This window comes from Lampetra fluviatilis, chromosome 70 (genome assembly GCF_964198595.1).
Source record: "Lampetra fluviatilis chromosome 70, kcLamFluv1.1, whole genome shotgun sequence".
NCBI classification, from domain to species: domain Eukaryota; kingdom Metazoa; phylum Chordata; class Hyperoartia; order Petromyzontiformes; family Petromyzontidae; genus Lampetra; species Lampetra fluviatilis.
Genome location: NC_136344.1, coordinates 5,491,209 through 5,635,387, shown reverse-complemented (window position 1 = coordinate 5,635,387; position 144,179 = coordinate 5,491,209).

The window sequence follows — 144,179 nt, the reverse complement described above, 5'->3', positions numbered from 1 at the left end:
CATGCGCCGGGTGCTTCCACCGTGGAAACAACCGTCTTTGTCTTCCCACAACACGGACAGCAAAAATTGCACACGCGAGGAAATAACATTTCCATGAGAGATCGGGTCACGATGAAACATCGGGAACACGGTTTCGGCATAACTTGGGCATAATGGAAATAAGTCGCCTTTCAACTTCCAAACCAAAACAACTTAAACTGTGTGAGACAAAAGATATGATCCCCGAGCAAGGGAGGGAATAATTAAGCTCGCTTAACGTGTAGGTTTTCGCGACAAATATTATTCAGTAACAAAAACATGGATTCGAATATTTTTTTTATATATATATAACTCGACGCGAACCATCGGTCTGGCTAATGAATAACTTAGGTGGCGCCGTCACGAGGCCTCCACCCCCTCCCTTTCCAGAACGACACACAGCTGTGTCTTCAAAGCTAATAAACACACGAACGGACACGCACACGACACACACACGGACGCAGATGGTTCACACCCACAGGAATGTTTTATGACAGACTTTGAACAACTCGGGAAACTGAGTGGAATTTCCAGATATAAACCGAAGGAAAATCCATCCAAAGCAGATCGCCAGGGGCTCTGAGCCCCACATCGTCCGGGCCACGGGCCCCACCTGAGAAGCAGATCGCCAGGGGCTCTGTGCCCGCATCCTCCACCAAAGACATCGTCCGGGCCACGGGCCCCATCGGAAATCGTCAAGAAGTTTTCGTCATCCAGAATGACGAGGTTCGCGGGGTAGCGACGTGCCGCTACAAGCCGAGGTCTGCACCACCTGAGAAGAATCGCTACCCTGAGTCGCAGAGCTGCGAGTGAAGCCAACAAAGACGCCAACGTCCACCCTGCCACGAACGAAGCATCGCTCCTCGTCAGAGTGACGACCAGCAAACAACCCGCAGGAAAGGCGGAGATCGCCAAGCGAGCGCCAGCAGAGCGTGCGCCACCGTGCGCCACCGTGCGCCACCGAGCGACACCCAGATCGACCAGCATCAACCAAAACCGACTCGTCATCCCGCCGTGGAGAAAGAGAGTCAAAGTCTTCTGAACGAGCGCCGCCGCTCACCTCACAGCGGAGAAAGTCTCGGCTGCAGCTCGCACGGACAGAGGTCGTATTGTTTCCACACGCACAGGCTCACGGAAGCACAGAGAATATCTTGTCAAACCGGTTTCTTTGTCAGAGACTCGCCGAAGAATTAATTAAAACAGAGCCAGATCCGCTCTCATACCACACACACGCCCCACCCACCATTGACTCAAACATTCCGTTAAAAGGATTTTAGACTTGCCGATGAATCTATTGACATATACTTTCGCCTCTGGGATACAATAAGTGCTTTTTATTACCGCAAAATGAAGTGTGTCATGCTTGTTTCAAACTCGGCCAGTCGCCGATTGTGATCGATACAAAAACGAACTAATGAGATGCCTGGTTGTTAGGAGGGTTTTAGCCATTGAGTTCGTTAAATGCACAATATCGCAAATGCATAAGAGTTTTGAGTTATTCAATTTAGTAAATGCATAGTCTCGCAAATGCATAAGTGTTTATTCATTCAATTTTAGTTAAATGCATAGTCTCGCAAATGAAGAAGTATTTTTAGTTATCCATGTTCGTTAATTGCATAACCTTGCTCATGAATTATGGACGCATGTTTAACCTGCATGATAGAATGTCACATGCTTGTTAGAATAAAATTGTTATCACAGAAGCATATCGAGTGTTCCTTCCAAGTCCATGCAAAACTGTCTTATTCTTGATAACTGTATCCTGTGATGAGATCTGAAACTGGTGACCTAAAATATCATAACACACACTAAGATAATCGGTAAACGTTTAATCGATGATAATCGTGTTATCCTGATTGATATAACTCTGGATAAACGAAGCTGAGCTTAAGTATCACAACTGCACACATTAACATAGTCGCAAGCATCCGCATAAATTACTACGATTATCACCGTGATTATCATAATTTGTGCATATAATTACTCACACTATCATAATTTATGCATATTAACTCACACATTAACATAATTAATGCGATTTGCGCATTTTTCGGAAAATTATAAATTTTTATTATTTTCATCAAAATTTCATAATCCAACACATACAACAGCTCTTCAGCTAGAAGCTGACCTGAGGGCGACGCTGGACAAACTGGCACAATTAAAACCACGAACCACTAGGCAGCCTTTTCCACGACACTCGCTGGCTCTCAAGAGACGCCATCCTTGCTAAGCAAATCAGGAAGCGCCTTGAAAGGATCGCATTCTGTAGTGGTCTTCCTGCTGATCGAGTTGCCTACAGAGCTGCCTCCAGGAAAACCAACGAACCTATCATTCCCTCACATTCCTCCTACATTGATGACTGAATCAAAAGAGCTACCAGAAAACCACGCATCCTTTGAAAAACCCTCAAGGATCTTCTACATCCTGGTAGCACCATGGTTACTCACCTTAGCGATCCCCTGGCTTCACTGAAATTGGCCACCTCTTTCCAAACTTACTTCACCAACAAGCTGATCACCATCGCAAACTCCTGCCAGTCTACCCTCACATCGCACCATCGTACCCCTCTCCCTTTTTCAGAAATTGTAAGTACTCACCCAGACACCTTCCAAACCACGTTCAAGCTGGTGTCTTCAAAATACGTTTTCTCTTTGATTCAATTGTTGGGGCTGACGCCCACCTCCCCGCTCCCCGTGAGCGGGTGGGGCGTGACGTCCACCCCCTCCACCCCTGCCGCTTCTCGCCGAGCCACCTGGGCCCCCGCCCCCCACCGCGCCAGTGCCCTTTCTGAGGGGCATCGCTCACTGGCTGGCTCACCACCGCCTAGGGGTTATTACGCGTGCGCCCCTATGGGCACTATTCACCCCACAACACGCACGTCTGCAGTCACGCCCGCGATGATTGCGCAATATACCTGTGTGTGGATCCGCGCTCTCCCTGCGGGCGGGGAGCTAAGCCGTTGTGTCAACACGGCGAACGGTCACAAGTGGTTATTGATTAACTCGCTGGCAGCTGCAGAAACTCCACAGCTGTTTGGATATTAATTAATCTGAGGTCGCGGGATACCCACCCACTGATTTATATCACCCACACACGGACGTGTGCCAATCGCTGTTCTACCACTCTTCACACACACATGCACAACGCGTCAACCATCAATATTGTACCAAGGTTTTATTTCCGGCATGAATAGTGAACCCCTGTTTATGGCCCCTCAGCAAACACCCCAAGGATAGCGCCTAGCCTCTTTTTTTTCCCACCCTTCACGATGTGACACTATTCCCAGGCTAGGGCTAACGGCGAACTGGGCTGAATCGGCCAACTGAAGGATCACTCACCTCGCAGGCACCCTCACGGCGTCACACAAACACGGTGGGAGTTGGGGAGGATGTTGGGCAGCGAAGACTCTGCCTTGGCGATGGTTCGCAGCTACATCCAACAGGCGTCACGCGGACGCTGAGGGCGGCTGGGATTCACCACAGCTCCAGGAGAACTCTGAACTGAATTTGTTCTCTCCCTCTCCTCTTATCTTTTCAAAGCCCATTAATCCCCGGGTGACATAATGTCATCCTGCGCTTCCAATTGAGCGCTTTTTACCGACCATTTTGAACGCTCTGGCCGTTACGGGGGGCATCACATCACCCCCCACTCTTCCCCCCCCCCTTTCCATTGTCCCATATCTGCGTTCCTCATCTTTGATTCACCGGTAATTCCTTTTGTCTCTCTATAAAATCCTCCTATGTGCCCAGGGGTTTTCCCTCCCACCCACTGTTTACACTGCCCGCAGGGTGTTTGCTTTGAAGGCACCATCTCCCGTGTCGTGTATGCTTCATGGCGGCCAGCCTCTAAAGCTCTATGCGCCCCTTTCGGGAGGCCGCCATGCAATCCGGCCTGGGGGGAACCGGCCAATCTCCTGGCACTGGGAAACTGTGGGACATCCCCGCTAGGGGCCCCTCGGGTAAAAACCCATGGTACCAGGTGACCCCCCCCCCATGAAACCCTACGTGGGTACATGTGTGTGTGTGTTTAGTGGGGGTGTGCGTGCTTTCATGTGGAGGGGTGCGAGGGGATAGCAGTACTGGCGGAATTGCTCCGTTGCTGTGGCACCACACAATCATTTCACGTAAAGTATTCTCCACTTGATGTCCTCCCAGGTTCCTTGATCAAACAATGTGCTCCGGAACACGCCTTCATTATCAGGAACATCGCAAATACCTAATTCTCTGTGGGGTGCTTTCCGCCCAACCTCAAATCTGGCCTGGTTTGCCCCCTGTTAAAGAAACCAAGTCTCGACCCCGATGACCCGTCTAGCCATCTCGAATATCTCTAAACTCCTAAAAAAACTCGCCCTCGCCAAGCTTAAACCCCACATCACCTCCTCCCAAAACTACTGCTCCTTCCAGGCAGCTTACCGTCAAAACTACTCCACAAAAAAAGCGCTTACAAGAGTCCTAGATGACATTTTAACGATTATTGATTCTGGCTCCTTTGTTGCACTTGTAAGTCTGAACATTTCATCGGCCTTTGACATCGTCAACCACTCACTCCTTAATTCCCTCCAGAAATCCGACTTAGGTATATGTGGCTCAGCACTCAAGTGGATAGTTTCGTACCTTTCTGATCGTCAATACTCTCTCAGGGTGGGCTCGTCCACATCTGCGAAAACAAAAGCATTATGGGTGTCCCCCTGGGCTCCGTCTTTGGTCCCTTGCTGTTCACAGACTGCACTTCCCCGATCTCCCACCTCATCACAAGCTTCGGTGTTAAGCAACACTCATATGTGGACGACACTATTCTGTTCACCGCCATCAATTATCCCAATGCGTTTGGATTTGAGAGGCTCTAAGAATGCACCACTGACCTGCAACAGTGGTTCTCCACACACAACCTTGTCCCTAATCGGTCAAAGTCAGTGGCCATAATGTTAGACACCAGGCAACGTCTCAACTCATCCGCGCTCCCAAATACACATATACATCTTTGGTCACAGCATCAGATTTACCGATCACTTCAGCTACCTAGGTGTCATCCAAGATTCAACTTTATCCTTCGACCGTCAAACCAACCATATCATCAGTTCATGTAACTTTCACCTGAAGGCTCTCAGACACCTACGTCCTCTCATCTCCACTGAAACTGCCAACACATTTGGCATGTTGCATAGTTGGGTCTCGCCTCAACCATTGCAACTCCATCCCAGTCCGGTCCTCCTCTTGCAACCTCAAAGAACTTCAAAGACTACAAAACAACCTGGCATGCGTCATTGGCCACACTCGTCCTCAGCTCGACTCACTTGCCTCTCTCTGTGCCCTCCACTGGCTACCCATTGCCAGCAGGGTCACATACAAGATCGCCTGCCACCATGCCTTCACATCTGCCTGCCCAATGTACCTCTCTTCATTATCGACGACTTGCAGCACAACACACGGCAGATGCCTTCGCAGTGCAATTCACGACCTCCTGTCGATACCAAGATCCAGAATGGTCATGTCTATGCGCCGCTTCTAAGTGGCTGCCTCAACAAACTGGAAAGCCTTCCCTCTGCACATTCGCAGCATCACTTCAACCGTCTCCTTCAAGAGACGCTTTAAAACTCACCTTTATAACCATGCTTTTGAGTGACTCTGAGCTTGGCTCCGCGCCTCCTGAGTTGCAGCCATTACGCCTGCAAATGTGTGCCTGTTATAAATTGCATTAATATTGATAATTGTTTTTTTACCCTTATATCTGGCAACAAAACTGACACTTTTTTTTACAAGGAGTCATGTTCGCATAGACCACAATACCTGCAGTCATAATGCAAACAAAAAACATAACTCTGATAATGTATGCACTGTCCTTGAAGTTGATTGGTCCACACCCGAGACAGCTTTCCTTAGAGCCTAGTCTCACATGGGTTGGACCAGATGACGCCAAAAGGCGCACAACTCAAAGACAATGCACCATCAGAGTATGAGAGCTCAGGGAAGCATTTACACCATTGGAACCTCATTTGGCAGTAAAAATATGATAATTGTTTTTTTACCCTTTTATCTGGCAACAGAGTTATGTTTTTTGTTTGCATTATGACTACTTTCCCCGAACTCACATACTCTGATGGTGCATTGTCTTTGAGTTCTGCGCCTTTTGGCGTCATCTGGTCCAACCCATGTGAGACTAGGCTATAAGGAAAGCTGTCTCGGGTGTGGACCAATCAACTTCAAGGACAGTGCATACTTTATCAGAGTTATGTTTTTTGTTTGCATTATGACTGCAGATATTGTGGTCTATGCAAACATGACTCCTTGTAAAAAAAGGTGTCAGTTTTGTTGCCAGATAGAAGGGTAAAAAAACAATTATCATATTTTTTACTGGCAAATGAGGTTCCAATGGTGTAAATGCTTACCCCGAGCTCTCATACTCTGATGGTGCATTGTCTTTGAGTTTTGCGCCTATTGGCGTCATCTGGTCCAACCCATGTGAGACTAGGCTCGAAAGGAAAGCTGTCTCGTATGTGGACCAATCAACTTCAAGGACAGTGCATACATTATCAGAGTTATGTTTTTTGTTTGCATTATGACTGCAGGTATTGTGGTCTATGCAAACATGACTCCTTGTAAAAAATCTGTCAGTTTTGTTGCCAGATAGAAGGGTAAAAAAACAATTCTTTCTTTTACTGGCAAATGAGGTTCCAGTGGTGCATTATTATTGTTATTATATCTTGACTGAGAATTACGGAACAATGTGTTGCATGTACTTTTTACTGATATGTCTGTATTCTGCTGGCCTTTTGTTTGTTTTATTACAAAAACGCTTAGCAATGTTTAAAGATAGTCCTGAACCACAGACAACCCAACACCAATATGAACTAAAAAAAAACTGATTGGTCTGGTACCAGTAAAATTTGGCACAAGACTACATTCACCAAACACGGTGGAAGGTATTCACACTTTAATAGGGCATGCATATCGATTTGACTATTTCTGAGATAACATTCAAATGTCCTAGGGTCATAAAGAAGTGGCCAGGGCTGGTGCTGTTAATGTGAGAAATTACCATGATGTTAACGTGATAAATTAGCATGCAACTGTAAGATAGCAGAGCGGCCTCGTCGACGAGGGCACGGACGTGGCTATGTTAATGTGAGAGATTAGCATGTCAATGTAAAATCGAAGAATGGTATAATCCAAAGGCATGAGTGCAACCCAACGGATGAAATCCAAAGGGCATCTGAGTATGAGAGTGCAATCGAAAGGACATGTGAGCATGAGAGTGCAATTCAAATGACATGTGAGCATGAGAGTGCAATTCAAATGCATGAGAGTGCAATGTAAAGGACATGTGAGCATGATAGATCTAAGAGAGAGACACAGTCGGAAATAACAGCTAACATAGGCAGGTAGGATAGAAAAACCACAGTCAGTTAAGACTTTACCTGGTTAATAACGTCCTTCCAATGATTGCTCAGTTTGTACCCATCCTCTCGGTTGAAGTTGTGTCTGTGTTTATATATCTGAATGGCTTGGTGTACAAACCTTTGATGGTAGCCAGAGGGTTTGCAGAGCACCTTAGTCTCGGAGAAAACAATATCATGAGAGCCCACCGCGTTTTAGCAATGATCGGCAACGGCGGAAGACTCAATTTTGCCGTGTTTCAAATCCGACTTGTGCTCGCGGACACGATCAGAGACATGACGTTTCGTTTCCCCAATGTAACAGTCACCACAGCTGCAACTCAGTTTATAGACTCCAGGGTATTGCAAGTCAGGGATGACATCCTTCACAGATGGAATTAGATCGCGGAGTTTATGTACTGTACTGAATCGGACTTGGATCTTATGTTTGTTTAGAATTTTGGAGATCTTTTTGGTCACGCCTGCTATGTATGGTAACGTGACAGTTTTGATCGGAGTTTCAAGTGGCTGTTTCTGTATGGTGGTTATTATTTGGTTTATGCCATACAGAAACAGCCACTTGAAATTCTGGGACCATAGTCACCAAGAAAACAGTTGGTAACACACTACGCCGTGAAGGACTGAAATCCTGCAGCGCCCGCAAGGTCCCCCTGCTCAAGAAAGCACATATACATGCCCGTCTGAAGTTTGCCAATGAACATCTGAATGATTCAGAGGACAACTGGGTGAAAGTTTTGTGGTCAGATGAGACCAAAATTTAGCTCTTTGGCATCAACTCAACTCGCCGTGTTTGGAGGAGGAGGAATGCTGTCTATGACCCCAAGAACATCATTCCCACCGTCAAACATGGAGGTGGAAACATTATGCTTTGGGGGTGTTTTTCTGCTAAGGGGACAGGACAACTTCACCGCATCAAAGGGACGATGGACGGGCCATGTACCGTCAAATCTTGGGTGAGAACCTCCTTCCCTCAGCCAGGGCATTGAAAATGGGTCGTGGATGGGTATTCCAGCATGACAATGACCCAAAACACACGGCCAAGGCAACAAAGGAGTGGCTCAAGAAGAAGCACATTAAGGTCCTGGAGTGGCCTAGCCAGTCTCCAGACCTTAATCCCATAGAAAACCTGTGGAGGGAGCCGAAGGTTCGAGTTGCCAAGCGTCAGCCTCGAAACCTTAATGACTTGGAGAAGATCTACAAAGAGGAGTGGGACAAAATCCCTCTTGAGATGTGTGCAAACCTGGTGGCCAACTACAAAAAACGTCTGACCTCTGTGATTGCCAACAAGGGTTTTGCCACCAAGTACTAAGTCATGTTTTGCAGAGGGGTCAAATACTTATTTCCCTCATTAAAATGCAAATCAATTCATAACATTTTTGACATGCGTTTTTCTGGATTGTTTTGTTATTATTCTGTCTCTCACTGTTCAAATAAACCTACCATTAAAATTATAGACTGATCATTTTTTTGTCAGTGGGCAAACGTACAAAATCAGCAGGGGATCAAATACTTTTTTCCCTCACTGTAGATAGAAAGATACAATACAAAATAATATACGAATTGAATAAGGGTGAAATAAAATCAGTAATAATAAAGCCACTAATATAGTCTGCAGTTTATAACGTCGATTTGTTCTTTTTGCTGAGTTTCTGTTAAAGAAAACGGCAGTTGTAATATTGTTTGTCTCTGCTATGTGCGTGTTTTTTTTATGGCTCTGCATATTTGTTTGTAAACTGTCCAGAACGTCCGTGCGTGCGGTCCTTTGGCAATCTGGAAATTTCCCAGATCTTTGTTAACCCCACTTGCCTTGAAGTTTGTTGTTTAATGTTTTTTTTTATGACCTCCAGATGCTTGGTGTGGCTTGTGAAGGGTAGCAGAGTTGAGAGTGTTGGTTTTATTTATTATTTAAGAAAAAATTAAATTGTCCGAATTATTCTTAATATTATTTTTGGGAAAAAGGCCTATATATACAACATTACCACTGTACCAACAGCTGCACTCCAAGTGTAGCGACATAGAATGAGTCACTAGCGCACGTCGCGCTGGTTACTGGTAGAGATTGGGATTGTTGGTGTAGTAGCCTGGTCTACCAGCACCAGCAGCAAGAGAAATATGCCACTGGAGCACATAGCGCCGGTTTATGGCAGAGAGGGGGGATCTGAGGACACAGCAGCTAGTTTTGCCAGCAGGTCACGTGGTAGCTCAGGGTAAGGAATGTAGGCTAAAAGTGACAGAGGGGACATGTGGGACAAAGCCCAGAACCTTCTAGTAGGTTCCAGAAAGGGGCGTGGCTGAGGGCGGAGCCAGGCCATGCTGGGGAGGATAAAATGGAGTCCCGACACTGGGTCGAGGCTGTCGTTTGGAATGGAACTTGTCGTCTACGCAAGTCTTCATCCCCGTCTTCACCTCCTCAGCGTTGTGGGTCAGGCAGTGTGTAGTTATCCCCTGCCCTGTGAAAGTGTAGAAAAAACGTGTGTGCCTCCGACTATTATTGTCTCTGAAGAGACTACACAAGAACCAATCATAGAAAAATGTTTTAACCCACAGTAAAATCTAAATTCGTGGTCCACCAGTGCAAGGTATACATTTTTATTTAATTATTTTCCTGCGATTCGTAAGCTCGGTCAAAAAACATTGCGGGGTGCGTCAAAATAAGTTATCCTGATGTTGAAGCAGTCGGAAGAAGAATGTTATGAGTAGCTGAAGACGAAGCGTCAGTTTGTTGCCATATAGCACCCAGCCTCATGGTTGTTCACGAGAGATTTATATGTTGACCTCATGTATTGTTGCTATTTCCAGAAAACAAACCTAACTATTTTATGAGGTGGTATATCACAAATACGTCCAAATGCCCTGAGGATGAATGATACTTTATCATAATTATTTTTGTATTTTCAGTTATTTAACTATTTGTTTTGATTGCGGCTTCTGTAATTTCCTGCCAATATTCAACTCATCATTATTTATTTCTTGTGATTCCAGGTGTTCATCGAGGAACAGGCAACGTACACACCGTGCTTGAAGATATTTTAAAAAACGATGGCTTTTTCTTCGATCAGACAAGTAACCGAGTATTGGTGTACATATATGCATCTTCTCGCGAGGGTTACGAATTTCAACATTTCAGTGAAATTTATGGTAAGAAAAACAAAATCCATACTCTTTGGTTCTTTCGGTAAAGTTACATAGGTAGAAAAATAAAATAAAACAAAAAATAATATATCACGACGTTTCGATCGCAACACAAGCGGTCGTCCTCAGATGGAAAAATAAATATATAATACAGCAGTGGAACTACCGAACTAGCGAGAGAGCTGTTACAACAAGAGGTTATTTATGTGGCGATAGGTAAGCAAGCGGGGTCTGAGCTGGAAATAAATTTCATCCCTGGATGCAAGCACGTCCGGGGATGAAATGCCTAATCTCTCCCATCAACATAGTCGCATATGCGACGTTACTCTTATGTGGCGACGGAACTTCATTTCATGCTAATCTCTCTCCTTAATCTCGCTCTCCCTAATCTCCCCCATTAACACAACTGACGTGCTTGCGTGCGGGGATTAAATTCCTTTCCAGCTCAGACCCCGCTTGCTTGCCCATCGCCACGTAAATAACCTCTTGTTGTAACAGCTCTCTCGCTGGTTCAGCAGTTCCACTGCTGTATTATATATTAAAAAAAATCCGCCTGAGGACAACCGCTTGTGTTGCGATCGAAACGTCGTGATATGTTAGTTTTTGTTTTATTATGTTTTTCTACATACGTAACTTTACAGAAAGAACCAAAGAGTATGGATTCCTGCAGTCACGAAAGCTTCAAATCAAGATTGAAAACAAAAACCTCGTAAAATATTTTTAGTAAAAATGTGTATGGCTAGCCATGTTCATACTATTTAAAGCTGCATAACTTTTTTGTACACTTTCATGTATAGATAATACATGTTACAATTATTCATCACGATTTAGCCTGCAGTTGTCGTCTTCGATAAAACAAATTACTGTTAATGCTGCAACATTTTTCTGCTGTAACATACCCAATGCAAGTGCATATTCAGGAAAACATGTTTTTTCTATGTTTAGTATCAGAATCTTAAACTACATGGCGATTCTATTGCAAACTGATTTTTCATACATGCTAACGCTGTTTACTCTACGAATCAAAATAACATATTATTCGCTCTGTTTCTTCAAAGACAATGTTTTTTTAACTGTTTACAACTACACCCAGCACATTTTCATATATACAATGACACTTATTTTGAATCTATTCTGTTTTAGGAGACATCGTTGCCTTTGTTATATTTAAAGAATGCTGGAAACATGAATACACAAAACATATTGATAAATTCAACAATATACCGATATATAAATTGTGTTATCAATTTAATGATCTGAAGAATTGTGATGGAAACTCAGATGCACTTCTTGAACTCAAGCAACAGCTCAAGAAAGAAATGTATCCAGGTTTGCAAACTGCATGTTGCACTGTTTGTTTGACACAAAAGATTTCCCACTAATGCACCATTTTCTGAAAATGTCAAACACGTCTTCACTGTAATTCTGAACATACATAAGTCCTACATTTCGAGTGGGTTTATATTCTTCTGAATTTTTTCCCAGCTAACAATATTACCTTTGGACAACGATGAGATAAAACAAATTTAAAAAATATGCTCCAACGGTAAGCCATGATAATGCAGAAAGAAACTACAGGACAAAGCACCAACAAAATGATAATGGGAGACTTCAATGCATAGGTAGGTAAAAGTATCAGAGGAGAGGAAATGTTACGTAGTTTTGCATTGGCATGAGGAACAAGTGAGAATATCTTTCAGAGTTGTTGTCTAGCCACAACAATGAACTAATTCACACCTTCTTCAAAGAGGAGTGTAGAAAGTAGACATGTAAGAGCCCAAATTGAATTGACTATTCTGGTGAGATGCAAGTTCCACTGCAAAAGAGCCAACTAGAGTGCAAAGACTGTTACTGTATGAATGTTTTGCATTAGATTACAATACTCATATAAGTACCATGATGTAATTTAATGAAATTATTGGAACTGTAATATTTAGCATGTTGAACGTTAAAATAAAGTGAAAAACCAAACAGAAGCATAATATTAAATTACATCATGGTGAAGAAATGGAGATATAAAACAGATTACATTCCAAGATAAAATACACGAAACTTTGCCAACCGATTAGGAAACGAACATTAGAAAATAAATCAATGAACAACAATGATTTTTGTAAAAACAACATTTAATAGCGGGAAAACAGCAAAAATCAATTAATCACCCTTCACAATAATGCCACAGGGCAGTTTACAAATACAGCTAAACAGTAATAAAGAAGAAATATTAATCAATAATTACGTTGAAAATAAGTAATGCAAACATTCAATACAGAGAATAATTAAAAAGCAACACAATACAGGGTGAACACGTAAAAATTAACTAAATATAATAAGTGTCTTCAATCGTTTTTTTTTTCTTTAAAATTGGTGTCTCCCTTACAGAATCAGGCAGCCCATTCCATAATCTGGGGTTCCTGAAGCCAGATATTTTATCGCCTTTCTTTTTTGTAAACCTGGGACAAGGTAATCAATCCTACATCCTAGGATTGCTGTGGTCAACTAGAAATATATCGAACGACATGTTATTTAAATATGAAGGAAACAAACCGTTTGTTACTTGGGAAATAATAAGGATGACTTTAAAAACTACCTTAAATGTTACTGGGAGTCAATGTATGTATGTAGAACTTCTTGCACACCGCATGTATCCAACTATACTAATCGAAGGACTTAAAAATGGATAGCTGCAGTGGCTTCCTAATATCGGAAGGTAAAGTGTTCCAGACGTCCGAAGACGTGCATGTGTAAGCACGTAATACAGTGATTATCTTTGTTCGACGGCTAGCCAAAAGCCGATGTGAGGATGCCCAGATGTTGAAATTTCGTTCGCACTGTACATAGCCAACTGTACTAATCGGAGGTGCAATGTCGGGCTGCAAGTATGGGTGTTTTCGGATTTTCTGGTTAAAACCTTGGCAGCACCAGGGACACAAACCCTGTTAAAATCACGAGACCCCCTTCAGTCAACATGCACAGCTCTTTACTCCTCTATATGGGAGCCACTCCCAACCCTCCATCTCCCCTTAACCTTAAAAAAAAAATCTCACCCACCATGTATGCATTAAATGATAATAGCGAAGCCAGTGAAATTAAGGGTGCGCGTGACCTGTGCCTTGGGAAATGTGAATAATAATTTTAAAAAACTGGCTGCAGAACCTAGCACAAACTGCTGTTGGGTTGACACATATCTGTGTATACCAGAAAACAGAGCATTGCAATAATCAAGCATGAATGCTTTGAAAACGTGCAACTATTTCTCTCCAGCTTCCATGAAAATAAAGCATCCTAATTTTTCTTTTGGTTCTTTCAGTAAAGTCACATAGAAGGGAAATAATAAAGTAATAAAAATAAACCATAATAAAATACAATTCTCACGACGTTACGGCCACAACGCAAGCAGCCGTCCTCAGGTGAAGAACAGGTCTGTCGGAAAGACAGCATCTGAATGAACACCACCAAGCTTGGCAGCGTATATTTAAGCTGGGTTAGAGAAGGAAGGGCGCCTTTACAAAGGAATTTGCATATCAACAGAGGAATTTAGCATATTTATGGAAAATGCAGATATGGGATTAGTCACTACTTGTGGAGTGCGTAGGAGGTAGGGGGGGTCTCAAAGTCAGATTATGCCCGTGCATTATGTAGGATTAGCAGCAACAAAGGGATAAAGTAGGGTTAGCAGTAATGAAGGGAAGGAATTTTAATAGTAAGAAGCTGCAGCAGCCAAACCACCACGTAAAAAAACTAAAATATAAACAACATCAATATCATCAATATACTAACAATGCTCTCCAATAATATTTAGTATATTGATGATATTGATGTAGTTTATATTTTAGTTTTTTTTTACTGTGCCAAATCTGACTTAGAGGTTTGTTTTTCCAACAATCTGGATAGTTTATCAGTTGCTCCAGCAAAGTACGATATAGTTTTAATTACTTGATCAGTTTTAATACTTGTGCTATTTGATTTGGTTTTGGCCTTCAGTGCCATGTTGAGTTGTCATTATTGTAACTATTCAATTGCAACGCTTCTTTAACATGTTTAATTTCACTTCTCAGACGATCACTATCTGACACTTTCTTGTAGTTTTCCACGTTTAATTTTGTGATTGCAAGCTAACAATTTTTAAAAAAATCTAAGGTTTAAGTGTATACTAGATTTTATGGATAAAAATGTCACGAATTGAATTGATACAGTAAAACAATAATGTATTTTTGTGATAATAATACTGGAGGACAATGTTGAACAGAATAATGCTGAAATGTAGATTCTTGAAGTAAATGTAAAAGTTGTAAGACATCTACATTAAATGCAAAATCAAGTTTGACAGCTCAACGATTTTATTTTTAATGGATCTTGTTAGAATTCAGTTTTTTTTCGTCATTTAATCTTAATATAAACGTTTCCTTAGATAAGGGACACGCGAATACAGCTCACATCTCCAAACAAATGGTAAGTATGCGAAGTGTTTTTTGCAATTGGATAATTCATATAAAAAAATTCAGGTGTTTTGTTACAATGGTGTGTTTTTATAAACCGCACGATCATTACCAACGTTCTGCGAACAGTGTTTAAAATAAAATATGGATCCTTAAAATGTTTGAAACGAGGCCTAAAATCACAATGCATGCATTATCTAAGGTTTTTAATATTATATACACGTAAAAATGAAATTCTGTCTGTTCCGAATACAAATCCCAAATGCTCCCAGTGACGTCACCATTCCTAACTCAGCACCCGTTCACCTGGTCCCGCACATCTCACAGTTACATAATGACCCCCTCGTCATCACGTTAATCTAACAATTGCCGTTGATTGCATCACCAAATAAACCCATTGGTGATTCCAATGAACGGTCAACCTCCGTGAACACGCCCATCATCTTTCCGTGCGATATAAACAACGCGGCATCATTCACGCTTCAATAAAAAGGTTCGCTACTGTAAATTATTACCTCATGAAGCATTTCCATTTAAAAACATTAACTTTTAAATCACTTTCAAAGCTTTCATGCTGATTTAAATGTTTAAGTGCATGTGATTGCGCGAGTGAGTGGAATTCCTGATTGTGCAGATGAGATAGCGCGTGAGTAGGTTGTTTGCATAAGCGTGAGATTGTGTGAGTTGGTGGTAGAAAATGCTAACACGTGCGGTATTAGTAAATACACAGATGTACGTTATACAACAAATTAAATGCATTAATTTGGAAGATGATACTGCTGAAGTGCTACTGCTGGTATTCGGGCTACTGCTCAAGATACTACTGCTGTTGATTATCAAGCTATTAATGATGATACTAGTGATGCTAATACTAACACTGCTAATGATGCTACAATGTGAGTTGCAAATTATGATAAGGAAATTCCTGAAGAAGCTATTCCTAATAATTATTGCTGATGCTTGTTAATAATGCTATTGCTGATCACGCTATTGCTATTACGAATGCTGATGCTGCTAATGATGCTAATGTTGCTAATAATGCGGCGAATACTTCTGTTAGTTGTAGATGATCCTGCTGATGATACTAACGCTGTTGATGCTAATGCTGATAATTCTCCAAATGAAGCTGCTCATGCTGAAAATTTCACTGCTAATACTGCTGATGCTAATGATTGCTGCTGATGCTATTAATGCTAATTATACTGTTGTTCATGCTCCTGTTGCTGTTGATGCTACTACTTCTGCTGCTTATGCCGCTGGTGATGCTGCTGATGCTACTGATTATGGTAACTGATGCTTTTATACTTACTGATTCCGCTGTTGCTGATGCTACTACTGCTGATGTTAATGCTGATGCTGCTGAAGATGCTACTACTGCTGATGCTACTGCTACTAACACAGATGATGGTAACTGAATCATTCATGCAATTTTCCCATAAAAAATAAAGGAAATGGTTGGGGTTAGGGAGAACATACTAACAAACCTCACTCATACGTCTACATATATCACTGGTCACAGTACATATATTTGCAATACTACCATACATGTGTAGTATCAGCGGAATGGGAGACAAGGTTCTTGAGGAGGCACCTTCTTAATTCACACTTTCAGGTTCACAGGTTCACCCTTGCCTAGACACAACCCTGACTGTGTTACACACACGGCATCGACCGAGACAGCCAGCAACTATCCGTCTGCGCAATGCATAGCAAAAAGGGCAGCGATAAAGGTGGCGAAGACGGCAGCAAAGATGAGACGAGTGCACTTCCCAGAACTGGCAGCCACGAGCTCTCGCTCCCTACTGCTTTTATCCTACTAGGTGCGAGGTGGCTCCGCCCTGGCCACGCCTCCCTACTCGAACCAACTAGCGGGTTCCAGGGGCTTCCAGACGGGGTCTGTGTGACCTTTGCCCCAGTTCTAACGCCCTGCCAACACACCCACGTAAGTGTTCACTGGCGTGTACTGCTCATCTACCACAGTTGCCGTTGTTGGATAACAAACAGTGCTATTACACTACATTACCCCCCCCCCCCCCCCTTGAAAAAAAAAACCTGCCATTCTGGCTAATATCCAGCACCAGCAAGCGTGCGGTCAGGCAGAGTAACCCCCAACCACGAGAAATACCACCAAGACAACTCGGAACCAACCCCACACAAAAAAAAAAACTTTGGTCCCGACCATTCCCACGACCGCACAACACAACCACAGCGCCTCTCACGAACCATCACCCAACAACACAACCATGGTGCCTCCCGCGGACCAACAACACATAGCACAATCGCGGAGTGGGCAATAAATCCCGTTAAGGACCGCACAATCACGACGCCCCCCCCCCCCTGCCCGAGAACCGACAACACACAAAACAATCGCGGCATGGGCAAATAACTGCATCAGAGACTGCACAACTGTGATGCCTCCCCCGTGAACCGACAACACACAGCACAACAAAATACCCAATTCCCCCCCGAATCCCACCTTGCAAGGGAGAGTCCGCTTTTACCAGACATAGCTCGTGTGAGCCGGTCCTTGACACTGGTCACCCCCGTCTTGGCAGTGTCTTGTGTCTTATAACTCCCAGGAATGGGAACAACAATGGTCTACATGGCGCGTCCCCGACATTTTGCACAACTCCTGCGCCAGTGCCCTCAGCCTTTCTGCTGCCAGGGAGTCGATCGCCCCCTCACCTATGTGAAGGTATGCCTTCTATCCCAGCACCAGCAGTGCCTCAAGGAAAGCGTAGGGCATTTCAGCCTCCCCTAGCTTCATCTGGAGGAACCTCGTGCGGGCGTCTTGTGGCAGGTCAAAAATGTCCCCTTGCAGCACCGTCGAGATTGGCGCCTTTCCCTCGCAGTCCCGCGCTCGCCTCAAATTGGCGCCCGCCAGCCATGCCAGCCTCTCCATCGGAAAAATGGCGCCCACCATGTGCACGGTCTCCGGTCTAGCTCCTCCGTTTTCGCTCCAACGGAAACTCCAGCCTGGGTTTCCCCGGGACTCCTTTCTGCACCGCTGGCCACGGCGCGCCTCCCGCTCCATCCCGCGCAGTCCTGCACTGCCTTCGCGCGGCGGTCTTCGGCCCTGCCACGTGGTTGATGCATGACCGCAGAAAATCGTGCCACTTTCCCGCCGATGGGCAGCCCTCTTCCGCTGATGCGTATCCGCTCACCCACCGTTCCGCAGCCACTCTCCCCCTGCTGCCCACGGGCTACGCAACCGGGTCCCAGGTCCTGGGGGATGAATGCTTTGCCACTGCAAAGAGGTGGGCTCTTTCATACTCCGCTTCTGACACTAGTTGTAGTGTCAGTGGAGCGGGAGACAAGGTTCTTGAGGAGGCACCTTCTTTATTCACATTTTCAGGTTCACAGGTTCACCCTTGGTTCTCCCAGGTCGTGTAGCCTAGCCTTGACACAACCCTGACCATGTTTTATTATTTTCATTATTACTTAGGCGTCGCCTGAGTTTTGGGTGGTGGCAGATCCTCGCCTCCAACCCCACCTGCCAAGTGTTCACTGCACACGCCCCGCGACGCTACAACAGCTGAAACATTCTGGCTGCTGCACTGTCACACAACCCGGCTTAACTGCCGCATCGCACAGCTGAGGGGCAGTGCGGGTAAACGAGGCCTGCTGCTCCGACTCACGAGGCTGGAGGACGCCGGCTGCATTGTTCATGCAGTGTGGCTTAACAGCCACCCTGGGTCCAGTTCCTGCCAGCAACGTCCTCACAAGGCACCTCTTCCGGCAGTATCAGTGAGTGGGAGCTTGGCGTGCCCCAGCATCGCCAGCAAGTGGGAGCTCGACGTATTCCATTCACTGTTCAACACCACCAGCGAGTGGGAACGTGAAGCCGACTGTCCTCTCCTCAACACGAGAGAGTTGGTTTGCCTGCGGCCCAGCACCACCAGTGAACGGGAGCTCTGTGAGGTTCGTCCACCCTGCTGTATCATCAGCGAGCTGGAGCACAGCACGTGGTCAGCCAATCCACTGGACCTCGTGTTCTTCTGGCTGCTCCATTGTACGCCCCACCTGTGTGGTTGTGTCCACCCGTGTATGTGCTCAACGAGTGTTTACACGGGCGTGTACGCATCTGCTACGTATGGGGAAGTGCTTGCTGATGGCGCGGTGCTTGCTGATGGCGCGGAGCTTGGACAACGCTACCTCGACTTGCTGCTCCGGGCAGCAGAGCCGCTGATTGGAGTCCACCCGAATCCTGGCCCCCTTATCACCACCATCGGTACAGCATGGGCTGATACAATAAGGCTTCGACATGCACCATCTCTTTATCACCTGCACCTGGAACCCGCGTCCCTGAGGACACTCTCTGGCCTCGGGTTACTTCGAGGTCAACGTCAGAGACTGCATCGGCGCCATGGTTGCAGAGGTGGTAGGGGCCGTCGTTCACAGGTCAACCTTCAACCAGCCATCTCCTCTAATCTCTCGATGCTTCGCCTCTAAGGATCTTCACATCCACCTTCACACATCTGCCTCGGCCTACTCAACTCACTCTCCATTACCAACAAATCAGCCCTGATTCACGATACCATCTCGGACCACCATATCGACCTTTTGCTCATTACTGAGACCTGGTGCAGCCAAGACTCCCCACCAGCCATCTCTCTGGAAATCGCGCCCCCGACATACAAGGTTATATATAAACCTCGTGCAACTAACCAGTGGGGTGGTGGCTTAGCGGTCGTTTACAATGCACACTTGAAAATTAAAGAGCTCTATCTACTGATGGCTCCCGCCACCTTCGAGGTCCAGTCCGTATCCCTCACTACTAAAGAGTGCTTTTCCATCATTTCCATCTATCGCCCTCTAGATGGCAGCATCACTATCTTCTTAAACGAGCTTTCGGAATTCCTTTACCTCATTCCTAACCCATCCACAGGCTCGTGCTTACAGAAAACTTTGCCTACATTGAAGAACGCATCAAAACAGCAACCGGAAAATCGCGCATTCTATAGAAAACCCTCAAGGATCTTCGACATTCTGAGAGCACCATGGTCCCTCACCTTAGCGATCCCCTGGCCTCACTGAAACTTGCCACCTCTTTTATTACTTACTTTACCAACAAGCTGATCATCATCACAAACTCCTGCACGTCTACCCACACATTGCACTATTGTACCCCGCTCCAGTTTTCTGCAATTGTAAGCATTCACCCAGACACCTTTTTTACTACGCTCAAGCCAGTGTCTACAAAATACTTTTCTTTTTCATTGAATCACTTCAATTGAAGTCATCTCCACTCGACGTGCTCCCAGGTTCTTTGTTCAAGCAATGTGCTCCGGAACTCGACATCATTATCAGGAACATCGCAAATGCCTCATTCTCTATGGGGTGTTTTCCGTCCAACCTCAAATCTGGCCTGGTTTCCCCCTTGGTAAAGAAACCAAGTCTCTACCCGGATGACCCATCTAGTTATCGTCCCATCACTAATCTCTCGAACCTCTCTAAACTCCTTGAACGACTAGCTCTTGCCTAGCTAAAACCACACATCACCTCCTCCCCAAACTACTGTTGCTTCCAGTCAGCTTTCCGTCAAAACTACTCCACAGAAACAGCACTCACTAGAGTGCTTGGTGACATTTTAACTATTATTGATTCCGGCTCCATTGTTGCACTTGTAAGTCTGGACATTTCGTCAGCCTTTGACACCATCAACCACTCGCTCCTTACTTCCGTCCTAAAATCCTACTTCGGTATATATAAGCACTCAAGTGGATAGTTTCGTAGCTTTCTGACCGGCAATCTTCAGTCAGGGTGGGCACGTCCACATCGCCTGAAACAAAAGCATTATGCGGGGTTCCCCAGGGCTCCGTCCCAGGTCCCCTGCTCTTCACAGCCTACACTTCCCCAATAGGCCGGCTCATCGCAAGCTTCGGTGTTAAGCACCACTCATACGCGGATGACACTATTCTATTCACCGCCATCGATTCTAGCAATGCATCTGGATTCGAGAGGCTCTCGGAATGTACCACCGCCTTGCAACAGTGGTTCACTGCACACAACCTAGCCCTTAATCCGAAAAAGTAAGTGGCCATCATGTTAGGTACCAAGCAACGTCTCAACTCATCAGCACTCCCCACACACATACACATCTTTGGTCACAGCATCAGGTTCACCGATCACTTCAGCTCCCTCTGTGTCATCCTAGATTAAACTTTATCTTTCGACCGTCAAACCAATCATATAATCAGTTCATGTAACTTTCACCTTAAGGCTCTCAGAAACCTACGTCCTCTCATTTCCACTGAAATTGCCAACACATTGGCATGTTGCATAGTTGGGTCTCGCCTCGACACTTGCAACTCCGTCCTAGTCCGGACCTCCACTGGCAACCTAAAAAAACTTTAAAGACTACAAAAAACCTGGCATGCGTCGTCACTGGCCACACTCATCCCCGTCTCGACTCACTTGTCTGTCTCCGTGCCCTCAACTGGCTACCCATTGTCAGCAGGGTCATATACAAGATCGCCTGCCTCTGCAACCATGCCTTTAAATCTGCCTGCCCGACGTACCCTTCTGCGTTATTGACGACTTGCAGCTCAACACACGGTAGATGCCTGCGCAGCACGACTCACGATCTCCTCTTGATACCAAGATCCAGGATGGTCATGTCTATGTGCCGCTTCTCGGTGGCAGCCCCAACAGTCTGGAACGCCTTCCCTCTGCACATTCTCAGCATCACCTCAATCATCTCCTTCAAGAGACACTTAAAAACTCACCTCGATAACCAACCATGCTTTCGAGTGACTCTGAGCTTGGCTTTGTGCCTCTGAGTTGCGGCCATTACGTCCGCAAATTTGTGCGCGTTATAAATTGCATTATTATTATTATCACCATGTTTATGGGTTTTTTTTGGTTTGCGTTCCCGCCCTCCTCTGCCTTCATGATGTTTGCTATCTCAAGGGATGCGCCCTCCCTTCACATGTAATTTATTGCTACCATGTGTTGTGTCGGCTCCTGGAAGACAAAGGCGGTTGTTGAGGCTGTGATCCTGTGGAAGACAAATTATCTTGGTCGTGTGTGATTGACCTATTTCGCCTTGTATCTCTTTTGAATTACCCTAGGTCTAATACTTCATACGCATTCTTTGGTTTATGTTTAACCAATATTTGTGATGAACCAGAGTTGTTACCACAGGTGTAGGGGTGTTGCGGTAGGGCGACCAAACACACAAGGGGTGGTTACGCCCGCACGCGGAAGGATGCCTACATCCACGTCCGCATCGGTTAGCCCTGGGGGGCTGTAACGGCGCTGTGATCCCCCACGGCCCCACCCCTCGGGGGGGTGTTGCTATATAAGGCGGTGAGCCGGTGGGCTCGGGGTTCAGTGTTCAGCGTAACCAGTGAAGAGTGAAGACCGGCTAGATAGGCCCTGGGACTCCCCTGGATTGCTGTCCTTCTAAGGACCGACCAGGGCAAGCCAGTGGCGTGGCCCCGAGAGCCCAGAGCCAGTGCTCTTGTAAGAGCCGGTCTGGTGGCTAAGGGTGCCGTGATCCTAGCTTGGCCAGAGCTGGATCAGCTAGCCTCCCCTAGCTCTCGAGTGGAGGACCTGGGAGTAGGCTAGCCGGGTTAGTGTTAGTGGGGTCTCCCTGTTAGACGGGTGAAGGGGCCGCTACCCCTTCAAGTGTTGTATACATTGGCCTGTGCTGAGTGTAAAGTTATAATAAATAAGTGTGCCTCCGACTACGTCATCTACGTCTCTTTGAACTCACTACACAGGTATTCTGAGGATTTTGTTAAACTTTGTTCTCCATCTGTGTCGCCAGGGATCCGTGATTCTTGTTCTCGAGTTATATTTTGATATCCTGAGGTTGGAGATATAACCTAGTGCTGACTTAAGCTTTCGTGACTGCTGGAATTCATATTCTTTGATTATTTCAGTAAAGTCATGTAGATAGAAAGATACAATAGGAAAAAAATATATAAGGTGAATAAGAGTAATGTGAGTAATAATAAAAGCCACAAATGTAGACTGCATTCTGGTTCTCAATCTGAGAGTGTACTGGCAGTCTATAATGTCGATTTATTCTAAGTTTCGAACTTTTACCGTAAAAAACGCCAGTTTTAATTTCCGATTGCCCTGTGGCTCTCACCGTCCGTGGAGAGCAAACTGGGGGTGCTGTAAAGGCTGTCAGCAAGTTTCGATGTGAGACTAGGCTGTTTCTCTAGATGCCAGTGGGTCTGGAGGATTTGTTTGGCAACCTGTCCAAAACGTCCGGGGAGGTCGTGGCCTATGGCTCTTTGCCCCGTGGAGATTTCCCAGATTCTCATTACCTTCTTCTTAGGTTTTTTCTGGTAAAGTCACGTAGAAAGTAAAATAAAATAAAAACAAAAATCACGACGTTTCGGAGGCAACACAAGTCTCCGTCATCAGGTGGGACCGTCACAGCCAGATTAGCTGTATCAAGTGAGGCAATGATTCAAGATGTAATCCCTTAAAAGCGAGTTGAGGGGGGAGGGAGAGGGAGGGGGGAGCTCATCAGACTATGGTAGCCAATGAAAGGAACGTATCGGGAGGGAGTGGGGGCGAGGCCAAAAGGGGTGGGCGATGGACGTGGAAGCGCTTGTGCGCAAGCGGCCAATTACTGCACACGCCAACACAATGGAGCGATTGTGCGCAAGCGGCCAGCCACTGCACCCGCCAACACAATGGGCAGAGAGGAGGAGGGGAGGTCTAATACACATGATAGACAAAAGAACGAAAATGATGATGGGTACAAACTTAGGGGGAGCTCATCAGACTATGGTAGCCAATGAATGGAACGTATCGGGAGGGAGGGGGGGGCGGGGGGGGGGCGAGGCCAAAAGGGTGGGCGACGGACGTGGAAGCGCTTGTGCGCAAGGGGCCAATTACTGCACACGCCAACACAATGGAGAGAGAGGGGGGGTCTGATACACATGAAGTACCGGTGAAGACGCTGGACACCCAGGTTGAGGCACACGTATATTTATTTCAGCTTATCGGTACAGGACAACACTAGAGGGGGTAGCGGCCCCCTCACCCGGATAACTGGGGATACCCCCTAGCTAATCTCACCTATCCCCAAGTCCTCCTCTAACGAGCTAGGGGAGGCTAACTGGCCCGACACTGGTGAGTCGGGCTACGGTCTCCGGAGTCCCAGGGTCTAACCCTGGTTCACGGAACCACGCCTCTGGCTCGCTCCTCTGCAGCCCTGACAAGGGCGGCGTCGAGGGGAGTCCAGGGCTCTAGCTAGAGGATCTTCACTCTTCCTCCTTCGTTCCCAGACTGAGCCCCGAGCTCTCTTTGTCCTCCCCCTTTATACCCCCCATCAGGATCACAACCCCCCAGGCTGCCTGATGCGGACGTCGCTGCGGGCACCCCCCCCGTGTACTCCCGTAACTCCGCCCACTGTGTTTGTTACCCATTGGATCGTATGCACTTACAGCCCTCCCGTAACAGCCCTACATCACCCCCCCCATTACAGCTCGCAGCCGTCCCGGCTGCAACAATTCCAAATAAAGGAACAATTACCCCTCGACCCCGTGTGTGCCTCATTTTTTCAACAAAATGCAAATAGCAGAACAACAACAAGAACAACAACCATACCCCCGAAGGGAATGTCCGACGCACCCCCCCCCCCCGCATAAATACGAAATCCGTAAGCACGTATGTACAACTAGCCAGGAACTCCCCCATCACACACAGCACACCCACGACACACAACGCACCCACAACACACACACCGCGCCCACACAACACAACACACTCAGTGTGCAAGGAGCACACCACCGACGCAGCATACAGTAACCATGACACGTGAAGGAAAATAAATAAGAAAAGTTTTTTTTTTTTCTTTTTCTTCCTGCTGTATATTATAAGAGTCTGCGCATTTTAGCGCGCGTCCTTGCCGCAGGCCCGTCACACGGGGCAACCCCGGACGGCGGACCATCCGGTGGCGGCTGTCCCATTCGAGGTGAGGTCGCGATTGAAGTCGCGCGACTGTCGGCATCACCTGTGGGGGTTCCAGGGCGTGAGCCCGTCATTCCCGGTACACCTGTGGGTGGGACAGCCGGCAACACATCAGGCGAGAGCAGCGACGGACCCTCCGAGTCGGTCGACCCCCCACATGCTTGGCCTCGCGTGCGTGGCGTGGGCCCCCGCACCGCAACAAACGGCTTCAGCCTAGAGGGGTGTACAAACCACCGGCGCCTCCCCCATTGGATTCGAACGCACTGAGGCCTCAAAACCTCAATAACCTCGACGGGGCCCCGCCACGGGCGTACGAGTTTAGAGGAGGTCGCGAGTGGTACCTGGGGACAGTGCAGCCATGCCCTGTCCCCCGGCTTCCACTGCAGCACGTGCGCGCGAGCCAGTCTGAGGCGCTCGTTCGCCTTCTGACGCCTGTCAGAATTTAGCCTCGCCGCATCCCGCGCCTCAGTCAGTTTGTCAAGGTTAAATTTAACGTGATCGTCCAATTTAGATTTGCCCAGCGGCACGTGGATCTGCAACTGTGCCCGAACAGGTGGGTCGGGTTCGCGGCCATACATAAGAAAGAAAGGTGAAAACCCCGTCGCAGCATGGGGAGCCAATCTGTATGCCGCTAGAACCCCTTGAATTTGTAAGTCCCAATCAGCCTGTGAGTCCGAAACTTGCTGCGACAACATAGACGTGATGGTGCGATGCAGACGCTCGACCATCCCGTCCGTTTGCGGGTGATAGGGGGAGGTTCGAATTTTTTTCGTTCCCAGGAGATCACAGACTTGTTTTAGGAGTTTCCCCGAAAAATTTCTACCCTGGTCGGTCAACAACCGCTCCGGGGCACCTTTGTCCATGACATAACCTTGGACAAAGGCGTCGACGATGGCTGCTGCCGACTGATTCGCCAGGGGCCAGGCCATAGGCCAGCGCGTAAAATATTCGACCCCAGTAAGCAAATATTTATTTCCCCTGGAGGTGGCGGGGAATGGCCCCAGAATATCCAGTGCGACCAGTTCATTTATTCTGGAGACCTGGATGGATTGTAAGGGCGGGTTCGACTCCCGTGCCGGTGGTTTGCGCTGCGCACACTGAGGGCATGCCGCCAACAGATCAGCAACATCCCTTGTCATACCCGGCCAAAAAAAAATTCAGCTGAAGCAAGGCGAGTGTTTTCTGGGTACCTAGGTGGAGGAGGCGCTCATGAGCAGCCCACACCACCTTACCTCGTAGGCCAGAAGGGACCACCAGCCGGTGACGCTGGGATTTCCCGTCCCAATGCATAAGCAAGCCCGCATGGGTTTCCCATGCGTCGGCATGACCCGTCACACGCCCCCTCTCCCCGGCGCGACGACGCAACGCGAGGAGGGAGGCATCCTCCAACTGGAGGCGCCCCCATTCATCAACGGGCAATCCAAGCAGGGAATCTCTCCCCTGTTCGGCGATATCAATGGGGACTACCGTTTCATCGTCGGCGGCCGCCGCCAGGACCGGAACCATCACGTCCCCCACTGGCTTGCAACGCCCCGACCCCAGGAGACATGCGCATTCGGAGGCGGTTGGCATCCGTGACAGAGCGTCAGCGTTGGTGTGGCGAACGCCCTTACGATAAGTGGTTTCAAAACTGAAATCCTGGAGGACCTCCAGCCATCGGGACAATTGTCCCGATGGCTGTTGAACCTTCAGGGCGTACTGCAGTGCCGCATGATCTGTGCGGACGGTGAAATGCCGACCGTACAGATATGGGCGATACTGTTGGATGAAATAGACAATTGCCAACAGTTCCCTACGGGTGACACAATATCTTTGCTCCGTTGGAGACAACACCCGACTGCCGTACGCGACCACCCGTTCCACGCCGTCAACCACCTGGGAAAGCACGCCTCCAATACCCGTGTTGCTCGCGTCGGTGTCGAGCAAAAACGGCCTCGAAAAATCTGGGTAAATCAAGGGAGGAGCCTTCACCAGCGCGTCCCGAAGGGAGCAGAAAGCAGCTTCCTCATCCTGACCCCAGTGGAACCGAACCCCTTTAGATGTTAACGCGTGTAGGGGTTTGGCAATTGTTGCAAAATTAGCGACGAAGCGTCGGTAATATGATGCGAAGCCAATAAAACTCCTGACCTCTCCCACCGAGGTGGGAGTCGGCCAGGAGCTGACACACTGCGTTTTGGCGGGATCGGTAGCAATACCCGAGCGCCCTACGATGTGCCCCAAATAACGCACCGACTCGCGTAACAAATGGCATTTTTGGGGCTTAAATTTCAAATTAGCAGCCCGCATCTTTAGGAAAACCGCCCGCAACCTCTGGAGATGTTCATCAAAAGTTTTACCAAAGACAATAACGTCATCCAAATAAATCAGGCACGATTCCCATTGCAATCCAGCCAAAACCAATTCCATCAATCGCTGGAAAGTTGCCGGCGCTGAGTGTAAGCCCATCGGCAACCGGTTGAATTGGAACAGGCCGTGCGGTGTACGGAAAGCAGTTTTAGGCTTAGAATCATCGTCCAGAGGAAGCTGCCAGAATCCCGAAAGTAAATCTAGTGTGGAGAAGAATCGCGCTCCCGCCAAAGCGTCCAGCGATTCGTCCATCCGTGGGAGCGGGTATGCGTCGGCAACCGAAATTTTATTAAGGCGCCGAAAATCCACGCAAAACCGCAACGAGCCGTCCTGCTTTTTAACCAGGACGATCGGCGCTCCCCACGGGCTGGTGGAGGGAGAAATGATGTCGGCGGCTAACATGTCATCAACAGCCGATTTGACATGGTCCTTTTCGGCGGGACTTAACCGAAACGGATTTTGGCGAATTGGCGCGCTGTCACCCGTGTCAATATGGTGACGCAGCAGGTGAGTGCAACCCAAATCATATTTATCACGACTGAAAACGTCGGAAAATTCCCTCAGTAGCGTTCTAAGCTGTTGGCGCTCTGAATTTGTCAGGTCCGTCGATCCCGCACAAAGCGCGTCGATCCACCCTTCATCGCTGTCCGAATGTGGGAGCATCCGGGAAGCAGTGCCAACGTGGTTCGCGACAGGTTCCTCGCAGGGCATTGGCGTCGCGTGAGCGAGCACCGTCCCTTGAGGAACCACCACCGTCTGCGATCCCACATTTAGGACCGCGATGAAAGGGTCCCCGTCCCCTCTTACGACGGTCTGGGCCGGAATCAAATGAGGCCCATTAACCCCGGCCCTAGACGGTCCCAGCAAAACACCCTGATCCCCTATGCCCTTAGCGAAGGGCTTACGAAGTTTCAGAGGCACTAGCATTTGAGCTCCCGGCGGCACACGAACAGTTTCAACGACGAACGCCGGTACCGTCGCGAACGCCGACCGAGCCGCCGCAGGGGATGGCAGGAACGCCATGCGCCGCCCCGATGGAAGCTCAATGCATCCTTGGTCGATCAAAATACGAATGGGCATTTTACCTAAGAAATCCGTCCCCAGCAGGCACGGAACCGCCAGCGAGGAGGAAACGAAAATCGGCCCCGACAATTTGATGTCCCCAATAGAAATTTGCGCTCGAATTTGTCCCATGATGCCGAGAGAGCCCCCGTTAGCGGCATAGAATGGGACGTTAACCGGCAGTAAAGGCCGGCTTTGTACGGGCAGAATATTGTAAATTAATTCCGAAATGATTGTCGCCGATGCCCCCGTATCGACCAAGATGCGTACTTCTACCCCGTCAATGTGTCCGACTACGGCCGACGACCCTGACGACGCGGCTACCACGCGATGGGCCAACACGGACCACTGTTTGGGCTCGATTTGAGTCCCCGCAGTGATCCGCGTTGGCCCCTCGCAACGCGACATCGGCCCCCCGTTTGTTGTGGTGCGAGAGCGTGCAACGGGTAGGTGCTTTGGCCAAACATGTGTGGTGCCGCGACTCGCCGGGTCATGTTGCTGGAGCTTGGGAGGAGGAGGCCCGACGTCCCGTCGAGCCGTCGTCCCGCGCTGTCGAGGAGAGCGGCACCCCGAGGCGACGTGGCCCCGGACGCCGCAGTTGAAACACCGCGGGAGCCCCGGTGGAGACGACGGGCGGTTGAAACGGCTTGACCCGTCCCGGGCCGACCGTACTTCTTGCGCCTGTTGCCGTCGATGGTCGACGGCGAAGAGCTCCTCCGTCGGAAGGGTGGCTGCAGCCACCGCACGCCCTGCCGATGCCCTGCTGGCTTTCCGCCGCAGGGACAGAAGGTTGGCGTGAAGGAGGCGCGCCGCCTGAAGAGAGGTCATCTCGGCGTCCTCCTGTGCGACGACAGCGATGTCCAGGTCGTCTGCCAGGAGGAGTATTTTCTCCGTGACCATCGCGTCCACGCCATCGTCGTCCATACGGGGAAAAGCCGTCTTAGCCAGCGCTAGGAGGCTCGTCCTGTATGCCAGGGGCGACTCCTTCTCACCCCGCTTGCGCTCGTAGAACCGCTCTCTGCATTCCGCTGAAGGTCCATAGACCCCGGCCAGCAGCTGTAGTGCCTTCGGCAGAGTAGACCGCTTCTCTTTCGGCGCCGATGTGAGGGCGGCGAGCGCGTCTGCGTCGAGGAGCGCCGGCAGCGCGCAGAGGGCTTCATCGTCGGACCACCTTGCCATTTCTTGGTGGGCGATGAAGCGTCGCTGGAAGCCGCCCCAGTCGCCCTCTGCACCAACAAATTCTTTCAGCGGAGGCAGCCGTTGTTGTAGCGCAGCGTTCGCCTTGGACGTCTGTAGGCTGCTATCCCCGGGACTCGGCTGTGCGTCGGCGCGAATGGCAGATGGAATCGCCTGTCGCGGATGTGATGACGCTCCCTCCGCTGGAGATGACGCAGCTGTCCCAGCGAGAGCGGTGTCGGACCCAAGGTTGAGCCCGGCCACGCCCTCCGCAGCTGCCGTGACGATGGCGGGAAATTCAAAGTTTGAGTTTTCAGAAATGGCGGGAAGGCGCTCAGGTTGACGACTCCCCTCGCCCCGTGGTGGACCACCAGCCCCCAGCCGCGTGATGTTTTCCAGCGTGGCGGCAGCGGCGTACAGTAGCTCCGCCAGTCTCTCGTGAGCCAGCCGTAGCGCGTCTGGCTGCGGCCCCTCTTCATGCCGATGCCCCGGTAGGAACGCGTCGGCCCCCGGCTGCGCCATGTCTTGGTGAGCCGCCTCGGGCTCAACGACTTCAGCAGTGTCCTCCTCCGGTACTCTGGCTCGAGCTGTCTGACGTGTTTCCATGTCCGTAGTACTTCTGACACCAGATGAAGTACCGGTGAAGACGCTGGACACCCAGGTTGAGGCACACGTATATTTATTTCAGCTTATCGGTACAGGACAACACTAGAGGGGGTAGCGGCCCCCTCACCCGGATAACTGGGGATACCCCCTAGCTAATCTCACCTATCCCCAAGTCCTCCTCTAACGAGCTAGGGGAGGCTAACTGGCCCGACACTGGTGAGTCGGGCTACGGTCTCCGGAGTCCCAGGGTCTAACCCTGGTTCACGGAACCACGCCTCTGGCTCGCTCCTCTGCAGCCCTGACAAGGGCGGCGTCGAGGGGAGTCCAGGGCTCTAGCTAGAGGATCTTCACTCTTCCTCCTTCGTTCCCAGACTGAGCCCCGAGCTCTCTTTGTCCTCCCCCTTTATACCCCCCATCAGGATCACAACCCCCCAGGCTGCCTGATGCGGACGTCGCTGCGGGCACCCCCCCCGTGTACTCCCGTAACTCCGCCCACTGTGTTTGTTACCCATTGGATCGTATGCACTTACAGCCCTCCCGTAACAGCCCTACACACATGATAGACAAAAGAACGAAAATGCCCATGTTTATACCAATGCTGGCTGAACAATGAAGAGAGTACTGTTAAAATAACTGGGGATGTTAACACTCGGTAAAGTACAGTAAAATAGTGCCTGTCAGATAAGATGGTCCAAAAAATGTGTGATTAAGTCGTTTTTGCGTGGTTGATAACATCTTTCCAATGATTACTAAGTTTGTACCCATCATCACGGTTGAAATTATGTCTGTGTTTGTATATTTGTATGGCTTCGTGTACAAACCTTTGATGGTAGCCGGGAGGTTTGCAGAGAACCTTGGTCTCGGAAAAGACAATTTCATGAGAGCCCACCGAGTTGTAGCAATGATCGGCCACGGCATAAGAATCAGTTCTGCCGTGTTTCAGATCTGACTTGTGCTCGCGGACACGATCAGAAACATGACGTTTCGTTTCTCCAATGTAGCAATCACCACAAATGCAACTCAATTTGTAGACTCCAGGATACTGTAAGTCAGGAACGACATCCTTCACAGATGGAATCAGATCACGGATTTTATGCACTGTACTGAATCGGACTTGGATCTTATGTTTGTTTAGAATTTTGGAGATCTTTTTGGTCACGCCAGCTATGTATGGTAACGTGATGGTTTTGGTCGGAGTTTCATGTGGCTGTTTCTGTGTGGTGGGAGAGACAGCTTGGCGGATAGTACGGTCAGAGTATCCGTTCATCCTGAGGGCCCGATGTACATGTCTTAATTCACCGGTCAGGTGGTGTTTGTCAGAAATGCCATGTGCTCTGTGGTATAGCGTTTTGATGAGAGAGTTCTTTTGAGATGGGTGGTGGTGGGAATCCGGTTTCAAGTAGGAGTCTGTGTGGGTGGCTTTTCTGTAGACAGAATGTCCCAAGGAACCGTCAGGACTCCTCTCAAACAGAATATCCAAGAATGGTAGTTTACCGTCTTTCTCCACTTCCATGGTGAATCTGATGGATGGGTGTCTAGAATTGATGTGGTCCAAGAAGTGGTTCAATGCCGGGAGGCCATGTGGCCAGATGACGAAAGTGTCATCCACATATCTCTTCCACAGGGAAGGACGCAGGGTGGATGTCTGGATGGCGTCTGATTCAAACTTTTCCATGAATATGTTGGCTATAACTGGTGACAAAGGGGAGCCCATAGGGGTACCCTCATTCTGTTTGTAGAAGGTGCCATTCCAGGTAAAATAGGTGTTGGTGAGGCAATGCCTAACCAGCGCAGGTGCATCAGAATTCAATCCATGTTGGACTAAGTCCTCAATTATTGTTAGGGTGTCCGGTACTGGGACTTTGGTAAACAAAGATACTACATCAAAGCTGACGAGGATGTCATCAGGAGATAGTACCATGTCCTTAACCATAGAGACTAATTGGGTTGAGTTGAGTACTGCTGAAGAGGTCTTGCCTGTGAAAGGGAGCAGAGTATCTGATAGAAAACGGGCTAGTTTGTACGTAGGAGAGTTTATCGTCGACACAATGGGTCGTAGCGGGGTGCCTTCCTTATGGATTTTGGGAAGACCATAGAGTCTGGGAGGTCTTGCCGCCGATGGTTTTAGAGAGGGACGTTTACCCTCCCTTTTCCCCAAGGGTGTAATTATTTAATGGCTTCCAGCTGCCTGGTGTGGCTTTTGGGAGGTAGCGCGGTGAGGGGTGAGGGTTGAGGGTGTGCCTCACCCTTTCGTGTCCCATGCTACACCCCGATCGAAATATATATTGGCAGAATTACTCTTAATATACATTTTGGAAAAGAGGACTATATTTACAACAGTGTGTACTGCCGCAGTTGCTGTTGGTGGACAAGAGACGGCATTATTGCAATACACATGTATTAAAGATGGCAAGTCTATGTCAAGAAAAAAACAAGTTAAAAAAGACGTTTTAACACTTCAATGTAGCAGTATACTGGGGCTGGTGGAGGGGAGGAGTGGAGAGTGGCGCGTGAGAAGGAGATGCTGACTGATGCTGCCCATGTTTGTGGTTGTTGTCGTACTGCTGCACCTCAGGCATGGCTACTGAAATTTGTTTCCAGACCAACTATTAGCTCGCAGTGCGTTCCGTACACCATGGCCAACATGTCAGATTGCGTTATTTCAATAATAGTGCGCGCATAACAAAAATGTAAATGAATCTAACGTGCTGATTCAAAATCGCATTACATGAAACGTGCATAAAATGCAAGACGATTGTACACCTTGGTATGTAGTTTTTTTGGAGCAGATGTCAGAATTTGTATGAATGTATCGAAGTTTCACATTTTGGTCACAGGTTCTTCAATTACACTTTGGTTTCTGTCTTGTAGCCAGGCCAGTTGGCCTTCTAATGGTTTCAACATGGACGTGGTTTTTGACGTGATAATTTTGTGTCTGGTTTTTTAAGGTTATATAAAGGGAATGTGTTTACCAACGACCATTCCTCAAGTCTCTCCCTCTGGCTTCTTAAATTTTTGAATAGCCCATTGTATGTAGTGGCTATTGAAGTCACCCTTAAATATACCTGAGTAAGTGTCTGGTAGTCGTAGTGATGACCATTCCTTACTCATGTTTGTGGTGGACTTGAAATGGTAGTCATTTAGACCTTGTTTGACGAATATGCTTTGTTGAGGGTGCCATATGGCAGCAACAAGGATATCGATTTATTGTGTAATTTGCCATCGGTGTCCTTTCCTCAACATGCATCTCCTCAAGGTGACGTTGTCAATGTAATTTGTCTTTAATTTTCGTGCATGGAAGGCATAATTAGGTCTTGAGATTCCTTTGATTTTTAAAGGGTACACTCGAAGTGTCCTCTAGCTTTTTGGCTATTAACATGGCCTTTCTTTCGACATTTAACTTGAGTGATTCAAATTCAGGCTGTCCACTTGGCTTTGATTATGTTAATAGATGTTTAAGATCGCATGCAAATATGTAACACGTGTGCTACGAGAATGATACCATCATACTGAGTGCACTAAATATATTTATGATATATTTATATGGTCCTCATTCAAAATCAAAAGCTCAACTAGTACACTAGCTTGTGCTACTGAATGGCAACTAAATCAAATTTAGTTCCTCCAATTGGCATATCTCACTCCTTCGTGGAAAAACCTTTTATTCTCGGTAAACAGTTTTTTTTGTACGCAGGAAAATTCCACTTTATAGGGGTCATATTTAGCCTATGCCAATGCATGAGAAAACAACGTATTAGAATTGTATTTTCATATGATCACTATTGAATAGGTTTGTAATATCAGCACACGATACTTTAGAACCCGCATAAATCTTGGGTTGGTGCCATGTTTAAAGCCAGACCCTTACAAGTGCTACGAATGTTCGAGGATGATAGTAGTTCATTGGCACAACTGGCCACCAACCCAGGGGCGTGTTTTTTCAGCTCTTATATCTGCGTTGCCATGAATAGAAATTAAAGATGTTTGTGTGGCCAACAGGATGTCCCGCTTTCTCACAAGGCATGCCAGCTTGAACGTGATTCAATTCATTTTAGAATGTGTTAAAATCCAACTTTCAAACAGTGTATGCTTAAAATTGTTTCACGTTGCAAGGTTATTCAGAGTTTGAAATATTGTAAGGATAATAATGTACACGTTTTTTATGGATATAAATGAACAAAACCTTAAGTAAACAAAAACTGCCTCGCACCTCCAATTAGCACAGTTGAATGAGGACGGTATGAAATAAGTTCGACCTGCATATACAGGTACCTCAATAGATATAAAATGCTCCACAGCGTACATGATTTGATTAATCACTGAATTTGTGTATGTTTCAACACAGGAAGAGATAGAGAAGTTAAACGCCATGGTGGAGGAGAAAAATGTGAGTATTTTCATTAATCAGGTGAAACACACAATTCGCTACCATCACTTATACATACAATTGAATACTAACACTATGCAAATACGCTGATATGATTTCGTCTTCCTTTCCTTGTTTGGCTTTCCACGTAAAAAATCTACTATTTTGTAAATCAAGCAGAAATTTAAAATGCTTGCCCACTTTACTGAAACTCAGGAGTTTTCCTCCGGCTAACAAAGACGATGAATTTTAAAATGAAATTGAAGCTGTTTGTGATTCATGTATTTCCTTTAAAATAACGTAACACTAGTTTTAACATTATTGTAAAATGTTAACCTAAACTATTCTTTTTTCGCATGGTACAATATGTTCAGGAGCTAAATGTGAATGTCAAGATCTGCTAGACCTTTGATATCTCTAATTTATGAATGTGTTTGTTTTAAAACAGCAAGAGAATATGGAATTAACAATCAAGCTCGAAATTTTAGAGGTGAGCACATTCAATAACCAGGCGAAATACAATTAACGTCCAACATGTAACTCACAAACATGCGTATATAAGAATTGGAATGCAATTTTGCTTAGTTTTATATGCAAGTGTCTGAAATATGCAAATAATAATGCCCGATGCCTCCTTTCTTCACATTATCACTCCAGGTGATAATATAACAACATATATGGTTTTCAATCTATTATTAGGTGAAGCCACAAGATTCGCTGTAGTATTTGGTGGTATGTGCTCTCTTGAACTAAAGCACAGGTTCCAGATGAGTTGCTAGGCTTTTTGGCTAGAGTGAGTAAAGTCCAAATCTGCAGTCATCATTTCAACATGTATGTATGGATACCAGCTGTCCGTTGTCGTCATCTTGAAGGGCAGTTCTGATGCATAGGTTCAAGATATGAAAAAGACGTCTGGGTTATCGTCCCTTTTTCTATTTGGCTGATTTAATGGCGTCTGACTGTTTAAGGGCGTATGCAATGAATGTTTTTCCTCAAACTGTCTCCGACTGGCCTCGTAATTGTTTGGAGTAGTCGTTCTTGTGTGTAGTGGCTATTAAAGTAACGTATATATATTTAGTTGAGTAATTGACTGGCAGACTTGGGAATCGCCATTCCTTATTGGCTTTTGGTCGTGGACTTGAACGTGTAGTCATTTAAACATTGCCTATGTTGAGGGTGGCAGGTCACAGCAACAAGGATATATCCATTTATTCTGTTGTTTGCCATCGGTGTCCTGTTCTTAACATGCGTCTCCTAAAGTAGTGCGATGTCAATGTAATTCACCTTTAAGTTTCTGGCATGGAAGGCAAATTTAGGTCTTGAGATTCCTTTGATATTTAAATGGTACATCTCACACAGTGGACTTGCTATATTTCTAATTTCTTTCTATGACCTTCATTCAAAATCAAAAGCTAAATTAGCACTCTAGCTGGTGCTATTGAATGGCGACCACATAAATACATCACGAATATAGTTCCACAATCGTGTGGATATGTCCCAAGTGTGGATACAAATGAGGAGGGTCTTGTGAAAGGGTGCTGTTACTTTGTCCGTGAAGAAAAAGACTAAAGTTTTCGAATGCACATGGTGACCATAGAAGAAGGATACTGGCTCAGACATCACCCAGATGAACAAGGTCCACATCCAATCGAGTAATTGAGATTAGGTCGAAAAATTTGCTATTGGAAAGTGGCAGCATCAGCTACGATACCATCAGGAAACAAAGCAGCCATATTCAGAAACAACGAAAAGGCTGAGAATAGTGAATGAGGAGATTACAAAACGGACATGGAATGTGAGAATACTATGGGAACAGGACAATTCGAGCTGCGAAGAAAGGAAATTGAAAGATACAGGTTTGACATACTAGGACTGGTAGAAGCGAGGTGAACAGGAAGGGGGAGATAAATTGGGGTGAAGTGATCTGGTGAGGAGAAGATGAAGTGCACACCAGAGGAGTTGGATTCTTGTTAAGCACAAAAGCCAAAGTATCATGGTTGGGATACAGACCGGTCAGTCCAAGGGTAATTGTAGCGAGATTTAAACATGTCTATCATCCAAATATATGCACCTGCATCAGATAGCACAGAAGAGGATATTGGACAGTTCTATTAACCGCTGGAAAGCCTTGTTAAGATAATTGTGAAAGACTGGAGTGCAAAAATGGGAAGGATACCACTGGATGTGAACTCATAATGCAAAGGTATGGATATTGAGGAAGATATGCCAGAGGTGAGAAACTGCTAGAATTTGCTTCAAAATATGACATGCTCATTGGTAATACTAAGTTCACACAAAAAGACTGCAGCAAATTGGCATGGACGGCAATGGATGGAATATGATGGATCTTGTAATGATCAGCAGAATCTGGAAAACATCAGTGTTATCGGATCAGAGCTTGGCACAATGTAACCTACGACTAAAACTAAAACATATCCAGAACGCAATATGAGGAAATGAACACAGAGGCACTCGAGAACCAGGAAACAGGGAGGAAATATGAAGAGAAAATGTCGAGTAGAATCTGGGGGAAAAAATAGAACACATTTCTACAGACAGCAAACCATTACAACTAAAGTAGAAAGTGGAAGAAACCTTAGTAAAAAAAAACATGGATAACTGAGAAAACCTTGGAACTAGCATAGGACAATAGAAAATAAGGCTAAAGATTAAGGAATCTGATGAGATGGTTACTAAGTTCAAGCTATGCAATGAGGTAACGACATCGGCTAGAAAAGGACAAGCAGGGATGGCTGGAACAGCAATCTAGCAACATTAAATACTCTGCTAGGGAATACAAGACTAGGGAGTTCTACAATACTGTCAAGAGCACAAAAGGGAAGTGGTAACCAAGGAAAATTATCAAAGGCAAGGATGGTAAGATTTTGATGGACAAAGAAGAGTCAAAAACATAAATTGATTGAATATTGCAGCATTTTGTGGAGGGATACGGTTCAAAAGAATAAAGAGCTGCTGGATGAATTTTTTGAAAAGATATCCCCACCACCCAGAGATGATGAAAACGAAAAATAAGAAGTATGAAAGGCAATGAAACATTAGAAGGAAAACAAAGGTTCTTGAGTGGACGGCATGAGTGGAGAAATGATAAAAGTTGGAGGGAAGAAGCTTCTAAAAAATCCATGAGCTATTCAAGCAAGTATGTAGAGAAGGAAATACCAGTAGAGTGGACAAAACCATACTTGTGACGATACCCAAGAATAAAGATGTCACCAATTAAAAATAAATTACAAAACCATTGCACGAATCAGCCCCATTGGCAATTTACAAAAAATTACACTATTACATTGATTAAAGGAGCAGACTGGGGATTATTTGGCAGATAAACATGCAGAGTTTAGGAAAGCTAGTAACATAGTACAGCAAATCTTGAGGTTAAGGCTCATAGCAGAGAAAACAAAGAGGAAGACTAGGCTGGATTACAACTCTTTCATAGATTTCCAGAAAGCATTCGAGGCAACAAAGTAAGATATAACGTAGGGAACGTTACGATCATATGGGGTATAGAAAAGTCTGATACAGATTCTACAGGATATAGGTGACCGATAAAAGTCAGAAAAAATGTTTGGACTGGAAATAAGAGAACGGTTCCCAATAACAATAGGTATGAGACAGGGTGATCTGCTATCACCAAACAACTTCGTCACATACTGGGAAAAAGTGATGGATACCGTTAAGGACAAAGGAACAATAATATTTGTGCAAGGAAAAATAATAAATAACTTGAGATGAATGGACGACATTGATCTGATGGAAGAATGCTCTCTAGTACTACATGACAGTGTTTATAAGCAGAGTTAGTGAAGAAATGATGCAGGATTGATGATTAACATCGAAAAACAAAAACGAGGTGGTCAGAAGGGAGGACAGAGAGAAAGCAGTAACAATAGAGAGCAGCGACCTTTCTTGCCGGTATTTCACCACAAGTACGTGTGGTTAATGCAGACAGAATTCTTTGAATATGGATTCTGTTTGGTGTTTTAACATCTTAACACCTGTTTCATTGCCAGAATTGTTATAGAAAGCAGCGAGTTTGTGAACGTAATGGAATTTGTATATTTGGAAAGTCTAATGACAAGGGAAACAATTGCACGAGAGACATATGAGCAAGAATCACGTATTACTTAATCTTAGGAAGATTCATGATAAGTATAGCTTTGTATTATTGCAATACTTGGACGTTAAAAAGACTGACAGAGATAAGATATTGGCACGTGAAAAGTACTGCAACAAAAGTTTACTATATTTAAACTGGACCCAGAGAGTGATTAACGAAGACGTAATAAAAACGTTGTACGTAGAAAAATACATGATGCAGGCAGTGATGTGAATGAAGCTGGCACATACAGTATGTAGGATCGACAACAACAGGGAAATTAAACGTTTATCATTTGGAAAAAATGGAAGGAACCAAAAAGATAGGAATGCCTAACAGAGAATGGCTTGACGACATAAGAGATTGGTGCCAGAAAGATGTACACTTCTTGAGCATATTGGCACACGACAGAAGAAAGGGAAAGAAATGGCAAAACATGCAGCAGACATCTACGATGCCACCAGTGCTCTAGGATGGTCTCAGTTCAATGGCACAACTGGCCATCTCCCCAGGGATGTGTGCTTTCGTCCCTTGCATCTGTGTCATGAAGAGAAATTCAAAATATTTGTTTGGCCACCAGTATGTCCTGCTTTCTCACAAGGAACTGAACTTGCTTCTATTCTCATTTACCTGTGTTAAAATACAATTTACAATCAGTTTGTGATTTCATTTGGTCAAAGCTTCAATGGTTGTTAACAGTTTTCATGACTCTTATTATGACAGTTTCCTCTTCTTTAAAACTAAATACGAAGAAATGTGAAAAATAAAACTTCCTTTGAAGTGGACAAAAGCTATCTCAAGAGGAATAACATGCTCCACAGAATTGAATATTATATTGATCTCTAACATTTCCTTTATTAATACAGGAACAATTTAGAGTCAAGCTGTTGGAAAAAATAGTAAGTACTTTTAATTATCAAGTGAAACACACAATTCACTACCAACTCTTATTTGACATATACTAAAAAGCAGTAATGATGCATTATTCTCTCTCATTTGGCTTTCCACGTAAAATATACAACTATTTCGTATTTAAAAAATCCAGGAGGTTTCTTCCTGCTGACAAAGATGATGCATTTCAAAATGAAGTTTTCCAATTTTAAATTTCTGTATTTACTTTATTTTATTCATAAAACGCAATCATATTATGGAATGTTAACCTAAGCTGTTCTATTTTAACAACATGCTACAATATGTTCAGGAGCTAAATGTATATGTTGAGGTCTGCTATATACGAAAGGGCTTCAGGAGAGAATTCATATTGCTTTGATTTTCTTCATCAATTGAAATGTGTTTGTGTTTAACACTGAAATAGAATTATACATTACAATCCCAGATCGAAGACAGACAGGTGAAAACATTCAATAACAGATGATACACACCGTTCACTACCAACACTTATATGCAAGTATGACTCTCAAAAACAAATTGTAAAACGTGATGCCTCATTTCTTCCCTTTGCTTCGACAAGCAAGAACACAAATATTTGGTACATCAAGCAAGCTTTACCACGTGTGGCCTCGTTATTACAAATAAGCAGGTTGTTTCTCCCTGATGAGAAACAAGATGGAGTTAAAGTTATATGTGTGATTTATGTAATTTATTCGTTTCTTTTTATTATAACAACGTAACACTACATTTAATGTTGTTGTGAAAATTATGAAGGAAGCTGTTCTATTGTTGAGTATATGAAAATATTCAGGAGCTTAACGGCAATATCCATTTCTGCTCGCCACAATAGTGCTTCAGGAGATAGTTGCCGTAGTTTGTTTTTCCTCCATTTGAAGGACTTCAGAATATAGTCGTTTTATATATGGTCCATATGTTGCGTTACATGGCAGCAAACGCACCATGGCCTGTTTCATGTTTTTTTTATCTCTTCCACTTAACCAAGCAATGTGGATTGAGCGAGCTTTGTACGATTGCTTAACTGGTTATCTGAAATATATGGTTAAATCAACACCAATGAGGATTATATACGTGATCATTGCCCTGTGGGCAATACTATAATCAAATATATGTTATAGTAATCAGCTGATGATGGAGAAGTGCTATATAATGTCCTAACAGCCTACTTGGTACACTTACTCGTGAAACTATGCATGTGTAATGTAGTAACTCGGCGGGAGACGACTTCACGGGTAGCACACTCTTTTATTGAACCAACTGTATTTACACGGGTGACCAACACCCACTTAGCTACACGGGTGACCAACACCCACTTAGCTACTCGGGCGACCAACACCCACTTAGCTACTCGGGTGACCAACACCCACTGGGTTACTCGGGTGACCAACACCCACTTAGCTACTCGGGCGACCAACGCCCACTTAGCTACTCGGGTGACCAACACCCACTCAGTTACTCGGGTGGCTAACACCAGCCTAACCCTACACAGTTCTCCGGGCTACACCGACACGGGCTCTTACGCCCCGTAGCCTCTCGGAACACACCCAGCCGGGGTGTCCGTCTCGACCCTGGGTCCCACAGTCCTGACCCACATGGGCGTCGGACCACGGGTCCCACAGTCTCGCCTTCGAGCCACACAGGGCCCCGGTCCCGATAAGGACGGCGGGACTAGGGGTCTCGGGCCCTACTCCTTCCACTCCGTCTTCAATCTTCAACTGGTTAAACAACCACGAGTGCTCTCGCGCATCACCCTTTATACCCCTCCTGCGGACGTCGCTGAGAGCACCTATCCCATTCGACCAATCACCGGGCGCTGGCTACGATCCTCTTTTCCCCACCTCGTGTCAGCGCGCCTCAACACCCACGCCGCGCCGCCCGTCATCCCTCACTCCCGGCGCGCGCGTCCACACCACGCCCACATCGCGTGCCCAACCCCGCACCTCGTGCCGCCCCGTGATCCATCACTGTCGGCGCACGTCAACACCACCACTACACATGCGTTTACCGAAAGGGAATGCACACTGATGCCTATCTGAAGGCAGATTCACATCATCACCCCGCACAGATATCCTCTCTCATCAAGAAACTCATACATCGGGCTAAAACAGTGTCAGATGGTTAAAGTCTGAGGAGAGCGCTACGATTGAATGGCTACAATAATGCGCAAAATAAAAGAGCATTGAATGCCAAACAAAGATCGAACAATAACACTGCTGAAAACGATCAGATTATTAAAACAATAAAAAAGATACTGGCTTAGTGCGGCCTGGAAGCGAATAATTAAGTAATACTTCTTACACTTTTATTTCCTTATCGAAGAAATGCAGACTAATTAACGGATTAGCTGGTAGTAGGAAGTGAGCTGGTAGTAGGAGGCTTAAGAAACTTTAGATGCGGATATGAAGGCAAACTATAAATCAGTTAAGGTTTTAACTGGATAATAACATCCTTCCAATGATTGCTCAATTTGTATCCATCTTCTCGGTTGAAGTTATGTCTCGCTTCTCTACTGCTAGCCTCTCGCTATACACTCTGCTAGCTTCTCTACTGCGAGCCTCTCACTATACACTCTGCTAGCTTCTCTACTGCTAGCCTCTCACTATACACTCTGCTACCTTCTCCACTGCTATTTTCTCACTATACACTCTGCTACCTTCTCCACTGCTAGTCTCTCACTATACACTCTGCTACATTCTCTACTGCTAGCTTCTCGCTATACACTCTGCTAGCTTCTCTACTGCTAGCCTCTCACTATACACTCTGCTACATTCTCTACTGCTAGCCTCTCACTATACACTCTGCTAGCTTCTTTACTGCTAGCCTCTCACTATTCACTCTGCTAGCTTCTCTACTGCTAGTCTATCACTATACACTCTGCTAGCTTCTCTACTGCTAGCCTCTCACTATTCACTCTGCTAGCTTCTCTACTGCTAGCCTCTCACTATTCACTCTGCTAGCTTCTCTACTGCTAGTCTATCACTATACACTCTGCTAGCTTCTCTACTGCTAGCCTCTCACTATACACTTTGCTAGCTTCTCTACTGCTAGCCTCTCACTATACACTCTGCTAGCTTCTCTACTGCTAGCCTCTCACTATACACTCTGCTAGCTTCTCTACTGCTAGTCTCTCGCTATACACTCTGCTAGCTTCTCTACTGCTAGCCTCTCACTATACACTATGCTAGCTTCTCTACTGCTAGCCTCTCACTATACACTCTGCTAGCTTCTCTACTGCTAGTCTCTCACTATACACTCTGCTAGCTTCTCTACTGCTAGCCTCTCACTATACACTCTGCTAGCTTCTCTACTGCTAGCCTCTCACTACACACTCTGCTAGCTTCTCTACTGCTAGTCTCTCACTAAACACTCTGCTAGCTTCTCTACTGCTAGCCTCTCACTATACACTCTGCTAACTTCTCTACTGCTAGCCTCTCACTACACACTCTGCTAGCTTCTCTACTGCTAGTCTCTCACTATACACTCTGATAGCTTCTCAACTGCTAGCCTCTCACTATACACTCTGCTAGCTTCTCTACTGCTAGCCTCTTGCTATATACTCTGCTAGCTTCTCTACTGCTAGCCTCTCACTATACACTCTGCTGGCTTCTCTACTGCAAGCATCTCACTATACACTCTGCTAGCTTCTCTACTGCTAGCCTCTTGCTATATACTCTGCTAAATTCTCTACTGCTAGCCTCTCGCTATATACTCTGCCATAATATCTTGTATTCACTCTTCTCTTCACACCAACCAACTCAACTCAAAACTCCCCTGCGTGTCTCCGCACATCGCCTTATAACCCCTTGGACTGATGAAGAGACCCCAGGTGGCCCTGATTAATTAGCACAGTTGGATAAGTACGGTATGAAATAAGTTCGACCTGCATATGCCCGTACCTCAATATGTATAAAATGCTCCACAGCGGACATGATGGGATTAATCTCTGAATTTGTGTATTTTTGAACACAGAAAAAGATAGAAAATTTAGAAGCCACGGTGCAGGAGAAAAATGTGAGTACTTTAAATATTCAGGAGAAACACACAATTCACGACCAACACTTATACAATTCACTACAAACACTATGCAAATGTAATGCGGGCGTAAGCGACCTTCCGGAGGTGACGTCACGGGGGGTGGAGTCATGTGACGTGGGGGGAAGGTTCGGGGCTTTAAGCGGGTAAACCGGAAGGGGAAGTCAGTCCGGTTGTGAATGGAAAAGGGTGAGGCCACGAGGGCGAACGAGAGGAGGGAGGCACCGCCGGCGAGCGGGGGCCGACCCCAGAGTACAGCCAGGAAGGCTGTGTGTTAGAGGCAGCGGTGTGGCTGCAGAGAGTCGCAGGAGCGACGAAGAGAGAGGAGAGTACAGCCAGGAAGGCTGTGTGTTAGAGGCAGCGGTGTGGCTGCAGAGAGTCGCAGGAGCGACGAAGAGAGAGAGAGACAGCACGAGGCTGTCAGCGCTGCGGAGTGAGCAGCAGCGATTACAGCCAAGGGGGCTGAGAGTGAGTAACAGCAGCGGAGCTGCTGTGGGGGCTACAAGAGCGACCGAGGCCAACAGAGGGGCTGCTGGAAGAGAAGAGAGAGAGACATCGGAGTCGGCACTGTGGGGACTGAGCAAAGAAGAGACAGCCGTGTGGGTAATACAGTACGGACCAAATAAAGGACACTGAGCCAGACAACGTGGTCCAGTCGTTTATTACACTGGTGTCAGAAGTGAAACGGCTTGTCAAGACGGCTCGGAAGAAAGAATATTCCTGTGCCATCATCTGCTACATCATACGACTTACGATTGAGACAGATGGCGCAGCTGGAGACCTGGAAAATCGTGCTGGCAAAACCGTGTGAGCTCACCACGCCGACGACGGCAGTGGGGAGAGCCGAGGGTGGTCTGCAGGCCGACGTCTTGCCTGCGCTGCCAGCGCCATCTGCCACGCGGCACGGAGACGCCATCTTGGGCGTGGCAGGGGAGAAACGGCGGGAAGCCGCCATCTTGTCTTCACCGCGGCGGGGAGACGCCGCCATCTTCAACATCGCGGCGGAGAGGCAGCCTTGCGCTGCCATCTGGAGGTGCCGCGGGGAGAGCAGCCTGCTGTGAGCTGCTGTTTTGCGAGGGGGAGCTGCGAGGAGAGGACGACGACGCTACAGCTGCTGGGGCGGGAGCTCTCCCGTCCTGGCTCGGGTGCGTGACAACGGAGCAGTGAAGTCGCCGAACGAGTTCTGCGAGACGACTCAAGTTGCCGCCCTGCCGTCCTCTTCTTGCTGCAGCCCCGGGCGGGTCGTAACGATACGCAACCGGCCTTTACACACACCTCACCCATCTTTCGAGGGCCGGGTGGGGGCGATTTTGTTTCTCTCATGACTCGATTGTGCGGAGCGCGGTTCGGACTGTGGGTATGTGTGTGTAGTAACGATGAACGCGCTATCTGCTTTTTGCTCGGTGTCAATTAAAGTGTGTACGTGTGTTGAGAATGGACGGAGAGTATGCTGTGCTTGCTGAGTGTTAAATTGTGTGTGTGCGCTGCGGTGTGGAGTTATATTGATGGCGAAGTTAATTATTAACTCGGGAGCGTCGGGTATCTTGCGCTGTATCATCTCGTGGGTTACCTTGTGCGATGGGCTTAATTGAAAAATATATATATTTTTTTTTTGTGTATTGTGCTGCGAGGTGCTATGTGCGATGTGGTTGTTGCAAGAGAGAGAATATTTGTGTTGTTGCTGCAATGTTACGACTGGATTAATGGTGTGTTGGTTACCTGCAGATCGGTTTGCTATTGTGCTTAAATGTGCGCGTGTGATCGCGATATGCTGACTGTATGTGCTGTTATACCGTTCTGTACGGTTATGGGGTGCGATGCATTGATTGACTATTGGGGTTGGGATGTTATTAATTGTGCGTACCTGTTGGAAATTGGTAACAAATTCGAGGGGGACCCTATTATTTGGTCGTATGGATGTTATGTACACGCGATTTTGTGTATATTATGGGTAACGGCGCTTTGTGAGAGAGAGAGCGCGCTTTGAGGGTGCGTGATGACGCCGTTGTGGGTGTCTCAAAGGTTAATGCTAATGGGACCGTAATTGGCGCCAAGTTGCGTCGCGTATTCGGTTGGTCGCATGCAGCCACGAGTTGCTTTGCGAGTTGGGTTGTGTAACCAATGTGGTTGGTAAAATATTGGTTAAAAATTCCCCGATATGACTGCTGCGCGCAGCAAGCTGGGGCTGTGCGTCTATCGTTGTTGGGATTGTTACAATAAGACGGGGGAAGCAATTTGTGACCCCCAGCAAAGGGAAGCTGGGGTGCACGAATGGAGAAAACTGGCCACGTGTTCGTGCGTTGGGCCGCCATTTTGCGCACACGCGGGGTATGGCGACGATGCGCTTTGCGGAAAGGGCCGCCATTTTGAGTGCGCGCGAGATATTGCGCGAACGCGCTGGGCGAAGGGGGCCGCCATTTTGAGCGCGCGGGAAAAACCTCGGTGGGGCAAATATTCCATCTGTTATGCCTGCCATTGTTGATTGGGTGATGCACGAGTGGTGGTCACGTCGGCCTATGGCTGATGGCTGACCTGACAGCCGGGAGGCGAAACCTCCGTGGTATGTCTTAAACTAATGGGCCGTGTGCTCATATGGCTCGGGGAGTCATGGTTCAGTTGTGCGGTGGCAGACTGAACCTGGTGTGCCGGGGGCTCACGGGATTTGGGTTAGGGCGTTATTGTCTCTATAAGAGAACATTACCCCATGGGGGGGGTCGTTGATATCTGGCCTTGCCGAGGGATTGATCTTCCCTTGGCTATAAAGCGTCAGACTATAAGAGGCTGGTGTGTGTCCATCGTTGATGGGATAGTAAGGGAGGAGCATGGCCGAGTGCTGCTCATCCCCGAAATGGCACTAGCCGAGAGTATGGTAAATGGATGTTGCTGTGGGTTGACGACCACGGTGAGGGTTACGGCGAGTTTAACGTTACCGCTGGGGAGCGTGGCTCTCCACGCGAGGGTGTGCGATTAGGGGTTGTTGGTTTGTTGAGAGTGACTGTGGGTACATGCTGTGTACGTCTGAGGTCTGTGCTGGTCCTCAAGGGAGGACTGCTGGTGGGTAAGAGCAGAATTTTTTTTTGTTGTTGTTGTTTTCACGTGTAAATAATATTGCTGTTCAAATGTAAATACTGGGGCGTCCATCGCGGTTATTTGGGTAATTATTGGGGGTTTCTTAAGCGGCCCGGAATTACATCATCTCTATCCTGGGGCCGGGGGGCTGTCGTGTACGACATGCGGATGTGCGTTGTTGTGCTTTGTGCTGTTGTTGTTCTTGTTGTTATATAATATGCTTGGTGTCCTTTAGGGGGGGAAGCTCGGTTCGCCGCATTACGATTTGCTATTGGTCAGCCGAGGTCGGCTGGGATTTTTCTACGGGGGAGGGTGGTGTAATGCGGGCGTAAGCGACCTTCCGGAGGTGACGTCACGGGGGGTGGAGTCATGTGACGTGGGGGGAAGGTTCGGGGCTTTAAGCGGGTAAACCGGAAGGGGAAGTCAGTCCGGTTGTGAATGGAAAAGGGTGAGGCCACGAGGGCGAACGAGAGGAGGGAGGCACCGCCGGCGAGCGGGGGCCGACCCCAGAGTACAGCCAGGAAGGCTGTGTGTTAGAGGCAGCGGTGTGGCTGCAGAGAGTCGCAGGAGCGACGAAGAGAGAGGAGAGTACAGCCAGGAAGGCTGTGTGTTAGAGGCAGCGGTGTGGCTGCAGAGAGTCGCAGGAGCGACGAAGAGAGAGAGAGACAGCACGAGGCTGTCAGCGCTGCGGAGTGAGCAGCAGCGATTACAGCCAAGGGGGCTGAGAGTGAGTAACAGCAGCGGAGCTGCTGTGGGGGCTACAAGAGCGACCGAGGCCAACAGAGGGGCTGCTGGAAGAGAAGAGAGAGAGACATCGGAGTCGGCACTGTGGGGACTGAGCAAAGAAGAGACAGCCGTGTGGGTAATACAGTACGGACCAAATAAAGGACACTGAGCCAGACAACGTGGTCCAGTCGTTTATTACACAAATACGCTGATATGATTTCGTCTTCCTTTCCTTCTTTGGCTTTCCACGTAAAAGCAAAAAGTACTAATTTGTAAAATTAAGCCGAAATTTACAATGCTTGTCCACTTTACTAAAATTCAGGAGTTTTCCTCCGGCTGACAAAGACGATGAATTTGAAAATGAAGTTGAAGTTGTTTGTTATTCATGTATTTTCTTTTTAAAAAAACGTAACAATAGATTTAACATTATTGAAAAATGGTAACCTAAACTATTATTTTTTCGCCTGTTATAATATGTTCAGTAGCTAAATGTGAATGTCAATATCTGCTAGACCTTTGCTATCCCTAATCACTGCATGTGCTTGTTTTAATACAGGATGAGAATATAAACTTAAACTCCAAGCTCGAAACTTTAGAGGTGAGCACATTCAATAATCAGGTGAAACCAAAAGGTCACTCACAAACAAGCGTGTGTAGGAATTGGAATGCTATTTTGGTTTGTTTTATATGTTAGTGTAGTGCTGTCCAACCACGCAGAGGTGAGGAACACAATAAGGGGTTGTCACCGTCTATTAACACGTATTTCCACACTGTAATCTACACTCACTCAAGTGCAGGTGCCCCTATAATCTGTCCTTCACTTGGGCCTGGAATCACGCCTCTCTCTGCGCTCCAACCTATATCCTTCACCGGACCCGGGATAACTATATTGGTCCGGACTACTTTGCTGACCCCAGGCTCTTCCGCTCCCCGTCGCGGGACGGGGGATCAGCCAACACCGTCCCGCGAGACCTTCCTCCAGCCACTCCTTACCCTGGCTTCGCACGACGACCACGTATCCCTCACGTGGTCCAACCTGAATACCCTTGCTGTGGCTTCTCCCTTTAGCTCAGCCATGCCCACCTTCTCGAAGGTGCTACCCGAAGCCCCTCTCCGTAACCCATGGCGTTACATAATCTATGGCCTCTCGTCCCTCCTATGCTCATCCCTCATTGGCTATCACAGTACTCCTCTACACAAGTATTCTATGACACATGCAAATATTAATACCCGATGCCTCCTTTCTTCACTTTTTATCTCCACGTGAAAATACAACTATATTCAATCCATTAGTATGGGAAGCCACAAAATTCGCTGTAGTATTTGATGGTATGTGCTCTGTTGATCTAAAGCACAGGTTCCAGATGAGTTGCTAGGATTTTTGGCTAGAGGGAGTAATGTCCAAATCTGCAGTCACATCGTTTCAACGTGTTTGGATACCAGTTGTCCGTTGTCCTCATCTTGAAGAGCAGTTCTGATGGACTGGTTCAAGCTATGAAGAAGACGTCTGGGTTATCGTACCTTTTTCTATGCGGCTGAGTTCATGGTGTCTGGCTGTTTAAGGGCCTACGCAATGATTGTTTTCACTCAAACTGTCTCCGAGTGGCCTCGTCATTGTTTGGAGTAGTCGTTTTTGTGTGTAGTGGCTATTAAAGTCACGCACATATTTAGTTGAATAAGTGACTGGCAGACGTGGTAATGGCCATTCCTTATTTGCTTATGATCGTGGACTTGAAAGTGCTGTCATTTAGATATTGCCTATGTTGAGGGTGGCAGGTCACAGCAACAAGGATATATCCATCTATTCTGTTATGAAGATGGTGAGACCTATGTTGAGGGTGGCAGGTCACAGCAACAAGGATATATCCATTTATTCTGTTATGAAGATGGCGAGCCTATGTTGAGGGTGGCTGGTCACAACATTTATTCTGCAATTTGCCATCGGTGTCCTCTTCTCAACATGCATCTACTCAAGGTGGACAACGGCAACGTAATTCGCATTTAAGTTTCTGGCATGGAAGGCACATTTATGTCTTGAGATTCCTTTGTACCAACTATATTTCTAATATGTTTCTATGGCCTTCATTCAAAATCAAAGGTAAATTAGTGCTATAGCTGGTGCTATTGAATGAAGACCACATACATATATGACAAATATATTTTGACTTAAAACTTTCGCGACTGCATCAATTCATATTATATGGTTCTTTCGGTAAAGTCACATAGATAGAAAAAATAATAACAATAAAATAATAAAAATTAAAATAAAGTGAATGAAAAATAATAAAAATATCACGACGTTTTGATCGCAACACAAACAATCGTCATCAGGAAAAAAGGATGATGATTGCTTGTGTTGTGATCGAAACGTCGTGATATATTATTTTTATTCACTTGATTTGCATTTTTATTATTTATTGTTATTATATTTTTCTATATACGTGACTTTACCGAAAAAACCATAGAATATCACAAATATAGTTCCACAATCGAGTGGATATCTGAAAAATGTCCCAAGCGTGAATACAAAGGAGGAGGGCCGTGTGAAAGGGAGCTGATACTTCGTCCGTGAAAAAAAATGGCAAAAGTATTATAATGCATATGGCGACCAAAGAAGAAGGATACTGGCTCAGTCGTCACCCAGTTGTAAAAGGTCCTCTTCCCCAATCGTGTAACTGGGATTAGGTAGAAACATTGGCTATCGAAAAGTGTCAGCAGCAGCTACAATACCATCGAGAAAAAAATCAGCCAAATCAGAAACAACGAAAAGGCTGAGAATAGTGAATGAGTAGCTTACAATACGGACATGGAATGTGAGAATACTATGGGTATCATGACAATTAAAGCTGCTAAGAAAGGAACTGGAAAGATACAGGTTTGACTTCCTCGGACTGGCAAAAATGAGGTGAACAGGAACGGGGAGATAAATGGGGGTGATGTGATCTGGTGAGGGGAAGATGAATTGCACACCAGAAGAGTAGGCTTCTTGTTAAGCCCTAAAGCCATGCTTATATATAATTCTACGTTCGCACAAAAAGACTGCAATAAAATAGGCATGGGCGGCAATGTATAGAAAACATACGAATATGATAGATCTGGTAATGATCAGCAGAGGCTGGAATACATAAATTCTACTATGCAAAACATTACAAGAAGCTGATGTGTCATCGGACCAGAGCTTGATACATTGTAACCTACGACTGAAACTAAAACATATCTAGAACGCAAAGAGAACGAAGGAACAGGGAGGAAATATGAAGAGGAAATGTCGACATCTTCTTGGTTCTTTCGGTAAAGTCACGTAGAAGGGAAGTAATAAAATAATAAAAATAAAACATAATGAAATAAAATAATTCTCACGACGTTTCGGCTACAACGCAAGCAGCCGTCTTCAAGTGAAGAATGAGACACTGCCAAGCTAGGAGCTTATATATAAGCTGGGTTGGAGGTGGAAGAAGAGCGCCTTAACAAAAAGAATGTGCATATCAAGAGGAATTTAGCATATTCATGGGAAATGCGTAGGAGGTGGGCGGGGGGGTTTCAAAGTCATATTATGCCCATGCCTTATGCAGGATCAGCAGCACCAAAGGGAGGGTGCAGGGGGTAGCATTAACAAAGGAAAGGAATGTTAATAGTATGTAGCTGCAGTTACTAAACAGCCACGTAGAAAAGCATGTATGGAGAAAAGGAAAAATGCAAGTGAAGTTTTAAACTCCATACTTGTGATGATACCCAAGAAAGGAGATCTCACCAATAAAAAAGGAAAAAAATATTGCACTAATCAGCCACATTTGGAAGATAATATCATAGCACCATTACATTGATTCAAGGCGCAGACTATGGATTATTTGGCAGCTAAACAGGCAGAGTTTAGGAAAGATAGTAACATAGTACAGCAAATCTTGAGGTCAAGGCTCATAGCAGAGAAAACAAAGAGGAAGACTAGACTGGTTTACAACTGTTTCATAGATTTCCAGAAAGCATTCGACACAGCAAAGCAATGTATGACGTAGGGAGAATTAAGATCGTATGGAATAAGGAAAAGTTTGATACTGATTCTGCAGGATATAGTTGACCGATCAAAGTCAGCAAAAAAGTTTGGACAGGAAATAAGAGAATGGTTCCCAAAAACAATAGGTATGAGACAGGGAGATCTACTATCACCGAACAACTTCGTCACATACTTGGAGACACTGCAGTAGGAAGCACGTATTTATTAAAGTCTTCACAGGTACGGGAGGTAACTATATTAGGGTCAGGACAGCAAACAGGCTGCCTGCCCATCAACGCCAACGAAGGGGTGAAGAGGACTCCAGCAGCATGACGGTTGTACTCCAGCAACAGTTTAGAACCCTCGCTCGGGTCCTTCCTTTATACACCCAGCGTGGCCTTGCTCCGCCCTCAGCCATGCCCCCCTTCTGGAACCCACCACAAGGTTCCCGGGCTTTACCACACGTACCCCCTCTGTCTCCATTGCCTCACGTCCCTCTCTCTGGCTCATCACATCCTGCTGGCAGACAGGGCTACCACGCCTCCAATCCCCTTCTGTGCCAGCAACCAGAGCTACAGTATGCGCCAGTGACCCATTCCATGTCCCTACGCTTAGAAAGAGTGATGGATGCCGTTAAGGACAAAGGAACAATAATATCTGTGCAAGGGGAAAGAATACACAACCTGAGATTCATGGACGACACAGATCTGATGGAAGAATGCTGTCTAGTACTGCAGGGAAGTGTTTATGAGCAGCATGACTGAGGAAAGGATGCAGGATTGAGGATTAACATGGAAAAACGAAACGGATAGTGGTCAGAAGGGAGGATATTGAGAAAGCAGTGACAATTGAAAGCAGCAAGTTTGTGAACGTAAAGGAATTTGTATATTTGTAAAGTCTACTGGCAAGGGAAAAATATTGCACGAGATACGTAAGAACGAGGATCACAAACGCAAAAAAAGTTATGGAAGGATTCAATAAACGCTGGAAAAGCAAGCAAATCAACTAAAAAAACAAATGTAACATCTTAAAAAGATGCATGTTCAGTATAGCTTTGTATGCTTGTGAGATTTGGACGTGAAAAAGACTGGCAGACATAAGATATTGGCACACGAAATATACTGCAACAGACGCATGCTATGTGTATTGTAGCATGCTACAATATGTTCAGGAACTAAATGTATATGTTGCGGGCTGCAATATACACAATATATTCAGGAGATAATTAATGTTGCTTTGCTTTTATTAATCACTGAATGTGTGTTTGTGTTTAATACAGGAAGAGACGAATACATTACAATCCCTGCTCAACAACACACAGGTGAACACATTCAAAAAACATATGATACAAACAGTTAATTACCAACTCTTATATGCAAGTATGACTCTCAAAAATACAAATAGTAAAATATGATGCCTAATTTCTCCCGTTTGCTTCGACAAGCAAGCACACAAATATTTGGTACATCAAGCAAGCGTTAACATGTGTGGCCTCGTTACTGCAAATAAGCAGGTTGTTTCTCCCTGATGAGAAACAAGATGGAGCTAAAGTTATCTGTGTGCTTTCTGTAATTTAATCGGTTCTTTTCGTTATAACAACGTAACACTATATTGAATGTTATTTTGTAAATTATGAATGAAACTTTTCTATTGTTGAGTGACTAAATATTAATGAGATGAATGGCAATATCGAGATCTATTAGCCATGATAGCGCTTCAAGAGAGAATTGCAGTAGTTTTGTTTTTCTTCCATTGAAAGACTGCAGAATGTAGTGGTTGTATATTTGGTCCATATTTTGGGTTGCATGACAGCAAACGCACCATGGCCTGTTTTTTCTTCTTCCACTTATTAAGTGTACACTTTGGCAAGAAACGTCTAAACTGCATTGTCATTTGATATTTCCTTGGATATTTGGTGGCGAATTATTCACCAGAGCTGTGAGCCAGGGGATTTATATCAGTTTCGTGGTTCTACCTTCTCTACTGCTAGCCTCTCACTATACACTCTGCTAGCTTCTCTACTGCCTCTCACTATACTCTCTGCTCGATTCTCTACTGCTAGCCTCTCACTATACATCTTCTAAGGTTTTTTCGGTAAAGTCACGTAGGTAAAACATCAAAATGAATGAAAATAAAATAAAATAAAATCAAAATTCACGACGTTTCGGAGGCAACACAAGTCTCCGTCATCAGGTGGGACCGTCACAGCCAGATTAGCTGAATCAAGTGAGGCAATGATTCAAGATGTAATCCCTTAAAAGCGAGTTGAGGGGGGGAGGAGAGGGAGGGGGGAGCTCATCAGACTATGGTAGCCAATGAATGGAACGTATCGGGAGGGAGGGGGGGGCGAGGCCAAAAGGGTTGGGCGACGGCGTGCAAGCGATTGTGCGCAAGCGGCTAATTACTGCACACGACAACACAATGGAGCGATTATGCGCAAGCGGCCAACTGCCGCACACGCCAACACAATGGACAGAGAGGAGGAGGGAAGCTCTAATACACATGATAGACAAAAGAACGAAAATGCCCATGTTTATACCAATGCTGGCTGAACAATGAAGAGAGCACTGCTAAAAAACAACTGGGGATGTTAACACTAAGTAAAGTAAAATAGTGCCTGTCAGATAAGATGGTCCAAAACATTGTAATTAAGTCTTTTTTGCGTGGTTGATAACATATTTCCAATGATTACTAAGTTTGTACCCATCATCACGGTTGAAATTATGTCTGTGTTTGTATATTTGTATGGCTTCGTGTACAAACCTTTGATGGTAGCCGGGAGGTTTGCAGAGAACCTTGGTCTCGGAGAAGACAATTTCATGAGAGCCCACCGAGTTGTAGCAATGATCGGCAACGGCAGAAGAATCAGTTCTGCCGTGTTTCAGATCTGACTTGTGCTCGCGGACACGATCAGAAACATGACGTTTCGTTTCTCCAATGTAGCAATCACCACAAATGCAACTCAATTTGTAGACTCCAGGATACTGTAAGTCAGCGACGACATCCTTCACAGATGGAATCAGATCACGGATTTTATGCACTGTACTGAATCGGACTTGGATCTTATGTTTGTTTAGAATTTTGGAGATCTTTTTGGTCACGCCAGCTATGTATGGTAACGTGATGGTTTTGGTCGGAGTTTCATGTGGCTGTTTCTGTGTGGTGGGAGAGACAGCTTGGCGGATAGTACGGTCAGAGTATCCGTTCATCCTGAGGGCCCGATGTACATGTCTTAATTCACCAGTCAGGTGGTGTTTGTCAGAAATGCCATGGGCTCTGTGGTATAGCGTTTTGATGAGATAATTCTTTTGAGATGGGTGGTGGTGGGAATCCGGTTTCAAGTAGGAATCTGTGTGGGTGGCTTTTCTGTAGACAGAATGTCCCAAGGATCCGTCAGGCCTCCTCTCAAACAGAATATCCAAGAATGGTAGTTTACCGTCTTTCTCCACTTCCATGGTGAATCTGATGGATGGGTGTCTGGAATTGATGTGGTCCAAGAAGTGGTTCAATGCTGGGAGGCCATGTGGCCAGATGACGAAAGTGTCATCCACATACCTCTTCCACAGGGAAGGACGTAGGGTGGATGTCTGGATGGCGTCTGATTCAAACTTTTCCATGAACATGTTGGCTATAACTGGTGACAAAGGGGAGCCCATAGGGGTACCCTCATTCTGTTTGTAGAAGGTGCCATTCCAGGTAAAATAGGTGTTGGTGAGGCAATGCCTAACCAGCGCAGGTGCATCATTGGAAAGATGTTATCAACCACGCAAAAAAGACTTAATTACAATTTTTTGGACCATCTTATCTGACAGGCACTATTTTACTTTACTTTACCGAGTGTTAACATCCCCAGTTGTTTTTTAGCAGTGCTCTCTTCATTGTTCAGCCAGCATTGGTATAAACATGGGCATTTTCGTTCTTTTGTCTATCATGTGTATTAGAGCTTCCCTCCTCCTCTCTGTCCATTGTGTTGGCGTGTGCGGCAGTTGGCCGCTTGCGCATAATCGCTCCATTGTGTTGGCGTGTGCAGTAATTAGCCGCTTGCGCACAATCGCTTGCACGCCGTCGCCCAACCCTTTTGGCCTCGCCCCCCCCTCCCTCCCGATACGTTCCATTCATTGGCTACCATAGTCTGATGAGCTCCCCCCTCCCTCTCCTCCCCCCCTCAACTCGCTTTTAAGGGATTACATCTTGAATCATTGCCTCACTTGATGCAGCTAATCTGGCTGTGACGGTCCCACCTGATGACGGAGACTTGTGTTGCCTCCGAAACGTCGTGAATTTTGATTTTATTTTATTTTCATTCATTTTGATGTTTTACCTACGTGACTTTACCGAAAAAACCTAAGAAGATGATTCCTTGCAGTCACGAAAGCTTCAAATCTAGAATTCTCACTATACACTCTGCTAGCTTATCTACTGCTAGCCTCTCACTATACACTCTGCTCGCTTCTCTACTGCTAGCCTCTCACTATACACTCTGCTCGCTTCTCTACTGCTAGCCTCTCACTACACACTCTGCTAGCTTCTCTACTGCTAGCCTCTCACTATACACTCTGCTAGCTTCTCTACTGCTAGCCTCTTGCTATACACTCTGCTAGCTTCTCTACTGCTAGCCTCTCACTACACACTCTGCTAGCTTCTCTACTGCTAGCCTCTCACTATACACTCTGCTAGCTTCTCTACTGCTAGCCTCACTATACACTCTGCTAGCTTCTCTACTGCTAGCCTCTCACTATACACTCTGCTAGCTTCTCTACTGCTAGCCTCTCACTATACACTCTGCTAGCTTCTCTACTGCTAGCCTCTCACTATATACTCTGCTAGCTTCTCTACTGCTAGCCTCTCACTATACACTCTGCTAGCTTCTCTACTGCTAGCCTCTCGCTATACACTCTGCTAGCTTCTCTACTGCTAGTCTCTCACTATACACTCTGCTAGCTTCTCTACTGCTAGCCTCTCACTATACACTCTGCTAGCTTCTCTACTGCTAGTCTCTCACTATACACTCTGCTAGCTTCTCTACTGCTAGCCTCTCGCTATACACTCTGCTAGCTTCTCTACTGCTAGTCTCTCACTATACACTCTGCTAGCTTCTCTACTGCTAGCCTCTCACTATACACTCTGCTAGCTTCTCTACTGCTAGCCTCTCGCTATACACTCTGCTAGCTTCTCTACTGCTAGTCTCTCACTATACACTCTGCTAGCTTCTCTACTGCTAGCCTCTCACTATACACTCTGCTAGCTTCTCTACTGCTAGCCTCTCACTATACACTCTGCTAGCTTCTCTACTGCTAGCCTCTCACTATACACTCTGCTAGCTTCTCTACTGCTAGTCTCTCACTATACACTCTGCTAGCTTCTCTACTGCTAGCCTCTCACTATACACTCTGCTAGCTTCTCTACTGCTAGCCTCTCACTATACACTCTGCTAGCTTCTCTACTGCTAGTCTCTCACTATACACTCTGCTAGCTTCTCTACTGCTAGTCTCTCGCTATACACTCTGCTAGCTTCTCTACTGCTAGCCTCTCACTATACACTCTGCTAGCTTCTCTACTGCTAGTCTCTCACTATACACTCTGCTAGCTTCTCTACTGCTAGCCTCTCACTATACACTCTGCTACCTTCTCTACTGCTAGTCTCTCACTATACACTCTGCTAGCTTCTCTACTGCTAGCCTCTCACTATACACTGCTAGCTTCTCTACTGCTAGCCTCTCGCTACACACTCTGCTAGCTTCTCTACTGCTAGCCTCTCACTACACACTGCTAGCTTCTCTACTGCTAGCCTCTCACTATACACTCTGCTAGCTTCTCTACTGCTAGCCTCTCCTCTATACACTCTGCTACCTTCTCTACTGCTAGCCTCTCACTATACACTCTGCTAGCTTCTCTACTGCTAGTCTCTCGCTATACACTCTGCTAGCTTCTCTACTGGTAGCCTCTCACTATACACTCTGCTACCTTCTCTACTGCTAGCCTCTCACGATACACTCTGCTGGCTTCTCTACTGTTAACCTCTCACTATACACTCTGCTAGCTTCTCTACTGCTAGCCTCTCACTGTACACTCTGCTAGCTTCTCTACTGCTAGTCTCTCAATTTACACTCTGCTAGCTTCTCTACTGCTAGCCTCTCGCTATACACTCTGCTAGCTTCTCTACTGCTAGTCTCTCACTATACACTCTGCTAGCTTCTCTACTGCTAGCCTCTCGCTATACACTCTGCTAGCTTCTCTACTGCTAGACTCTCACTATACACTCTGCTAGCTTCTCTACTGCTAGCCTCTTGCTATATACTCTGCTAAATTCTCTTCTGCTGGCCTCTCGCTATATACTCTGCTAGCTTCTCTACTGCTAGCCTCTCACTATACACTCTGCTAGCTTCTCTACTGCTAGCCTCTCACTATACACTCTGCTAGCTTCTCTACTGCTAGCCTCTCACTATATACTCTGCTAGCTTCTCTACTGCTAGCCTCTCACTATACACTCTGCTAGCTTCTCTACTGCTAGCCTCTCGCTATACACTCTGCTAGCTTCTCTACTGCTAGTCTCTCACTATACACTCTGCTAGCTTCTCTACTGCTAGCCTCTCACTATACACTCTGCTAGCTTCTCTACTGCTAGTCTCTCACTATACACTCTGCTAGCTTCTCTACTGCTAGCCTCTCGCTATACACTCTGCTAGCTTCTCTACTGCTAGTCTCTCACTATACACTCTGCTAGCTTCTCTACTGCTAGCCTCTCGCTATACACTCTGCTAGCTTCTCTACTGCTAGTCTCTCACTATACACTCTGCTAGCTTCTCTACTGCTAGCCTCTCACTATACACTCTGCTAGCTTCTCTACTGCTAGCCTCTCGCTATACACTCTGCTAGCTTCTCTACTGCTAGTCTCTCACTATACACTCTGCTAGCTTCTCTACTGCTAGCCTCTCACTATACACTCTGCTAGCTTCTCTACTGCTAGCCTCTCACTATACACTCTGCTAGCTTCTCTACTGCTAGCCTCTCACTATACACTCTGCTAGCTTCTCTACTGCTAGTCTCTCACTATACACTCTGCTAGCTTCTCTACTGCTAGCCTCTCACTATACACTCTGCTAGCTTCTCTACTGCTAGCCTCTCACTATACACTCTGCTAGCTTCTCTACTGCTAGTCTCTCACTATACACTCTGCTAGCTTCTCTACTGCTAGCCTCTCACTATACACTCTGCTAGCTTCTCTACTGCTAGTCTCTCACTATACACTCTGCTAGCTTCTCTACTGCTAGTCTCTCGCTATACACTCTGCTAGCTTCTCTACTGCTAGCCTCTCACTATACACTCTGCTAGCTTCTCTACTGCTAGTCTCTCACTATACACTCTGCTAGCTTCTCTACTGCTAGCCTCTCACTATACACTCTGCTACCTTCTCTACTGCTAGTCTCTCACTATACACTCTGCTAGCTTCTCTACTGCTAGCCTCTCACTATACACTGCTAGCTTCTCTACTGCTAGCCTCTCGCTACACACTCTGCTAGCTTCTCTACTGCTAGCCTCTCACTACACACTGCTAGCTTCTCTACTGCTAGCCTCTCACTATACACTCTGCTAGCTTCTCTACTGCTAGCCTCTCCTCTATACACTCTGCTACCTTCTCTACTGCTAGCCTCTCACTATACACTCTGCTAGCTTCTCTACTGCTAGTCTCTCGCTATACACTCTGCTAGCTTCTCTACTGGTAGCCTCTCACTATACACTCTGCTACCTTCTCTACTGCTAGCCTCTCACGATACACTCTGCTGGCTTCTCTACTGTTAACCTCTCACTATACACTCTGCTAGCTTCTCTACTGCTAGCCTCTCGCTATACACTCTGCTAGCTTCTCTACTGCTAGTCTCTCACTATACACTCTGCTAGCTTCTCTACTGCTAGCCTCTCGCTATACACTCTGCTAGCTTCTCTACTGCTAGACTCTCACTATACACTCTGCTAGCTTCTCTACTGCTAGCCTCTTGCTATATACTCTGCTAAATTCTCTTCTGCTGGCCTCTCGCTATATACTCTGCTAGCTTCTCTACTGCTAGCCTCTCACTATACACTCTGCTAGCTTCTCTACTGCTAGCCTCTCACTATACACTCTGCTAGCTTCTCTACTGCTAGCCTCTCACTATATACTCTGCTAGCTTCTCTACTGCTAGCCTCTCACTATACACTCTGCTAGCTTCTCTACTGCTAGCCTCTCGCTATACACTCTGCTAGCTTCTCTACTGCTAGTCTCTCACTATACACTCTGCTAGCTTCTCTACTGCTAGCCTCTCACTATACACTCTGCTAGCTTCTCTACTGCTAGTCTCTCACTATACACTCTGCTAGCTTCTCTACTGCTAGCCTCTCGCTATACACTCTGCTAGCTTCTCTACTGCTAGTCTCTCACTATACACTCTGCTAGCTTCTCTACTGCTAGCCTCTCGCTATACACTCTGCTAGCTTCTCTACTGCTAGTCTCTCACTATACACTCTGCTAGCTTCTCTACTGCTAGCCTCTCACTATACACTCTGCTAGCTTCTCTACTGCTAGCCTCTCGCTATACACTCTGCTAGCTTCTCTACTGCTAGTCTCTCACTATACACTCTGCTAGCTTCTCTACTGCTAGCCTCTCACTATACACTCTGCTAGCTTCTCTACTGCTAGCCTCTCACTATACACTCTGCTAGCTTCTCTACTGCTAGCCTCTCACTATACACTCTGCTAGCTTCTCTACTGCTAGTCTCTCACTATACACTCTGCTAGCTTCTCTACTGCTAGCCTCTCACTATACACTCTGCTAGCTTCTCTACTGCTAGCCTCTCACTATACACTCTGCTAGCTTCTCTACTGCTAGTCTCTCACTATACACTCTGCTAGCTTCTCTACTGCTAGTCTCTCGCTATACACTCTGCTAGCTTCTCTACTGCTAGCCTCTCACTATACACTCTGCTAGCTTCTCTACTGCTAGTCTCTCACTATACACTCTGCTAGCTTCTCTACTGCTAGCCTCTCACTATACACTCTGCTACCTTCTCTACTGCTAGTCTCTCACTATACACTCTGCTAGCTTCTCTACTGCTAGCCTCTCACTATACACTGCTAGCTTCTCTACTGCTAGCCTCTCGCTACACACTCTGCTAGCTTCTCTACTGCTAGCCTCTCACTACACACTGCTAGCTTCTCTACTGCTAGCCTCTCACTATACACTCTGCTAGCTTCTCTACTGCTAGCCTCTCCTCTATACACTCTGCTACCTTCTCTACTGCTAGCCTCTCACTATACACTCTGCTAGCTTCTCTACTGCTAGTCTCTCGCTATACACTCTGCTAGCTTCTCTACTGGTAGCCTCTCACTATACACTCTGCTACCTTCTCTACTGCTAGCCTCTCACGATACACTCTGCTGGCTTCTCTACTGTTAACCTCTCACTATACACTCTGCTAGCTTCTCTACTGCTAGCCTCTCACTGTACACTCTGCTAGCTTCTCTACTGCTAGTCTCTCATTATACACTCTGCTAGCTTCTCTACTGCTAGCCTCTCGCTATACACTCTGCTAGCTTCTCTACTGCTAGTCTCTCACTATACACTCTGCTAGCTTCTCTACTGCTAGCCTCTCGCTATACACTCTGCTAGCTTCTCTACTGCTAGACTCTCACTATACACTCTGCTAGCTTCTCTACTGCTAGCCTCTCACTATACACTCTGCTAGCTTCTCTACTGCTAGCCTGTCACTATACACTCTGCTAGCTTCTCTACTGCTAGCCTCTCACTATATACTCTGCTAGCTTCTCTACTGCTAGCCTCTCACTATACACTCTGCTAGCTTCTCTACTGCTAGCCTCTCGCTATACACTCTGCTAGCTTCTCTACTGCTAGTCTCTCACTATACACTCTGCTAGCTTCTCTACTGCTAGCCTCTCACTATACACTCTGCTAGCTTCTCTACTGCTAGTCTCTCACTATACACTCTGCTAGCTTCTCTACTGCTAGCCTCTCGCTATACACTCTGCTAGCTTCTCTACTGCTAGTCTCTCACTATACACTCTGCTAGCTTCTCTACTGCTAGTCTCTCACTATACACTCTGCTAGCTTCTCTACTGCTAGCCTCTCGCTATACACTCTGCTAGCTTCTCTACTGCTAGTCTCTCACTATACACTCTGCTAGCTTCTCTACTGCTAGCCTCTCACTATACACTCTGCTAGCTTCTCTACTGCTAGCCTCTCGCTATACACTCTGCTAGCTTCTCTACTGCTAGTCTCTCACTATACACTCTGCTAGCTTCTCTACTGCTAGCCTCTCACTATACACTCTGCTAGCTTCTCTACTGCTAGCCTCTCACTATACACTCTGCTAGCTTCTCTACTGCTAGCCTCTCACTATACACTCTGCTAGCTTCTCTACTGCTAGTCTCTCACTATACACTCTGCTAGCTTCTCTACTGCTAGCCTCTCACTATACACTCTGCTAGCTTCTCTACTGCTAGCCTCTCACTATACACTCTGCTAGCTTCTCTACTGCTAGTCTCTCACTATACACTCTGCTAGCTTCTCTACTGCTAGTCTCTCGCTATACACTCTGCTAGCTTCTCTACTGCTAGCCTCTCACTATACACTCTGCTAGCTTCTCTACTGCTAGTCTCTCACTATACACTCTGCTAGCTTCTCTACTGCTAGCCTCTCACTATACACTCTGCTACCTTCTCTACTGCTAGTCTCTCACTATACACTCTGCTAGCTTCTCTACTGCTAGCCTCTCACTATACACTGCTAGCTTCTCTACTGCTAGCCTCTCGCTACACACTCTGCTAGCTTCTCTACTGCTAGCCTCTCACTACACACTGCTAGCTTCTCTACTGCTAGCCTCTCACTATACACTCTGCTAGCTTCTCTACTGCTAGCCTCTCCTCTATACACTCTGCTACCTTCTCTACTGCTAGCCTCTCACTATACACTCTGCTAGCTTCTCTACTGCTAGTCTCTCGCTATACACTCTGCTAGCTTCTCTACTGTTAGCCTCTCACTATACACTCTGCTACCTTCTCTACTGCTAGCCTCTCACGATACACTCTGCTGGCTTCTCTACTGTTAACCTCTCACTATACACTCTGCTAGCTTCTCTACTGCTAGCCTCTCACTGTACACTCTGCTAGCTTCTCTACTGCTAGTCTCTCAATTTACACTCTGCTAGCTTCTCTACTGCTAGCCTCTCGCTATACACTCTGCTAGCTTCTCTACTGCTAGTCTCTCACTATACACTCTGCTAGCTTCTCTACTGCTAGCCTCTCGCTATACACTCTGCTAGCTTCTCTACTGCTAGACTCTCACTATACACTCTGCTAGCTTCTCTACTGCTAGCCTCTTGCTATATACTCTGCTAAATTCTCTTCTGCTGGCCTCTCGCTATATACTCTGCTAGCTTCTCTACTGCTAGCCTCTCACTATACACTCTGCTAGCTTCTCTACTGCTAGCCTCTCACTATACACTCTGCTAGCTTCTCTACTGCTAGCCTCTCACTATATACTCTGCTAGCTTCTCTACTGCTAGCCTCTCACTATACACTCTGCTAGCTTCTCTACTGCTAGCCTCTCGCTATACACTCTGCTAGCTTCTCTACTGCTAGTCTCTCACTATACACTCTGCTAGCTTCTCTACTGCTAGCCTCTCACTATACACTCTGCTAGCTTCTCTACTGCTAGTCTCTCACTATACACTCTGCTAGCTTCTCTACTGCTAGCCTCTCGCTATACACTCTGCTAGCTTCTCTACTGCTAGTCTCTCACTATACACTCTGCTAGCTTCTCTACTGCTAGCCTCTCGCTATACACTCTGCTAGCTTCTCTACTGCTAGTCTCTCACTATACACTCTGCTAGCTTCTCTACTGCTAGCCTCTCACTATACACTCTGCTAGCTTCTCTACTGCTAGCCTCTCGCTATACACTCTGCTAGCTTCTCTACTGCTAGTCTCTCACTATACACTCTGCTAGCTTCTCTACTGCTAGCCTCTCGCTATACACTCTGCTAGCTTCTCTACTGCTAGCCTCTCACTATACACTCTGCTAGCTTCTCTACTGCTAGCCTCTCACTATACACTCTGCTAGCTTCTCTACTGCTAGTCTATCACTATACACTCTGCTAGCTTCTCTACTGCTAGCCTCTCACTATACACTCTGCTAGCTTCTCTACTGCTAGCCTCTCACTATACACTCTGCTAGCTTCTCTACTGCTAGTCTCTCACTATACACTCTGCTAGCTTCTCTACTGCTAGTCTCTCGCTATACACTCTGCTAGCTTCTCTACTGCTAGCCTCTCACTATACACTCTGCTAGCTTCTCTACTGCTAGTCTCTCACTATACACTCTGCTAGCTTCTCTACTGCTAGCCTCTCACTATACACTCTGCTACCTTCTCTACTGCTAGTCTCTCACTATACACTCTGCTAGCTTCTCTACTGCTAGCCTCTCACTATACACTGCTAGCTTCTCTACTGCTAGCCTCTCGCTACACACTCTGCTAGCTTCTCTACTGCTAGCCTCTCACTACACACTGCTAGCTTCTCTACTGCTAGCCTCTCACTATACACTCTGCTAGCTTCTCTACTGCTAGCCTCTCCTCTATACACTCTGCTACCTTCTCTACTGCTAGCCTCTCACTATACACTCTGCTAGCTTCTCTACTGCTAGTCTCTCGCTATACACTCTGCTAGCTTCTCTACTGGTAGCCTCTCACTATACACTCTGCTACCTTCTCTACTGCTAGCCTCTCACGATACACTCTGCTGGCTTCTCTACTGTTAACCTCTCACTATACACTCTGCTAGCTTCTCTACTGCTAGCCTCTCACTGTACACTCTGCTAGCTTCTCTACTGCTAGTCTCTCATTATACACTCTGCTAGCTTCTCTACTGCTAGCCTCTCGCTATACACTCTGCTAGCTTCTCTACTGCTAGTCTCTCACTATACACTCTGCTAGCTTCTCTACTGCTAGCCTCTCGCTATACACTCTGCTAGCTTCTCTACTGCTAGACTCTCACTATACACTCTGCTAGCTTCTCTACTGCTAGCCTCTTGCTATATACTCTGCTAAATTCTCTTCTGCTGGCCTCTCGCTATATACTCTGCTAGCTTATCTTGTGTTCACGCTTCTCTTCACACCAACCAACTCAACTCAAAACTCCCCTGCGTGTCTCCGCACATCGCCTTATAACCCCTTGACTGATGAAGAGACCCCAGGTGGCCCTGATTAATTAGCACAGTTGGATAAGTACGGTATGAAATAAGTTCGAGCTGCATATGCCCGTACCTCAATATGTATAAAATGCTCCACAGCGGACATGATGTGATTAATCTCTGAATTTGTGTATTTTTGAACACAGAAAAAGATAGAAAATTTAGAAGCCACGGTGCAGGAGAAAAATGTGACTACTTTAAATATTCATGTGAAACACACAATTCACTACCAACACTTATACAATTCACTACAAACACTATGCAAATACGCTGATATGATTTCGTCTTCCTTTCCTTCTTTGGCTTTCCACGTAAAAGCAAAAAGTACTAATTTGTAAAATCAAGCAGAAATTTACAATGCTTGTCCACTTTACTAAAATTCAGGAGTTTTCCTCCGGCTGACAAAGACGATGAATTTGAAAATGAAGTTGAAGTTGTTTGTGATTCATGTATTTCCTTTAAAATAACGTAACACTAGTTTTAACATTATTGTAAAATGTTAACCTAAACTATTATTTTTTCGCCTGTTATAATATGTTCAGTAGCTAAATGTGAATGTCAATATCTGCTAGACCTTTGCTATCCCTAATCACTGCATGTGCTTGTTTTAATACAGGAAGAGAATATGAACTTAAACTCCAAGCTCGAAACTTTAAAGGTGAGCACATTCAATAATCAGGTGAAACCAAAAGGTAACTCACAAACAAGCGTGTGTAGGAATTGGAATGCTGTTATGGTTAGTTTTATATGTTAGTGTAGTGCTGTCCAACCACGCAGAGGTGAGGAACACAATAAGGGCTTGTCGGCGTTTATTAACACGTATTTCCACACTGTAATTTACACTCACTCAAGTGCAGGTGCCCCTATCATCTGTCCTTCACTTGGGCCTGGAATCACGCCTCTCTCTGCGCTCCAACCTATATCCTTCACCGGACCCGGGATAACTATATTGGTCCGGACTACTTTGCTGACCCCAGGCTCTTCCGCTCCCCGTCGCGGGACGGGGGATCAGCCAATACCGTCCCGCGAGACCTTCCTCCAACCACTCCTTACCCTGGCTTCGCACGACGACCACGTATCCCTCAAGTGGTCCAACCTGAATACCCTTGCTGTGGCTTCTCCCTTTAGCTCAGCCATGCCCACCTTCTCGAAGGTGCTACCCGAAGCCCCTCTCCGTAACCCATGGCGTTACATAATCTATGGCCTCTCGTCCCTCCTATGCTCATCCCTCATTGGCTATCACAGTACTCCTCTACACAAGTATTCTATGACACATGCAAATATTAATACCCGATGCCTCCTTTCTTCACTTTTTATCTCCACGTGAAAATACAACTATATTCAAACCATTAGTATGGGAAGCCACAAAATTCGCTGTAGTATTTGATGGTATGTGCTCTGTTGATCTAAAGCACAGGTTCCAGATGAGTTGCTATGATTTTTGGCTACAGGGAGTAATGTCCAAATCTGCAGTCACATCGTTTCAACGTGTTTGGATACCAGTTGTCCGTTGTCCTCATCTTGAAAAGCAGTTCTGATGGACTGGTTCAAGCTATGAAGAAGACGTCTGGGTTATCGTACCTTTTTCTATGCGGCTGAGTTCATGGTGTCTGGCTGTTTAAGGGCCTACGCAATGATTGTTTTCCCTCAAACTGTCTCCGAGTGGCCTCGTCATTGTTTGGAGTAGTCGTTTTTGTGTGTAGTGGCTATTAAAGTCACTATGACAAATATATTTTGACTTAAAACTTTCGCGACTGCATCAATTCATATTATATGGTTCTTTCGGTAAAGTGACATAGATAGAAAAAATAATAACAATAAAATAATAAAAATAAAAATAAAGTAAATGAAAAATAATAAAAATATCACGACGTTTTGATCGCAACACAAACAATCGTTATCAGGAAAAAAGGATGATGATTGCTTGTGTTGTGATCGAAACGTCGTGATATATTATTTTTATTCACTTAATTTGCATTTTTATTATTTATTGTTATTATATTTTTCTATATACGTTACTTTACCGAAAGAACCATAGAATATCACAAATATATTTCCACAATCGAGTGGATATCTGAAACATGTCCCAAGCGTGAATACAAAGGAGGAGGGCCGTGTGAAAGGGAGCTGATACTTCGTCCGTGAAACAAAATGGCTAAAGTTTTATAATGCATATGGCGACCAAAGAAGAAGGATACTGGCTCAGTCGTCACAGTTGTAAAAGGTCCTCATCCCCAATCGTGTAACTGGGCTTAGGTAGAAACATTGGCTATCGGAAAGTGTCAGCAGCAGCTACAATACCATCGAGAAAAAATCAGCCAAATCAGAAACAACGAAAAGGCTGAGAATAGTGAATGAGTAGCTTACAATACGGATATGGAATGTGAGAATACTATGGGTATCATGACAATTAAAGCTGCTAAGAAAGGAACTGGAAAGATACAGGTTTGACTTCCTAGGACTGGCAAAAATGAGGTGAACAGGAACGGGGAGATAAATGGGGGTGATGTGATCTGGTGAGGGGAAGATGAATTGCACACCAGAAGAGTAGGCTTCTTGTTAAACCCTGAAGCCATGCTCATATATAATTCTACGTTCGCACAAAAAGACTGCAAAAAAAAATGGGCATGGACGGCAATGTATAGAAAACATACGAATATGATAGATCTGGTAATGATCAGCAGAGGCTGGAATACATAAATTCGACTATGCAAAACATTACAAGAAGCTGATGAGTCATCGGACCAGAGCTTGATACATTGTAACCTACGACTGAAACTAAAACATATCTAGAACGCAACGAGAACGAAGGAACAGGGAGGAAATATGAAGAGGAAATGTCGACATCTTCTTGGTTCTTTCGGTAAAGTCACGTAGAAGTGAAGTAATAAAATAATAACAATAAAACATAATAAAATAATTCTCACGACGTTTCGGCTACAACGCAAGCAGCCGTCTTCAAGTGAAGAATGAGACACTGCCAAGCTAGGAGCTTATATATAATCTGGGTTGGAGGTGGAAGAAGAGCGCCTTAACAAAAAGAATGTGCATATCAAGAGGAATTTAGCATATTCATGGGAAATGCGTAGGAGGTGGGCGGGGGGGTTTCAAAGTCATATTATGCCCATGCCTTATGCAGGATCAGCAGCACCAAAGGGAGGGTGCAGGGGGTAGCATTAACAAAGGAAAGGAATGGTAATAGTATGTAGCTGCAGTTACTAAACAACCACGTAGAAGAGCATGTATGGAGAAAAGGAAAAATGCAAGTGAAGTTTTAAACTCCATACTTGTGATGATACCCAAGAAAGGAGATCTCACCAATAAAAAAGGAAAAAAATATTGCACTAATCAGCCACATTTGGAAGATAATATCATAGCACCATTGCATTGATTCAAGGTGCAGACTATGGATTATTTGGCAGATAAACAGGCAGAGTTTAGGAAAGATAGTAACATAGTACAGCAAATCTTGAGGTCAAGGCTCATAGCAGAGAAAACAAAGAGGAAGACTAGACTGGTTTACAACTGTTTCATAGATTTCCAGAAAGCATTCGACACAGAAAAGCAATGTATGACGTAGGGAGAATTAAGATCGTATGGAATAAGGAAAAGTTTGATACAGATTCTGCAGGATATAGTTGACCGATCAAAGTCAGCAAAAAAGTTTGGACAGGAAATAAGAGAATGGTTCCCAACAACAATAGGTATGAGACAGGGAGATCTACTATCACCGAACAACTTCGTCACATACTTGGAGACACTGCAGTAGGAAGCACGTATTTATTAAAGTCTTCACAGGTACGGGAGGTAACTATATTAGGGTCAGGACAGCAAACAGGCTGCCTGCCCATCAACGCCAACGAAGGGGTGAAGAGGACTCCAGCAGCATGACGGTTGTACTCTAGCAACAGTTTAGAACCCTCGCTCGGGTCCTTCCTTTATACACCCAACGTGGCCTTGCTCCGCCCTCAGCCATGCCCCCCTTCTGGAACCCACCACAAGGTTCCCGGGCTTTACCACACGTACCCCCTCTGTCCCCATTGCCTCACGTCCCTCTCTCTGGCTCATCACATCCTGCTGGCAGACAGGGCTACCACACCTCCAATCCCCTTCTGTGCCAGCAACCAGAGCTACAGTATGCGCCAGTGACCCATTCCATGTCCCTACGCTTAGAAAGAGTGATGGATGCCGTTAAGGACAAATGAACAATACTATCTGTGCAAGGGGAAAGAATACACAACCTGAGATTCATGGACGACACAGATCTGATGGAAGAATGCTGTCTAGTACTGCAGGGAAGTGTTTATGAGCAGCATGACTGAGGAAAGGATGCAGGATTGAGGATTAACATGGAAAAACGAAACGGATGGTGGTCAGAAGGGAGGATATTGAGAAAGCAGTGACAATTGAAAGCAGCAAGTTTGTGAACGTGTAATAATTCTCCGGAGACGGATTCGGAATCGGTCCTCTTTATTTTCACTTCACGGTACACTTGTTCCCACACTCTCCGTTGCTGGCAGACAACAGAGAGCAGCGGACTCCCACCAGCTCCCACCGCGCACGTGGCACCCGGAGCCCCGGTCGCGCGTGGCTCTCGCCCCGTTCAGTTCCCAGTCTCCTCTCGATCATTCCTCTATCCTCCCTCTTAATCCCTTCGTCACGTGGTCCCCCCAGCCAATCCTCCATGGGCAATCTCGACCGTTCTCGATGGTTCCCTGTCAATCCCGGGACCACGCCTCTTATCCGGATCCCCATTAGCTGGGGCCCCAAATGGCTGGGCCAATCACCCCTGATGACATGCCGTGATCACGCCGGCCCCACGCTCCCTATCTCGACCCTTATTGGCTACAAGCAGGACCGGCAAGCCAATCCCCCACGTGAACCCACTATAGCTGTTATTACATCACACCCCCCCCCCCCCCCCCCCGGTGAAAAAAAGTAGCCGTCTCGTCTGGGAAAGGGTGATAAACCAATTCCGAAACATATTATTAGGGCACCAAGGTGCGTTTAACGATACGAGGGTGAACCGGCGTCCCTGCGCCTAACAACATTTAAAAAGTCACCCATACAACAAAAATCACGACATACATTAGGGCGCCCCTGCAGCGCAGTAACAACAGGGAATTAGACAAGCGATCAAACGTTAACGAAACGGAAGAGATTTCGACCGCGTACGCGACGCGGGACCCCCTCCGCTTCCAGCGCATGATCCCCTTGCTTCCGGATGGACAGGAGGTGGTAGGCTTGAAGAAGAAGTAGGTTGTTGATGTTTGGTCACGTCCAGGGCAGGTCTCATTGGAGGGGGGGCGGCTGGGGCCCCCTCAGCCCTCAGAACCTGTTCATCTGTAGGAGGCACAACACAGTCCCCCTTGGGATCAATGGGTGTGGCAATCGGCGTGGTCGGCTCGACGGAACCCGGCAGGTCAACTAGTGGGGATGAAGGGCCGGCACGCGCGTCAACATAGAGTTTAAGCCGTGAGGAGTGGACATACCACCGCCGATTTCCGTACTGAACACGGATACTCTGCAAGTTCCGAACATCTACTAGTGTCACAGGCCCTCGCCACGGCCTGTGCAGTTTGGGGGATGTGCCCGCCGGTACCTGGGGGCAGTGGAGCCACGCCCGGTCCCCCACTGACCAAGACATGTGAGTATGCGATCGACGCGCATAACGTTCGTTCCTTGCCTGAGCATGGGCCGTCGCACACCGGGCAGCCTCTCGCGCCTCCGTCACTCGTTCAAGCGAGTCACGCACGTGGTCAGGCAAGGAACGGGACGGTCGTTTACTCGGCTCACCCAATTGCACATCGATGGGTGGAACATTTTCACAGCCATACATCAAAAAGAATGGTGAGTATCCCGTGGACGTGTGTGGAACCATGCGGTAAGCCGCTAAGACGCCTGGTATGTGCAGGTCCCAATCGGTTTGCTTTTCACTGACCGTGTGACAAAGCATAGCCGAGAGGGTGCGGTTGAATCGTTCCACCATACCATCTGTTTGTGGGTGGTAAGGAGAAGTGCGAATTTTCTTCGTACCCAACGCGTCACAAACTTCCTTAAGCAATTTGGAAGAGAAATTCCGTCCTTGATCTGTGAGCAGCCTCTCAGGTGCCCCCTTGTCCATGACATACCCGTTCAAGAAAGCGTCGGTAATGGACGCTGCCGTCTGGTCGGGCAGAGGCCAGGCCATCGGCCATCGAGAAAAATATTCCACCCCGACGAGAAGGTATTTATTGCCCCTCGCCGACGGGGGAAACGGGCCCAGAATATCGAGAGCAACCAATTCGTTAATGCGGGACACCTCAATGGAGCGTAACGGTGGTACATAGGGGTTCCGAGGCGGCTTCCTCATTGCACAGTCCTGGCATGAGCGAACAAAGTCATTGACGTCTGCCGTCATACCGGCCCAAAAGAAATCCCTCTGCAGCGCGGCCAAAGTCTTTTGGACGCCGAGGTGCATCAACTGATCAGCGTGCAGAGCACGAAGCAGGTCGTAGCGAAGCGAAGTAGGCACCACCAAGCGTGGTCGGTCAGACAACCCGTCAGTACACATTAACAATCCCGACTTGCCTCGGAACATCTGCCATTTCCAACCCGCCAATTGAGATTTTTGTTTCCCTATCAATTTCCGTTGTGGAGACAGCGAGGCATCAGCCTCCTGCTCACGTAGCCAGACCGCGTGTGGCAGCCGTAAGATATCATCCGTGTCCACCGACCCTTGCTGGTCGTCCTCCTTCGCTTCCGCCCCTGCATCCTCATCCGCTATCGCCCCCATAACCGGACAAGGCGAGATGGCCGGCGCCGCACAGCGGTGCGTGCCCGTCAGGCAAGTGCATGGAGGAAGGGGCGGCAGCCTTGAGAGCGCGTCAGCGTTCGCGTGACGGGCCCCCTTTCTGTATGTAATATCAAAGGAAAATTCCTGTAACGATTCCAACCACCTAGCCAATTGGCCTGACGGTTGATCCAATTTCAAGGAGTATTGTAAAGCCGCATGATCTGAGCGAACTAGGAATTTCCGTCCATACAGGTACGGCCGGTACAATCGGACAAAGTGAACAATTTCCAAAAGTTCCCGTCTTGTCACACAATAGCGTGTTTCCGCAGGGGATAAAACCCTGCTGCCGTACGCCACCACTCGCTCTACCCCGTCCTTACGTTGCGACAAAACGGCCCCAATGCCGATATCACTAGCATCCGTATCGAGGATGAACGGCTGTGAGAAATCTGGGTAATCCAGCGTTGGCGCCGTGGCGAGGTGGTCCCGAAGTGCCATAAAATAATTTTCCTCTTCCGCTCCCCATTTAAACCTTTGATTTTTGCCAGTCAGAACGTGTAATGGCTTAGCCAAGGTCGCAATTTTTTTTATGAAGCGGCGATAATAGGAAGCGAACCCAATAAACCGCCGAACATCTCCCACCGAAGTGGGTGTGGGCCACTCTCGTACACATTTCGTTTTCAGAGGGTCAGTGGATACGCCGTCTGAACTGACAATATGACCCAAGTAACGGACAGAGTGTTGCAGAAGGTGGCATTTTTTAGGTTTAAATTTAAGGTCAGCCGTACGCATTCTTTGAAAAACCGTCTCTAGACGTTGGAGGTGTTCTTCGAACGTGCGGCTGAAAACAATTATATCGTCAAGATATATGAGGCACGTTTCCCACTGAAGTCCAGTCAGTACCAATTCCATGAGCCGCTGAAACGTCGCCGGTGCCGCATTCAAGCCCATAGGCAACCGATTAAATTCAAAGAGACCTTGCGGCGTGCGGAATGCCGTTTTCGCCTTCGACTCATCGTCGAGGGGAAGCTGCCAGAACCCCGAGGACAGGTCAAGGGTGGAAAAGAACTTAGCACCCGATAAAGCGTCCAACGAATTATCCATCCTCGGTAAGGGGTATGCATCTGCCACCGAAATTTTGTTTAACCGGCGGAAATCAACACAAAATCTTGTACCACCATCTTTCTTCTTTACCAGAACGACGGGCGCGGCCCAAGGGCTGTTGGACGGCGAAATGATGTCCGCCGCCAACAAATCATTTACCGCTCCGCGCACGTGATCCCTTTCCGCCAGGCTCATGCGATGAGGGTGCATACAGATGGGAGGCGTCGCACCGGTGTCAATATGGTGCGACAAAAGCGACGTGCGGCCGAGGTCCAAATCATTTTTACTGAAAACATCAGTGTACTGTATCAATAATGAACGCAGGGCGTTCCTTTGTTCGTTCGACAAGGAAGAATTTTCTCCGCACAAATCTGCGATCCAGCGTTCTTGAGAGCGATCGTGTGGGGGCCTACCAGCGGGCATTCGTGCGCGCGGCACTGCGTCGCAAGAGGCGAAGTCGGTAGTGGCGTGAGCCAACACCGACCCCTCCGGAACAATAACGCGGTCAGGTCCCCCATTTAACACCTGTATAAAAGGTGCTTGACCCGGTCGCACGATCGTTTGCGCCGCCGCTAAAGAAAAGGATTTAGATGCCGAATTAGATGGGGATAGCAGCACGCCTTCTGCACCCTTCCCCATTCGAAGGGGTTTACGATAACGCAACGGTATTAGCATCTGTGCTCCCGGCGGTACTTCTACCGTAGCAGCAACAACGGCAGTAACTGCGTTACTTGTAGGCGCGCTGGCCAACAAGGAAGGCAGGAACGCCATTCGACGACCCCCCGGCATTTCTAAACAGTCCTGGTCGACTCGTATTTTCAGCGGCATCCGACGCAGGAAATCAGTACCGAGTAAGCATGGAACAGCTAGCGAGGGAGATATTAACACAGGTCCTGCGGCGGTAATATTTCCGATAGTGATGCTCACATCTACCTGGCCACAGATACCCATGCTTCCCCCATTCGCGGCGACACACGCATCATTAACGTTACGTATCTGCGACGCAGGGATGGACAACAAGTGGAAAATAACATCAGAAATGATGGTGGCCGATGCGCCCGTGTCCACCAAGATGCGCACATCAACGCCGTCGATGGTACCGCGTACCGTCGACGAGCCCGACGCCGCAGCTACAACCCTGCGAGCCAATTTTTTCCACTGCGTAGCAGAGCGCGTAAATGTAGCGGGGTAAGTCAATTTTTCCTGAGGAGTGTGAGAATGAGTGCGAATGGATGGGTGATGTGACAGGACCTGCCGGGTGTCCGATGTGTGCCGACTCGCCCGAGGTTGTTGCGGCTCCGCAGCAGGTGGAGGAGATGGAGGTCCCCTCGTCGGAAGAGGCGACAGTAGAGGTCGGCAGCGGCAGTCACGGGCGAAATGGCCCCGTCTGCCGCACTTGAAGCACGCCGCCGACGTCGGCCGGCGGTCGGACGACCCGGCCCTTGCACGTGGACGGCCCGTGTAGTTACCACGCTGGTCGTGCAGCCGCCGTCCCGGACTCCCATGCGAATCAGCAGCAGCCAGCATGTCGTCGTCGCCCGAGTCGTCGGAGCAGTGGACCACCAGTCGTGGAGACCACCCCAAAGGTGGCCCATCGATCTCTGGTTTCCCCGTCCACGCCGCCATCTGGTCCCAATGCCTGATATTAAATTTAGCGTCCAGGCAGCGCGCCACCCATCGCAATGTAAGTGGTTCGTGGCCGCACACTGGCAGCGAAATCTTGAGTTCCTGAGCCAACTCCAGCATACGGGAGAGGATGAGAGGATCCAAATGGTCGGCCGTCGCGTCGGGGAAGGCAGCCATGGCCAGCGCCATCAACGCCCCATGATAGACCAACGGCGATTCCTCCGATGCTCGGCGACGTAACATAAATTTTCTGGTGGCTGACGTCGGTGGGTCATAGAATTCCGCCATCTCTGCGAACGCGTCCCGCAGTGTCTTCTTCTTGGCCGCCGGGATGGAACGGAAGACCCCCAGAGAAACATCGTCGAGCAGTGTAGGTAGCGCTCCCAGTGCTTCATCCTCCGTCCAATTGACGGATCTAAAAGCCGATTCGAAGCGCCATGTGAAAGCACTCCAATCTCCCCCGGCGATGAATTCTTTGATTTGTGGAAGGCGATGTCCGTGGTGGCAAGCGCGCGCCGCGGGCGTCTCCGACTGCCGTTCCCGCTCTCCACCCGTATCAGGCAAAATGGCGGCCGACGGCTCCGGCACAGCCGCTCCACCCAGAATGACGGCGTCCTCCCGCGTAGCAGAAGGAATGGCGGACGTAGGTTCTTTCACCGGACTCCTTCCCGCGGCGTCCAGTTGATCGGCGATCTGGCGGCCCGCGGCTGGTGAGGATGCCACCGCGGTCACCAGACAAAGCAGAATGGCGCGTAATGACTCTATCTGTTCCGCCATCAGCCGCCACTCGCCTTTTGTTCCTTGAGTGGTCGCATCTTCCGTCGGTCGACGCTGAGAGACGTCGAGAAGTACATTTTCAGCAGGCGGCATAGGGGCTGTAGCTCCCAACAGCTCATCTTCATCCGTCTCGACCTCCTCCTCCGATAGAGGCACGGGCAGGTTCTTTTTTCTGGGGTGCTTGGACATCTTGACGATCGTCCAAACAGTCGCAGAAGTACTTCTGACTCCAATGTAATAATTCTCCGGAGACGGATTCGGAATCGGTCCTCTTTATTATCACTTCACGGTACACTTGTTCCCACACGCTCCGTTGCTGGCAGACAACAGAGAGCGGCGGACTCCCACCAGCTCCCACCGCGCACGTGGCACCCGAAGCCCCGTTCGCGCGTGGCTCTCGCCCCGTTCAGTTCCCAGTCTCCTCTCGATCATTCCTCTCTCCTCCCTCTTAATCCCTTCGTCACGTGGTCCCCCCAGCCAATCCTCCATGGGCAATCTCGACCGTTCTCGATGGTTCCCTGTCAATCCCGGGACCACGCCTCTTATCCGGATCCCCATTAGCTGGGGCCCCAAATGGCTGGGCCAATCACCCCTGATGACATGCCGTGATCACGCCGGCCCCACGCTCCCTATCTCGACCCTTATTGGCTACAAGCAGGACCGGCAAGCCAATCCCCCACGTGAACCCACTATAGCTGTTATTACAAACGTAAAGGAATTTGTATATTTGTAAAGTCTACTGGCAAGGGAAAAATATTGCACGAGATACGTAAGAACGAGGATCACAAACGCAAAAAAAAGTTATGGAAGGATTCAATAAACGCTGGAAAAGCAAGCAAATCAACTAAAAAAACAAATGTAACATCTTAAAAAGATGCATGTTCAGTATTAGCTTTGTATGCTTGTGAGATTTGGACGTGAAAAAGACTGGCAGACATAAGATATTGGCACACGAAATATACTGCAACAGAAGCATGCTATGTGTATTGTAGCATGCTACAATATGTTCAGGAACTAAATGTATATGTTGCGGGCTGCTATATACAAAATGGATTCAGGAGATAATTAATGTTGCTTTGCTTTTATTAATCACTGAATGTGTGTTTGTGTTTAATACAACAACACACAGGTGAACACATTCAATAAACATATGATACAAACAGTTAATTACCAACTCTTATATGCAAGTATGACTCTCAAAAATACAAATAGTAAAATATGATGCCTAATTTCTCCCGTTTGCTTCGACATGCAAGCACACAAATATTTGGTACATCAAGCAAGCTTTACCATGTGTGGCCTCGTTACTGCAAATAAGCAGGTTGTTTCTCCCTGATGAGAAACAAGATGGAGCTAAAGTTATCTGTGTGCTTTCTGTAATTTAATCGGTTCTTTTCGTTATAACAACGTAACACTATATTGAATGTTATTTTGTAAATTATGAATGAAACTTTTCTATTGTTGAGTGACTAAATATTAATGAGATGAATGGCAATATCGAGATCTATTAGCCATGATAGCGCTTCAAGAGAGAATTGCAGTAGTTTTGTTTTTCTTCCATTGAAAGACTGCAGAATGTAGTGGTTGTATATTTGGTCCATATTTTGGGTTGCATGACAGCAAACGCACCATGGCCTGTTTTTTCTTCTTCCACTTATTAAGTGTACACTTTGGCAAGAAACGTCTAAACTGCATTGTCATTTGATATTTCCTTGGATATTTGGTGGCGAATTATTCACCAGAGCTGTGAGCCAGGGGATTTATATCAGTTTCGTGGTTCTACCTTCTCTACTGCTAGCTTCTCACTACACACTCTGCTAGCTTCTCTACTGCTAGCCTCTCACTACACACTCTGCTAGCTTCTCCACTGATAGTCTCTCACTACACACTCTGCTAGCTTCTCTACTGCTAGCATCTCACTACACACTCTGCTAGCTTCTCTACTGATAGTCTCTCACTACACACTCTGCTAGCTTCTCTACTGCTAGTCTCTCACTACACACTCTGCTAGCTTCTCTACTGCTAGCCTCTCACTCTACACTCTGCTAGCTTCTCTACTGCTAGCTTCTCACTACACACTCTGATAGCTTCTCTACTGCTAGCCTCTCACTACACACTCTGCTAGCTTCTCCACTGATAGTCTCTCACTACACACTCTGCTAGCTTCTCTACTGCTAGCCTCTCACTATACACTCTGCTAGCTTATCTACTGCTAGCCTCTCGCTATACACTCTGCTCGCTTCTCTACTGCTAGTCTCTCACTATACACTCTGCTCGCTTCTCTACTGCTAGCCTCTCACTACACACTCTGCTAGCTTCTCTACTGCTAGCCTCTCACTATACACTCTGCTACCTTCTCTACTGCGAGCCTCTCACTATACACTCTGCTAGCTTCTCTACTGCTAGCCTCTCACTATACACTCTGCTACCTTCTCTACTGCGAGCCTCTCACTATACACTCTGCTCGCTTCTCTACTGCTAGCCTCTCACTATACACTCTGCTAGCTTCTCTACTGCTAGCCTCTCACTATACACTCTGCTAGCTTCTCTACTGCTAGCATCTCGCTATACACTCTGCTACCTTCTCTACTGCTAGCCTCTCACTATACACTCTGCTAGCTTCTCTACTTCTAGCCTCTCACTATACACTCTGCTACCTTCTCTACTGCTAGCCTCTCACTATACACTCTGCTAGCTTCTCTACTGCTAGCCTCTCACTACACACTCTGCTAGCTTCTCTACTGCTAGCCTCTCGCTATACACTCTGCTAGCTTCTCTACTGCTAGCCTCTCGCTATACACTCTGCTAGCTTCTCTACTGCTAGCCTCTCGCTATACACTCTGCTAGCTTCTCTACTGCTAGCCTCTCGCTATACACTCTGCTAGCTTCTCTACTGCTAGCCTCTCACTATACACTCTGCTAGCTTCTCTACTGCTAGCCTCTCGCTATACACTCTGCTAGCTTCTCTGCTGCTTGCCTCTCGCTATACACTCTGCTAGCTTCTCTACTGCTAGCCTCTCGCTATACACTCTGCTAGCTTCTCTACTGCTAGCCTCTCACTATACACTCTGCTAGCTTCTCTACTGCTAGCCTCTCGCTATACACTCTGCTAGCTTCTCTACTGCTAGCCTCTCACTATGCACTCTGCTAGCTTCTCTACTGCTAGCCTCTCACTATACACTCTGCTAGCTTCTCTACTGCTAGCCTCTCACTATACACTCTGCTAGCTTCTCTACTGCTAGCCTCTCACTATACACTCCGCTAGCTTCTCTACTGCTAGCCTCTCACTACACACTCTGCTAGCTTCTCTACTGCTAGTCTCTTGCTATATACTCTGCTACCTTCTCTATTGCGAGCCTCTCGCTATACACTCTGCTAGCTTCTCTACTGCTAGCCTCTCACTATACACTCTGCTAGCTTCTCTACTGCTAGCCTCTCGCTATACACTCTGCTAGCTTCTCTACTGCTAGCTTCTCTACTGCTAGCTTCTCTACTGCTAGCCTCTCGCTATACACTCTGCTAGCTTCTCTACTGCTAGTCTCTCACTATACACTCTGCTAGCTTCTCTACTGCTAGCTTCTCGCTATACACTCTGCTAGCTTCTCTACTGCTAGCCTCTCACTATACACTCTGCTACCTTCTCTACTGCGAGCCTCTCGCTATACACTCTGCTAGCTTCTCTACTGCTAGCCTCTCGCTATACACTCTGCTAGCTTCTCTACTGCTAGTCTCTCACTAAACACTCTGCTACCTTCTCTACTGCTTGCCTCTCACTATACACTCTGATAGCTTCTCTACTGCTAGCCTCTCGCTATACACTCTGCTACCTTCTCTACTGCTAGCCTCTCACTATACACTCTGATAGCTTCTCTACTGCTAGCCTCTCACTATACACTCTGATAGCTTATCTACTGCTAGCCTCTCACTATACACTCTGCTAGCTTCTCTACTGCTAGCCTCTCACTATACACTCTGCTAGCTTCTCTACTGCTAGCCTCTCGCTATACACTCTGCTACCTTCTCTACTGCTAGCCTCTCACTATACACTCTGCTACCTTCTCTACTGCTAGCCTCTCACTATACACTCTGCTAGCTTCTCTACTGCTAGCCTCTCACTATACACTCTGCTAGCTTCTCCACTGCTAGCCTCTCACTATACACTCTGCTAGCTTCTCTACTGCTAGCCTCTCACTATACACTCTGCTAGCTTCTCTACTGCTAGTCTCTCACTATTCACTCTGCTAGCTTCTCTACTGCTAGCCTCTCACTATACACTCTGCTAGCTTCTCTACTGCTAGCCTCTCACTATACACTCTGCTAGCTTCTCTACTGCAAGTCTCTCACTATTCACTCTGCTAGCTTCTCTACTGCTAGCCTCTCACTATACACTCTGCTAGCTTCTCTACTGCTAGCCTCTCACTACACACTCTGCTAGCTTCTCTACTGCTAGCCTCTCACTATACACTCTGCTACCTTCTCTACTGCTAGCCTCTCGCTATACACTCTGCTAGCTTCTCTACTGCTAGCCTCTCGCTATACACTCTGCTAGCTTCTCTACTGCTAGTCTCTCACTATACACTCTGCTAGCTTCTCTACTGCTAGCCTCTCACTATACACTCTGCTACCTTCTCTACTGCTAGCCTCTCACTATACACTCTGCTAGATTCTCTACTGCTAGCCTCTCACTACACACTCTGCTAGCTTCTCTACTGCTAGCCTCTCACTATACACTCTGCTAGCTTCTTTACTGCTAGCCTCTCACTATACACTCTGCTAGCTTCTCTACTGCTAGCCTCTCGCTATACACTCTGCTAGCTTCTCTGCTGCTTGCCTCTCGCTATACACTCTGCTAGCTTCTCTACTGCTAGCCTCTCGCTATACACTCTGCTAGCTTCTCTACTGCTAGCCTCTCACTATACACTCTGCTAGCTTCTCTACTGCTAGCCTCTCGCTATACACTCTGCTAGCTTCTCTACTGCTAGCCTCTCACTATGCACTCTGCTAGCTTCTCTACTGCTAGCCTCTCACTATACACTCTGCTAGCTTCTCTACTGCTAGCCTCTCACTATACACTCTGCTAGCTTCTCTACTGCTAGCCTCTCACTATACACTCCGCTAGCTTCTCTACTGCTAGCCTCTCACTACACACTCTGCTAGCTTCTCTACTGCTAGTCTCTTGCTATATACTCTGCTACCTTCTCTATTGCGAGCCTCTCGCTATACACTCTGCTAGCTTCTCTACTGCTAGCCTCTCACTATACACTCTGCTAGCTTCTCTACTGCTAGCCTCTCGCTATACACTCTGCTAGCTTCTCTACTGCTAGCTTCTCTACTGCTAGCTTCTCTACTGCTAGCCTCTCGCTATACACTCTGCTAGCTTCTCTACTGCTAGTCTCTCACTATACACTCTGCTAGCTTCTCTACTGCTAGCTTCTCGCTATACACTCTGCTAGCTTCTCTACTGCTAGCCTCTCACTATACACTCTGCTACCTTCTCTACTGCGAGCCTCTCGCTATACACTCTGCTAGCTTCTCTACTGCTAGCCTCTCGCTATACACTCTGCTAGCTTCTCTACTGCTAGTCTCTCACTAAACACTCTGCTACCTTCTCTACTGCTTGCCTCTCACTATACACTCTGATAGCTTCTCTACTGCTAGCCTCTCGCTATACACTCTGCTACCTTCTCTACTGCTAGCCTCTCACTATACACTCTGATAGCTTCTCTACTGCTAGCCTCTCACTATACACTCTGATAGCTTATCTACTGCTAGCCTCTCACTATACACTCTGCTAGCTTCTCTACTGCTAGCCTCTCACTATACACTCTGCTAGCTTCTCTACTGCTAGCCTCTCGCTATACACTCTGCTACCTTCTCTACTGCTAGCCTCTCACTATACACTCTGCTACCTTCTCTACTGCTAGCCTCTCACTATACACTCTGCTAGCTTCTCTACTGCTAGCCTCTCACTATACACTCTGCTAGCTTCTCCACTGCTAGCCTCTCACTATACACTCTGCTAGCTTCTCTACTGCTAGCCTCTCACTATACACTCTGCTAGCTTCTCTACTGCTAGTCTCTCACTATTCACTCTGCTAGCTTCTCTACTGCTAGCCTCTCACTATACACTCTGCTAGCTTCTCTACTGCTAGCCTCTCACTATACACTCTGCTAGCTTCTCTACTGCTAGTCTCTCACTATTCACTCTGCTAGCTTCTCTACTGCTAGCCTCTCACTATACACTCTGCTAGCTTCTCTACTGCTAGCCTCTCACTACACACTCTGCTAGCTTCTCTACTGCTAGCCTCTCACTATACACTCTGCTACCTTCTCTACTGCTAGCCTCTCGCTATACACTCTGCTAGCTTCTCTACTGCTAGCCTCTCGCTATACACTCTGCTAGCTTCTCTACTGCTAGTCTCTCACTATACACTCTGCTAGCTTCTCTACTGCTAGCCTCTCACTATACACTCTGCTACCTTCTCTACTGCTAGCCTCTCACTATACACTCTGCTAGATTCTCTACTGCTAGCCTCTCACTACACACTCTGCTAGCTTCTCTACTGCTAGCCTCTCACTATACACTCTGCTAGCTTCTCTACTGCTAGCCTCTCACTATACACTCTGCTAGCTTCTCTACTGCTAGCCTCTCACTACACACTCTGCTAGCTTCTCTACTGCTAGCCTCTCGCTATACACTCTGCTAGCTTCTCTACTGCTAGCCTCTCGCTATACACTCTGCTAGCTTCTCTACTGCTAGTCTCTCACTATACACTCTGCTAGCTTCTCTACTGCTAGCCTCTCACTACACACTCTGCTAGCTTCTCTACTGCTAGCCTCTCACTACACACTCTGCTAGCTTCTCTACTGCTAGCCTCTCGCTATACACTCTGCTAGCTTCTCTACTGCTAGCCTCTCGCTATACACTCTGCTAGCTTCTCTACTGCTAGCCTCTCACTATACACTCTGCTAGCTTCTCTACTGCTAGCCTCTCGCTATACACTCTGCAAGCTTCTCTACTGCTAGCCTCTCACTATGCACTCTGCTAGCTTCTCTACTGCTAGCCTCTCACTATACACTCTGCTAGCTTCTCTACTGCTAGCCTCTCGCTATACACTCTGCTAGCTTCTCTATTGCTAGCCTCTCACTATACACTCTGCTACCTTCTCTATTGCGAGCCTCTCGCTATACACTCTGCTAGCTTCTCTACTGCTAGCCTCTCACTATACACTCTGCTAGCTTCTCTACTGCTAGCCTCTCGCTATACACTCTGCTAGCTTCTCTACTGCTAGCTTCTCTACTGCTAGCTTCTCTACTGCTAGCCTCTCGCTATACACTCTGCTAGCTTCTCTACTGCTAGTCTCTCACTATACACTCTGCTAGCTTCTCTACTGCTAGCTTCTCGCTATACACTCTGCTAGCTTCTCTACTGCTAGCCTCTCACTATACACTCTGCTACCTTCTCTACTGCGAGCCTCTCGCTATACACTCTGCTAGCTTCTCTACTGCTAGCCTCTCGCTATACACTCTGCTAGCTTCTCTACTGCTAGTCCCTCACTAAACACTCTGCTACCTTCTCTACTGCTTGCCTCTCACTATACACTCTGATAGCTTCTCTACTGCTAGCCTCTCGCTATACACTCTGCTACCTTCTCTACTGCTAGCCTCTCACTATACACTCTGATAGCTTATCTACTGCTAGCCTCTCACTATACACTCTGCTAGCTTCTCTACTGCTAGCCTCTCACTATACACTCTGCTACCTTCTCTACTGCTAGCCTCTCACTATACACTCTGCTAGCTTCTCTACTGCTAGCCTCTCACTATACACTCTGCTAGCTTCTCCACTGCTAGCCTCTCACTATACACTCTGCTAGCTTCTCTACTGCTAGCCTCTCACTATACACTCTGCTAGCTTCTCTACTGCTAGTCTCTCACTATTCACTCTGCTAGCTTCTCTACTGCTAGCCTCTCACTATACACTCTGCTAGCTTCTCTACTGCTAGCCTCTCACTATACACTCTGCTAGCTTCTCTACTGCTAGTCTCTCACTATTCACTCTGCTAGCTTCTCTACTGCTAGCCTCTCACTATACACTCTGCTAGCTTCTCTACTGCTAGCCTCTCACTACACACTCTGCTAGCTTCTCTACTGCTAGCCTCTCACTATACACTCTGCTACCTTCTCTACTGCTAGCCTCTCGCTATACACTCTGCTAGCTTCTCTACTGCTAGCCTCTCGCTATACACTCTGCTAGCTTCTCTACTGCTAGTCTCTCACTATACACTCTGCTAGCTTCTCTACTGCTAGCCTCTCACTATACACTCTGCTACCTTCTCTACTGCTAGCCTCTCACTATACACTCTGCTAGATTCTCTACTGCTAGCCTCTCACTACACACTCTGCTAGCTTCTCTACTGCTAGCCTCTCACTATACACTCTGCTAGCTTCTCTACTGCTAGCCTCTCACTATACACTCTGCTAGCTTCTCTACTGCTAGCCTCTCACTACACACTCTGCTAGCTTCTCTACTGCTAGCCTCTCGCTATACACTCTGCTAGCTTCTCTACTGCTAGCCTCTCACTATACACTCTGCTACCTTCTCTACTGCTAGCCTCTCACTATACACTCTGCTAGCTTCTCTACTGCTAGCCTCTCACTACACACTCTGCTAGCTTCTTTACTGCTAGCCTCTCGCTATACACTCTGCTAGCTTCTCTACTGCTAGCCTCTCGCTATACACTCTGCTAGCTTCTCTACTGCTAGCCTCTCGCTATACACTCTGCTAGCTTCTCTACTGCTAGCCTCTCGCTATACACTCTGCTAGCTTCTCTACTGCTAGCCTCTCACTATACACTCTGCTAGCTTCTCTACTGCTAGCCTCTCGCTATACACTCTGCTAGCTTCTCTGCTGCTTGCCTCTCGCTATACACTCTGCTAGCTTCTCTAATGCTAGCCTCTCGCTATACACTCTGCTAGCTTCTCTACTGCTAGCCTCTCACTATACACTCTGCTAGCTTCTCTACTGCTAGCCTCTCGCTATACACTCTGCTAGCTTCTCTACTGCTAGCCTCTCACTATGCACTCTGCTAGCTTCTCTACTGCTAGCCTCTCACTATACACTCTGCTAGCTTCTCTACTGCTAGCCTCTCACTATACACTCTGCTAGCTTCTCTACTGCTAGCCTCTCACTATACACTCCGCTAGCTTCTCTACTGCTAGCCTCTCACTACACACTCTGCTAGCTTCTCTACTGCTAGTCTCTTGCTATATACTCTGCTACCTTCTCTATTGCGAGCCTCTCGCTATACACTCTGCTAGCTTCTCTACTGCTAGCCTCTCACTATACACTCTGCTAGCTTCTCTACTGCTAGCCTCTCGCTATACACTCTGCTAGCTTCTCTACTGCTAGCTTCTCTACTGCTAGCTTCTCTACTGCTAGCTTCTCTACTGCTAGCCTCTCGCTATACACTCTGCTAGCTTCTCTACTGCTAGTCTCTCACTATACACTCTGCTAGCTTCTCTACTGCTAGCTTCTCGCTATACACTCTGCTAGCTTCTCTACTGCTAGCCTCTCACTATACACTCTGCTACCTTCTCTACTGCTAGTCTCTTGCTATATACTCTGCTACCTTCTCTATTGCGAGCCTCTCGCTATACACTCTGCTAGCTTCTCTACTGCTAGCCTCTTGCTATACACTCTGCTAGCTTCTCTACTGCTAGTCTCTCACTAAACACTCTGCTACCTTCTCTACTGCTTGCCTCTCACTATACACTCTGATAGCTTCTCTACTGCTAGCCTCTCACTATACACTCTGCTAGCTTATCTACTGCTAGCCTCTCGCTATACACTCTGCTCGCTTCTCTACTGCTAGTCTCTCACTACACACTCTGCTAGCTTCTCTACTGCTAGCCTCTCACTATACACTCTGCTAGCTTATCTACTGCTAGCCTCTCGCTATACACTCTGCTCGCTTCTCTACTGCTAGTCTCTCACTATACACTCTGCTCGCTTCTCTACTGCTAGCCTCTCACTACACACTCTGCTAGCTTCTCTACTGCTAGCCTCTCACTATACACTCTGCTACCTTCTCTACTGCGAGCCTCTCACTATACACTCTGCTAGCTTCTCTACTGCTAGCCTCTCACTATACACTCTGCTACCTTCTCTACTGCGAGCCTCTCACTATACACTCTGCTCGCTTCTCTACTGCTAGCCTCTCACTATACACTCTGCTAGCTTCTCTACTGCTAGCCTCTCACTATACACTCTGCTAGCTTCTCTACTGCTAGCCTCTCGCTATACACTCTGCTAGCTTCTCTACTGCTAGCCTCTCACTATACACTCTGCTAGCTTCTCTACTGCTAGCCTCTCGCTATACACTCTGCTACCTTCTCTACTGCTAGCCTCTCACTATACACTCTGCTAGCTTCTCTACTGCTAGCCTCTCACTACACACTCTGCTAGCTTCTCTACTGCTAGCCTCTCGCTATACACTCTGCTAGCTTCTCTACTGCTAGCCTCTCGCTATACACTCTGCTAGCTTCTCTACTGCTAGCCTCTCGCTATACACTCTGCTAGCTTCTCTACTGCTAGCCTCTCGCTATACACTCTGCTAGCTTCTCTACTGCTAGCCTCTCACTATACACTCTGCTAGCTTCTCTACTGCTAGCCTCTCGCTATACACTCTGCTAGCTTCTCTGCTGCTTGCCTCTCGCTATACACTCTGCTAGCTTCTCTACTGCTAGCCTCTCGCTATACACTCTGCTAGCTTCTCTACTGCTAGCTTCTCACTATACACTCTGCTAGCTTCTCTACTGCTAGCCTCTCGCTATACACTCTGCTAGCTTCTCTACTGCTAGCCTCTCACTATGCACTCTGCTAGCTTCTCTACTGCTAGCCTCTCACTATACTCTCTGCTAGCTTCTCTACTGCTAGCCTCTCACTATACACTCTGCTAGCTTCTCTACTGCTAGCCTCTCACTATACACTCCGCTAGCTTCTCTACTGCTAGCCTCTCACTACACACTCTGCTAGCTTCTCTACTGCTAGTCTCTTGCTATATACTCTGCTACCTTCTCTATTGCGAGCCTCTCGCTATACACTCTGCTAGCTTCTCTACTGCTAGCCTCTCACTATACACTCTGCTAGCTTCTCTACTGCTAGCCTCTCGCTATACACTCTGCTAGCTTCTCTACTGCTAGCTTCTCTACTGCTAGCTTCTCTACTGCTAGCCTCTCGCTATACACTCTGCTAGCTTCTCTACTGCTAGTCTCTCACTATACACTCTGCTAGCTTCTCTACTGCTAGCTTCTCGCTATACACTCTGCTAGCTTCTCTACTGCTAGCCTCTCACTATACACTCTGCTACCTTCTCTACTGCGAGCCTCTCGCTATACACTCTGCTAGCTTCTCTACTGCTAGCCTCTCGCTATACACTCTGCTAGCTTCTCTACTGCTAGTCTCTCACTAAACACTCTGCTACCTTCTCTACTGCTTGCCTCTCACTATACACTCTGATAGCTTCTCTACTGCTAGCCTCTCGCTATACACTCTGCTACCTTCTCTACTGCTAGCCTCTCACTATACACTCTGATAGCTTCTCTACTGCTAGCCTCTCACTATACACTCTGATAGCTTATCTACTGCTAGCCTCTCACTATACACTCTGCTAGCTTCTCTACTGCTAGCCTCTCACTATACACTCTGCTAGCTTCTCTACTGCTAGCCTCTCGCTATACACTCTGCTACCTTCTCTACTGCTAGCCTCTCACTATACACTCTGCTACCTTCTCTACTGCTAGCCTCTCACTATACACTCTGCTAGCTTCTCTACTGCTAGCCTCTCACTATACACTCTGCTAGCTTCTCCACTGCTAGCCTCTCACTATACACTCTGCTAGCTTCTCTACTGCTAGCCTCTCACTATACACTCTGCTAGCTTCTCTACTGCTAGTCTCTCACTATTCACTCTGCTAGCTTCTCTACTGCTAGCCTCTCACTATACACTCTGCTAGCTTCTCTACTGCTAGCCTCTCACTATACACTCTGCTAGCTTCTCTACTGCTAGCCTCTCGCTATACACTCTGCTAGCTTCTCTACTGCTAGCTTCTCTACTGCTAGCTTCTCTACTGCTAGCCTCTCGCTATACACTCTGCTAGCTTCTCTACTGCTAGTCTCTCACTATACACTCTGCTAGCTTCTCTACTGCTAGCTTCTCGCTATACACTCTGCTAGCTTCTCTACTGCTAGCCTCTCACTATACACTCTGCTACCTTCTCTACTGCGAGCCTCTCGCTATACACTCTGCTAGCTTCTCTACTGCTAGCCTCTCGCTATACACTCTGCTAGCTTCTCTACTGCTAGTCTCTCACTAAACACTCTGCTAGCTTCTCTACTGCTAGCCTCTCGCTATACACTCTGCTAGCTTCTCTACTGCTAGCCTCTCACTATGCACTCTGCTAGCTTCTCTACTGCTAGCCTCTCACTATACACTCTGCTAGCTTCTCTACTGCTAGCCTCTCACTATACACTCTGCTAGCTTCTCTACTGCTAGCCTCTCACTATACACTCCGCTAGCTTCTCTACTGCTAGCCTCTCACTACACACTCTGCTAGCTTCTCTACTGCTAGTCTCTTGCTATATACTCTGCTACCTTCTCTATTGCGAGCCTCTCGCTATACACTCTGCTAGCTTCTCTACTGCTAGCCTCTCACTATACACTCTGCTAGCTTCTCTACTGCTAGCCTCTCGCTATACACTCTGCTAGCTTCTCTACTGCTAGCTTCTCTACTGCTAGCTTCTCTACTGCTAGCCTCTCGCTATACACTCTGCTAGCTTCTCTACTGCTAGTCTCTCACTATACACTCTGCTAGCTTCTCTACTGCTAGCTTCTCGCTATACACTCTGCTAGCTTCTCTACTGCTAGCCTCTCACTATACACTCTGCTACCTTCTCTACTGCTAGTCTCTTGCTATATACTCTGCTACCTTCTCTATTGCGAGCCTCTCGCTATACACTCTGCTAGCTTCTCTACTGCTAGCCTCTCGCTATACACTCTGCTAGCTTCTCTACTGCTAGTCTCTCACTAAACACTCTGCTACCTTCTCTACTGCTTGCCTCTCACTATACACTCTGATAGCTTCTCTACTGCTAGCCTCTCACTATACACTCTGCTAGCTTATCTACTGCTAGCCTCTCGCTATACACTCTGCTCGCTTCTCTACTGCTAGTCTCTCACTACACACTCTGCTAGCTTCTCTACTGCTAGCCTCTCACTATACACTCTGCTAGCTTATCTACTGCTAGCCTCTCGCTATACACTCTGCTCGCTTCTCTACTGCTAGTCTCTCACTATACACTCTGCTCGCTTCTCTACTGCTAGCCTCTCACTACACACTCTGCTAGCTTCTCTACTGCTAGCCTCTCACTATACACTCTGCTACCTTCTCTACTGCGAGCCTCTCACTATACACTCTGCTAGCTTCTCTACTGCTAGCCTCTCACTATACACTCTGCTACCTTCTCTACTGCGAGCCTCTCACTATACACTCTGCTCGCTTCTCTACTGCTAGCCTCTCACTATACACTCTGCTAGCTTCTCTACTGCTAGCCTCTCACTATACACTCTGCTAGCTTCTCTACTGCTAGCCTCTCGCTATACACTCTGCTAGCTTCTCTACTGCTAGCCTCTCACTATACACTCTGCTAGCTTCTCTACTGCTAGCCTCTCGCTATACACTCTGCTACCTTCTCTACTGCTAGCCTCTCACTATACACTCTGCTAGCTTCTCTACTGCTAGCCTCTCACTACACACTCTGCTAGCTTCTCTACTGCTAGCCTCTCGCTATACACTCTGCTAGCTTCTCTACTGCTAGCCTCTCGCTATACACTCTGCTAGCTTCTCTACTGCTAGCCTCTCGCTATACACTCTGCTAGCTTCTCTACTGCTAGCCTCTCGCTATACACTCTGCTAGCTTCTCTACTGCTAGCCTCTCACTATACACTCTGCTAGCTTCTCTACTGCTAGCCTCTCGCTATACACTCTGCTAGCTTCTCTGCTGCTTGCCTCTCGCTATACACTCTGCTAGCTTCTCTACTGCTAGCCTCTCGCTATACACTCTGCTAGCTTCTCTACTGCTAGCTTCTCACTATACACTCTGCTAGCTTCTCTACTGCTAGCCTCTCGCTATACACTCTGCTAGCTTCTCTACTGCTAGCCTCTCACTATGCACTCTGCTAGCTTCTCTACTGCTAGCCTCTCACTATACTCTCTGCTAGCTTCTCTACTGCTAGCCTCTCACTATACACTCTGCTAGCTTCTCTACTGCTAGCCTCTCACTATACACTCCGCTAGCTTCTCTACTGCTAGCCTCTCACTACACACTCTGCTAGCTTCTCTACTGCTAGTCTCTTGCTATATACTCTGCTACCTTCTCTATTGCGAGCCTCTCGCTATACACTCTGCTAGCTTCTCTACTGCTAGCCTCTCACTATACACTCTGCTAGCTTCTCTACTGCTAGCCTCTCGCTATACACTCTGCTAGCTTCTCTACTGCTAGCTTCTCTACTGCTAGCTTCTCTACTGCTAGCCTCTCGCTATACACTCTGCTAGCTTCTCTACTGCTAGTCTCTCACTATACACTCTGCTAGCTTCTCTACTGCTAGCTTCTCGCTATACACTCTGCTAGCTTCTCTACTGCTAGCCTCTCACTATACACTCTGCTACCTTCTCTACTGCGAGCCTCTCGCTATACACTCTGCTAGCTTCTCTACTGCTAGCCTCTCGCTATACACTCTGCTAGCTTCTCTACTGCTAGTCTCTCACTAAACACTCTGCTACCTTCTCTACTGCTTGCCTCTCACTATACACTCTGATAGCTTCTCTACTGCTAGCCTCTCGCTATACACTCTGCTACCTTCTCTACTGCTAGCCTCTCACTATACACTCTGATAGCTTCTCTACTGCTAGCCTCTCACTATACACTCTGATAGCTTATCTACTGCTAGCCTCTCACTATACACTCTGCTAGCTTCTCTACTGCTAGCCTCTCACTATACACTCTGCTAGCTTCTCTACTGCTAGCCTCTCGCTATACACTCTGCTACCTTCTCTACTGCTAGCCTCTCACTATACACTCTGCTACCTTCTCTACTGCTAGCCTCTCACTATACACTCTGCTAGCTTCTCTACTGCTAGCCTCTCACTATACACTCTGCTAGCTTCTCCACTGCTAGCCTCTCACTATACACTCTGCTAGCTTCTCTACTGCTAGCCTCTCACTATACACTCTGCTAGCTTCTCTACTGCTAGTCTCTCACTATTCACTCTGCTAGCTTCTCTACTGCTAGCCTCTCACTATACACTCTGCTAGCTTCTCTACTGCTAGCCTCTCACTATACACTCTGCTAGCTTCTCTACTGCTAGCCTCTCGCTATACACTCTGCTAGCTTCTCTACTGCTAGCTTCTCTACTGCTAGCTTCTCTACTGCTAGCCTCTCGCTATACACTCTGCTAGCTTCTCTACTGCTAGTCTCTCACTATACACTCTGCTAGCTTCTCTACTGCTAGCTTCTCGCTATACACTCTGCTAGCTTCTCTACTGCTAGCCTCTCACTATACACTCTGCTACCTTCTCTACTGCGAGCCTCTCGCTATACACTCTGCTAGCTTCTCTACTGCTAGCCTCTCGCTATACACTCTGCTAGCTTCTCTACTGCTAGTCTCTCACTAAACACTCTGCTACCTTCTCTACTGCTTGCCTCTCACTATACACTCTGATAGCTTCTCTACTGCTAGCCTCTCGCTATACACTCTGCTACCTTCTCTACTGCTAGCCTCTCACTATACACTCTGATAGCTTCTCTACTGCTAGCCTCTCACTATACACTCTGATAGCTTATCTACTGCTAGCCTCTCACTATACACTCTGCTAGCTTCTCTACTGCTAGCCTCTCACTCTACACTCTGCTAGCTTCTCTACTGCTAGCCTCTCGCTATACACTCTGCTACCTTCTCTACTGCTAGCCTCTCACTATACACTCTGCTACCTTCTCTACTGCTAGCCTCTCACTATACACTCTGCTAGCTTCTCTACTGCTAGCCTCTCACTATACACTCTGCTAGCTTCTCCACTGCTAGCCTCTCACTATACACTCTGCTAGCTTCTCTACTGCTAGCCTCTCACTATACACTCTGCTAGCTTCTCTACTGCTAGTCTCTCACTATTCACTCTGCTAGCTTCTCTACTGCTAGCCTCTCACTATACACTCTGCTAGCTTCTCTACTGCTAGCCTCTCACTATACACTCTGCTAGCTTCTCTACTGCTAGTCTCTCACTATTCACTCTGCTAGCTTTTCTACTGCTAGCCTCTCACTATACACTCTGCTAGCTTCTCTACTGCTAGCCTCTCACTACACACTCTGCTAGCTTCTCTACTGCTAGCCTCTCACTATACACTCTGCTACCTTCTCTACTGCTAGCCTCTCGCTATACACTCTGCTAGCTTCTCTACTGCTAGCCTCTCGCTATACACTCTGCTAGCTTCTCTACTGCTAGTCTCTCACTATACACTCTGCTAGCTTCTCTACTGCTAGCCTCTCACTATACACTCTGCTACCTTCTCTACTGCTAGCCTCTCACTATACACTCTGCTAGATTCTCTACTGCTAGCCTCTCACTACACACTCTGCTAGCTTCTCTACTGCTAGCCTCTCACTATACACTCTGCTAGCTTCTCTACTGCTAGCCTCTCACTATACACTCTGCTAGCTTCTCTACTGCTAGCCTCTCACTACACACTCTGCTAGCTTCTCTACTGCTAGCCTCTCGCTATACACTCTGCTAGCTTCTCTACTGCTAGCCTCTCGCTATACACTCTGCTAGCTTCTCTACTGCTAGTCTCTCACTATACACTCTGCTAGCTTCTCTACTGCTAGCCTCTCACTACACACTCTGCTAGCTTCTCTACTGCTAGCCTCTCGCTATACACTCTGCTAGCTTCTCTACTGCTAGCCTCTCGCTATACACTCTGCTAGCTTCTCTACTGCTAGCCTCTCGCTATACACTCTGCTAGCTTCTCTACTGCTAGCCTCTCGCTATACACTCTGCTAGCTTCTCTACTGCTAGCCTCTCACTATGCACTCTGCTAGCTTCTCTACTGCTAGCCTCTCACTATACACTCTGCTAGCTTCTCTACTGCTAGCCTCTCACTATACACTCTGCTAGCTTCTCTACTGCTAGCCTCTCACTATACACTCCGCTAGCTTCTCTACTGCTAGCCTCTCGCTATACACTCTGCTAGCTTCTCTACTGCTAGCCTCTCACTATACACTCTGCTACCTTCTCTATTGCGAGCCTCTCGCTATACACTCTGCTAGCTTCTCTACTGCTAGCCTCTCACTATACACTCTGCTAGCTTCTCTACTGCTAGCCTCTCGCTATACACTCTGCTAGCTTCTCTACTGCTAGCTTCTCTACTGCTAGCTTCTCTACTGCTAGCCTCTCGCTATACACTCTGCTAGCTTCTCTACTGCTAGTCTCTCACTATACACTCTGCTAGATTCTCTACTGCTAGCCTCTCACTACACACTCTGCTAGCTTCTCTACTGCTAGCCTCTCACTATACACTCTGCTAGCTTCTCTACTGCTAGCCTCTCACTATACACTCTGCTAGCTTCTCTACTGCTAGCCTCTCACTACACACTCTGCTAGCTTCTCTACTGCTAGCCTCTCGCTATACACTCTGCTAGCTTCTCTACTGCTAGCCTCTCGCTATACACTCTGCTAGCTTCTCTACTGCTAGTCTCTCACTATACACTCTGCTAGCTTCTCTACTGCTAGCCTCTCACTACACACTCTGCTAGCTTCTCTACTGCTAGCCTCTCGCTATACACTCTGCTAGCTTCTCTACTGCTAGCCTCTCGCTATACACTCTGCTAGCTTCTCTACTGCTAGCCTCTCGCTATACACTCTGCTAGCTTCTCTACTGCTAGCCTCTCGCTATACACTCTGCTAGCTTCTCTACTGCTAGCCTCTCACTATGCACTCTGCTAGCTTCTCTACTGCTAGCCTCTCACTATACACTCTGCTAGCTTCTCTACTGCTAGCCTCTCACTATACACTCTGCTAGCTTCTCTACTGCTAGCCTCTCACTATACACTCCGCTAGCTTCTCTACTGCTAGCCTCTCGCTATACACTCTGCTAGCTTCTCTACTGCTAGCCTCTCACTATACACTCTGCTACCTTCTCTATTGCGAGCCTCTCGCTATACACTCTGCTAGCTTCTCTACTGCTAGCCTCTCACTATACACTCTGCTAGCTTCTCTACTGCTAGCCTCTCGCTATACACTCTGCTAGCTTCTCTACTGCTAGCTTCTCTACTGCTAGCTTCTCTACTGCTAGCCTCTCGCTATACACTCTGCTAGCTTCTCTACTGCTAGTCTCTCACTATACACTCTGCTAGCTTCTCTACTGCTAGCTTCTCGCTATACACTCTGCTAGCTTCTCTACTGCTAGCCTCTCACTATACACTCTGCTACCTTCTCTACTGCGAGCCTCTCGCTATACACTCTGCTAGCTTCTCTACTGCTAGCCTCTCGCTATACACTCTGCTAGCTTCTCTACTGCTAGTCCCTCACTAAACACTCTGCTACCTTCTCTACTGCTTGCCTCTCACTATACACTCTGATAGCTTCTCTACTGCTAGCCTCTCGCTATACACTCTGCTACCTTCTCTACTGCTAGCCTCTCACTATACACTCTGATAGCTTCTCTACTGCTAGCCTCTCACTATACACTCTGATAGCTTATCTACTGCTAGCCTCTCACTATACACTCTGCTAGCTTCTCTACTGCTAGCCTCTCACTATACACTCTGCTGGCTTCTCTACTGCTAGCCTCTCGCTATACACTCTGCTACCTTCTCTACTGCTAGCCTCTCACTATACACTCTGCTACCTTCTCTACTGCTAGCCTCTCACTATACACTCTGCTAGCTTCTCTACTGCTAGCCTCTCACTATACACTCTGCTAGCTTCTCCACTGCTAGCCTCTCACTATACACTCTGCTAGCTTCTCCACTGCTAGCCTCTCACTATACACTCTGCTAGCTTCTCTACTGCTAGCCTCTCACTATACACTCTGCTAGCTTCTCTACTGCTAGTCTCTCACTATTCACTCTGCTAGCTTCTCTACTGCTAGCCTCTCACTATACACTCTGCTAGCTTCTCTACTGCTAGCCTCTCACTATACACTCTGCTAGCTTCTCTACTGCTAGTCTCTCACTATTCACTCTGCTAGCTTCTCTACTGCTAGCCTCTCACTATACACTCTGCTAGCTTCTCTACTGCTAGCCTCTCACTACACACTCTGCTAGCTTCTCTACTGCTAGCCTCTCACTATACACTCTGCTACCTTCTCTACTGCTAGCCTCTCGCTATACACTCTGCTAGCTTCTCTACTGCTAGCCTCTCGCTATACACTCTGCTAGCTTCTCTACTGCTAGTCTCTCACTATACACTCTGCTAGCTTCTCTACTGCTAGCCTCTCACTATACACTCTGCTACCTTCTCTACTGCTTGCCTCTCACTATACACTCTGCTAGATTCTCTACTGCTAGCCTCTCACTACACACTCTGCTAGCTTCTCTACTGCTAGCCTCTCACTATACACTCTGCTAGCTTCTCTAATGCTAGCCTCTCACTATACACTCTGCTAGCTTCTCTACTGCTAGCCTCTCACTACACACTCTGCTAGCTTCTCTACTGCTAGCCTCTCGCTATACACTCTGCTAGCTTCTCTACTGCTAGCCTCTCACTATACACTCTGCTACCTTCTCTACTGCTAGCCTCTCACTATACACTTTGCTAGCTTCTCTACTGCTAGCCTCTCACTACACACTCTGCTAGCTTCTCTACTGCTAGCCTCTCGCTATACACTCTGCTAGCTTCTCTACTGCTAGCCTCTCGCTATACACTCTGCTAGCTTCTCTACTGCTAGCCTCTCACTATACACTCTGCTAGCTTCTCTACTGCTAGCCTCTCGCTATACACTCTGCTACCTTCTCTACTGCTAGCCTCTCACTATACACTCTGCTAGCTTCTCTACTGCTAGCCTCTCACTACACACTCTGCTAGCTTCTCTACTGCTAGCCTCTCGCTATACACTCTGCTAGCTTCTCTACTGCTAGCCTCTCGCTATACACTCTGCTAGCTTCTCTACTGCTAGCCTCTCACTATACACTCTGCTAGCTTCTCTACTGCTAGCCTCTCACTATACACTCTGCTAGCTTCTCTACTGCTAGCCTCTCACTATACACTCCGCTAGCTTCTCTACTGCTAGCCTCTCGCTATACACTCTGCTAGCTTCTCTACTGCTAGCCTCTCACTATACACTCTGCTACCTTCTCTATTGCGAGCCTCTCGCTATACACTCTGCTAGCTTCTCTACTGCTAGCCTCTCACTATACACTCTGCTAGCTTCTCTACTGCTAGCATCTCGCTATACACTCTGCTAGCTTCTCTACTGCTAGCTTCTCTACTGCTAGCTTCTCTACTGCTAGCCTCTCGCTATACACTCTGCTAGCTTCTCTACTGCTAGTCTCTCACTATACACTCTGCTAGCTTCTCTACTGCTAGCTTCTCGCTATACACTCTGCTAGCTTCTCTACTGCTAGCCTCTCACTATACACTCTGCTACCTTCTCTACTGCGAGCCTCTCGCTATACACTCTGCTAGCTTCTCTACTGCTAGCCTCTCGCTATACACTCTGCTAGCTTCTCTACTGCTAGTCCCTCACTAAACACTCTGCTACCTTCTCTACTGCTTGCCTCTCACTATACACTCTGATAGCTTCTCTACTGCTAGCCTCTCGCTATACACTCTGCTACCTTCTCTACTGCTAGCCTCTCACTATACACTCTGATAGCTTCTCTACTGCTAGCCTCTCACTATACACTCTGATAGCTTATCTACTGCTAGCCTCTCACTATACACTCTGCTAGCTTCTCTACTGCTAGCCTCTCACTATACACTCTGCTAGCTTCTCTACTGCTAGCCTCTCGCTATACACTCTGCTACCTTCTCTACTGCTAGCCTCTCACTATACACTCTGCTACCTTCTCTACTGCTAGCCTCTCACTATACACTCTGCTAGCTTCTCTACTGCTAGCCTCTCACTATACACTCTGCTAGCTTCTCCACTGCTAGCCTCTCACTATACACTCTGCTAGCTTCTCTACTGCTAGCCTCTCACTATACACTCTGCTAGCTTCTCTACTGCTAGTCTCTCACTATTCACTCTGCTAGCTTCTCTACTGCTAGCCTCTCACTATACACTCTGCTAGCTTCTCTACTGCTAGCCTCTCACTATACACTCTGCTAGCTTCTCTACTGCTAGTCTCTCACTATTCACTCTGCTAGCTTCTCTACTGCTAGCCTCTCACTATACACTCTGCTAGCTTCTCTACTGCTAGCCTCTCACTACACACTCTGCTAGCTTCTCTACTGCTAGCCTCTCACTATACACTCTGCTACCTTCTCTACTGCTAGCCTCTCGCTATACACTCTGCTAGCTTCTCTACTGCTAGCCTCTCGCTATACACTCTGCTAGCTTCTCTACTGCTAGTCTCTCACTATACACTCTGCTAGCTTCTCTACTGCTAGCCTCTCACTATACACTCTGCTACCTTCTCTACTGCTAGCCTCTCACTATACACTCTGCTAGATTCTCTACTGCTAGCCTCTCACTACACACTCTGCTAGCTTCTCTACTGCTAGCCTCTCACTATACACTCTGCTAGCTTCTCTACTGCTAGCCTCTCACTATACACTCTGCTAGCTTCTCTACTGCTAGCCTCTCACTACACACTCTGCTAGCTTCTCTACTGCTAGCCTCTCGCTATACACTCTGCTAGCTTCTCTACTGCTAGCCTCTCACTATACACTCTGCTACCTTCTCTACTGCTAGCCTCTCACTATACACTCTGCTAGCTTCTCTACTGCTAGCCTCTCACTACACACTCTGCTAGCTTCTCTACTGCTAGCCTCTCGCTATACACTCTGCTAGCTTCTCTACTGCTAGCCTCTCGCTATACACTCTGCTAGCTTCTCTACTGCTAGCCTCTCGCTATACACTCTGTAAGCTTCTCTACTGCTAGCCTCTCGCTATACACTCTGCTAGCTTCTCTACTGCTAGCCTCTCACTATACACTCTGCTAGCTTCTCTACTGCTAGCCTCTCGCTATACACTCTGCTAGCTTCTCTGCTGCTTGCCTCTCGCTATACACTCTGCTAGCTTCTCTACTGCTAGCCTCTCGCTATACACTCTGCTAGCTTCTCTACTGCTAGCCTCTCACTATACACTCTGCTAGCTTCTCTACTGCTAGCCTCTCGCTATACACTCTGCTAGCTTCTCTACTGCTAGCCTCTCACTATGCACTCTGCTAGCTTCTCTACTGCTAGCCTCTCACTATACACTCTGCTAGCTTCTCTACTGCTAGCCTCTCACTATACACTCTGCTAGCTTCTCTACTGCTAGCCTCTCACTATACACTCCGCTAGCTTCTCTACTGCTAGCCTCTCACTACACACTCTGCTAGCTTCTCTACTGCTAGTCTCTTGCTATATACTCTGCTACCTTCTCTATTGCGAGCCTCTCGCTATACACTCTGCTAGCTTCTCTACTGCTAGCCTCTCGCTATACACTCTGCTAGCTTCTCTACTGCTAGCTTCTCTACTGCTAGCTTCTCTACTGCTAGCCTCTCGCTATACACTCTGCTAGCTTCTCTACTGCTAGTCTCTCACTATACACTCTGCTAGCTTCTCTACTGCTAGCTTCTCGCTATACACTCTGCTAGCTTCTCTACTGCTAGCCTCTCACTATACACTCTGCTACCTTCTCTACTGCGAGCCTCTCGCTATACACTCTGCTAGCTTCTCTACTGCTAGCCTCTCGCTATACACTCTGCTAGCTTCTCTACTGCTAGTCTCTCACTAAACACTCTGCTACCTTCTCTACTGCTTGCCTCTCACTATACACTCTGATAGCTTCTCTACTGCTAGCCTCTCACTATACACTCTGCTAGCTTATCTACTGCTAGCCTCTCGCTATACACTCTGCTCGCTTCTCTACTGCTAGTCTCTCACTACACACTCTGCTAGCTTCTCTACTGCTAGCCTCTCACTATACACTCTGCTAGCTTATCTACTGCTAGCCTCTCGCTATACACTCTGCTCGCTTCTCTACTGCTAGTCTCTCACTATACACTCTGCTCGCTTCTCTACTGCTAGCCTCTCACTACACACTTTGCTAGCTTCTCTACTGCTAGCCTCTCACTATACACTCTGCTACCTTCTCTACTGCGAGCCTCTCACTATACACTCTGCTAGCTTCTCTACTGCTAGCCTCTCACTATACACTCTGCTACCTTCTCTACTGCGAGCCTCTCACTATACACTCTGCTCGCTTCTCTACTGCTAGCCTCTCACTATACACTCTGCTAGCTTCTCTACTGCTAGCCTCTCACTATACACTCTGCTAGCTTCTCTACTGCTAGCATCTCGCTATACACTCTGCTACCTTCTCTACTGCTAGCCTCTCACTATACACTCTGCTAGCTTCTCTACTGCTAGCCTCTCACTATACACTCTGCTACCTTCTCTACTGCTAGCCTCTCACTATACACTCTGCTAGCTTCTCTACTGCTAGCCTCTCACTACACACTCTGCTAGCTTCTCTACTGCTAGCCTCTCGCTATACACTCTGCTAGCTTCTCTACTGCTAGCCTCTCGCTATACACTCTGCTAGCTTCTCTACTGCTAGCCTCTCGCTATACACTCTGCTAGCTTCTCTACTGCTAGCCTCTCGCTATACACTCTGCTAGCTTCTCTACTGCTAGCCTCTCACTATACACTCTGCTAGCTTCTCTACTGCTAGCCTCTCGCTATACACTCTGCTAGCTTCTCTGCTGCTTGCCTCTCGCTATACACTCTGCTAGCTTCTCTACTGCTTGCCTCTCGCTATACACTCTGCTAGCTTCTCTACTGCTAGCCTCTCACTATACACTCTGCTAGCTTCTCTACTGCTAGCCTCTCACTATGCACTCTGCTAGCTTCTCTAATGCTAGTCTCTCACTATACACTCTGCTAGCTTCTCTACTGCTAGTCTCTCACTAAACACTCTGCTACCTTCTCTACTGCTTGCCACTCACTATACACTCTGATAGCTTCTCTACTGCTAGCCTCTCACTATACACTCTGCTAGCTTATCTACTGCTAGCCTCTCGCTATACACTCTGCTCGCTTCTCTACTGCTAGTCTCTCACTACACACTCTGCTAGCTTCTCTACTGCTAGCCTCTCACTATACACTCTGCTAGCTTATCTACTGCTAGCCTCTCGCTATACACTCTGCTCGCTTCTCTACTGCTAGTCTCTCACTATACACTCTGCTCGCTTCTCTACTGCTAGCCTCTCACTACACACTCTGCTAGCTTCTCTACTGCTAGCCTCTCACTATACACTCTGCTACCTTCTCTACTGCGAGCCTCTCACTATACACTCTGCTAGCTTCTCTACTGCTAGCCTCTCACTATACACTCTGCTACCTTCTCTACTGCGAGCCTCTCACTATACACTCTGCTAGCTTCTCTACTGCTAGTCTCTCACTATTCACTCTGCTAGCTTCTCTACTGCTAGCCTCTCACTATACACTCTGCTAGCTTCTCTACTGCTAGCCTCTCACTACACACTCTGCTAGCTTCTCTACTGCTAGCCTCTCACTATACACTCTGCTACCTTCTCTACTGCTAGCCTCTCCCTATACACTCTGCTAGCTTCTCTACTGCTAGCCTCTCGCTATACACTCTGCTAGCTTCTCTACTGCTAGTCTCTCACTATACACTCTGCTAGCTTCTCTACTGCTAGCCTCTCACTATACACTCTGCTACCTTCTCTACTGCTAGCCTCTCACTATACACTCTGCTAGATTCTCTACTGCTAGCCTCTCACTACACACTCTGCTAGCTTCTCTACTGCTAGCCTCTCACTATACACTCTGCTAGCTTCTCTACTGCTAGCCTCTCACTATACACTCTGCTAGCTTCTCTACTGCTAGCCTCTCACTACACACTCTGCTAGCTTCTTTACTGCTAGCCTCTCGCTATACACTCTGCTAGCTTCTCTACTGCTAGCCTCTCACTATACACTCTGCTACCTTCTCTACTGCTAGCCTCTCACTATACACTCTGCTAGCTTCTCTACTGCTAGCCTCTCACTACACACTCTGCTAGCTTCTCTACTGCTAGCCTCTCGCTATACACTCTGCTAGCTTCTCTACTGCTAGCCTCTCGCTATACACTCTGCTAGCTTCTCTACTGCTAGCCTCTCGCTATACACTCTGCTAGCTTCTCTACTGCTAGCCTCTCGCTATACACTCTGCTAGCTTCTCTACTGCTAGCCTCTCACTATACACTCTGCTAGCTTCTCTACTGCTAGCCTCTCGCTATACACTCTGCTAGCTTCTCTGCTGCTTGCCTCTCGCTATACACTCTGCTAGCTTCTCTACTGCTAGCCTCTCGCTATACACTCTGCTAGCTTCTCTACTGCTAGCCTCTCACTATACACTCTGCTAGCTTCTCTACTGCTAGCCTCTCGCTATACACTCTGCTAGCTTCTCTACTGCTAGCCTCTCACTATGCACTCTGCTAGCTTCTCTACTGCTAGCCTCTCACTATACACTCTGCTAGCTTCTCTACTGCTAGCCTCTCACTATACACTCTGCTAGCTTCTCTACTGCTAGCCTCTCACTATACACTCCGCTAGCTTCTCTACTGCTAGCCTCTCACTACACACTCTGCTAGCTTCTCTACTGCTAGTCTCTTGCTATATACTCTGCTACCTTCTCTATTGCGAGCCTCTCGCTATACACTCTGCTAGCTTCTCTACTGCTAGCCTCTCACTATACACTCTGCTAGCTTCTCTACTGCTAGCCTCTCACTATACACTCTGCTAGCTTCTCTACTGCTAGCTTCTCTACTGCTAGCTTCTCTACTGCTAGCCTCTCGCTATACACTCTGCTAGCTTCTCTACTGCTAGTCTCTCACTATACACTCTGCTAGCTTCTCTACTGCTAGCTTCTCGCTATACACTCTGCTAGCTTCTCTACTGCTAGCCTCTCACTATACACTCTGCTACCTTCTCTACTGCGAGCCTCTCGCTATACACTCTGCTAGCTTCTCTACTGCTAGCCTCTCACTATACACTCTGCTAGCTTCTCTACTGCTAGCCTCTCACTATACACTCTGATAGCTTCTCTACTGCTAGCCTCTCACTATACACTCTGATAGCTTATCTACTGCTAGCCTCTCACTATACACTCTGCTAGCTTCTCTACTGCTAGCCTCTCACTATACACTCTGCTAGCTTCTCTACTGCTAGCCTCTCGCTATACACTCTGCTACCTTCTCTACTGCTAGCCTCTCACTATACACTCTGCTACCTTCTCTACTGCTAGCCTCTCACTATACACTCTGCTAGCTTCTCTACTGCTAGCCTCTCACTATACACTCTGCTCGCTTCTCCACTGCTAGCCTCTCACTATACACTCTGCTAGCTTCTCTACTGCTAGCCTCTCACTATACACTCTGCTAGCTTCTCTACTGCTAGTCTCTCACTATTCACTCTGCTAGCTTCTCTACTGCTAGCCTCTCACTATACACTCTGCTAGCTTCTCTACTGCTAGCCTCTCACTATACACTCTGCTAGCTTCTCTACTGCTAGTCTCTCACTATTCACTCTGCTAGCTTCTCTACTTCTAGCCTCTCACTATACACTCTGCTAGCTTCTCTACTGCTAGCCTCTCACTACACACTCTGCTAGCTTCTCTACTGCTAGCCTCTCACTATACACTCTGCTACCTTCTCTACTGCTAGCCTCTCGCTATACACTCTGCTAGCTTCTCTACTGCTAGCCTCTCGCTATACACTCTGCTAGCTTCTCTACTGCTAGTCTCTCACTATACACTCTGCTAGCTTCTCTACTGCTAGCCTCTCACTATACACTCTGCTACCTTCTCTACTGCTAGCCTCTCACTATACACTCTGCTAGATTCTCTACTGCTAGCCTCTCACTACACACTCTGCTAGCTTCTCTACTGCTAGCCTCTCACTATACACTCTGCTAGCTTCTCTACTGCTAGTCTCTCACTATTCACTCTGCTAGCTTCTCTACTGCTAGTCTCTCACTATTCACTCTGCTAGCTTCTCTACTGCTAGCCTCTCACTACACACTCTGCTAGCTTCTCTACTGCTAGCCTCTCGCTATACACTCTGCTAGCTTCTCTACTGCTAGCCTCTCACTATGCACTCTGCTAGCTTCTCTACTGCTAGCCTCTCACTATACACTCTGCTAGCTTCTCTACTGCTAGCCTCTCACTATACACTCTGCTAGCTTCTCTACTGCTAGCCTCTCACTATACACTCCGCTAGCTTCTCTACTGCTAGCCTCTCACTACACACTCTGCTAGCTTCTCTACTGCTAGTCTCTTGCTATATACTCTGCTACCTTTTCTATTGCGAGCCTCTCGCTATACACTCTGCTAGCTTCTCTACTGCTAGCCTCTCACTATACACTCTGCTAGCTTCTCTACTGCTAGCCTCTCACTATACACTCTGCTAGCTTCTCTACTGCTAGCTTCTCTACTGCTAGCTTCTCTACTGCTAGCCTCTCGCTATACACTCTGCTAGCTTCTCTACTGCTAGTCTCTCACTATACACTCTGCTAGCTTCTCTACTGCTAGCTTCTCGCTATACACTCTGCTAGCTTCTCTACTGCTAGCCTCTCACTATACACTCTGCTACCTTCTCTACTGCGAGCCTCTCGCTATACACTCTGCTAGCTTCTCTACTGCTAGCCTCTCACTATACACTCTGCTAGCTTCTCTACTGCTAGCCTCTCACTATACACTCTGATAGCTTCTCTACTGCTAGCCTCTCACTATACACTCTGATAGCTTATCTACTGCTAGCCTCTCACTATACACTCTGCTAGCTTCTCTACTGCTAGCCTCTCACTATACACTCTGCTAGCTTCTCTACTGCTAGCCTCTCGCTATACACTCTGCTACCTTCTCTACTGCTAGCCTCTCACTATACACTCTGCTACCTTCTCTACTGCTAGCCTCTCACTATACACTCTGCTAGCTTCTCTACTGCTAGCCTCTCACTATACACTCTGCTCGCTTCTCCACTGCTAGCCTCTCACTATACACTCTGCTAGCTTCTCTACTGCTAGCCTCTCACTATACACTCTGCTAGCTTCTCTACTGCTAGTCTCTCACTATTCACTCTGCTAGCTTCTCTACTGCTAGCCTCTCACTATACACTCTGCTAGCTTCTCTACTGCTAGCCTCTCACTATACACTCTGCTAGCTTCTCTACTGCTAGTCTCTCACTATTCACTCTGCTAGCTTCTCTACTTCTAGCCTCTCACTATACACTCTGCTAGCTTCTCTACTGCTAGCCTCTCACTACACACTCTGCTAGCTTCTCTACTGCTAGCCTCTCACTATACACTCTGCTACCTTCTCTACTGCTAGCCTCTCGCTATACACTCTGCTAGCTTCTCTACTGCTAGCCTCTCGCTATACACTCTGCTAGCTTCTCTACTGCTAGTCTCTCACTATACACTCTGCTAGCTTCTCTACTGCTAGCCTCTCACTATACACTCTGCTACCTTCTCTACTGCTAGCCTCTCACTATACACTCTGCTAGATTCTCTACTGCTAGCCTCTCACTACACACTCTGCTAGCTTCTCTACTGCTAGCCTCTCACTATACACTCTGCTAGCTTCTCTACTGCTAGTCTCTCACTATTCACTCTGCTAGCTTCTCTACTGCTAGTCTCTCACTATTCACTCTGCTAGCTTCTCTACTGCTAGCCTCTCACTACACACTCTGCTAGATTCTCTACTGCTAGCCTCTCACTACACACTCTGCTAGCTTCTCTACTGCTAGCCTCTCACTAAACACTCTGCTTGCTTCTCTACTGCTAGCCTCTCACTACACACTCTGCTAGATTCTCTACTGCTAGCCTCTCACTACACACTCTGCTAGCTTCTCTACTGCTAGTCTCTCACTATACACTCTGCTAGCTTCTCTACTGCTAGCCTCTCACTACACACTCTGCTAGCTTCTCTACTGCTAGTCTCTCACTATACACTCTGCTAGCTTCTCTACTGCTAGTCTCTCACTATACACTCTGCTAGCTTCTCTACTGCTAGCCTCTCACTATACACTCTGCTACATTCTCTACTGCTAGCCTCTCACTATACACTCAGCTAGATTCTCTACTGCTAGCCTCTCACTACACACTCTGCTAGCTTCTCTACTGCTAGCCTCTCACTATACACTCTGCTAGCTTCTCTACTGCTAGTCTCTCACTATTCACTCTGCTAGCTTCTCTACTGCTAGTCTCTCACTATTCACTCTGCTAGCTTCTCTACTGCTAGCCTCTCACTACACACTCTGCTAGATTCTCTACTGCTAGCCTCTCACTACACACTCTGCTAGCTTTTCTACTGCTAGCCTCTCACTAAACACTCTGCTTGCTTCTCTACTGCTAGCCTCTCACTACACACTCTGCTAGATTCTCTACTGCTAGCCTCTCACTACACACTCTGCTAGCTTCTCTACTGCTAGTCTCTCACTATACACTCTGCTAGCTTCTCTACTGCTAGCCTCTCACTACACACTCTGCTAGCTTCTCTACTGCTAGTCTCTCACTATACACTCTGCTAGCTTCTCTACTGCTAGTCTCTCACTAAACACTCTGCTAGCTTCTCTACTGCTAGCCTCTCACTACACACTCTGCTAGATTCTCTACTGCTAGCCTCTCACTATACACTCTGCTAGCTTCTCTACTGCTAGTCTCTCACTATACACTCTGCTACCTTCTCTACTGCTAGCCTCTCACTATACACTCTGCTAGATTCTCTACTGCTAGTCTCTCACTATACACTCTGCTAGCTTCTCTACTGCTAGCCTCTCACTATACACTCTGCTAGCTTCTCTACTGCTAGTCTCTCGCTATACACTCTGCTAGCTTCTCTACTGCTAGCCTCTCACTATACACTCTGCTAGCTTCTCTACTGCTAGCCTCTCGCTATACACTCTGCTAGCTTCTCTACTGCTAGCCTCTCGCTATACACTCTGCTAGCTTCTCTACTGCTAGTCTCTCACTAAACACTCTGCTACCTTCTCTACTGCTAGCCTCTCACTAAACACTCTGCTACCTTCTCTACTGCTAGCCTCTCACTATACACTCCGCTAGCTTCTCTACTGCTAGCCTCTCACTACACACTCTGCTAGCTTCTCTACTGCTAGCCTCTCACTATACACTCCGCTAGCTTCTCTACTGCTAGCCTCTCGCTATACACTCTGCTACCTTCTCTACTGCTAGCCTCTCACTATACACTCCGCTAGCTTCTCTACTGCTAGCCTCTCACTACACACTCTGCTAGCTTCTCTACTGCTAGCCTCTCACTATACACTCTGCTAGCTTCTCTACTGCTAGCCTCTCACTATGCACTCTGCTAGCTTCTCTAATGCTAGTCTCTCACTATACACTCTGCTAGCTTCTCTACTGCTAGCCTCTCACTATACACTCTGCTAGCTTCTCTACTGCTAGCCTCTCACTATACACTCTGCTAGCTTCTCTACTGCTAGCCTCTCACTATGCACTCTGCTAGCTTCTCTAATGCTAGTCTCTCACTATACACTCTGCTAGCTTCTCTACTGCTAGCCTCTCACTATACACTCTGCTAGCTTCTCTACTGCTAGCCTCTCACTACACACTCTGCTAGCTTCTCTACTGCTAGCCTCTCACTATACACTCTGCTAGCTTCTCTACTTCTAGCCTCTTGCTATATACTCTGCTAGCTTCTCTAATGCTAGTCTCTCACTATACACTCTGCTAGCTTCTCTAATGCTAGTCTCTCACTATACACTCTGCTAGCTTCTCTACTGTTAGTCTCTCACTATACACTCTGCTAGCTTCTTTACTTCTAGCCTCTTGCTATATACTCTGCTAGCTTCTCTACTGCTTGCCTCTCACTATACACTCTGATAGCTTCTCTACTGCTAGCCTCTTGCTATATACTCTGCTAAATTCTCTACTGCTAGCCTCTCACTATCCACTCTGCTAGATTCTCTACTGCTAGCCTCTCACTATACACTCTGCTAGCTTCTCTAATGCTAGTCTCTCACTATGCACTCTGCTAGCTTTCTACTGCTAGTCTCTCACTAAACACTCTGCTAGATTCTCTACTGCTAGCCTCTCACTACACACTCTGCTAGCTTCTCTACTGCTATCTTCTCACTATGCACTCTGCTAGCTTCTCTACTGCTAGTCTCTCACTATACACTCTGCTAGCTTCTCTACTGCTAGCCTCTCACTACACACTCTGCTAGATTCTCTACTGCTAGCCTCTCACTACACACTCTGCTAGCTTCTCTACTGCTAGCCTCTCACTATACACTCTGCTAGCTTCTCTACTGCTAGCCTCTCACTATACACTCTGCTAGCTTCTCTACTGCTAGTCTCTCACTATACACTCTGCTAGCTTCTCTACTGCTAGCCTCTCACTATACACTCTGCTAGCTTCTCTACTGCTAGTCTCTCGCTATACACTCTGCTAGCTTCTCTACTGCTAGCCTCTCACTATAAACTCTGCAAGCTTCTCTACTGCTAGTCTCTCACTTATACACTCTGCTAGCTTCTCTACTACTAGTCTATCACTATACACTCTGCTAGCTTCTCTACTGCTAGCCTCTCGCTATACACTCTGTTAGCTTCTCTACTGCTAGCCTCTCACTATAAACTCTGCAAGCTTCTCTACTGCTAGTCTCTCACTATACACTCTGTTAGCTTCTCTACTGCTAGCCTCTCACTATAAACTCTGCAAGATTCTCTACTGCTAGCCTCTCACTATACACTCTGCTAGCTTCTCTACTGCTAGTCTCTCGCTATACACTCTGTTAGCTTCTCTACTGCTAGCCTCTCACTATACACTCTGCTAGCTTATCTACTGCTAGTCTCTCACTATACACTCTGCTAGCTTCTCTACTGCTAGCCTCTCACTATAAACTCTGCAAGCTTCTCTACTGCTAGTCTCTCGCTATACACTCTGCTAGCTTCTCTACTGCTAGTCTCTCACTATACACTCTGCTAGCTTATCTACTGCTAGCCTCTCACTATACACTCTGCTAGCTTCTCTACTGCTAGCCTCTCACTATATAGTATATAGTGAGAGGCTAGCAGTAGAGAAGCTAGCAGAGTATATAGTATATATTCTGCTAGCTTCTCTACTGCTAGTCTCTCACTATACACTCTGATAGCTTCTCTACTGCTAGCCTCTCACTATACACTCTGCTAGCTTCTCTACTGCTAGTCTCTCACTATACACTCTGCTAGCTTCTCTACTGCTAGTCTCTTGCTACACACTCTGCTAGATTCTCTACTGCTAGCCTCTCACTACACACTCTGCTAGCTTCTCTACTGCTAGCCTCTCACTAAACACTCTGCTAGCTTCTCTACTGCTAGTCTCTCACTGTACACTCTGCTAGATTCTCTACTGCTAGCCTCTCACTACACACTCTGCTAGATGATCTACTGCTAGCCTCTCACTACACACTCTGCTAGCTTCTCTACTGCTAGCCTCTCGCTACACACTCTGCTAGATTCTCTACTGCTAGCCTCTCACTATACACTCAGCTAGCTTCTCTACTGCTAGTCTCTCACTATACACTCTGCTAGCTTCTCTACTGCTAGCCTCTCACTACACACTCTGCTAGATTATCTACTGCTAGCCTCTCACTACACATTCTGCTAGCTTCTCTACTGCTAGCCTCTCACTATACACTCTGCTAGCTTCTCTACTGCTAGCCTCTCACTAAACACTCTGCTAGCTTCTCTACTGCTAGTCTCTCACTATACACTCTGCTAGCTTCTCTACTGCTAGTCTATCACTATACACTCTGCTAGCTTCTCTTCTGCTAGCCTCTCACTATACACTCTGCTAGCTTCTCTACTGCTAGCCTCTCACTATACACTCTGCTAGCTTCTCTTCTGCTAGCCTCTCACTATACACTTTGCTAGCTTCTCTACTGCTAGCCTGTCACTATACACTCTGCTAGCTTCTCTGCTGCTAGTCTATCACTATACACTATGTTAGCTTCTCTACCGCTAGCCTTTCACTATACACTCTGCTAGCTTCTCTGCTGCTACTCTCTCGCTATACACTCTGCTAGCTTCTCTACTGCTAGCCTCTCACTATGTACTCTGCTAGCTTCTCTACTGCGAGCCTCTCACTATACACTCTGCTAGCTTCTCTACTGCTAGCCTATCACTATACACTCTGCTAGCTTCTCTACTGCTAGTCTCTCACTATACACTCTGCTAGCTTCTCTACTGCGAGCCTCTCACTATACACTCTGCTAGCTTCTCTACTGCTAGCCTATCACTATACCCTCTGCTAGCTTCTCTACTGCTAACCTCTCACTATACACTCTGCTAGCTTCTCTACTGCGAGCCTCTCACTATACACTCTGCTAGCTTCTCTACTGCTAACCTCTCACTATACACTCTGCTAGCTTCTCTACTGCTAGTCTCTCACTATACACTCTGCTAGCTTCTCTACTGCGAGCCTCTCACTATACACTCTGCTAGCTTCTCTACTGCTAGCCTCTCACTATACACTCTGCTAGCTTCTCTACTGCTAGTCTCTCACTATACACTCTGCTAGCTTCTCTACTGCTAGCCTCTCACTATACACTCTGCTAGCTTCTCTACTGCTATCTTCTCACTATGCACTCTGCTAGCTTCTCTACTGCTAGTCTCTCACTATACACTCTGCTAGCTTCTCTAATGCTAGTCTCTCACTATGCACTCTGCTAGCTTCTCTACTGCTAGTCTCTCACTACACACTCTGCTAGATTCTCTACTGCTAGCCTCTCACTACACACTCTGCTAGCTTCTCTACTGCTATCTTCTCACTATGCACTCTGCTAGCTTCTCTACTGCTAGTCTCTCACTATACACTCTGCTAGCTTCTCTAATGCTAGCTTCTCACTATACACTCTGCTAGCTTCTCTACTGCTAGCCTCTCACTATACACTCTGCTAGCTTCTCTACTGCTAGTCTCTCACTATACACTCTGCTAGCTTCTCTACTGCTAGCCTCTCACTACACACTCTGCTAGATTCTCTACTGCTAGCCTCTCACTACACACTCTGCTAGCTTCTCTACTGCTAGCCTCTCACTATACACTCTGCTAGCTTCTCTACTGCTAGTCTCTCACTATACACTCTGCTAGCTTCTCTACTGCGAGCCTCTCACTATACACTCTGCTAGCTTCTCTACTGCTAGCCTCTCACTATACACTCTGCTAGCTTCTCTACTGCTAGTCTCTCACTATACACTCTGCTAGCTTCTCTACTGCTAGCCTCTCACTATACACTCTGCTAGCTTCTCTACTGCTATCTTCTCACTATGCACTCTGCTAGCTTCTCTACTGCTAGTCTCTCACTATACACTCTGCTAGCTTCTCTAATGCTAGTCTCTCACTATGCACTCTGCTAGCTTCTCTACTGCTAGTCTCTCACTACACACTCTGCTAGATTCTCTACTGCTAGCCTCTCACTACACACTCTGCTAGCTTCTCTACTGCTATCTTCTCACTATGCACTCTGCTAGCTTCTCTACTGCTAGTCTCTCACTATACACTCTGCTAGCTTCTCTAATGCTAGCTTCTCACTATACACTCTGCTAGCTTCTCTACTGCTAGCCTCTCACTATACACTCTGCTAGCTTCTCTACTGCTAGTCTCTCACTATACACTCTGCTAGCTTCTCTACTGCTAGCCTCTCACTACACACTCTGCTAGATTCTCTACTGCTAGCCTCTCACTACACACTCTGCTAGCTTCTCTACTGCTAGCCTCTCACTATACACTCTGCTAGCTTCTCTACTGCTAGTCTCTCACTATACACTCTGCTAGCTTCTCTACTGCTAGCCTCTCACTATACACTCTGCTAGCTTCTCTACTGCTAGTCTCTCACTATACACTCTGCTAGCTTCTCTACTGTTATCCTCTCACTATACACTCTGCTAGCTTCTCTACTGCTAGTCTCTCACTATACACTCTGCTAGCTTCTCCACTGCTAGCCTCTCACTATACACTCTTCTAGATTCTCTACTGCTAGCCTCTCACTACACACTCTGCTAGCTTCTCTACTGCTAGCCTCTCACTATACACTCTGCTAGCTTCTCTACTGCTAGTCTCTCACTATACACTCTGCTAGCTTCTCTACTGCTAGTCTCTCACTATACACTCTGCTAGCTTCTCTACTGCTAGCCTCTCACTATACACTCTGCTAGCTTCTTTACTGCTAGTCTCTCACTATACACTCTGCTAGCTTCTCTACTGCTAGCTTCTCACTATACACTCTGCTAGATTCTCTACTGCTAGCCTCTCACTACACACTCTGCTAGCTTCTCTACTGCTAGCCTCTCACTATACACTCTGCTAGCTTCTCTACTGCTAGTCTCTCACTATACACTCTGCTAGCTTCTCTACTGCTAGCTTCTCGCTACACACTCTGCTAGCTTCTCTACTGCTAGCCTCTCACTATACACTCTGCTAGCTTCTCTACTGCTAGTCTCTCACTATACACTCTGCTAGCTTCTCTACTGCTAGCCTCTCACTATACACTCTGCTAGCTTCTCTACTGCATACCTCTCACTATACACTCTGCTAGCTTCTCTACTGCTAGCCTCTCACTACACACTCTGCTAGATTCTCTACTGCTAGCCTCTCACTACACACTCTGCTAGCTTCTCTACTGCTAGCCTCTCGCTACACACTCTGCTAGATTCTCTACTGCTAGCCTCTCACTACACACTCTGCTAGCTTCTCTACTACTAGTCTCTCACTATACACTCTGCTAGCTTCTCTACTGCTAGCCTCTCACTATACACTCTGCTATCTTCTCTACTGCTAGCCTCTCACTATACACTCTGCTAGATTCTCTGCTGATAACCTCTCACTATACACTCTGCTAGCTTCTCTACTGCTAGTCTCTCACTATACACTCTGCTAGATTCTCTACTGCTAGCCTCTCACTATACACTCTGCTAGCTTCTCTACTGCTAGCCTCTCACTATACACTCTGCTAGCTTCTCTACTGCTAGCCTCTCACTATACACTCTGCTAGCTTCTCTACTGCTAGTCTCTCACTATACACTCTGCTAGCTTCTCTACTGCTAGCCTCTCACTATACACTCTGCTAGCTTCTCTACTGCTAGCCTCTCACTATATACTCTGCTAGCTTCTCTACTGCTAGTCTCTCACTATACACTCTGCTAGATTCTCTACTGCTAGCCTCTCACTATACACTCTGCTAGCTTCTCTACTGCTAGTCTCTCACTATGCACTCTGCTACCTTCTCTACTGCTAGCCTCTCACTATACACTCTGCTAGCTTCTCTACTGCTAGCCTCTCACTATACACTCTGCTAGATTCTCTACTGCTAGCCTCTCACTATACACTCTGCTAGCTTCTCTACTGCTAGTCTCTCCCTATACACTCTGCTAGCTTCTCTACTGCTACTCTTTCACTATACACTCTGCTAGCTTCTCTACTGCTAGCCTCTCACTACACACTCTGCTAGCTTCTCTACTGCTAGCCTCTCACTACACACTCTGCTACCTTCTCTACTGCTAGTCTCTCACTATACACTCTGCTAGCTTCTCTACTGCTAGTCTCTCACTATACACTCTGCTAGCTTCTCTACTGCTAGTCTCTCACTATACACTCTGCTAGCTTCTCTACTGCTAGCCTCTCACTACACACTCTGCTAGCTTCTCTACTGCTAGCCTCTCACTACACACTCTGCTAGCTTCTCTACTGCTAGCCTCTCACTACACACTCTGCTACCTTCTCTACTGCTAGTCTCTCACTATACACTCTGCTAGCTTCTCTACTGCTAGTCTCTCACTACACACTCTGCTACCTTCTCTACTGCTACTCTCTCACTATACACTCTGCTAGCTTCTCTACTGCTAGCCTCTCACTACACACTCTGCTAGCTTCTCTACTGCTACTCTCTCACTATACACTCTGCTAGCTTCTCTACTGCTAGCCTCTCACTACACACTCTGCTAGCTTCTCTACAGCTACTCTCTCACTATACACTCTGCTAGCTTCTCTACTGCTAGTCTCTCACTACACACTCTGCTACCTTCTCTACTGCTACTCTCTCACTATACACTCTGCTAGCTTCTCTACTGCTACTCTCTCAATATACACTCTGCTAGCTTCTCTACTGCTAGCCTCTCACTATACACTCTGCTAGCTTCTCTACTGCTACTCTCTCACTATACACTCTGCTAGCTTCTCTACTGCTACTCTCTCAATATACACTCTGCTAGCTTCTCTACTGCTACTCTCTCACTATACACTCTGCTAGCTTCTCTACTGCTAGCCTCTCACTACACACTCTGCTACCTTCTCTACTGCTAGTCTCTCACTACACACTCTGCTACCTTCTCTACTGCTACTCTCTCACTATACACTCTGCTAGCTTCTCTACTGCTAGTCTCTCACTATACACTCTGCTAGCTTCTCTACTGCTAGCCTCTCACTATACACTCTGCTAGCTTCTCTACTGCTAGCCTCTCACTACACACTCTGCTACCTTCTCTACTGCTAGCCTCTCACTACACACTCTGCTACCTTCTCTACTGCTAGTCTCTCACTATACACTCTGCTCGCTTCTCTACTGCTAGCCTCTCACTATACACTCTGCTAGCTTCTCTACTGCTACTCTCTCGCTATGCACTCTGCTAGCTTCTCTACTGCTAACCTCTCACTACACACTCTGCTAGCTTCTCTACTGCTAGCCTCTCACTATACACTCTGCTAGCTTCTCTACTGCTAGCCTCTCACTATACACTCTGCTAGATTCTCTACTGCTAGCCTCTCACTATACACTCTGCTAGCTTCTCCACTGCTAGCCTCTCACTATACACTCTGCTAGCTTCTCTACTGCTAACCTCTCACTATACACTCTGCTACCTTCTCTACTGCTAGTCTCTCACTATACACTCTGCTAGCTTCTCCACTGCTAGCCTCTCGCTATACACTCTGCTAGCTTCTCTACTGCTAGCCTCTCACTATACACTCTGCTACCTTCTGTACTGCTAGCCTCTCACTATACACTCTGCTACCTTCTCTACTGCTAGCCTCTCACTATACACTCTGCTAGATTCTCTACTGCTAGCCTCTCACTATACACTCTGCTAGCTTCTCTACTGCTAGCCTCTCACTATACACTCTGCTAGCTTCTCTACTGCTAGCCTCTCACTATACACTTTGCTAGCTTCTCCACTGCTAGCCTCTCACTTTACACTCTGCTAGCTTCTCTACTGCTAGCCTCTCACTATACACTTTGCTAGCTTCTCTACTGCTAGCCTCTCACTTTACACTCTGCTAGCTTCTCTACTGCTAGCCTCTCACTATACACTCTGCTAGCTTCTCCAATGCTAGCTTCTCACTATTCACTCTGCTAGCTTCTCTACTGCTAGCTTCTCACTACATACTCTGCTAGCTTCTCTACTGCTGGCCTCTCGCTATATACTCTGCTAGCTTATCTTGCGTTCACTCTTCTCTTCACACCAACCAACTCAACTCAAAACTCCCCTGCGTGTCTCCGCACATCGCCTTATAACCCCTTGACTGATGAAGAGACCCCAGGTGGCCCTGATTTATTAGCACAGTTGGATAAGTACGGTATGAAATAAGTTCGACCTGCATATGCCCGTACCTCAATATGTTTAAAATGCTCCACAGCGGACATGATGGGATTAATCTCTGAATTTGTGTATTTTTGAACACAGAAAAAGATAGAAAATTTAGAAGCCACGGTGCAGCAGAAAAATGTGAGTACTTTAAATTTTCAGGTGAAACACGCAATTCACTACCAACACTTATACAATTCACTACAAACACTAAGCAAATACGCTGATATGATTTCTTATTCCTTTCCTTCTTTGGCTTTCCACGTAAAAACAAAAACTACTAATTTGTAAAATCAAGCAGAAATTTACAATGCTTGTCCACTTTACTAGAATTCAGCAGTTTTCCTCCGGCTGACAAAGACGATGAATTTGAAAATGAAGTTGAAGTTGTTTGTGATTCATGTATTTCCTTTTAAAAAAAACGTAACAATAGATTTAACATCATTGGAAAATGCTAATCTAAACTATTATTTAGTCGCATGTTATAATATGTTCAGTAGCTAAATGTGAATGTCAATATCTGCTAGACCTTTGCTATCCCTAATCACTTCATGTGCTTGTTTTAATACAGGATGAGAATACAAACTTAAACTCCAAGCTCGAAACTTTAGAGGTGAGCACATTGAATAATCAGGTGAAACCAAAAGGTAACTCACACACAAGCATGTGTAGGAATTGGAATGCTGTTTTGGTTAGTTTTATATGCCAGTGTAGTGCTGTCCAACCAGGCAGCGATGAGGAACACTTAAGGGTTGTCGCCGTTTATTAACACGTATTTCCACACTGTAATCTACACTCACACAAGTGCAGGTGCCCCTTTTTTCTGTCTGAAGCAAGCAGCTTCAGTCGCTGATGTAGCTTGCATCGAATGTCGAGTTTCAAGTTTTTCATAGGTCCTCAAAATCGGGAATTTGAATATGAAAATTATGAACATGGGCAAGTTGGATTTTGTGAAGAAAAAGATGGAGAGGTTGGGATTTAATATTTTAGGAATCGCTGAGCTCAAGTGAAAGGGTATGACGCATTTCACCAGATTTAGCTAATTCCATATTGTACAAATAAATAATCACTGAATGTGTCTGTGTATGTCTATATACAGGGAGGCTCTTGGATTAATTCAATTTCCAATGTGAGTACATACATGACTGAAATGAAACAAATGATTAATAAACAACGAATAATGCACAGTGATGATAGAAAATTGTATACTATTGTGGGTAAAGCATACAATGTAATATCAGCATTATTTACATAACACGTGTATAATCGTAAATAATTTTCTCTCAGATAAATGTTGATCTTCATCAAGTCACCACACCCCTATGTTGTATATGCCGGGTCTTGAAAAATCTAATAAAAATACTAAAAATGAAATTTTGCGAATCTATGCCGACATGTGCATTAATTATGCTAACGAGTGAGGTAATCATATTCATGTATGCAAATGTATGCCGTTATGCTAATGTATGTAGTTATGATAATTATGCTTGCTTCGTTGTTGAGGGTCGTATTATCAATCGGGATAATACAATGAATTGTATGAAGTTATGCAAGTGTGATGTAATCATGCCAATTTAAGCTCTGCTTCGTTGTCTAGGGTCGTTTTATAAATCTGGATAATACAATTATTCTCGCTTTAACATTTACTGATTCTCTAATATGCGAACACTCTAATATGCGAACTCTTATGCTTGGAATTGTTAACACAGTATACCTGGATATGTTCCCCTCATTGATCCGTACATTTAACCCTCAGTGATTACGTTGTCAAACTGGGTAATCAGAACAATCGATTAATTCCTCGGAGCAACGCGAGCATATACGGCGATAGGAAAATCCCTTAAACATGCATGCGACGATATTCATATGAACGGCAATGAAGAAACATATCCCGAAAACAAAGTATATGTCAATTAATTAATTGGCAAGAGTATGCAATTAACGAAAACGAATGACTAAAATACTTTTAACATTCGTATTCATGTAACTCGACGGGCAGAAAATGCTTTTCACGACCAGTTGATATTTAACGCACCACCTTGGAATGGCAACCCTTCTTGAAACACAAAGATAACTTTTTGGAACAATCTTATTCGTCCCGATATGCTTGTTGTGTGCTTGTGCCTTCTTTGATAAATTCTTTGTGTAAAGCAGACGCCGAGATTGTATCAAAATTTAGTTTGTTCCCTGCGGAGCGGTGAGTGTGAGGCTTTGTGGGGGCCGTTGGCCCACGGGGTCTCTCCCTCATGCATCCCCTATTCCGTTCGCGTTGCCACACCGCCCTAATACCCGCTAGGGTGTCGCCGGCATTCGAACGCGACGCCCCTACTCATACAGCCTCACGCAGCGCTCCCACGCTGCGAGCATGATGAATCAAACGCCATACTCCCCCTTTCTACACCGTTACGTACAGCTCTCGCACGCTGCGAGCGTGTGCCCGTCTACCGCCCTGTGCAGCACTCGTCTCCACGTCGAATAACCACGTTACCAATCGCGCACCTATATCATACACGGAGCTAACGTACGCACACAGCTCCACGCGGCACTCACTCAACACTGACTACTCACGTTATGATCGCGCACCTGTATCATACACGTAGCGAACGTACGCACACCCACACACACACGCAGCTCCGTGCACTCCAACTCAACACTGACTACTCACGTTATGATCGCGCACCTGTATCATACACGTAGTGAACGCACGCGCACACACGCAGCTCCACACGCGACACCTTATCTTGCGCCGCTCTGCGCAGCGCTCCCACGTGGCGAACCACTGTGTACACAGCACCACACGCGTTCACACTTCTCAACGAGATCACACGAGGCCACGATCAGCTATTAATGATTTATTTTCGGCTACCTGGGAATTGATGTTAAATCAGTATGAATCGACGAGGCTGGCCTATCCTACTACCCCTGGACCTATTCCCTATTTATCGGCTTACGATACCCTTTCACCTTGCTACTCACGGTTCGAAGTATTCGGCGTCCTGTGGCTTTTCCTCGATGCTCGTCTGGACACGTCGCGCGGACGTCCGGAGGGCAGAGCTGGGAGCCGTCTTGAACGCGGGCCTCTTGAAGTGAGATCTCTCTGCCTCGTTACATTCGCTTTTATCCCATCTCCCCGACCCAGGCCCTGCCTCCCGAGCCCTCTGCTCCGGCGCTTATTCTAATTAATCCCTTTCTCATGCATGATTCCTTTGTTATGCGAATTATGTGGCGGCGTCCATCACAAAGGCTTCATCCTTTAACTTCCATAATTTCCCTAATTTCCCTAATAATAGTGCCTGCACGCTCGAGCCCATTTTGTCATGCTAAATTATGCCATCCCGTCCCTCTGCCTGTCTCGTCGATACGTGGGGGTGTGTGTGGGGGATGCGTTTCAACCGCGGTGGCCGAATGCCCCTCGCCGCGACCATACAATCTTAATGCCGGTCGCAGCGCCGCGGTGCGAAGTAGCCTCGGGGGAGGTCGTACAATTCCCTGGTCGCCGGAAACCGTGAAAGTTAGTCCCGATAAGGGCTTCTCGGATAAAAACCGGTTGGCCAGGTGACTTCCCCTCGGAGGTCTATGGGGGGGGGGGGGGGAGAAATGCGTGCGGGTGTGTTAATGTGAGGTGAGGTGAGGGGGACGCGGGAGTCGGCTCCGTCACTTGGTGGTGGCGAGGTCGGGGTGGGGCGCCCGCTGAACGGCTTCGTGGCGGCGGCATCACAGCTTCGTTGCTCCATCTCGCTCGGGGCGTGTCTGCAGCAGCTTGTCCGCTGCTGGATGACGAGTCGGTACGACGCTCGCAATCGGCGGTGCGCGATGATTCCTTCGTCAGATAGCGTTCCTCACTCTTGTCTTGGTTCCCAGCTGGTGCTGGTCAGTGTGTGTGGGTTGAACACACGGCGCTCTCCCTGGCACTCTCCTCTTCCTCACGGGCGGCTGGTCAGGCTCTTTCCCCTGCTGGATGAGCTGAGTCGGCACAACGCTTGTCGCTTGTCCGCTGGCAGTGGACATCCTTGCTCGGTGGCGCTGGTGGCGCTGCTGTGTGCTCTCTCCGGCTCCGTGCTCTCTGCCGATGCCCGGTTGCGCGTGCAGCAGGTTCTCTGCGATGCTGGCTTGGTTGATGCTTGGCGCTTTCTGCCCTTTCTCGAGGTTGATTGCTTGACGTTGCTCGTCAGATCAACTCGAGCTGCAGCTGCCCGTGGGAGCTGGCACTTAGTGTAGAATGACTTTCGAGCGTTACTTTTTCTGTCAGCGCTGAACTCGCACTCGGTGACCCATCGCTACTCGGCAAGCCTCGCCATCCTTGTGCGATTGCAGAATCTCACCCGGAAGCCTGCCGCTTGCAGTACTCAACTCTTTGCGTTTAATTCGTAGACTCGTGGCTTCTGCTGGTGCAGCTCGTTGACGATGTGCCAGTCACGGGGGCAGGTTCCCGGAGCCTGCCGATCGCAGCTGCTCGTGGGAGCTGGCACTCACTTTCAAAATTTGTGAATTGTATTCGCACACCTCTTAAACAACTGTGAAAGCTTAGTACCATACAACTTGTCGCAATCCTTGACTTTGCAAGCGACTCAAAACATCAGGATAAATGTAGAATAAAACTTTCAGCGATACACTGTCGGTCCATGCCGAACTCAGCACCGAGCATCACCTCGCCCCTCTTCTCTGCGAGACACCACACCCATTGCTAATGTCGAGACCAAGCCCCGCAAGCCTGCTCCTTTGCAAGACTGAATTGCATGATCTGTGTCCGTGCTTAAATGTGAAAACTCTCCCCTCGGCTCGCCTTCTCACAAAGGACCGGAGCCTCCTTTGATTCGCTCTCAGACTATGAGAACAGCTGTACGTGTGTCCGTGTGTGTGTGTTCTGATTTTATTGAGGTAATATAAGTTTCATCAAAGCCTGGTTTCTTTCGCCTTCCTCGAGCCATCCCGCCATCAATAGAAGAAGCTGCTCCAGATTGGCCCCACGTGCGTCCTTTCAGTCCCCCCACCCTCTGCAATATTAACTTGGAAGAAGGGGGGTTCCCCCGTCTTCCCCCGCTTCCTCCCCCTTCCCTCGCGGGGGTGTTACATTCTTTGCCTTTCACAATGGGGGTGTTACATTTGTCTCTCCTTTTGTGGTTGTATTGCTACCACATGATGCTGGGAGACAAAGGCGGTTGGGAGGCTTTCTCTCTATGGAATACATTTTATTTTGGTTCTGTGTGGTTGGACCTATTTCTTGTATCTCTTATGAGTTACATCCGGTATAATGTCTCGTGGATATTATTTAGTTTATGTTTAACGAAGATTCGTAATGCCCCTCGTTGTTATCACCATTATTCCGAGGGTTTTGCCAAGCTTTGTTATAAGTCTGTGTCGCCAGGGATCGGTGTTTTATTTTGAGCTATATTTTGATATCCGGAGGTTGGAGGGATAGCTTTAATTTGGACTTAAATGTTCGTGATTGCAGGAGCTCATATACTTTAGTTCATTTGGTAAAGTCACGTAGATAGAAAATACAAAAAGATATATATGCGGTGAATAAGAGTAAAATAAGGGAATTGATAATAAAGCCACTAATGTAGACTGCAGTCTATAATATCGACTTATTTTTATAGTCAAGCTTCGAACTTTTACCGTATTAAAAAAAATTCAAGTTATGTCCGTTTGTCTCTACTATGTGCTTTGGAGATTTGTTTGTGAACTGTCCAAAACGTCCAGGAAGTTCATGTCGTGCAGTCCTTGGACAATCTGGAGATTTTGCAGATAGTCGTTAACTTTCCTTTGCCCTGGGGTTTATTATTTAATGGCCTTTTACGACCTCCAGATGGTTGGTGCTTGTGGGAGGTAGCGGGTTTGAGGGTGTTTGTTTTATTTTTTTTATCGATTATTAAAAAAAAATTGGCATAATTATTTTTTATATAAATTTTTGGAAAAAGACAACACCTACCTATCGACCCAATCTACCACTATCTACTGTTGTGTTCATTCTTCCCCCTTCTACAATCCCCACCACTACTCCCACACATATCAAGTCTCAAAGATTAATCATATGAATTTGTCCCAAGTATTTTTAAGCCATGTAATGGATTCTCACGTTGTGTTGTTTACTTGAAAATAATGAAAACAATACTCAGCCATATGTATTGCAGTGCACCGGCTGATGCCAATTTTTCAGGTTTGATATAAGAGCCAGCTATGCAATTTATGTATTTGCTTACAACCTTTCTATGAAAGAAGTGGGAACTAATCCAACAATGCAATATAATAATTATTCCATTCACGAAAGTGGGTTCTCTGAGCATATTGCTGCAACCCAAACATTTAGTAAGACCGCCCCCCCCCCCCCCCCCCGTTTTCTAAAAGTAGATTCGCTATTGGCCACGTGAAAGTTAGATGTTCATGTTCCTCCGTTTTTTGGGTTTCTTTCAGTTTCTTGGGTTTTTCAATATTTTTCATTGGGAGTTTGGGGTTGACATGTATGCTACACAATCACGTTATTTCACTGAAGTTACACAATTTTAGTCCAAAGTTTTCAAGCCTTATGGGGAAAATGGCCCTGTCTTTTAAAACAAGACAACAGAATTATAAGGCTATGTCTGAATATAAAACGGGCCACAGAGCATAAAGAGAAAGAAGGCAGGCCAAATGTAAATGGTGTGAGACCCAAAAAGAAAAATGTAGCTCCTTAACAGGAATCCAGGGGGGCTAAACAGAAAGGGGCAGGCCAAGATGAAAGGGGGCGGGACCTAAAGAGGTTTGGAGCCAAAAGAGGGAGTGGGGTGGAAACAGGAAGGAGCAGGAACAAACAGGCCAGGGTGGGGCCTAAGGAGGACGGTGCATGAAGAGGTACCCCTAATAATTGATCATTAATTACGACAGGTCCTCAAATCATGACTACCACAACATTACAGTAACTTAAAAAACACTACTCTGCATATTGAGGAGTATAAACCATGAACTGTCCTGTTGGTTTAAGAAAATTAAAGCATAGAAATAAATATGTTGAGCTGTCAGAAAATGTTTATGATGTACCCACAAGCCCACTAAGTGCATACAGTCGATCATTGATTATCCGGCAGCAAAAACCAATGCTCAACTGTCATCAGCACCTATGCACCGACCCTCCACACAGATGAAGACATCAAGGAGCAGTTCTTCTCCAATCTCGATGACGTCCTCACCGCCATCGCTAGGAGTAACAAGGTCATACTTCTGGGTGACTTCAATGCCCGGGTTGGACGTGACTACAGCATCTGAAGCGGAACAATTGGCGAGGAAGAGTTGGGAAAAGTCAACGCGAAGGGCATCCTCTTCCTGACCAAGCATGCCCAACAAGGCCTGATTATAACAAACACAGTCTGTCTCGAGAAAGATCAATAAAAGACCACATAGAAGCGCCCCAGGTCCAAGCACTGGCACCTCCTGGACTATGTCATCGTCCATGCCAGTGATCTGAGAGACATTTTCTTTTTTCAAAGGCTATGAAGGGCTCTGAGGACTGCTGGTCCGACCATCACTGGAACACCAGGAAGGCCGCCCAGAGAAAGCTGAATATTTCAGCCCTATAAGCTCTTGGAAAGTGAGAGGAGTTTAAAGCAAAACTTTACACCACATTGGAAAAGCTTCTGACACCAGTGGCCACAACCATCCATGCACAATGGGAGCAGTTCAAAACCACTGTACTAGACTCGTGTTCCCAGACCATCGGCTACGAACTCCGAAGACAAGAGGACTGGTTCAACACATGACACCCAGTTCCGCCACCTCCTGGAGGGCAAGCGTGCTGCCTTTCTCGCATGGGTGGTTTTGGCAGGCACCCAGATCCGCAGCGTACCACCAACTTAAGGCCAAAATGCAATAGCAGATTCGCGACATGATGAACTTCTGGTGGGTGGAAAAGGCATGGGAGATAGAGAGTAATGCCGACAAGCACAAAATGCGGAATTTATGCCAGACAACAAGGACAATCTTTGGACAATTGTTTACCAGACAAAACCCTGGCAGGTCACGTGATGGGTCCCAGCTCCTGAATGACGACAATGCCATCCATCAACGTTGGAAAGAGCATTTTGAACAGCTCCTGAACAGAGAATCCACCGTGACAGAAAAAAACCCTCCAAGCCATATTGCAACACCCCAGAGCACCACCTCAGCGAGCCGCAAACCATTGGTGAGCTGAGGCATGCCATCAAGCAGGTGCAATCCAACAGAGCGTGCAGTCCGGATGGCATCCCAGCTGAAGTCTTCCAAGCTGGCAGCCACCTGCTCTCTTCAATGCTCCACAAGCTAAGCCTCCGGATCTTGCATGAGGAAGACCTCCCCAGAGACCTAAGGAATGCGACCATAGTCACAATCTTCGAGAAAGGGTACAAGTCTTGCCATGGAAACTCCATGGGTATCTCTTTTTGTCCATAGCAGGAGAGAACGAGGCTCGCATCCTGCACCGTTGTGTCATTCCAGTTGCTGAGAAGGTCCTGCTTGGAGACGCGGTGTGGATTCTGACCATCGCGGGGCACTGCAGATATGGTCTTTGCTGCCTGAAAGATTAAATAAAAGGAGCAGCACCAATACTTGTTTTTGGCATTCATTTTTGACCTAACCGAGGCATTTGACTCCCTCGACCGGGAAGTTCTTTGACGTATCCTCTAGCGTCCTGGAAGTTCCGGAGAAGTTTGTCACCAGCCAGCGGTTCTGGCATGACCACATCATCACCATTGTGTTGAGTGTGGGATCTGAAACGGGTGCTTTTCATATTCAAACTGGTGTCAGATAAGGTGAAATGATCCCCCCCACCTTATTCACCATCTATATGGTCATGGTCATCCCTCCTCATCCACGGTAGTCTTCCATCTTGAGTCAGTATCCAGTGCCATCTGGACTGGAAGCCATTCAACCTCAGACGTTTTCAGGCAAAGAGGAAGCCGACCACCAAAGATAATCAAGACCTGCAGTTTATGGACCACTGATGCGTGGTGGCGCACTCTGTGCAGCACACACATCCAGATTACCCTGGATGTATTCAACTCTGCATATAGGAAACTTGGCCTAACCTTAAACCTCTTCAGAACCAAGGTTCTCCACCAACCACCATCCAAACATCCCCCCGACAATCTATGTCGATGGAGAGGCCCTAGAATATGTAGAGTACTTATTTTTACCTCAGTAGTTATCTCCTCCAATCGGCCACCATCAACGAGAAGATCCAACACAGAGTCCAGTGCACCAACACCACCTTCTACAAACTATGCTAGCGTGTCTTCATTAACAAATATATCTTCAGGACAACAAAGCTCCTAGTTGATCAGGCAGTTATCCCAATGATCTATTGCAGGAAAACGTGGATAACCTGGCGCCATGTCACTGTGCTCGTGCGCTTCCATCAGTGTTACCTCCACAAAATTCAGGGGATCAAGTGGAATGATCGCTGAACCAACGTGAGTGTCCTGCTCCAAGCTGACACCACCAGCATTGAAGAAATACGAAAAAAACCTCCAATGGTCACTGCATCTGCATGCCTGAGAACTGCTTTCCCTGTCAAATCCTTTTCTTGCAGTTCCCCAATGTGCAGTGGATGAGAGGAGGACAAAGTAAGTGGTTCAAAGATACCCTGAAGTCCTACCTGTAACACGGAGAAATCAGCCTCCAAGACTGGGAGGAGCAGGCTTCTGACCACCTTAGGTGGCACTGCTGCATCCACCAGGCCGTGACCCATTTCGAGACCCAACGTCTCAATGCCGAGGAAGATTGTCGCCAAGAAAAATAAAGAAAAATGTATCCAACTCGGCACTGTGGATTCCACTTACACATGTGTAGTGCCATGGGTGGGCTGCACTTGCAGGCAACGACAGACATCCCAGAAGCGGTTGGGGGTTGTGAGGGGTCCTACGAACCCTCGCAAACACTCCAAACGGCCGGGGGGGCTGCAGATGCACTGTCCTGCAACGGCAGACATGCGGACCTCGGTGAGGGACTCTGGGGTCACCCGCATCCCTCACGGAGGTCCGCACCTCGGCTGAGAAATGTATATAAGGCGGACCTCTGGAGAGGTCCAGGCAGTTGAAGACGACCAGTTGAAGCAAGAAGACCTGCTAGAATAGGACCATGGACCCCAAGCTTCGCCGTCCTCTTAAGGGCCGAAGCTCTGTGAGGCCAGTGGTGGACCCTGGGTCTCCTATAGTATATTATAGCCGGAGGACCTTGAGCACAGCCGGGGTAGGCACGCTACGTAGGAGGTGTATAATATACCGAGTGTAAGTACTCGAGATAAACTGTACGAGGAGTTGATGTTTAGTAGTTAGGGTGCGTGTGTATAATAAAGACGTGCCCCCTACAAAGTGTCGTGAGAATTTCATTGTTTTATATTTTTATTATTTTATTGTTTCCCTTCTACATTACTTTACCGAAAGAACCAATAATATGAATCCCTGCAGTCACGATAGCTTTAAATAAAATATTAACAAAGTATCGTCGTTGTCGGGAATGACATCCATCAGGTTAAGTGGTGGCTCTTGAGGTGGCTCAGGAGTCCAATTCTGGATCCGCAGATCTTTGGGCATTGAGGACACCTGATGACGATTGCTTGTGTTGCAGTCAAAACGTCGTGAATTGTTATTGTTTAATATTTGTATTATTTTATTGTTTCCATTCTACGTGACTTTACCGAAAGAACCAATAATGCTTTGTTAATATTCATGTATTATATCAATTGGGACTCGGCTAATATTAATTCCAACCATCGGAAGGAGCAAAATAAAATTCAGGGTTTATTGAGACCTATATTGTTGAAGAAAACAACTGTTTAATTTGGGAATACTTCCTTGGCAAGCAAGATGTAAAAAAATATTTTAGAGGTATCTAGTTGTATCTCGAGTGATAATCCAAAGTGATTTGTATTTATGTTCGTGAGGAGGAGTCTCCAACTTAAAGCAGACCAAAAAAATATGTAAGGGTGGCTTAGTAAAAAAATTACGTAATCTATCAAACCATATAGGAGCAAGAATTGTGAATGGAGAAAGTTATACCATTACATTTTTCTTATTGAATAGTAAAAACAAATGGTAAATGTAAATTAGTGCTCAGACTTTGAAGGGTCTTGAGATATGGGCAGTGATGTGGAAAGACGAAGACATGCAATGTCATCAAAGCATTTAGATGTGGCCACACACAAAATTCGTAGAAAAACAGTTAAAACACTGAAAATAAGAAATATAAAGAGACGTCGCTCTGGCTTTAGTAAACGGTGTAATTGAAAGCTGTCATGCAACTGGTGGAGCCACATTGAACCATCCCCCAGCAGCTTCAGCAGAGCCTGAAAGCATGCCCTATTCAAATATAGGGGCACAGCAGGGCTGTTTATATCTTAATGCTGTTAAGTGAAACCATGGCAGATCGAGTCACGGCTGGACAGAGGTGTCTCTATATCACTGATGGCGTGGTGGGTGATATTAAAACTGGGAGGAGACTTTAAAGTTATACTCTGAGTCACTCACTGACTTTCTCTCTAGCAGCCCAAAAGGAGAGCACAGGCAGGTGGAGATCTGATTGTCCAGCTAGGACTGATGAGAATGAAATAAGTTTTGGGTGCTAGTCTTGACTAGAATTTCATAGAAAATGTGTGTATTTTAGGTTCATTACACTGGCTAATAAAGCACTACTTTTAAAATAATACTATTTTTTATTTTAAACTGATAGTTTAAAAATGAGCTAGCATATAGCTGCTCTTCTTAATGTATACTCACATATGCAGATACCCTTATACAATCACACACAATGGGTAGTGATGTTGGACTTCGCCCTATAGCCTAAAAAAACCTGGTGATCAGCCATCTACATAGTAACAAGCTCAATCCTGTTTTAACTCTACAGATCTGAGATTGAGTGCATTACAAGTTATATGATAGTGTCAGCAGTGTATACTATGATATGTCTATGAGTTGTTTTGATGTGTCTATGAATTGTAGAATCCAGTACAAGTTCCATTGGAATGCCTACATATGTAGAGTGGTGCGCCGAATAGCGGTCGTAGGGGGTAATTGCGGGTTTGTGAACACGATGGGCAAGACGGTAATACAGTATGCACGGGAACGACCAGAGGGGGGTGATAACTGGGCCAAGGGTCAGCGAGGGGAACCATCTGGGAGCTCCCAGAAACCGCTGGAGAGTTCAAGGAACGGGGCGTGGCCAGGGCGGAGCTATGGGCAAGCTGGGGAGTATAAAAGGGAGCGGGGAACGGGACTCGGGACGCCGGGTGGAATCGGGATCATCTTAGTCGTCACTGTTGTCTTCATCGCCGCTGTCGTCACTGTCGTCTTTGCCACCGCTTTGTCGACGTCCCTCGCTAGATAGTCAGCCAGCTATCTAGGAGTCGGTGTCATCGTCGCTAGACAGTCAGCATTGTATTAAGTTCTACCAAGTTGTACTGGTGTGAGTGCGAGAAATAAAGAAGAAGTCCCTACAGTCGATGTCTCCGGAGTGGTTATATTACACATAAAAGGAGCACTAGATATACATGCTATCTTATTTTCAAGTATTAATGAAGTCATTAATTGTTGCATTAATGGGTAGAAGGTAAACGGTGAATATACATTAAATAAAAAAAATATATAATTATAATATTTGTGGCAAAAAGGAATCTTTATATTTCAGCTGAACAAATGAATTCCTGGCTATTAATCAACAGGCAAGAATTTGAACAGATCGCTTGAACTGGCTGTCTCTGCGTTACTCTTTATATGTCTATGTTTCTCCATGTCTATTTTTCTCTGCAGATCTTCATCAACAAGCACCCTGGCAGTAAAAGGAGCGGCAAGAAGGCAAAAAAACAGCTGCCAGGAGGTGAGGACGGTGTCTATATCTGAATGCACATTAGGATGGTCAATTTTTTAATTATTAAATTGAAAAAAAATCATTGAGGAACAGTGCTGTATTATTCTTACCTCAATGGAAATACTTTCAGCAGCTATTTGCTAACTTTTTCACAAAGTTAGCAACTTTTTCACAAAGTTAGCAAAATGTTGCTGAAAGTAATTCCATTGAGGTAAGAACAATAATATCGCAGTGTCTACCAAAACATTAACTCTGTCTAACGTATCATTTTCCATTTCTATGGCTTTTACCCATTTTCCTGAGCAAGGTAGAAGGCACAAAGACGCCCTTATTTAGGGTCCATGTCCTAAATCAATGCCTATTACTTGGAGAAACCTCAAAGCGGTTGAGACGAATCACTCCAGGTTATTCCCCTGTATTACATTTTTATCAACAGTGGTTATTTTTGGAATGTGCTCTCCACCATCCTCTTGAAGGGCTTGAACCATTTTGCTTCATTTCTGGAAGAACTTTATTGTCAAAGAAAGCAAGAGCCACCAGTTCTTCTCAAATGTTCCAGAGATGCCCATGTAATATATTGATAGCAGCATTTCCAACCCTTTTTAGATGTCATGTAATGGTTAAAGTTCTTCAACAACAGCATATTATTTGCAGATGCTGAGGGTCGAACCTTCCGGTAGAAACATTCCCCAAATTGTTATGTAATAGTATGTTCTCGTCCTTGGTAGTAAGAGAAAGCTGTCCCTAATATCCACATTTTGATTGCATAAATGGTTTTTGCCATCAATCGTGCCCTATGAAAATGATATGTGTATGTTGAACTTATATCACACCATAAGTAGCCAACTGTGGTTATTGGAGGTCCAGGGGAAGAACAACAAATACAAATTCTGCCACGGGCCAGGAAATGAACATCCCCAAGAAGTATACCGCCAACGAAGAGAATAGTGATCTCCAAGAGTTTTCTAGTCATTGGGAGATTGGTTTACAATTTCCGTGGCAAAATAAATTATATCATCTTCGATGTCCGCTACAACATTGTCAATGAATGCATTGCCAAGAGCTTTTCATTAGTCACCATGACCGATTGACGCCCATTTGGTTTGGAACTATTTGGACACGAGGATATGAGGACAGGCTGACAGACTCAAGGATACGCGATAACTCTCTCACACATGATCTCAAACATGGTGAATATGAGCAATATAGAGGATATCCTCCAAATTGTGTTTAATCGGAACACATACTCAACCCCTTTTTCCAGTGTTTAAAGCTGTTGTGGTAAAATACATTTCAATGACATCTTCGGTGAACTACATTGATGCAGCATTACGCTGAAAGTAGTGGTCAGTGCTAGTCTGGTTCCAGCTGGGAGTTTTGATGCACCAAGCAGCTGATGCACCGAATATCCCAGAACTAGAATATGAAGGCAATCAACCACCTCTTCTCGAGTTACATCCGGTAATAGCTTCCCAGTGATGGCACTAGTGGAATTACTTTTCTATTTATTTTCTACACTATTTGTTTCCTGTGCTGGATGCAACAGTTGGTGAACTATTTAATTTAAAGTTTTTTGCATTATGTCCAAGCCTTTAGGCTGCTGACACAAGGAAAATTATTCCACTCCAGGAGCTGACCATCATACGATTGAATGCAGATGCCAGGCTAGGAATAATTTATATTTGCTCCTCGGCAGCTCCTGTTCCATTTTCACTTTCCAATGGCAAATTCCCACCATCGTCCTCTTATTTTTTACACTTGTCGAACTGCAAGCCTGCTGCCTCAGATTTCTTCTATTCAATGACGTTGTCTACTTTAGCTTTCTTTCCATGACGTCCTTCCCACTCCACCAACCAAAACTCATTTGTCTTGATGCTCCTCAAGTCTCTCCTCAACATGTCTGGTAACGCGACATTGAATAACCCCTGCGGGCATCTTTCCACGCATTTTGAGGAGGGGATCCCCGAGTAGTTGTTGCAATCAGTGTGGTCCCCCTTTCAAAAAATTGGGACCACCAGGGCATCCTTCCAATGCTGCAGAACTATCCTGTGGTCCAGACAATGGTAATGATGTCATATAGGGTACACAAACGCCACCCTCCATTAGCAGTTTGCTTGGTCTCATGCTCCAGATCACCCATCATATCTCCTCAATAAATGGTACATCAGCCAAACACTCACATGTATTTATTCCAACTTTAAGAATTATGTACATGTGTGAGCTTTTTTCATACCATACATAGGCAACATTGTTAGTCGGAGGTACAGGGAAGGACAACAAACGAAAGACAAAAAGAAGTTCATAAGACATTATTTGTGTCTATATTTTAAGGTGCATAACTCCAGTAGCTACCTCATTTTAAAAGGAAGAGCATTCCAGACAGCTGCAGAAGTGCATCTGAAAGTGTGTGAAGCGGTGACCGTCTTTGTTTGATGGCTAGCCAAAAACCGCTTTGAGGATAACCGGAGGATGACTGGAGTTCACGTGATGGTTCATGTTCCTTCACGAGATCACTTGTGGCAAGCACTTTGTGTACAATGAGTGCGACCTCGTAATGTATTCGTTCGTCAACCATAAGCCAATGCAGCTCGGCAAGCACTGGATGGAGATGGTCGGATCTTGCAGTACGCGTCATGACATGTGCCAGAAAATGTTGCACATGCTGCTGCTTGGTGATGTTTTTGCCAGACGTCCCTTAGAGTAGAGTTGCAATAATCGAGCCTTGTTGATACTATGTGTTGCACTTTCAGACTGTTGAGCTCGGTTTCAGGCTGGTGGCTACACATTTATGTATGTGTTCACTCAGACTCTTGCGCGGTACAGAGGGAGCACTTCGTTGTGGTGACTTAACCGGGTTTAGTTGCGCAGGCAATTACAGACTCTGCACACACACACGGGCACACGCTTCTTGTGGTGCTGCTGCCGGTGCTGGTTCTGCCAGGGCCTCTGCCGCTGCCAGTTCCACTCCTGCTGCTTTACCGGTGCTGGTCCTGCCGGTGCTGGCGCTGTCGGTGCTGGCGCTGTCAGTGCTGGTACTGCTGCTTTTGCTGATCATACCTGCGCTGCTTCTGCTTATCCTACCACCCCCGTGGTTTTCACCTGAGCTTCTCTTATAGGGGGTGCCCCCCCCCCACCCCGCCTTTGTCTTGGCCAGGAATTTTGAGCAAAATGAACTCCCCCGCATAGACCTACAGGTTTCCCTGTACTGTCTAGAGTGATTTCAAAAAGGGGGAGGGAGGACTTATCACCATCCTTTGTGCTACATATGTATAGTGTCGTAGAGCCCTGATGTAAAACTTGTACGACTTGACTATATTTTGCAATTGCTAAGCAAACAACATCTTCTGCTCGAGTATGGTGCAAAGGCTCTTTAATGAGTAAAAAACTGAATCCTGGAGTCTGTGACCGCTACACCTGATGCACCCACGCTTTTTTCTCCTAAGCCTGAGTGCCAACCAGCAGAACCTCCGATGTTTGTGGATTAAGCAGAATTTTGTTTCATGCAAATCACACGTGCGCTGCTCGCGTCCAATTTTCTAGGTTACGGAAGCTCTCCATATCTTACTTTGACTTCACTGTGGTGTAAAATTGTGTATGATCTGGATAATGATGGAACATGATATTTTTCAATGAAATGACATAGGCGATCAGAGAGATAAATGTTGAAAATAGGAAGGGCCTGAGTTCAGACCCCTTTTGTATGCCAAGCGGCATAGCAGATGTAGTGGTGGTATTGACGTGCGCCGACTGTGACAGTGATGGATCACGGGGCGGCGCGGGGTGCGGGGTTGGGCACGCGTTGTGGGCGTGGTGTGGACGCGCGCGCCGGGAGTGACAGATGACGAGGCGGCGCGGAGTGAGTGGTGAGGCACGATGAGATGTGGGAAAAGAGGATCGTAGCCAGCACCCGGCGATTGGTCGAATAAGTGGGTGCTCGCAGCGACGTCCGCAGGGGGGGTATAAAGGGGGACGCGCGAGAGCACTCGGGGAGAGTTACCCAGTTGAAGACCCGAAGACGGAGCTGAAGACCTAGTGAAGCCGAGTAGCTCAGTGGCGTTAGTCGCCGAGTAGCTAAGTGGATGTTGGTCATCCGAGTAGCTCAGTGGCGTTAGTCGCCGAGTAGCTAAGTGGATGTTGGTCATCCGAGTAGCTCAGTGGGCGTTAGTCGCCAAGTAGCTAAGTGGGTGTTTGTCACCCGAGTACTAAGTGGATGTTGGTCATCCGAGTAGCTCAGTGGCGTTAGTCGCCAAGTAGCTAAGAGGATGTTGGTCATCCGAGTAGCTCAGTGGGCGTTAGTCGCCAAGTAGCTAAGTGGGTGTTTGTCACCCGAGTACTAAGTGGATGTTGGTCATCCGAGTAACTCAGTGGGCGTTAGTCGCCAAGTAGCTAAGTGGGTGTTTGTCACCCGAGTACTAAGTGGATGTTGGTCATCCGAGTAACTCAGTGGGCGTTAGTCGCCAAGTAGCTAAGTGGGTGTTTGTCACCCAAGATACAAAGTAGGTGTTAGTCACCTGTAACCAAGTTTGATAAAATAAAGAGTGTGTTACCCGTGAAGTCGTCTCCCGTGGAGTTACTACATTACAACTGGCGTCAGAAGTAAACCTGTCTTCAAGAAGTATGGACACAAGGAAGACTACCCGTACCCACGAGCGAGGTCGGGATGACGACGGCGTACCGGGGACACCGACCTCGGGAGTAGAGGACGAGGAGTTGCCGCCGATGCAGCACTTCGCGGTGATGGCCGACGCTCCGCTTGCCTCCGACACCGGCCTCCAGGACGCGCACGCCCGCTTGGCGGAGTTGCTACTCGCCGCCGCCGCTGTCTTGGCCGACATCTCCGTTCCGGCGAGCGGAAAAACGGCTGCGGGGGTCGTGGAGGAAGCGACGGTGGAGGATTCCCGCCAAAGGGCGCTTCGCGCCAAAAGCCTGGAAGTTGCCGCCGTTTTTGGGGGGCCGCCACCGATTGGCGGGAAAGACGGACGCCACGTGGCCGGACACCTCCGCGCAGCGCAGCCCACGTCATCGGCGCGCGCCGGAGCCCTCCATTTTGCGCCTGACAACCGAGCCGACATTTTACACAACTCCAGCGGAGCGCGGGAAAATCTCTCCGACGTCGACGACGATCGGGTCCTCCAGCAAAGATTGCCCGCGCTGTCGGCGTTCAAGGCGGATGGGGGCGACTGGGGAGCCTTCCAACGAAGGTTCCTCGCTCATCAGGAGATGTCGGGGTGGTCCGACACCACTGCCCTGCGTGCGTTGCCAGCGATGCTTGACGACGACGCGCTTGCAGCCTTCACATCTGCTGCAAGGTCGTCCCGCTCTACGCTCCAGGCCGCACTACACCTGATGGCGAAGGTGTTCGGGCCGCCCTCCACGTGCCGCCACCAGTTCTACGATCGGCGGAAGGTGGCTGGGGAAACGACGCTAGCCTACCGCACGGCACTGCTCGCCTTGGCGGACGCGGCTTTTCCCCGCATGGATAAGGAGGGGAAGGACGCCATGGTGACGGAGCAGCTGCTGGTGTTGGCCCACGAGTTGGGGGTCCCCATCAACGTGGCAGACGAGATGGAGATCTGCTCCCTGGCGATCGCCACGAGCATTCACGCGTACGAGGTCCTCAAACGCAAGCCGGGGGTCGTCTGCAAATGGCCGGGGAATGCGGCACTGGCCGCCACGATCGCCGAACCTCAGCCAGCTGCGGTGCAGGAGCGGGCCTTCGCTGCATCGTGTCCGGGGGAGTGGAGAACGGGAGGTCGTTCGCCCACACGTTCGCCCCGCAAGCTGGAGCAACCGAAACCTACGACGTCCGTCGTCTGCTACAACTGCGGCCTTCGGGGTCACGTCGCAGCCGGGTGCCGGGCCCCGCGTCCGCGCACCGCAGCACCACGTCGGGACGACGACCAGGGCCACAAGTCATCCCAACAAAACCCGGCAAGTCGCGGCACCTCACACGTTCGGTCCACAAACACGGCACATTCGGGTCGCCGCTTCGCGGTGGGGGGTTCGCGGCTGGGTGCCGGGGGTTCAATTCGGCGGGGGGGGGTCCGTACGCGGCCCGCAAGCAGTCGAGTGGTCCGAATTGGCCCACAGGATCGTGGCTGCGTCAGCCAGGTCGTCCGTGGTAACGGGGTTCATTGACGGGGTTGAGGTCCGGGTGCTTGTTGACACGGGTGCGTCGGCCACCATCATCTCGGACCTTATTTATAACATCCTTCCCGTCCAAAGTAGACCCCTTCTGCCGGTAGACGTGCCATTTTATGCGGCGAATGGGGGATCCCTGGGGATCATCGGCCAGATTCGGGCGACTATTTGCATTGGGGACATTAAATTAGCGGGCCCTATTTTTGTATCATCATCGCTGGCCGTTCCCTGTTTGCTAGGTACGGACTTTTTGTCAAAAATGCCCATCAAAATTCTTATTGATCAGGCCTGCATAGAGCTTCCGTCAGGTCGGCGGGTTGCCTTCTTGTCGAGCCCTATCAAAGTGCGCACGGTTTGTGCGACGGTGCAGGCGCTGGCGACTCACACTGTACGGGTACCCCCGGGATCGCAAATGTTAGTACCCCTTCGGTTCAGGAAGCCACTCGAGGTGGGTGCGGAGGCACAGGGGGTGCTGTTGGGGCCGTCAAACAGAGCCAGTAAGGGCCTCGACTTAGCGGTTGCTCAAACCATGGTGAGAGGGGACAGTGAGCCGTTCGTAATGGTCCTGAATACGGGGTCGCGGCCGGCCGTAATTGCGCAGGGAACGGTGCTGGCTCACGCCGCGCCGCTGCCCGTTGAGGAACGGCTCGTGGCTCAAGCAGATTTTACTGTCGAGTCGCATCCTCAAAGTGATGAGGGGACTGAGTGGTTGGACTCGCTGTGTGCGGGTTCTGCTAACTTGTCCGGGGTGCAATTGGGAGCATTGAGGGGTTTGCTCATCGAGTTTGCTGACGTGTTCAGCAAACATAAGTACGATATCGGCTGCACTGACCTGTTGCGCCACCACATAGCTACAGGGGACGCGGCCCCTATTCGTCAGAATCCTTTCCGGCTCAGCCCGGCCGAGAAGGAACATGTGCAATCGGCGGTTAATGATATGTTGGCGGCCGATATCATTTCGCCCTCTTCTAGTCCGTGGGGTGCTCCTATTGTCCTAGTAAAGAAACAGGACGGGTCCTTGCGGTTTTGTGTCGATTTCCGCCGCTTAAACAAAATCTCGATGGCGGATGCGTATCCGCTCCCCAGGATGGATGAGTCGCTGGATGCCTTGGCGGGAGCGCAGTTTTTTTCCACACTCGATCTGTTTTCTGGATTTTGGCAATTGCCACTCGATAACGAGTCTAAACCTAAAACTGCTTTCCGCACACCTGGGGGCCTTTTTGAATTCAACCGTTTGCCCATGGGCTTACATTCCGCTCCCGCCACGTTCCAGAGACTCATGGAATTGGTTTTGTCGGGCCTCCAATGGGATACCTGTTTGATTTATCTTGACGATATTATCGTCTTTAGTCGGACTTTCGAGGAGCACCTCCAGCGACTGAGAGCGGTGTTCCTCAGGATGCGTTCCGCTAAGCTAAAATTTAAACCGGCTAAATGTTTTCTGCTTCGGGAATCGGTCAGGTATTTGGGCCATATCGTGAGTCGTTCAGGGATCTCGACGGACCCTGCTAAGACGCATTGCGTCAGCTCATGGCCAACGCCAACCTCGGTCACGGAGGTTCGTAGTTTCATTGGTTTTGCCTCCTATTACCGTCGTTTTGTCAAGCAATTTGCCACCATAGCCAAGCCCCTGCACGCTTTGACGGCTAAGGGTGTGAGGTTTCACTGGGGGGCAGAGGAGGAGGATGCGTTCTGCTCCCTCCGTGACGCTTTGGTGCAGGCTCCCCCCTTGTGTTACCCCGATTTCACACAACCGTTTTTGCTTGACACGGACGCCAGCAATACGGGTATCGGGGGGGTGCTCTCACAGTTGGTCGGGGGGGTTGAACGGGTGGTCGCCTACGGTAGTAGGGTTCTTTCCCCCGCAGAACAACGCTATTGCGTAACTCGTCGTGAATTGTTAGCCATTGTGTTTTTTACACAGCAATTCAGGCCGTATCTTTACGGCCGTCATTTTACGGTCCGGACGGACCATGCGGCTCTACAATACGCTATGCGCGTGGCGCAGCCATCGGGCCAATTGTCCCGATGGTTGGAGGTCCTTCAAGACTACCAATTCACGACGATTTACCGAAAAGGGTTGCGGCACTCAAACGCGGACGCCTTGTCGCGGTTGCCGCCGTGCACGGACTGCACATGTTTGTTGGGATCAGCGCGGTGCAAACCCCCGGTCGCCGGCGCCCCGGGAGTCGCGCTCGCCGCCACTGACACCCCGGGAGAGGACGCCCCCACGGGGAGGGATTCGCTGTTGTCGTTGCCCCTCATTGAGTGGGGCCGCCTCCAGATGTCCGACAGCTCCCTACTTACGCTGCGTCGGAAAGTTGGCGCTCCCGAACAAGGGGAGGCGCGGGTCGGTTCCTGGGTGTGCAGACAGGGCCTGTTGATGAGGTGGGACAACATGTCCCGGCGTCACGTGCTCGTGGTGCCTGTTGCTATGCGGGGTAGGATTGTTCTGGCAGCTCATGAACGGCTCATGCATCTGGGTTTTCACAAAACGCTCGCCCTAATCCAGCGAGACTATTATTGGCCGGGGATGGGTAACGACGTGGCGAATATTCTTAAGGGATGCGTAGAGTGCGCCAAAAGGAAACCGCCACCATTGGCGGCTAATCCACCGCTGCAATCCATCCAGGTTTCGCGTATAAACGAATTGGTAGCGTTGGACATCTTGGGGCCCTTTCCGGTTACACCAAGGGGAAATAGGTTCCTGCTGGTTGGTGTGGAATACTTCACCCGATGGCCTATGGCATGGCCGCTCGCCAACCAGTCGGCTGCGCCGGTGGCGGACGCCTTTGTCCAGGGTTATGTGTTGGACAAGGGCGCCCCCGAACGCTTGCTGACGGATCAAGGGAAGAATTTTTCGAGCGTTTTGTTGCGCGAGGTGTGCGACCTGTTGGGTACAAAGAAAGTGCGTACTTCCCCCTACCACCCGCAGACTGACGGGATGGTTGAGCGTCTGAACAGAACGATTACGTCTATGTTGTGCCAACAGGTCTGCGACGATCAGGTTGATTGGGACTTACAGGTGCCGGGGGTACTCGCGGCCTATCGAATGGCCCCTCATGCGGCGACAGGGTTTTCCCCATTTTTTCTTATGTATGGGCGGGAGGCCGATCCGGCCATGGACGTCCAACTGGGGATTTCCCAGCCACGTGCAAAATCTAAATTGGCAGACCACATCAAATTTAATATCGCCAAATTGACTGAAGCGCGGGAGGGGGCAAGGTTGAATTCGCGGTCGCGGCAAATTGCAAACGAGAAATTGCATGAGCGGAGGGTGCATACGCATGATTGGAAACCAGGCGATAAGGCCTGGCTGCATTGTCCACATGCACCGTTGGCTACGTCCCCCAAGTTGTTGAGACCTTGGAGGGGACCGGTGGAAATTGTGCGGGTTGCACGGCCCCAGAGTATACAGATTAAATGGGGGAAACGCCGTTGGTATGTGCACCCCTCCCGACTGAAGCCCTATGCGGCACCGTGTGACCCCGTTCTGTGCCGTGACGACCGGGCGTGTGATGTGACCGTCGACTCGGGGAGGGAGGTGTCGCAGGCTGATCCTCACGTGTCTCCACCTGACCCACCCCCAGGTGCCTCGGGCTTGACGGCTGCTGACCATCGAGAGCCTGAACCCCGGGGCACGCACGAGTCCTCGATGCCTGGCCGATGTCTTCCTGAACCGCCGGCACCACCGGACGTTCAACCGCGTCTGGTGCCGTACGACGGACCGGCAAGGCGGACTCGGGCTAGGTCTCAACAATTTTCATGAGGACGGGTTTTTTTTGTGCTCTACACCGAGCTCGCCCGGTGTTCCCCTCTGCCGGGATAATGTCCCGTTGTAGGGACGCTCGGAAGAAAAGGGGACACTGCACGAGTCGAAAAAAAAAAAAAAAAATTCCATTTTTTTTTTTTTGTATACACATTGCTATTGTCACTCGCCGGTTTGTATATATTGTTCTGTTGTCGCGGTGGCATTGGTTGAGGGTTGCGGATGGTGGTGTTCGCGTCGTGTTGTGTTGTTAGCTTAGTTGTTGTTCTTGTTGTTGTGTTGTGTTACGGGGCACACAGGGAGGGTTTGTAATTTTTGTAGCAGCCGGGGCGGCTGCGAGCTATGTGGTAGGGGGTGATGTAGTGGTGGTATTGACGTGCGCCGACTGTGACAGTGATGGATCACGGGGCGGCGCGGGGTGCGGGGTTGGGCACGCGTTGTGGGCGTGGTGTGGACGCGCGCGCCGGGAGTGACAGATGACGAGGCGGCGCTGAGTGAGTGGTGAGGCACGATGAGATGTGGGAAAAGAGGATCGTAGCCAGCACCCGGCGATTGGTCGAATAAGTGGGTGCTCGCAGCGACGTCCGCAGGGGGGGTATAAAGGGGGACGCGCGAGAGCACTCGGGGAGAGTTACCCAGTTGAAGACCCGAAGACGGAGCTGAAGACTTAGCCGCCGAGTAGCTAAGTGGATGTTGGTCATCCGAGTAGCTCAGTGGCGTTAGTCGCCGAGTAGCTAAGTGGATGTTGGTCATCCGAGTAGCTCAGTGGCGTTAGTCGCCGAGTAGCTAAGTGGATGTTGGTCATCCGAGTAGCTCAGTGGCGTTAGTCGCCGAGTAGCTAAGTGGATGTTGGTCATCCGAGTAGCTCAGTGGGCGTTAGTCGCCAAGTAGCTAAGTGGGTGTTTGTCACCCGAGTACTAAGTGGATGTTGGTCATCCGAGTAGCTCAGTGGCGTTAGTCGCCAAGTAGCTAAGAGGATGTTGGTCATCCGAGTAGCTCAGTGGGCGTTAGTCGCCAAGTAGCTAAGTGGGTGTTTGTCACCCGAGTACTAAGTGGATGTTGGTCATCCGAGTAACTCAGTGGGCGTTAGTCGCCAAGTAGCTAAGTGGGTGTTTGTCACCCGAGTACTAAGTGGATGTTGGTCATCCGAGTAACTCAGTGGGCGTTAGTCGCCAAGTAGCTAAGTGGGTGTTTGTCACCCGAGATACAAAGTAGGTGTTAGTCACCTGTAACCAAGTTTGATAAAATAAAGAGTGTGTTACCCGTGAAGTCGTCTCCCGTGGAGTTACTACATTACACATAGATGCTGACAGTTCACCTGCGCCATTTTGAAATGGTAGGGGAAACAGTCCTCACTGAATGAAATCTTTTCCAGGTGGACAATCAGAGGCACACGCACGTCCGAGCATGATTTGAGAATCGACGTGTGGATGTAGTCGAGCGGCAATGTCTCATTTGGGAGCCATGCAATTAGCAACGACACCTCTGCCACCAATGCATGTGCCAAGGTCTCGAGTTTTACATTGGTTCCAGGCCGATCAAAACGCAGATGGCAGACCAAGAGAATGCGTTATCTTCAAGTGATAAATTACCATCTTGATGTTCACGGTCAAGACGGTATGTATGGAACAAGGATATATAAATAGGGGACTAAAGGGCTGTTGTTAGAAGATTATGTTTTGAGGCGTTATTTATCGTTATTAATGGCAGTGATGTCCCTTTCATTAACTGGTGATGAAAGAACTAAGCATAAAGGGATGGAATTGAGTTCAGTACAATTTTAAGATTCAGAAGGAACTATAATGGGTGCTCTAATGTATAGATTTTGAAATGAAAAATGGGATGTAAATTTGAATATGGGCCAGTTAGTTATTGCCTTTGCGAATTATTTTGGTGTCGTGATCAAAAGAACACGAAGTGCGAGTCAAAAATCTAGGATCTTCAAAAACAATATTGGAGCAGAAATGTTCTTGAAACAATACTCGAAAAAATGAATTTAGTACAGAAAGCCAGAAAGGGAGTGATTCTTCTGACAAAAAAAGAAAACAGAAAAATGACAATGTCCTTTTTATAGGAATTTTATCCAGATATAGTAACCACGATGAACAGTGCCTTCAAGATGAAAAATATAAAATGGGGAGTGGCATATCACGGGAAGGAATAATACCAATGTGTAATAAAGGTCGTGGAAGCGACTTTTGGAATCTGGTCTTTATTTGTCTTTCGTTCACAACACTCCTATCATACTCCTTCACGCTGCTGACAGACAGCGTGAGAAGGAGAGAGAGAGAGACACGCGTGGCCACGTGGCAGCCTGGACCCCGCTCCAGCGTGGCCTCACCCTCCGTTCGTTCCAGATCTGACCACGTGTTGTCCTTCTCCACCCCTTTTAATACCCGGGTCACGTGGTACCTTTCCACCAATCCTGGTTAACCTCTATGGAATCTTCTAGACTCCATCGTACGTTCCCAAGACCACGCCCCTGACTCGTCCCCCCATTGGCTGTGGATAAAGCTAGCAGATCCAATTCTCTACTTACAGATGTCACCTTCCCATTACGTCAGGGCAACGCCCCTAGACTTCCCCCCATTGGCTATGGGCCAGGACCGGTAGAGCAAATCATCGTAACGAGGTGTGATCCATCAGCAACCCGGATATATCCTCACATTACAAATGGTTGAACTCTGGAGAAAGTCAAATCTCATTTGGGATTTTTTTTATGATTGATTGAATGTTTAGGATAGCCAGATTAATGGATGTGAAAACAGATTCGGAAATTATTTGCTTGATTGTGATGACATTGTTTAGACAGATCAGACGAGGCCAAGGAAGGTGACATTTATGATGGGGACAGAGACAGAAGGGCAGATAGAGAGAAGTGCTGATAGCTATGAGATTGGTATTACAGATTTCGATGAGGCTGGTACAACAGGAATAAGAGCCCAAGCAGGGGTAGAGAGCAGCAACCCAGGTAAATCAACCAGGGAGCAGCAACCCAAAAAGATCCAAGGAGCAGCAGCGTAGGCCTACCCAGGGATCAGAAGCCCAGGAAGATCCGATAAATTGCAGCTTATTCAGAGATAAAAAAACAGAAAGATCCAAGGACCAGCAGCCAAGGTAGACCCAGAAAGCAGGACCCCAAGCAAGGCCAGGGAACAACAGCCAATTCAAGACAAGAAAAACTAAGTCCAGGAAAACCCAGGGAGCAGCTGCCCAGGCAAGGCCAGGAGGCCACAGCACAGACAACAAGGTTAGGCCTTGGCACAAAAAAGTTTATGGAACTAAAAAAATCAAACACAGAATATTTATTTGAAATCTAAGCAATTGTGTCTGGAGTGTATGTTAGAAATTGGGCTAAATGGGTGTGGTATGGGCACAAGAAGGTATGGACTGAATTTATACAGCAGTATGTGGAGTTGATTGGACTCACCAAAGACTGGTCCCAGCGGTATTAAGATCAGCATCCTTCACGACAACAGCAGAGGGCAAAGGAGCGAAGCTCACACCAATGAGTCGAGTGGCTAAAATGTATCAAGTTGGCGCACTGGGGACCCCAGAAGGTGCGATTAATCTCAGTCAGTCAACCCATGGCACCAGGGTCTGTTTTGTTACGTCTTATCATAAAGGTTCACCTAGCTTGGCACAACTACCACGAAAAATGTATTGCACTTAGTAGCAAACGGTGGTTGTTGTGCACATGCAGGATTGTTGTCAAACGTTCCACGAATTCAATTTTACAACGCACCACTGATCCCGGAACACAAGCACACAAAGGGATAGTGAATGGTTAACAGCCTGAATCACAAATTATATAATTCAGCAATGGGTATTAGATGCCCACGCCAATAAAAGAGCTTGGTGAAGCACGGTTTGGCATCACCAATACACACCATCGAAGGACATCTAATGGTTAACGGCCTGATTCACGGGCCAATGATATCAGGAATGCAATTCTGGCAGTCAGAAAAATAGAAAGAACCCGGTGTTTACATAACTCACAGATAGCATCGCTATCCACGTTACGTGAGGGTTTGGGGGATGAATCGATGAGACCATCTACCACTCGTCTGAGTGGGGAAATACATATTTTTGGAAAATGGCATATATACAACACATCACTCGTTTCAAGTATATGACTGAGTTGTTTGGTGATAGTGGATCTCCCTGTTTCATACCTATTGTATGGAACCTTTCTCCTATTCCCTATCCAAACTTTACTGCTGACTTTGAGTTTTCACCTATATCCTGCAGAATCTCTATCAGTCTTGTCCCTACTCCATATGATCTTAATGCTGTCCACGTTATACCGTGCTTTGTCGAATCAAATGCTTTCTGAAATGTACGAACGAGTGGTAAACCAGCCCATTATTTCTCTTAGCTGTCTCTGGTATAAGCCTTAACATCAATATTTGTTGTATTGTGTTCCTATCTTTCCTAAACCATGCCAGTTTATCTGCCAAATAATCCTCAGTCAGCACTTTTATTTGGTTTAATACTACTATCATTCGCATGTGGTACCGAGAAAGGTATACCCTCTCCTCAGCTGAAGATAAATCCCAGGGCATTAAGACGGTGTGAATGACCTCTTTACTGCTGGGTATATGCAGAGATGGACACATCCATCTCCCTGTTCGTCTTCATTGAAGATCCCCACTTTGGGGCAAACCCTTCGTTGAAAGTGGGGGGGTAAAGATATATGGTGGATAAGCTGGAGAGAAGCATGACTGGATGTGGCTGAAGACTTCTTAACCAATGAGGGCAACGTGTTGACCTTTGATCAGCTGCACTTAATGTACAGGTACGTGCAGCTCAGGAATGCCATCACTAACGCCCCTGGTAATTACTTAGACTGTTCTATTCACGCTAAATAAGACTGTCTAGAGATCCTAAAAGTTAAATCAAGATTAGAAGAGGCATACCACTTGGTAAATGGCGAGAAATTGAATAACAGACCCACCTGAATGAAGTTTAGGAACAGGCTCCTGAGCCAAGATATCCCCAAATATGAATGGACCCACATCTGGTGGGCCCCCCAATCTGACCCAAGATCAATCCCTCTGAAAATGATACAATTTAAATTCAGGTATCGTACCTCTTTAACCAATGAGATGAGAGGTAAATTTCCACACGTTTCAACGGATTGCTATCATGGAACAGAACATTTAAAGGCCGGGAACGGGAGTTTGAGGCTTGATTGTCCACGTTTTTGTGGAGCCTGATGTGAGGTACGTATGCTGGTAAATCTGGGGGAAGGACAAGGATAAAGGCGTGCCTACCTTCCCGCGGGGATAAACAGGAGTCAATCACTGCTGTAATGGACTATGATAGGCCTACTAAGTTAAGGACTTATGGATGGTCAGCTGATGAGAGTGATGAGTGAATGAGTGGGTCGAGTGACTTTGTTCTTGGGTGATAGGCAGAGATAGCAAGTTTGTTTGAATCAGTCAGTAAGAAAGGCGTTATGGAGTGACCATACTTGTGAGAACCGGGTGTGTGAGGAGCATGTTTCTGTCAGGGTTGATTGTGTGAGATAGTCCCTTATTTATTAACTTATTTACTTAGGTAGAGTTTCATATTTATATAGAACCCAGACACAATAACTTTTGATTTTATAAAGTCATACCAGAGCTTAAAATGTCGTATTATACGATTAGATGATAACCAAAACAATCTATATTTATCCAGAGCGATTAGTATAGTCCCCTCCACCAATTTAAAGAAAGTTTCATTGGAAAGGTTTTTGCCATTTATTAAATTAGGCCAAAGTCATAAAACAACGATGAAAAATACCTAACATTGTAAACCCTAGAGTTTCATAGAAAACCTCCGTCAAAGTAATATTTAACTTTGAATAAGCGTCATCGACCCTTTCATCTAAATAATGTCCGTAGCATTAGGCAGCATTTGAAGCTCGTATAATAACGAGTGACGTCTGCCTCACAAGCAATATGTGGATCTCACAGGTGGCTCTAAGGCAGCACTGGGATTGGTTCATGTTCATGTCAGCAGGAGGAACAATATGACATTTATTACAATGCCATATTGAATGAACCGTACAAGTATCATTGCTGTAGTAGGGAAATGAGTCCTCATGTAATCACACCATACATTGCGTAGGTTTGTGCGGGTGTGCCGTGTCAGATGATTCACTCCATTTGCTCGGTGCATCTTGTGGAAATTAATGTATTGCTCTTAGCTCACGGAGGAAAACGTCGGACATTGTCCCGTGAAACGTTCTCTGTTATGAAGCCATCTTTGTTTGATTATTGGGCGGATATGACGCAGCAAATTGGCACAATGGGAAGCACCGATTGTGAAAGATACCATTTTTTCCATCAGTCAACCTCTTAAACCTGAGGTTAATCCCGTGACATCATATCAGCGAGCCTTCAGCATTTCCCTTGGCCTTAAAGTGTACCGAGCCAATTGCAGGTTCTTTGATGACGTCCTCGCAACCTATTGGCTAATGGTGGCTTTTGTTAATGTGCAGGCAAATCAGTGGTACAATATGTATCACACTGGGCAAAAAATATAGTGAGTTTGATTTCTTGTCATAACAATCATGAGTGCAGAATGAGCTCTAAAATGGACTTGGGTCCATCCCTAGGTTGACTCAGCCTCAAATGAGGAACTGGTGCCCTTTGTGAGCATGATGACTGGAGAGACAAAGTGGGCTTGCAAGGTGCTTGCGACAATATGCCTCATGATTATTGTTGGTCTTCATAGCTGCAAACGAACAGCACTTGCCACACCACCTGAGGCTTTACAGGAGTCTTTTCATTTTCTCTGTGTGTATGACCGTGGCAGGACGTTCCATGGAGGAGGAATCTAACTTTGATAAAAAGCCAGAGGAAACAGGACATTTGGGACAAGGTGACTATGCAGGTGAGTCCTGGGTTGGCTGAGGAAAGTGGTTGGTCAATGAGTGGGTCGGTGAATTTGTTTGGGGGTGAGAGGCTGATGGGGAAAGTGTGTTTGAATTAGTCTGTGAGAAAGGGTTTATGGAGTAACTGTGTCTGTGATAAGCCTGTGTGTGAGGAGCATGTTTTTTTTGTCATAGTTGATTTTGTGAGATATTCTTGTCTTCATTTACTCAGGAAGAGTTTCATATTCTTCTATAACCCTGGCACAATAACGTCATACCATAGTCTAAAATATTATGTTCCTGATGACGAACGCTTGTGTTGCGATCGATACGTCATAGTTTTTTCTTATTTTTTTGGTATTTTATTTGAACCTATCTACGTGACTTTACCGAAAGACCCAAAATACCTTGAACCCCTTCATAGAAACAGTGGCATAATACCCTCCTTACCATCATTGAAACAGAACATTTAAGTCACTAACTTAAAGGCCAGTAACGGGAGTTTTGTTTGATTACTAGGTGGATATGACGCAGCAAATTGGTGCAAGGGGAAGCACCGATTGTGTAATATGACATTTTTTCCATCAGTCAACCTCTAAAACCTGGGTTTATCCCGTGACATCATATCAGCGAGCCTTCAGCATTTCCCTTGGCCTCAAAGTGTACCGACCCAATTGCAGTTCATTTGATGAAGTCATTGCAACCTATTGGCTAATGATGGCTGTTGTTATTTTGCAGGCAAATCAGTGGTGAAATATTTATCACACTGGGCAAAAATCCAGTGAGTTTATTTTGGTCATGACAACCATGAGTGGAGCATGAGCTCTCAACTGGGCTTAGTTCCATCCATAGGTTGACTCAGCCTCAAATGAGGAACTGGTCACCCTTTGTAAGTG